Raw genomic sequence first — 144,179 nt, forward strand, 5'->3', positions numbered from 1 at the left:
CTTTGCAAACCTCAAAAAGTGGCTAAAAAAACAAGTTTTCCTCACATTTCGGTGACAGAAAGTTCTGGAATCGGAGAGGAGCCTCAAATTTCCTTCCACCCAGCGTCCCCCCAAGTCTCCCGATAAAAATGATACCTCACTTGTGTGGGTAGGCCTAGCGCCCGCGACAGGAAATGCCCCAAAACCCAACGTGGACACATCACAGAAAACAGAGCTGTTTTTTGCAAAGTGCCTACCTGTAGATTTTGGCCTCTAGCTCAGCCGGCACCTAGGGAAACCTACCAAACCTGTACATTTTTGAAAACTAGAGACCTAGGGGAATCCAAGATGGGGTGACTCGCGGGGCTCTGACCAGGTTCTGTTACCCAGAATCCTTTGCAAACCTCAAAAAGTGGCTAAAAAAACAAGTTTTCCTCACATTTCGGTGACAGAAAGTTCTGGAATCTGAGAGGAGCCTCAAATTTCCTTCCACCCAGCGTCCCCCCAAGTCTCCCGATAAAAATGATACCTCACTTGTGTGGGTAGGCCTAGCGCCCGCGACAGGAAATGCCCCAAAACACAACGTGGACACATCACAGAAAACAGAGCTGTTTTTTGCAAAGTGCCTACCTGTAGATTTTGGCCTCTAGCTCAGCCGGCACCTAGGGAAACCTACCAAACCTGTACATTTTTGAAAACTAGAGACCTAGGGGAATCCAAGATGGGGTGACTCGCGGGGCTCTGACCAGGTTCTGTTACCCAGAATCCTTTGCAAACCTCAAAAAGTGGCTAAAAAAACAAGTTTTCCTCACATTTCGGTGACAGAATGTTCTGGAATCGGAGAGGAGCCTCAAATTTCCTTCCACCCAGCGTCCCCCCAAGTCTCCCGATAAAAATGATACCTCACTTGTGTGGGTAGGCCTAGCGCCCGCGACAGGAAATGCCCCAAAACACAACGTGGACACATCACAGAAAACAGAGCTGTTTTTTGCAAAATGCCTACCTGTAGATTTTGGCCTCTAGCTCAGCCGGCACCTAGGGAAACCTACCAAACCTGTACATTTTTGAAAACTAGAGACCTAGGGGAATCCAAGATGGGGTGACTCGCGGGGCTCTGACCAGGTTCTGTTACCCAGAATCCTTTGCAAACCTCAAAAAGTGGCTAAAAAAACAAGTTTTCCTCACATTTCGGTGACAGAAAGTTCTGGAATCGGAGAGGAGCCTCAAATTTCCTTCCACCCAGCGTCCCCCCAAGTCTCCCGATAAAAATGATACCTCACTTGTGTGGGTAGGCCTAGTGCCCGCGACAGGAAATGCCCCAAAACACAACGTGGACACATCACAGAAAACAGAGCTGTTTTTTGCAAAGTGCCTACCTGTAGATTTTGGCCTCTAGCTCAGCCGGCACCTAGGGAAACCTACCAAACCTGTACATTTTTGAAAACTAGAGACCTAGGGGAATCCAAGATGGGGTGACTCGCGGGGCTCTGATCAGGTTCTGTTACCCAGAATCCTTTGCAAACCTCAAAAAGTGGCTAAAAAAACAAGTTTTCCTCACATTTCGGTGACAGAAAGTTCTGGAATCTGAGAGGAGCCACAAATTTCCTTCCACCCAGCGTTCCCCCAAGCCTCCCGATAAAAATGATACCTCACTTGTGTGGTTAGGCCTGGTGCCTGCGACAGGAATAGATCACACAACGGTCAATGTTGGTCCTTACGTGAGGCAGCTGTTGACCCTGGGGTGATCCATTCCTGACACAGACACTAGGTGTAGGCACTCAAGTGGGGTAGTGTTTTTATCAGGACAGGTGAGGAGTCACTGGGTGGTAGGAATATTGTGGATCCCAGCATATTCCTGTAGTTTGTGTGACAGAAATGCGAGAAAAATTGAGTTTTTTTTCAACATTTCAGCTTTGCAGGGTATTCTGGGTAAGAAAACTTTGGGGAAGCCACACAAGTCACACCTCTGTGGACTCCCCCGAATGTCTAGTTTCCAGAAATGTTTGGGTTTAGTGTGTTTCTCTATATGGCCGCCGAATCCAGGACCAAAAACACAGGTGCCTGCCTTACAAAACCAGTTTGTTTTGCATTGGATAATTTTGATGTCTCCACAATATGATTTGGGTGGTGGAATTTGGGGCTGAACTAAATTGGGGAGCTCCCAAGAGAGCACTCTCTCTCTGCTTGCCGCCGCATTCACCTGCTCTCTGGGTTGGCCTAACCCACTATTACCCAGTTGCACAAACAGCTTGCGAAGGGACAGCAGGACTGTCCTCATCACCTCCCTCATAATGTACTGGAAGAGGAGTTATCGAATGGGACTCCTCTGACTGAAAAATCACTCCCAGAGTCTGCGCCATTGTCCTATCCCTCAGATGCTGTCTCAGTATCTGATGTCTCAGTCTCTGATCCTATGTCAGAGCGGTCCTCTATAACCCGAGTGCAGGCAGCAGTCATCCATCAAGATGCCATCTCTGCTATTGGCTAAACTGTTGCTCTAAAACACTAGCCTACGTAGACAGTCACAAAATCGATGGTGTGTGAGATACGTGCAACAGTAGAGGCCACCTTACCTGCGCTTCTTCCCTCAATCAGCACGTACTTTCAAGACACTCAAAAAACACCTTGTCACATACCATTCGTCACAGTCTTTAGCACCTCCTGCGCCCAGTCCAACAATCATTATTGGTGCTCCCACTCCCTCCTCCTCGGATTCCCTCATTACCACCCAGCAAAAGTGCCCTTCATCTCTCCATAGACTTTGCTAATGTACTCAGCTATTTACATAAAATACAGATTTGCTCTTTGCAGTAGGCATATAAACCTTCTGCGCTTCTTTATGGCACTAAAACTGCCACTAGACAAGTCGGACCCTTTTCCCCCCAGGGAAACCACACACATATTGACAAAAGTGATATATATATGACAGCCAATCACCTGAAACTCAACTCAAGCAAAACCGAAATAATCCTCTTTGGCCCACATAAAAACACCTGGGACCCCTCATGGTGGCCCACCACGCTAGGCCCTGCACCCACCCCCGCCAACCACGCACGCAACCTCAGCATCATCCTAGACTCCTCCCTCTCGATGACCCAACAAATCAACGCTCTCACCTCCTCATGCTTCAACACACTCCGTATACTGAAAAACATTCAAATGGATCCCTACAGAGACCAGAAAAAACGTCACTCACGCACACATCAGCAGCAGGCTTGATTACGGAAACGCCCTCTACGCCGGCACCACTCTAAAACTCAAGCGCAAACTACACGCATCTAGAACTCAGCAGCACGACTCATCCTCGACCTCCGCCGACACGAACACATCTCTCCACACCTCAAATCCCTCCACTGGCTCCCCATTGACAAAAGGATCACCTTCAAGATCCTCATCCTCGCACACAAATCACTCCACAACACAGGCCCTGCCTACCTCAACGAGAGTCACCTTCCACACCCCCACACGAAACGTCCGCACAGCTGACCTCTCTCTCGCCTCTGTCCCCCGCATCAAACCCAGGGGGCACCTACCTTTTTTTTTAAAATTATTTATGCCCCCGGGGGGGGCGGCCCGTTTTCCGAGGGGGGCGCCCCCCCGAAGTGAAATCCCTGGCGTCTAGTGGTGTTTCCTGGCCCCCGATCGCAGCTGTGCTGCGATCGGGGGCCAGGAAACACTTTGAGAAGGCCTCGTAAGAAAGGGGAGACTCTCCCCTTTCTTACGAGGCCTTTTCAAAGTGTTTCCTGGCCCCCCGATCGCAGCTGTGCTGCGATCGGGGGGCAGGAAACACTTTCAGGAAGGCCTCGTAAGAAAGGGGAGTGTCTCCCCTTTCTTACGAGGCCTTCCCGAACGTGGGAAAGGCCGTTTTCCCCATGAAAGCAGGAAGCGGCCGCAAGGCTGCTTCCTGCTTTGATGGGGAAAACACCTTTGCAACGTCAGCGCGCCGCGAGGCGTGCTGACGTCACAAAGGGGCGGGTGGGGGGGCGGGGGGAGACACGGAAGCTTCCGTGTCTCCCGGGGGGGGGGGTTTAAAAAAAAAAAAAAATCCTCCGGTGCGACGCACCCGAGGATTTATTGATACCCTTCCTGGTGTCGGCCACTGGTCGTGACCCGCACCAGGGAGGGTGTGTGGGCGTCGGCCAGTGGCCGACGCCCGCAACGAAGAGGTTAAAGGAATGCATGTGCAGGACTCGAGCTTTAGGTATGCCTGATTACACAAAGCCTTTTACATTGTTTTGTGATGAACGTGATGCATGTTCCTTGTCTGTCTTGACTCAAGCCCATGGTGGCGTAAACAGACCAGTAGCATATTTTTCAGCTACTTTGGATCCGGTCGCAGCAGCACTGCCAGGGTGCTTGGGTGCTGTAGCAGCAGTTGGTATCAGCCTAAATCAGAGTGAAGGAATAGTGATGGGACATCCTCTGACAGTCATTGTCCCTCACTCAGTCGAGATACTTTTGACATGTTCCCGAACACAGCACATGACCGGTGCTAGGCTTACAAGGTACGAGACAATAATTTTGGGTTCACCTAACGTGCAGCTGAAAAGGTGCACTACGTTGAATCCAGCAACCTTGTTTCCCAGTGAAAATGTCGAAATTGAGAACGCTGAAGACATCGAGCACGACTGTCTTCAGGTGACTGAATTTTGCACAAAACCAATACCTGACATCAAAGACACCCGATTGGAAGAAAATGATCAAGTTATTTTTGTTGATGGTTCATGTTTAAGCGATGCACTAGGAATATTGAAAGCAGGATATGCTGTATGTACAATAGCAGGTGTTCTGGAAGCATATTGGCTTCAAGGAGTTTACTCTGCACAAGTAGCGGAACTGGTAGCACTTACTAGAGCTTGCCAAATTTCCGCATTAATGAAGGTCACCATTTACACTGACAGTACGGATTTGGAATAGTGCATGATTTTGGACAATTGTGGTCACAAAGAGGTTTCATGACCTCTTCAGGATCACCAGTGAAAAATGGTGAAAGAATAAGGGAACTGTTACATGCCATCCAGTTACCAGGAGAAGTTGCAGTGGTAAAATGCAGTGCACATTCAAAATCACAAGACTATGGGGGTCATTCCTACATTGGCGGGCGGCGGTCGCCGCCCGCCAAGCGGGAACCGCCGAATGACCGCACCGCGGTCAAAAGACCGCGGTGGCCATTCTGGCTTTCCCGCTGGACCGGGGGGCGACCGCCAGAAGGCCGCACGCCGGCCCAGTGGGAAACCCCCTTCTACGAGGATGCCGGCTCCGAATGGAGCCGGCGGAGTCGAAGGGGTGCGACGGGTGCAGTGGCACCCGTCGCGATTTTCAGTGTCTGCTTTGCAGACACTGAAAATCTTAGTGGGGCCCTGTTAGGGGGCCCCACGACACCCGTTACTGCCATCCTGTTCCTGGCGGTGAAAACCGCCAGGAACAGGATGGCGGTAAGGGGGTCGGAATCCCCATGGCGGCGCTGCAAGCAGCGCCACCATGGAGGATTCCCTGGGCCAGGGGTAAACCGGCGGGAAACCGCCGGTTGCCCTTTTCTGACCGCGGCTTTACCGCCGTGGTCAGAATGGCCAAGGAAGCACCGCCTGCCTGTTGGCGGTGCTTCCGTCATTTTAGCCCCGGCGGTCGCCGACCGCCAGGGTTAGAATGACCCCCTATGTTTCTTTGGGAAATGGATATGCAGATCAAGTCGCAAGGTTTTGCGCATTGAACTGTATATTGCTCAGAGACGATTGAACTTGATAAATGAGCCAGAACTTGAACCAAGTGAAGCTTTTGATCTAAAGGTTGAAGATACAATTGATGAATTGAAATCCTTACAGAACGACGTCAGTGAAGATGAGAAACTCTCATGGAGCAAATTACAATGCGTAAAGAAATCAGATGATTTGTGGGTTTCAAGTGAAGGGAGATTGGTTTTACCAAACAGTCTTTTGACGCAGTTGGCTAGATTGTACCATGGACAAGCTCATCTTGGAAGGGATGCCATGGTTAGACTATTCAAAATTGATTGGTTTAATCCCAAATTCCGTCAAGTTGCTGAAGCAGTTTGCCATAGTTGCGTCCTTTGCCAGCAAATGAACGCAGGGAAGGGAACAGTAGTAAATTTGAGCCACATTGGAAGAGCGGGAGGTCCCTTCAGCAGGATGCAAACTGATTTTATTGAGATACCTGTGCATGGAGGCTTGAAATATATGTTGGTGATTGTGTGTATTTTTAGTCACTGGATTGAAGCATACCCCACACGTAGAAATGATAGCCTTACAGTTGCAAAACTATTCTTGAGAGAACTAATACCACGTTTCGGATTCCCGATCTCCTTAGAATCGGATAGGGGAAGTCACTTCAATAACGAAGTAATAAAATTACTGTGTGCAGCACTGAACATTGAGCAAAAATTGCATTGTAGCTACCGCCCTGAAGCATCAGGACTAGTGGAGCAAATGAATGGCACTTTGAAATCGAGGATGGCAAAAATATGTGCATCAACAAACTTGAAATGGCCTGACGCATTGCCCTTGGCATTAATGTCAATGAGAAACACCCCTGATAGAAAGACTGGACTGTCCCCACACGAGATCCTCATGGGCAGAGCCATGAGGCTTCCAGCAGTTCCTGCAAATGCTCTTTTGAATATTACAGATGATATGGTATTGGACTATTGCAAAGGTCTAGCTGATGTGGTACGCTCTTTTTCTCACCAGGTGGAGGCAACCACCTTGCCACCGATCCAAGGTCCAGGACACGCCCTGAAAGCAGGTGACTGGGTCGTGATAAAGAAGCACGTGAGGAAGTCGTGTCTGGAACCCCCGTTGGAAAGGACCTTTCCAAGTGATTCTGACAACTACCACCGCTGTGAAGTGTGCGGGAGTTCCCAACTGGATTCACGATAGTCACACGAAAAGGGTGACGTGCCCCACAGAAGAGGAAGTTGAAGCGCTGAAATCACCAGTGACTGACAAGAAAGTACAAGGCACTGAGACAGAACAAAGAGAACCTGGAGGCGAAAAGCAGAAATAGAGGAGGGAGAGATATTTTCTGAGGAAGAAACAACAGACCCATTTGAGGAGATCAGAGGAGAAACCTCAGAAAGTGACAAAGATCCTGAAGGTAATGAAGAGCCTGCGACAGGTGAAGGAGCAGGAGAGCCTGATCATAGGAGGGCTTTCCCAGAAGCAGCCGTTACAGGAAAAGAAAAGGAAAACCTGATTGACCTCCTAGGGAAAGAAAAGGAGGCGGGACAGGGTGAAGTCGTTCAACCTCATCCAGAACCGGTTGCAGGACCCTCAGGAGAAAACAGTGCGAAATGGAGACAAAGCATATCGCCAGTGAAATTAAGGACTAAAGAATTATCAAATGAAGGTGAAGGGCCAAAGTTGAAAGAGAAAAGAAAAGAGGTGCCTGTCGCAATAGCAACACCAAGTGAAGAGAAAGACCTGGCCAAGGAAGAAAGTACCAGTGAGAGAGAATCAAAACGAGATGCAAAATTGAAAAGGAAAAGAATACCGAGCAGAAGATATTCTGGTCCGGAGTGGGCATACATAGCCACTAACGATTGGTCAGACGAATTCCTGTCTCTCAGTCTTGAGAACGAAGAAGCAGAACTTCATTTTGGCACTTGAGAAGCAAAATCCCATGAACATTACTGAATAAGACATTACCAATCTGATTGACTTTTGAACCGGCTAAGACATTGCTAACTTGATTGACTTTGAAACCGATTTTGAGACAAAGCTGCTAACTGATAAGAGACTAAGGGGGTCGTTCTGACTTTGGCGGGCGGCGGAGGCCGCCCGCCAAAGTCCCGCCGGCAGAATACCGCCGCGCGGTCAAAAGACCGCCGCGGGTATTCTGGGTTTCCCGCTGGGCTGGCGGGCGACCGCCAGAAGGCCGCCCGCCAGCCCAGCGGGAAACACCCTTCCATGAGGATGCCGGCTCCGAATGGAGCCGGCGTAGTGGAAGTGGTGCGACGGGTGCAGTTGCACCCGTCACGATTTTCAGTGCCTGCATGGCAGACACTGAAAATCTTGGTGGGGCCCTGTTACGGGGGCCCCTGCAGTGCCCATGCCAGTGGCATGGGCACTGCAGGGGCCCCCAGGGGCCCCACGACACCCCATACCGCCATTCTCTTCCTGGCGGCCAAAACCGCCAGGAACAGGATGGCGGTATGGGGGTCGGAATTCCCATGGCGGCGCATCCTCCATGGAGGATTCCCCAGGGCAGCGGAAAACCGGCGGTACACCGCCGGTTTTCCGTTTCTGACCGCGGCTGTACCGCCGCGGTCAGAATGCCCAAGGGAGCACCGCCAGCCTGTTGGCGGTGCTCCCGCGGTCGTTGGCCCTGGCGGATTTTACCGCCAGGGTCAGAATGACCCCCTAAGCTGCTAAAGAAAACAGTGTGAACATTGAACTCGTTCAGCTTTATATATATCTGCAAATCTAATTTGAAAGAGTGTCTTCAACTTTCTGATTCTATATAGATCATGACAGGCTACACTACACAGGGACATAAGATGAAGTGTTGTAACTACGTGTGTATAAGTCTAATAACTGCATGTGTACTAATCATTGTAGCAATAGTTCTTGGAATGCATGGAAAGAATGAGAGAGAGACGAATGATGCCTCTACTTCTAAACCTATTACTGAACTAACCCCTTTAAAAAAATTCGAACAAGACGAAAGACATTTGCATGATAAGAAGGAACTTTCGTCCAACGTTTTCTATCGCTTGTTGAGTGAGTATGTTGAGACAATGGATGCGAAAGATTGTTATGTATGCACACAAATACCTACCTCAGTAGTGGAAGGGGTGACATATCATAGCATGCCTCTTACGTACGGAATTACATGTAGTTTAATAATGACCAGATTTTATGGCCAGGAGTATATTCACTACTTTTATTCCAATCAGGATGTTACATTTGCATAATCGAGTACCTGAGTAAAGTAGCAAGGGATTACTATATAAAATTGATGAGGGGTTTCTTTGAGCCTTTGTCACCTTTTCACACAGCTCACGCCCACAGAGAAAACCTTACATGATTGCTTTCACCAATGGAGATAAGCTTTTTAGATCGCACTGACGATAGGAGGAAAGAGGTGAAGGAGAAATTAGAAAGGGAATCACACAAGAGGACATCTGTAGATAACTATGCTTTTGCTGCGATAAAGACGCAAGGGAAAATAGCTTTAGATACGTTACACGTAGGGAGATTTTGTGTACATAGACATAAATCATATTATGACACAGTTTTTGTGGGAACAAGTGAATGTAAGCATACGTTTTTGTTTCAACCTAAATGGACGTTCATGCTGAATGGACAAGACCCAGTTATTCCAGGGGTATATTATATTTGTGGACTTAACGCCTATTATCGCCTTCCTAAAGGATGGTATGGGAGATGTTATTTGGGAATAGTGTTCCCAAAGGTTTATCAACTGGATGACTTAAAGAATTTTCCAAAGCTGTCTGAATCACATCATGTTCAGAAAAGAGAGAGCTTCTGGTGTGGTAGGAGATATATTTGGAGCAGTGATTCCTTCAGTAGGAGTCATATTGAATTCAATCAAAATATGAAAGTTGTCTACTATTGTGGATAACATGCTGACAACATTCTCAGGAGCTATAACCTGATGGATGCTGAACTGGCTGCAGAAAGAGCTATGACTCTTCAAAATCGGCTTGCCTTAGACATTCTTTTAGCAAAGGATGGCGGCGTTTGCAAAATGCTTGGTACACGTACTTATATTCCGGACAACAGTGGGTAGAAAAATGCTTACAAACTTAACTAACGAAAGTACAGACTTGAAAGAATTGAAAGAACCAGGAGTATGGGAGAAGGTTGGAAAAGGATTTGCTTCCGTGGGAAATTGGCTCGGCAACATTTGGAACGGATTATTACTGAAAATCGTAAAAGGAATATTAATAGTATTAATTTGTTTATTAGGCATTTGGGGAATATGGAAAGCTATTAAAATATTGAAAGCAAGAAACAAAAGAAGAAGAGAAGAGAAAATAGAAAACAAAATGGTAGAAATATACAGAGAAAAATCAAAGGGAACCAAAAGAAAGAGGGAATTGACCGAAGTGCCGAATTACTAAAACAGAATTTTAATTGGAATAAAATTTGTGGGTAGATTTGATGTGATGACATAATTAGTCATCAGAGGAGGGATTGATGACGCAGAAAAAGAAGGACTAACATATATTCATATATCATGTAACAAAATCGTATAAGGTAGTGTGATTTTAGCAAAGAAAAATAATGTACGTGGGAAATTGTGCCCACGGAGTAGTTCGCCATTATTATAAACAAGCCTAATTAATCATGAAGAATTGACAAATGTAGTAATCCGTCATAATTGCAAATGTGTTTTATGATTTTCTTGATTGAAACTGTTTTATGCTTAGCTTAAATTTAGTAGAGGCTTTGGCCTAGTCGCCTGGTCTCAAATTCAACTGCGTGGTTTTCACTTGCACTAACAAAAGCATATTATTTCATTTGAAGGTTGTATTTTTCCAGTAGAAATGACTAATACCCTTATCTCAAGGTTTCGTGCTAGGATGGTTGCATCCCTTTTGATGCGAGGTCAACTCCTGCAGGTGCGGACAATAAAAGCACTGTGATAAAATGAATTGGCAAAATTGTTATAACTTGTGTTCCAAGGCTCCAAGGACAATGTATGCATAAAAGAGTACTAGGAGAAAGACACTATTCATTGGTCAAATTGAAGCCACCCTATGAACCCTCCAATGGAAGACTGCAGAATTTGGAATGTTTCTTACTTAAACCCACCGGACAAAGAGAAGTCAGCCATTTTCCTTGATGCCATCTTTGAAGCCGAATGCCAGACGCCATCTTAGACGACATCTTAATGCCCTTTTCTCTATTCCAGAGAAAGAGACTTTAAGAATTCTCACCCTAGAGACTTTAACTTTAATTTGCCCCGTCTTGCCCATGTAGTAACTTTGCCCCATTCTCCTTGCTGCTGCAAGGAAACTTTCCCTTAATTCTGCCCCTTTGAGATCTGCCCCATGCTGACCGAACCGGTACCTGAAGGACGAAGACTTTCCTTTTATGCTGATTGTATTTGGTAATTATGAAAGGATAACTGTATTATGCATTGTGTTTTTCCTTTTAGGTACCAACTGCTATTTTATAGGGCCCAAGCTAGAAGTTTTCCAAATTTGTGTTGACTAAATTCATTTCGCATGAAGTCCCACATGCCAATGCTAATTAGAGGATAGTTAAGGTATTCACTTGATGCACCATGTTGAATTGAAATCTTGTTATGCTGACCGATGTATGCAATTAGTCAAGTTCAATTACTAATATTAGTGATTTGCATTGCCATAACTGAATGTATTATAATTCAGATTTTGCGTAGATTACGTTTCTTCCGCCGCTATGGACAGCTAGTAATGTTCGTATACATATATCATTTGGTTTTGAGACTCATATATATCGTTTTAGCTTTGTTAATATAGGGAAATAAATTCACTAACTTTAAATAAACTGGTGTGGTTATTCATGACTGAAAGGTCATGGTGCGTCGAAATACCAACTGTTATTGATTCCTAATGTGTTATTTTGATCTATTAATTGATTATTGGCTATCGATTACAATAGTCATTGATTATTAGTGTAAGTGATCCGACTATTCTAGGATGAGGAGAACCCAACTCGGTTAAAAGGTTCACCGACCTCCAACGTTTCCAGGTATAGGGAAATTTATAAAGGCTGGACGCGCTATCAATAGCATGCCACTCACATTTTTAATGATGCACGGCATCATGTACCTCCTTTACCACCACTGGAATCGCATCATTTTTCTGCCCCATCCTAGTGCCTGTCTGTTTAATGTCGCTGCCTGGAGATTCTTCATCAGTGGCCTTCCCAATGGGCCCTGAGAGTCACGGAATACTACCCACTGCAGCTGACTTCTGTCTCCTTGCGACTCATACTATCTTCTTATTCCTGCTGTCCATGGTTGATATCTCTAAGTAGCCCCTCCATGTTCTCTGTGGTTTGACTTACACTCATTACACTTCCTATCAACCTCCTCCACCTTACTTTGGCCTTTCCCTTCCCTGTCAATGCCTGAAAGAGGGCAGCAGCAGGACAGGCCCCATAAACTATCTCTCTGTACTGATGCACAGAGTCTTATGGAAGCCCGACAAAATGCAACTACTGCAAGGACAAGTCAGTGTTTATCCATCCACAGAGTCAACGACAGAATGTTTGGGACAAGTGAGAGGTAAGCTTTCTTGAACATTTAAACACTCAACAATCTACTAATCAGTCCAGAGTGCACCTCCTTGGTCTAGGTGTTCTTAGGGCCAATTCCTGGCATCGTTAGTCAGTTCCAGGCAACATCAGGCAAGCTCTTTGTCTGCCAAACATGGGATTGTAAATGGCAGCTCTGATACTGTGAGAGCTTAAATTAACTATTCTAAAATGTATTTCAATGTTCAATAAGCAAGAATTAACATACAGTAGTCAGTTCGAATAAAAGTCGGAAATTGGTAAAATATGCCCACCATAGGTGGTAACCAAGACATGTATAATGTGCTAATGAAAATAAACGTTTATAAGAATTAACATGCACTTGTAGAAATAAATGCAAATTTCGCTTATAATAATAAAAATTGATGATTTATAATAAATAACAAGAACTAAAAGGCTATGTAATAAAGGCCCACTCCAAAAAGGCCTCATGTAAAATTGTATTTTATTCTTCAAGCTTCCTGTGAAACTCATATGCTGTAATAGAGCATACTAGCTACAGATTCATTTATCGTTGACCATGAGATGTTGATGTCCCTAGGACATTACAATGGGCCTACTGAATTGAGCTATAGTTCACAGCAATTTTAACACCGGATGGAACTGGCTTGGAAAACGAGGGAAAAAGACCCAATTACAAACGTACAAGAAACTTTATCATTGATGGATAAATTTGAACCTATTGGTTTAACGTAATCACCTCATGGAACTGACCAATCAAAAATATACAAGTGACTCTTAGGGTTTTAATATATCAAGACTGATACTTCAGAATAGAGCTCAGAACTTGTTTGATCGGATGCCGTTGCTGTTGTACTTAGCCTATGCCCTTGCTAATTGGGTTAGCTGTCTTATGCCCAACTGTGGCTAAACCAATTCCCCTCACATTCCCAACTGCTGAAGACCTGAAGGTGCCCTGCTAATGAAGACAACTCTGTTCTGCTGATCCATTTAGGAGAGGTATATGAAAAATGCTTGTGTCTTTGTTATAGATTTTTCTCTTTTCCTTTTTAGGTACCAACCACTAATATTTTTCTTAGAACTCAGATGTTTTCCAAATTAGATTTTTGTCTGCTTTTTCCTTTTTGTATGAAGCCCAACATGCTCATCGAGATAGAGGTTAGTTAGAAGGGTGCCTCTATTAACTTGATGCTATTGACAAAGGAGTGAGCTCATTCATCTCACAGCCTAAATGTCCAAAATTTCAATTGTTCAGTTACTATTGCTTTTGGTCTGTACTGTAGCTTTGGAATGGTTAATGATAAATGCTCTAGCTAAATTGAGATTCTTCTGTCGATTTGGTCATCCTGTGTTGTTCATTTATGTTTATCAACTAATTCTGAGAATGATATACATGATTTTAGCTTTGTTAATTTAGGGAAATAAAAATTTCAACTTTACTAAATGTTGTGGTTATTCATGGCCAAATAGGACATGGCGTGTCAAGTTACTCACTCAAAGTTGATTTAATGAATACATGAATTTGATGTGTTTCTCTATTGTGGTTATGTTGGGTTTTGGTGTTCATGGTAAAACACTCTTAACAAAGTTCAAAGGTCCATCAGACCTCTAACGCTTCCCTTTATCAATAGAAATCATAAATCCAAATAAGGTCAGACGCGCTCACAATACTGAGGCAGGCTTAAACTGGGCTGGTAGAGATCAGATGTGTATTCATTCAGTTCACCAAAGAGTTACCATTTTCTGAGGCAGTTTAAATAAGACAATGGACATGTAGGATGTCACATCCACAGAAAAGTAAAGACATTCTTGAGGAGAACCCGCATATTGTTCAGACACACAATGGTGGCCTTGTATGCCATTCTAGACAACCTCACTGCACACCAAACTCTGTGTTTGAAATTAAGACCCCAGTTATGCATCTGCTTCCTGTATTTTTGACTGTGTGCTGGACTCTGTTTTTGCTGATTTTGGTATTCTGGGCACTTTACCACTGCTGACCAGTGCTAAAGTGCAAGTGCTTACTGTGTAAACTGTTTGTGTATTTGGCTTTTCCATGATTGGCATATCAGCTTTACTAGTAAGTCCCTAGTAAAGTGCACTCGAAGTACCCAGGACCTGTAAATCAAATGCTACTTGTCAGCCTGCAGCACTGATTGTGCCACCCACACGAGTAGCCCTATAAGCATGGCTCAGACCTTCCACTGCTTTGTGTGTTCAGTTTTAAACTGCCAATTCGACCTGACAAGAGTGCCCACTTGCCAGGACCAAAACTTCCCTTTTTGCACATGTAAGCCACCCCTGAGGTAGGCCCTAGGAAGCCCCTTAGGCAGGGTGCAGTGTATGTTGAAAGGTAGGGCATGTACTGATGTGCTTTACATATCTTGGCAGTGCAATACCACCAATTTCGGTTTTCACTGTTGAATGTTCTATCTCTCTCATAGGTTAACATAGTGGCTGCCTTTTAATATCCCATTGGGAGCAGATAGAGATTTGGAGTTTGGGGTCTCTGAACTCACAATTTAAGAATATATCTTTTGGTACAGTTGATTTTTAAATTGTCATTTTGAAAATGCCACTTTTAGAAAGTGGGGATTTTCTTGCTTAACCATTCTGTGCCTCTGCATGCTTTTGTATTCCACGTCTGGGTCAGACTCACAGTTGGGCTGTTGTGAATTCCCTCTAGACAGTAACACAAAGGGAGCTGAGGTGTAGCCTGCATACCCTGATGAGTCTCCTGGACTAGAGTTAGGCAGGAGGAGCTGACACTTACCCCTGAATGGGCTGTGCCTGTCATTCCACAATGCAGTCCCCAACCCCCTTGGTGTGTCTGGAGCCAGGCCTGGGCAAGGCCAGATCTTGTGAACAACAGAGACTTCCCTTTAAAGTTTGCCTACTTCAAAGGCAGAAAGATGTATATGTAGTGGACCCAACCCCCCAGATTTTTAGAACACTTCTGGATTAAGAGGAACCTCTGCCAAGTAGAAAAGCTGAAGAGCTGGAGGAGGAGTACTGCCCCTTAGCTGTATGTGCTTTGCTGGGTTGGTCTGCAGTTGCTGCTTCTGCCTTAGAGAGGGCAAAGACTGGACTTTGCTGTATATCCTGCTTGTGAAGTATCTCCAAGGGTTTGGTCTGAGTTTGCCTCCTGTTAAGAAGTCTCAGGGACAGCAAAGACTTCACCTACCAGCCTCTGGGTTCACTTGCAGTGGACTCTAACTCACCAGGTGGTGCTTATTCCAGTTTCTGGGCCCAAAGCTGGTGAAAAACCAAGAAAACCAAGTGCACCGACTTCGCAGGATGCCCTGACTGACGCCCCTGCTAGATCCTGCAATGCCACCTGCAGCTGAAGCCATGGTCCCCGCTGGAGTGCGACGACCCTGACCAACCCCTCAGGTCTGACTCCGGCTCGCTGAAGTCCAGGACTCCTTGAGCCCTAAAGTGCTGTGTCACCGACGTCCATGACTCCTGACTCCGCCGGAAGTGTAAGGAAGTGACCCTTCACACCAATGCCGCCTCATCTTCACAGCCCCGCAGGAAGGACCAAACGCCTTGCACCAACACCACCGTTCTGCAACATTGGAACCAACAGTGCATCAGATCTAGCGACAACTTGATCCTCGACTCAGTGCACTGGCTTGTTTCCTGATTTTCACAAGGTACTCTACCTGGGGGTCCGTGCGAGTCCGTGACCAGCACCATTGACGTCGAATTATTGGGAACATCGCCTTCACAACACCGTGATATAACCAGTTTGAAGCATTTGTATTTCTAAGCGCTATATTGAAGCTTAATCTTTAATCTATGACCCAGTGCAGCACCACTTTTCTTGTGCCCCGTAGCATCACCCTAATGCCACCATGTGTTACGGGGGCGCTAAAGGGCACAAGAAAAGTGTGGCACACCATGGCAATAGCTAGGGGAACTAGCGTCAACATTTTTGATGCTAGTTTGGAGCTTTGCAGGATTAGCGTAACATTTTTTGACACTAATCCTGAAAACCCATTTAGGACCATTATAAATATTGGTGTGCCTCCTTTTAATGCCTGCTCTGAGCAGGCATTAAAAGTGTTGAAAATATTGATGCAAAGAAATCTCTTACATTTCTATGCTCCATTTTTGTGGCCCTCTTAACAGGGGGAACACCCTCTTTGCATACATTAAGGCATAATGTAGCCCAAAGGGCTACAACGTGGCACAGTGCATGCATTGAACCACTTTATAAGTATGCACAGCGATTTTTTGGCCTCGTTGGGCCACATTAGCGTAAAAAAAATGATGCAAATGTGGTGCTAGGGGCTCTTAAATCAGCTCCTTTGAATTAATAAATGTGTGATTTAATAATGAATATTAACATGAGAGTATTATTTTAAGAAGAAACTGTAGAAATAAAATGTATTTTGAATGAGCAAATTGGTTTCATTATGAATTATGTGTTTAGAGAAATACAAAAAAGTTTAAAATTGCATTGACATAACATGAATAATGTTTAATAAAATAATTTGCTTTTCTTATTTGATTTGAATTCAAAGGTGCTCAATAAGTTATTAATGTATCAATTGTATTAATGTGCATTAGGCTTCTTTAACATGACTAGGCCTGAAAGTTAAATTCTGCAAGCAGCAGCGGGAAGGTTTCTGTTAAATTGTCCTTTAACCTGAATTATTTTTCTTAGGCAGCAAATGTGATGTTGAATGTTCTGTTGTATTCCAGGAGAAGAGCATGTTTCAAGTTTAGCTAATGTGACAATATTTGTTCTAACTGCTGAGTTGCACAGGAAGATTAATGAAGCTTATGTGAAATAATATTAGCTTAGTTTATTGTGTGCCATGGGAAAGGAAGTGTTAGTCAACAAAATACAAGTAACCCACCTTCACTAATGGTTCCAATAAAACGGAATCCCTAAATTTGATAATACCCAACTCATCAAGCCAAGGTCCTTAGCATACGTTCATTTCTGGGTACTGTATATCATTTTATTTTACAAATATAGCTGCATTTATTTTGATACAGCATACATATATATAGCACAAATAGTCCTATGCAACCTGGAAAAGGCCAAGAAAGGTCAAAAGAGAAAACTATCATTCACACAATCTCAGTCCTAATTATTAAAAACAGTAAGAACAACACAAATGAAACATTCTCTGAAATATTCAAATCCCCCCAGAAAAGAAAAACCAAGTACAATTCCAAACAAGAGGACCTAAGTAATCCCCGGGTGTATTCGACAATATCACTTGATCAGAAGTCCCCAACATCCAAAGAAAACATAATTATTGGAATTTATATAGTCATGATTGAATGCATTCACAGCATGGTCATTAATTGTTCACTAGTAAGGTAAAATATTCAAGAATCATACATCCAAAATTCTGATATTGAGAGTGGAGTCCAATCAACCATCCTTATCCTTAGTAATGGTGCTGACACGTGTTTCGGTGTCAAGTGACCCAAGGGGTCAATCAATCAATCAATCAAAAAATGTATATAGCGCGCTACTCACCTGTGAGGGTCTCAAGGCGCTTGGTGGGGGGGGGGCAGGAGGGTCACTGTTCGAACAGCCATGTTTTGAGGTTTTTTCTGAAGAGCAGGAGGTCTTTGGTTTTGCGGAGGTGGGTGAGGTGGGAGTTCCAGGTTTTGGGGGCGAGGTAGGAGAAGGACCTGCCTCCTGTGGTTGCATTGGATGCGGGGGACTGTGGCTAGGACGAGGTTGGCTGATCGGAGGTTGCGGGTGGAAATGTGAAAGTTCACTCTTTCGTTGAGGTATGTCGGGCCGGTGTTGTGGAGGGATTTGTGAGCGTGGATGAGGATCTTGAATGTGATTCTCTTGTTTATGGGGAGCCAGTGAAGGGTTTTGAGGTGTGGTGAGATTCTTTCATGGCGGAGGAGGCCAAGGACGAGGCGCGCGGCTGTGTTCTGGATTCTCTGGAGTTTGCCTGTGAGTTTGAGTGTGGTGCCGGCGTAGAGGGCGTTACCGTAGTCTAGTCTGCTGCTGATGAGTGCATGGGTGACTGTCTTCCTGGTCTCTGGGCGAATCCATTTGAAGGATTTTTTTAGAGTGCGGAGTGTGAGGAGGTAAGAGCATTGATTTGCTGTGTCATGGAGAGGGAGGGGTCCAGGATGATGCCGAGGTTGCGTGCGTGGTTTGCGGGGGAGGGTGCGGGTCCTTGGGCGGTGGGCCATCAGGAGTCGTCCCATATGGTTTTGTTGGGGCCAAAGATGATGATCGCGGTTTTGTTGGAGTTAAACTTTAGGTGGTTAGTTGTCATCCAGTTGGAGGTGTCGAGGAGAGCTGCGTGTAGGTTGGTTTTGGCAGTGGTGGGGTTGTGGGTGAGGGAGAGGATGAGTTGGGTGTCATCTGCGTAGGAGAGGATAGTGATTCTGTGTGGGGCTAGGGGGATCATGTAAATGTTGGAGAGTGTGGGGCTGAGAGAGGACCTTTGGGGGACTCCGCAGATGATCTTGGTGGTGGTGGAGTGGAAAGGTGGGAGGCGGACTCTCTGGGTCCGGTCAGTGAGGAAGGAGGTGAGCCAGTCTAAGGCTTTGTGGCAAATTCCTATGTTGGGGAGGGGTGTGCGGAGTGTGTGGTGGCAGACAGTGTCAAAGGCTGCAGAGAGGTCTAGAAGGATGAGTGCGACGGTCTCACCTTTGTCGACTTTGGTCCCAATGTCGTTAGTGCATGCGATGAGGGCAGTTTCCGTGCTGTGGTTCTTGTGGAACCCGGATTGTGAGGGGTCAAGAGTGTTGTTTTCTTCGAGGTAGTGGGATAGGCGGGTGTTGACTAGTTTCTCTGCGACCTTGGCGGGGAAGGGGAGGAGGGAGATGGGGCGATAGTTGGAGGGGATCTCTGGGTCGGCTTTGGATTTGTTTAGGAGAGCAGTGATTTCCGCGTGCTTCCAGGGGTCTGGGTAGGTGGCTTCGTTGAAGGAGGAGTTGATTATGTCGCAGAGTATGGGGGCGATGGTTGGGCTGGCTTTGTTGTAGATGTGATGTGGGCAGGGGTTGGAGGGGGATCCGGAGCGGATGGAGTTCATGTTTTTTTTGGTTTCTTCGTGTGTGGTGGGGGCCCAGGTGGTGAGTGTGGTGGGGGGTCATGAGTGGGGGTTGAGTTGGGTGATTGAGGGGTGTGTGTGGTGGGTGTGTGTGGTATGAAGCTGTTGTGGATGCCCAGGATTTTGTGGTGGAAGTGGTTGGAGAGGGCGTCACATAGGGGCTGTGTGTGTGAAGGGTCTATGTCGCTGGCTTTGGGTTTGGCTAGTTCATTAATGATGGTGAAGAGTTCTTTGCTGTTTTGAGAGTTGTTGTCAAGGCGTGTCTTGTAGTGGTCTCTTTTGGCGGTGCGTATGAGTTGGTGATGGGTGCGAATGGTGGCTTTGAGAGTGGAGAAGTTGGTTGTGGAGGGTTCTTGTCACCATATTTTCTCTGCTTGACAGCATTTGCGATTGGTGTCTTGGAGTTCGGGGGTGAACCATGGGGCGTTCTTGATGTTGCGGGTGGCGATGTGTTTTCTCAGGGGGGCTAGTGTGTCTGCGCAGGTGGTGATCCATTTTGAGAGGTTGTGGGCTCCTGTGTTGGGGTCGTTGGTGTGGGGGGGGGTTGTGAGCCAGTTGGGAGTTCAGGCGTTCCTTGGGGATCTTGTCCCACATGCGGTAGGGTGTGGTGTGTTGATGGTGGTGTGTGGGGGGTTTGGCGAAGGAGAAGTGGACGCAGTGGTGGTCAGTCCAGAGGAGTTTGGTGGTGTGGGTGTAGGCTATGTGTTGGCTTGAGGTGAAAATTGCGTCGAGCGTGTGTCCTGCTGAGTGGGTGGGTGCGGTGGCTAGTTGTTTGAGCCCGAGGTTGGTGAGGTTGTCTATGAGGGATGATGAGTTGTGGTCTTGTAGGTTCTCCAAGTGAAAGTTGAAATCACCGAGGAGGATGTAGTCTGTGGAGGTGAGGGCGTGCAAGCTGATGGTGTCGGGGATGGTGTCGCAGAAGGCGGGGCGTGGTCCTGGTGGTCTGTAGATTAGTGTACCTCTGAGGGTGGAGTTGTTGTTAATGTGGATTAGGAAGTGCATGTGTTCTGTGTTGTCAGTAGTGTCCTGGGAGCTGGTGGTGACTTTGATGGTGTCCCTGTGTAGGATGGCGATGCTACCCCCTGGCCTGTTGAGGCGGTCTTTGCGTTGGAGTTTGTATCCCTTGGGGGTGGCGATGGCTATGTCGGGTTCCGAGGAGGGGTTGGTCCAGGTTTCTGTGAGGAAGGCGATGTCGGGTGAGTGTAATGTGATGAGGTCCCAGAGTTCTATGGCATGTTTGTAAAGAGAGCGGGTGTTGAGGAGCAGGCAGGTGAGGCGGTTGTGGTGGGTGGTGTTGGTGTGGTGCATGAGGGTGTTGTTGCAGGGTGTATTCTGGTTGTGGGGTGGTGTACTGCGGGGCTGGTTGGTGGGGGTGGGGGCAGAGCCGCTGTGTGTTGCGTTGGGGGTGTTGTGTGTGTAGTCGGGTGGGTCGCTGTGGTTGGTGTGTGGTGTGAGGGAGGAGGAGCAGGAAAAATGACAGGTGTGACAAGTGAAGGGTCCGTGAGTGTGTGTGGGGCTGGAAAGGGTGCAGGTGGGGCGAGGGCCTGGGTTGAGTGAGTGGAGGATGAGGGGGGAGTAGGCTTTTCTGCGAGGGCCAGGGGGACTGGCGCTGGGCACGGTCTTGGCGCGGACGGGCGCGGACGGGCGCAGATGGGCTTGCCTTTGGCGCGCCCTTGGCAGCTTCCATAAAAGGGGGGAGGGAGTGGCAGCTGGGAGGAGGGAGGGCTGGACGAATGGGAAGGCTGGGGGGGTGGGGCCGCAGGGGAAGGCAGCGGCGGAAAAAAGAAAGAAAAGGAGGAGAGGTGGAGGAGGAAGGCGGGAGGGGCCTCAGGTGACGCAGCGGCTGGGGCAGTGGAATGGAGCAAGGAGAGACAAAGGAACGTAACGGTGAGGTGGAGGAGGGAGGCGGGAGGGGCCACAGGGGACGCAGTGGCTGGTGAAGTGGAATGGAGCAAGGAGAGACAACGGAACGGAACGGTGAGGTGGAGGAGGAAGGCGGGAGGGGCTGCAGGGGACGCAGCAGCTGGGGAAGTGGAATGGAGCAGGGAGAGACAATAGGAACGGAACGGTGAGGTGGTGGCGCTGGGCGGCGAGCGGGGAGCGACCTGCCTGCTAGTGCAGGGTCAAGGGTTGCTCCTCATTACCGCGCCGCGGCTTCCATAAAAGGGGGGGGGAGGGAGGGAGTGGCAGCTGGGAGGAGGGAGGGCTGGACGAATGGGAAGGCTGGGTGGGTGGGGCCACAGGGGAAGGCAGCGACGGGAAAAAAGAAAGAAACGGAGGAGAGGTGGAGGAGGGAGGCGGGAGGGGACGCAGGGGATGCAGGGGACGCAGCGGCTGGGGAAGTGGAATGGAGCAGGGAGAGACAAAGGAACGGAACAGTGAGGTGGAGGAGGGAGGCGGGAGGGGCCGCAGGGGATGCAGCGGCTGGGGAAGTGGAATGGAGCAGGGAGAGATAAAGGAACGGAACGCTGAGTTGGAGGAGGGAGGCGGGAGGGGCCGTAGGGGACGCAGCTGCTGGGGAAGTGGAATGGAGCAGGGAGAGACAAAGGAACGTAATGGTGAGGTGGAGGAGGGAGGCGGGAGGGGCCGCAGGGGACGCAGCGGCTGGGGAAGTGGAATGGAGCAAGGAGAGACAAAGGAACGGAACGGTGAGGTGGAGGAGGGAGGCGGGAGGGGACGCAGGGGACACAGCGGCTGGGGAAGTGGAATGGAGCAGGGAGAGACAATAGGAACGGAACGGTGAGGTGGTGGCGCTGGGCGGCGGAGCGGGGAGCAAACTGCCTGCTAGTGCAGGGTCAAGGGTTGCTCCTCGTTACCGTGCCGTGGCTTCCATAAAAGGGGGGAGGGAGGGAGTGGCAGCTGGGAGGAGGGAGGGCTGGACGAATGGGAAGGCTGGGTGGGTGGGGCCGCAGGGGAAGGCAGCGATGGGAAAAAAGAAAGAAACGGAGGAGAGGTGGAGGCGGGAGGGGACCAGGGGATGCAGGGTACGCAGCGGCTGGGGAAGTGGAATGGAGCAGGGAGAGAAAAAGGAACGTAACGGTGAGGTGGAGGAGGGAGGCGGGAGGGGCCGCAGGGGACGCAGCGGCTAGGGAAGTGGAATGGAGCAGGGAGAGACAAAGGAACGTAGCGGTGAGGTGGAGGAGGGAGGCGGGAGGGGCCGCAGGGGACGCAGCGGCTGGGGAAGTGGAATGGAGCAGGGAGAGATAAAGGAACGGAACGGTGAGGTGGAGGAGGGAGGCGGGAGGGGCCGCAGGGGACGCAGTGGCTGGGGAAGTGGAATGGAGCAGGGAGAGACAAAGGAACGGAACGGTGAGGTGGAGGAGGGAGGCGGGAGGGGACGCAGGGGACGCAGCGGGAGGGGAAGTGGAATGGAGCAGGGAGAGACAATAGGAACGGAACGGTGAGGTGGTGGCGCTGGGTGGCAGAGCGGGGAGCGACCTGCCTGCTAGTGCAGGGTCAAGGGTCACCCACCTTCTTCAGGGCACATGGCACATATAAAAATAAAGGCCCCCCAGTAGAGGCTATAATCCTCATAAACACAGTCCCTACAATGTAAAATATTTACATTATGGCCAATGGCTTGACAAGAAAAAAAAGGGAGAGAAAAGAAAGAAAAAAAAAAAAAAGTCTGTCTGTGGTAGCTCCATCCTCAAATGTGGTCCACAAAAAAGCCTTCACCTTGTTAGTAGATTTCCAGTGGTGTATCTACATGCACCTGGACATATATTGTCTATTGACTAATGCATCCTCTCATTCAAGTGCTTATATTACCTATTGCTGCACATACATGCATTCAGATCATTCCCAACTGGCTCTCTTTTGTGCATATAACTGGAAACCCAGTTCTGTGCGTTTTAAAGTTAACAAAAGTGCCTAGAGCAAGCTTAACTCCTATATTCCCATCGGGTACTAATAAAACACCTAAAACATCCGGGATTCTTACAAATATACAAGGGGCTGAAGTGCTCAAGACCCTCAAAGAATCCACTATTCCTTTATACTCTCCCTCGTAGCGAAGTTCTTCCTCACTAAATTAGAAACACAGTGGACTTGTGAAGGTTCAAAACAAGAACAATACTGAAGTAAGATTTCTTGACCAAATATCATTAAGGGCATCTGTGTTTCAGCTGAAACACAGAAATGCATCTTAAATAAACACATCACATCCTAACTTAAGTTGTTTCAGCGAACTTGTTTATCAACAGTGGTCAACAAAGGGGGCCTTAAGTCTCTGATTTCTAATCGCTGATTTGTGTTTACTAAATCGAGTTCTAAATTGCCTTTCTGTTTCCCCCACATATCCTTGATGGCAAAGGCACACAATACAGTACACCACATTAGAGCTTTGACAATCAGTCATGGTACTTAATCGGATTGTTTTCTTGTTATTTAGTAAAATATCCCATACCACGGGCTGTGCACATGCATGGCATTCTCTGCAGCGATGATTATCTACGACAGGATTATTTCCTGTTATGGTTTTCTGGATAAATTCATTGTTTTTATTGAATCTAGCTTGGACCAACTTGTCCCTTAAATTGGAATTCCTCTTAAAGGCAAACATAGTATAGAGAGGGGAGCATCATCCTTATTGCTTTTCAACATATTCCAATGTGTATTGATAATCCCCCCCACTTTGTTAATGTTAGAGTGTCTAATAACACACACCAACCTTGATCTTTTGGTGTGTTTCAAATAGTCAGTCACGACTGTAATATTTAGCCCTTTTGTATGCTTCCGCATCATCCTATAGGGATAACCCTTCAGTAGGAACTTGTCCTTCAAAACTTTAGCATTCCTGTTGCATTCGGTAATGCTACTGCAGATCCCCCGAATTCTAAGAAACTGACTAAATGGAATGCTTTGTCATTGACATTTAGGATGGAAGATTTCAAAGTGCAGTAGCCTATTCCTAGCTGTAGGTTTTGTGTACAGAGACACATGTAAGTATCCCTGCTACTAAAAAATGAGGGTATCCACAAAATTCCACCTTCTGATTATTCAAATTAGGGGTGAATCTGTGATTGTTCTCACACAGATTAAGCCATTCCACAAATTCTTGGAAGTGTTCAATCTCTCCCTCTCAGATGAAAAAATATCATCAATTTAGCACCCCTAATGTTTGACATTTTCAAAATATGGAGCCTCTTCGTTGTATATGTGTTTCCTTTCAAAGAGGCCCATATAGATGTTCGCCACACTACGGGTTCAAGCTGCTCCCATACTTACTCCTTCGATTTGTTTACATATGTCTCCATCAAATTCAAAGACATTTTCCTCTAAGACTATTTTGAGACATGTCAAGATGAAGGTGACCGGGACATCGGTGGACTCTTCCATCAGTAGATGTTGTACCACATTATACGCTTCTCTTTGGGGAATGTTTGTATGTAGCGCCTCTATATTCAACATTATTAAAAGTTCCCAATTGGGATTGAACTTGAGGCCCTCTACTTTTAATATCATTTGTCCTGTATCCTTGATGTAAGAAAGAAACCTGGTAATCAAAGGTTTAAGGAATGAGTCAATGTATTTTGACAATGGTTCCGTAGCTGAGCCTATAGTGGATATGATAGGGCCAAGGGGAGGGTTGTTAATCTGCTTATATGTCTTAAGTATTCCATATATTACTGCTAGTCTCAGTTTTTGCACCCTCAAAATGTCAGCCTCAGGCTTAGATATACTGCCATTCTGTATGCCCCATTCACAGATGGTCTGGATTTTGGAACAGATAAGTTTATTAGGATTGCTCCTAACCATTTTGGTAATGTTCCAGAACTGAAAGCATTGCTTTTATTTTAGATTTATACATCTCAGTATCCAACAGAACTATCCCCCCACCTTTACCACACGGTTTCACAGTGATACCTTTATTCTGTTGAAGGTCCCTCATGGCTGATCTTTGTTCTTGAATGAGGTTAGGGGTGGGAGCTGTGACATATTTCAATGCCCGCTTGATTTTATTGGAGACTATTTTCTCAAATATGCCTACTTCTGGGCCCACCTAGTCTAGTTTCGGAGTAAACGTAGACTGGGGTCTAAACTCCGAGATGTTACATTCCATAAAAATCTCCCTGTTCTGAAAGAATTTGTTGATTCTAACTTTTCGAAAAAAAAGCTTGTATGTCTTTCATAAGTTCAAACTTGTCCACCCTTTGGCTAGAAACAAATGTGAGTCCTTTGCCTGGAAGATCTAAAGTGGCCTGCTCTAAATGAAAATGAGTCACATTGAAGATAGGGATATCTCTGACAATGTCTATGGTTTCCAATATTGTTGTCTCCTTGTTTGTGGAAACTGATGGAATTGATCCATTTGATGATGGAATCTCCCTCTCCTTCTATTCTGTGGCCTCCCTCTGGGGCTGTCCCAGCTGCCTCAGTTGTCTAAAAAAACATTATTTCTTGATATGTCATCATTTGTAAGATCATGTGTATTGGATCCTCCCTCACCATCTGAATCTGCGATATCAGAAAACGTAACCCTTTGTTTTTTATATGAGGTAGTGGTGGTATTGGACCCTTTAGTTGATTCATCTGAATAAAAGTTTTCTCTATTATAGGGTAAACTCTGTCTTGAGAAAAGAATCGTAAATCTTTCTTGAGTTTGTCTGTTTTCCTGTTGATCAAATACTCATGATATGTTTCTATGGCTCCATCCATCTTCTCCAATTTTCTCTTCGTTTCTTATAGTGTTCCCTTTTGTTTAATTTTTGTTTCAAGGTCAATAATCTAACTCTCAAGGACACTAACCATTTCTCTGGCTGTCTCTATGATCAGAATCATCCAGTCCCTCCAGCACCAATTAGCCATAAGCGACCATTTTTCAAGGAATTTCTGAACTTCCACAAACAGGTCTGGGATATTTCTAACCGGGAAACATCACTTACATTGCAGTGAATGCAACTAAATGCATTTACCACAATGCATTTACAACGCATATGCGTTTAACACGCATGGCTTTACCATGCATGCCTAACCACGAATATACCTTTATCACGCATGCCTTTACAATGAATTACATTGTAAAGGCATGAATGGTAAAGGTATATGCGTGGCAAAGGTTTTACAGGTAAGTACAGGTAAGCATTAAGTGGGTGAAAAAAAAAAAAAAAATATATATATATATGGGCATTTTTTCATTTTTAAATTTTAGGGTGGGCATGGGTTTTGGGGTGGTAAGGGCATTTTTAGGATTTAGGGTGGTTATGGGTTTTGGGGAGGTAAGGGTATTTTTAGGTTTTAGGGTGGGTATGGATATTGGGGCGGTAAGGGTACTTTGGGGTTTTGGGGTGGTAAGGGTATTTTTAGCTTTTAGGGTGGGTTTAGGTTTTGGGATGGTAAGGGAATTTTTAGGTTTTAGGGTGGGTATGGGTTTTGGGGTGGTAAGGTCTTTTTAGGTTTTAGGGTGGGCATAGGTTTTAGGGTGGTAAGGGTATTTTTAGGTTTTAGGGTGGGTATAGGGTTTGAGGTGGTAAGGGCTGTTTAGGTTTTAGGGTGGGTATGGGTTTTGGGGTGGTAAGGGCATTTTTAGGTTTCAGGGTGGTTATGGGTTTTGGGGTGGTAAGGGCATTTTTCGGTTTTAGGGTGTGCATGGGTTTTGGGGTGGTAAGGTTATTTTTAGGTTTTAGGGTGGGCACGGGTTTTAGGGTGGTAAGGGCATTTTTAGGTTTTAGGGTGGGTATGGGTATTGGGGTGGTAAGGGGGCACTTTTAGGTTTTATGGTGGGTATGGGTTTTGGGGTGGTAAGGGCATTTATAGGTTTTAGGGTGGGTTGGGGTTTTGAGGTGGTAAGGGCATTTGTTAGGTTTTAGGGTGGGTATGGGGTTTGGTGTGGTAAGGGGTGTTTAGGTTTTAGGGTGGGTTTGGGGTCTGAGGTGGTAAGGGGTGTTTTGGTTTTAGGGTGAGTATGTGCTTAGGGGTGATAAGGGCATTTTTAGGGCATAGGGTGTGCATGGGTTTTGGGGTGGTAAGGGCATTTTTAGGTTTTAGAGTAGTTATGGGTTTTCGGGTGGTAAGGGGTGTTTAGTTTTTAGGGTGGGTATGGGTTTTGGGGTGGTAAGGACATTTTTAGGTTTTAGGGTGGGCATGGGTTTTGGGTTGGTAAGGGGGTGTTTAGGTTTTAGGGTGGGTATGGGTTTTGGGGTGGTAAGGGGTGTTTAGGTTTTAGGGTGAGTATGGGTTTTGGGGTGGTAAAGGCAGTTTTAGGTTTTGGGGTGGTAAGGAGTGTTAAGGGTTTAGGGTGGGTATGGATTTTGGGGTGAAAAGGGCATTCTTAGGTTTTAGGGTGGGTTTGGGGTGGTATGGGCATATTTAGGTTTTAGGGTGGGTATGGGTTTTGGGGTGGTAAGGGCTTCTTTAGGTTTTAGGGTGGGCATGGGTTTTGGGGTGGTAAGGGTCTTTTTAGATTGTAGGGTGGGTATGAGGTTTGGGGAGGTAAGGGGTGTTTAGGTTTTAGGGTAGGTATGGGTTTTGGGGTGGTAAGGGCAGTTTTAGGTTTTGGGGTGGTAAAGGGGTGTTTAGTTTTTAGGGTGGGTATGGGGTTTGAGGTGGTAAGGGGTGTTAAGGTTTTAGGGTGGGTATGGATTTTTGGGTGGTAAGGGTACTTTGGGGTTTTGGGGTGTGTAAGGGTTTTGGGGTGGTAGGGCATTTTTAGGCTTTAGAGTGGGTTTGGGTTTTGGGGTGGTAAGGGCATTTTTAGGTTTTAGGGTGGGTATGAGTTTTGGGGTGGTAAGGGCTTTTGTAGGTTTTAGGGTGGGCATGGGTTTTGGGGTGGTAAGGGGTGTTTAAGTTTTAGGGTGAGTATGGGTTTTGGGGTGGTAAGGGCAGTTTTAGGTTTTGGGGTGGTAAGGGATGTTTAGTTTTTAGCGGTGGTAAGGGCATTTTGAGGTTTTAAAGTGGGTTTGGGTTTTGAGGTGGTGTGGGCATTTTTAGGCTTTAGGGTGGGTATGGGTTTTTGGGTGGTAAGGTTTTTTTTAGGTTTTAGGGTGGGCATGGGTTTTGGGGTGGTAAGGGTATTTTTAGGTTTTAGGTTGGGTATAAGGTTTGGGGTGGTAAGAGGTGTTCAGATTTTAGGGTAGGTATGGGTTTTGGGGTGGTAAGGGTATTTATAGGTTTTGGGATGGTAAGGGGTGTTTCGTTTTTAGGGTGGGAATGGGGTGTGAGGTGGTAAGAGGTGTTAAGGTTTTAGGGTGGGTATGGATTTTGGGGTGGTAAGGGCACTTTTGGGTTTTGGGGTGTGGAAGGGTTTTGGGGTGGTAAGGGCATTTTTAGGTTTTAGGGTGGGTTTGGGTTTTGAGGTGGTAAGGACATTTTTAGGTTTTAGGGTGGGCATGGGTTTTGGGGTGGTACGGGGTGTTTAAGCTTTAGGGTGAGTATGGGTTTTTGGGTGGTAAGGGCAGTTTTAGGTTTTGGGGTGGTAAGGGATGTTTTGTTTTTAGGGTGGGTTTGGGGTGATAAGGGGTGTTTAGGGTTTAGGGTGAGTATCGATTTTGGGGTGGTAAGGGCTCTTTTGGGTTTTGGGGTGGGTAAGGGTTTTAGGATGGTAAGGGCATTCTTAGGTTTTAGGGTGGCTTTGGGTTTTGGGTTGGTATGGGGATTTTTAGGTTTTAGGGTGGGTATGGGTTTTGGGTTGGTAAGGGCTTTTGTAGGTTTTAGGGTGGGCATGGGGTTTGGGGTGGTAAGGGGATTTTTAGGTTTTAGGGTGGGTGTGAGGTTTGGGGTGGTAAGGGGTGTTTAGGTTTTAGGGTAGGTAAGAGTTTTGGGGTGGTAAGGGCATTTCTAGGTTTTGGGATGGCAAGGGGTGTTTAGTTTTTAGGGTGGGTATGGGGTTTGAGGTGGTAAGGGGAGTCAAGGTTTTAGGGTCGGTGTCGGTTTTGGGGTGGTAAGGGCACTTTTGGGCTTTGGGGTGTGGAAGGGTTTTGGGGTGATAAGGGCATTTTAGGTTTTAGGGTGGGTTTGGGTTTTGGGGTGGTAAGGGCATTTCTAGGTTTTGGGATGGTAAGGGGTGTTTAGTTTTTAGGGTGGGTATGGGGTTTGAGGTGGTAAGGGGAGTCAAGGTTTTAGGGTGGGTATGGATTTTGGGGTGGTAAAGGCACTTTTGGGTTTTAAATTTTAGGGTGGGCATGGGTTTTGGGGTGGTAAGGGCATTTTTAGAATTTAGGGTGGTTATGGGTTTTGGGGAGGTAAGGGTATTTTTAGGTTTTAGGGTGGGTATGGATTTTGGGGCGGTAAGGGTACTTTGGGGTTTTGGGGTGGTAAGGGCATTTTTAGCTTTTAGGGTGGGTTTGGGTTTTGGGATGGTAAGGGAATTTTTAGGTTTTAGGGTGGGTATGGGTTTTGGGGTGGTAAGGTCTTTTTAGGTTTTAGGGTGGGCATAGGTTTTAGGGTGGTAAGGGTATTTTTAGGTTTTAGGGTGGGTATAGGGTTTGAGGTGGTAAGGGCTGTTTAGGTTTTAGGGTGGGTATGGGTTTTGGGGTGGTAAGGGCATTTTTAGGTTTCAGGGTGGTTATGGGTTTTGGGGTGGTAAGGGCATTTTTCGGTTTTAGGGTGTGCATGGGTTTTGGGGTGGTAAGGTTATTTTTAGGTTTTAGGGTGGGTACGGGTTTTAGGGTGGTAAGGGCATTTTTAGGTTTTAGGGTGGGTATGGGTTTTGGGGTGGTAAGGGCACTTTTAGGTTTTAGGGTGGGTATGGGTTTTGGGGTGGTAAGGGCATTTATAGGTTTTAGGGTGGGTTGGGGTTTTGAGGTGGTAAGGGCATTTGTTAGGTTTTAGGGTGGGTATGGGTTTTGGGGTGGTAAGGGTATTTTTAGGTTTTAGGGTGGGTATAGGGTTTGAGGTGGTAAGGGCTGTTTAGGTTTTAGGGTGGGTATGGGTTTTGGGGTGGTAAGGGCATTTTTAGGTTTCAGGGTGGTTATGGGTTTTGGGGTGGTAAGGGCATTTTTCGGTTTTAGGGTGTGCATGGGTTTTGGGGTGGTAAGGTTATTTTTAGGTTTTAGGGTGGGTACGGGTTTTAGGGTGGTAAGGGCATTTTTAGGTTTTAGGGTGGGTATGGGTTTTGGGGTGGTAAGGGCACTTTTAGGTTTTAGGGTGGGTATGGGTTTTGGGGTGGTAAGGGCATTTATAGGTTTTAGGGTGGGTTGGGGTTTTGAGGTGGTAAGGGCATTTGTTAGGTTTTAGGGTGGGTATGGGTTTTGGGGTGGTAAGGTTTTTTTAGGTTTTAGAGTGAGTATGGGGTTTGGTGTGGTAAGGGGTGTTTAGGTTTTAGGGTGGGTTTGGGGTCTGAGGTGGTAAGGGGTGTTTTGGTTTTAGGGTGAGTATGTGCTTAGGGGTGATAAGGGCATTTTTAGGGCATAGGGTGCGCATGGGTTTTGGGGTGGTAAGGGCATTTTTAGGTTTTAGAGCGGTTATGGGTTTTCGGGTGGTAAGGGGTGTTTAGTTTTTAGGGTGGGTATGGGTTTTAGGGTGGTAAGGGTATTTTTAGGTTTTAGGGTGGGTATAGGGTTTGAGGTGGTAAGGGCTGTTTAGGTTTTAGGGTGGTTATGGGTTTTGGGGTGGTAAGGGCATTTTTCGGTTCTAGGGTGTGCATGGGTTTTGGGGTGGTAAGGTTATTTTTAGGTTTTAGGGTGGGTACGGGTTTTAGGGTGGTAAGGGCATTTTTAGGTTTTAGGGTGGGTATGGGTTTTGGGGTGGTAAGGGCACTTTTAGGTTTTAGGGTGGGTATGGGTTTTGGGGTGGTATGTGCATTTATAGGTTTTAGGGTGGGTTGGGGTTTTGAGGTGGTAAGGGCATTTGTTAGGTTTTAGGGTGGGTATGGGTTTTGGGGTGGTAAGGTTTTTTTAGGTTTTAGAGTGAGTATGGGGTTTGGTGTGGTAAGGGGTGTTTAGGTTTTAGGGTGGGTTTGGGGTCTGAGGTGGTAAGGGGTGTTTTGGTTTTAGGGTGAGTATGTGCTTAGGGGTGATAAGGGCATTTTTAGAGCATAGGGTGCGCATGGGTTTTGGGGTGGTAAGGGCATTTTTAGGTTTTAGAGTGGTTATGGGTTTTCGGGTGGTAAGGGGTGTTTAGTTTTTAGGGTGGGTATGGGTTTTGGGGTGGTAAGGGCATTTTTAGGTTTTAGGGTGGGCATGGGTTTTGGGTTGGTAAGGGGGTGTTTAGGTTTTAGGGTGGGTATGGGTTTTGGGTTGGTAAGGGGGTGTTTAGGTTTTAGGGTGCGTATGGGTTTTGGGGTGGTAAGGGGTGTTTAGGTTTTAGGGTGAGTATGGGTTTTGGGGTGGTAAAGGCAGTTTTAGGTTTTGGGGTGGTAAGGGGTGTTAAGGGTTTAGGGTGGGTATGGATTTTGGGGTGAAAAGGGCATTCTTAGGTTTTAGGGTGGGTTTGGGGTGGTATGGGCATTTTTAGGTTTTAGGGTGGGTATGGGTTTTGGGGTGGTAAGGGGTTCTTTAGGTTTTAGGGTGGGCATGGGTTTTGGGGTGGTAAGGGTATTTTTAGATTGTAGGGTGGGTATGAGGTTTGGGGTGGTAAGGGGTGTTTAGGTTTTAGGGTAGGTATGGGTTTTGGGGTGGTAAGGGCAGTTTTAGGTTTTGGGGTGGTAAAGGGGTGTTTAGTTTTTAGGGTGGGTATGGGGTTTGAGGTGGTAAGGGGTGTTAAGGTTTTAGGGTGGGTATGGATTTTTGGGTGGTAAGGGTACTTTGGGGTTTTGGGGTGTGTAAGGGTTTTGGGGTGGTAAGGACATTTTTAGGCTTTAGAGTGGGTTTGGGTTTTGGGGTGGTAAGGGCATTTTTAGGTTTTAGGGTGGGTATGAATTTTGGGGTGGTAAGGGCTTTTGTGGGTTTTAGGGTGGGCATGGGTTTTGGGGTGGTAAGGGGTGTTTACATTTTAGGGTGAGTATGGATTTTGGGGTGGTAAGGGCAGTTTTAGGTTTTGGGGTGGTAGGGGATGTTTAGTTTTTAGCGGTGGTAAGGGCATTTTTAGGTTTTAAAGTGGGTTTGGGTTTTGAGGTGGTGTGGGCATTTTTAGGCTTTAGGGTGGGTATGGGTTTTTGGGTGGTAAGGTTTTTTTAAGTTTTAGGGTGGGCATGGGTTTTGGGGTGGTAAGGGTATTTTTAGGTTTTAGGTTGGGTATGAGGTTTGTGGTGGTAAGAGGTGTTCAGATTTTAGGGTAGGTATGGGTTTTGGGGTGGTAAGGGTATTTATAGGTTTTGGGATGGTAAGGGGTGTTTCGTTTTTAGGGTGGGAATGGGGTGTGAGGTGGTAAGAGGTGTTAAGGTTTTAGGGTGGGTATGGATTTTGGGGTGGTAAGGGCACTTTTGGGTTTTGGGGTGTGGAAGGGTTTTGGGGTGGTAAGGGCATTTTTAGGTTTTAGGGTGGGTTTGGGTTTTGGGGTGGTAAGGACATTTTTAGGTTTTAGGATGGGCTTTGGGGTGGTAAGGGGTGTTTAAGTTTTAGGATGAGTATGGGTTTTTGGGTGGTAAGGGCAGTTTTAGGTTTTGGGGTGGTAAGGGATGTTTTATTTTTAGGGTGGGTTTGGGGTGGTAAAGGGTGTTTAGGGTTTAGGGTGAGTATCGATTTTGGGGTGGTAAGGGCTCTTTTGGGTTTTGGGGTGGGTAAGGGTTTTAGGATGGTAAGGGCATTCTTAGGTTTTAGGGTGGCTTTGGGTTTTGGGTTGGTATGGGGATTTTTAGGTTTTTGGGTGGGTATGGGTTTTGGGTTGGTATGGGCTTTTGTAGGTTTTAGGGTGGGCATGGGGTTTGGGGTGGTAAGGGTATTTTTAGGTTTTAGGGTGGGTGTGAGGTTTGGGGTGGTAAGGGGTGTTTAGGTTTTAGGGTAGGTAAGGGTTTTGGGGTGGTAAGGGCATTTCTAGGTTTTGGGATGGTAAGGGGTGTTTAGTTTTTAGGGTGGGTATGGGGTTTGAGGTGGTAAGGGGAGTCAAGGTTTTAGGGTCGGTGTGGATTTTGGGGTGGTAAGGGCACTTTTGGGTTTTGGGGTGTGGAAGGGTTTTGGGGTGGTAAGGGCATTTTAGGTTTTAGGGTGGGTTTGGGTTTTGGGGTGGTAACGGCATTTCTAGGTTTTGGGATGGTAAGGGGTGTTTAGTTTTTAGGGTGGGTATGGGGTTTGAGGTGGTAAGGGGAGTCAAGGTTTTAGGGTGGGTATGGATTTTGGGGTGGTAAAGGCACTTTTGGGTTTTAGGGTGGGCATGGGTTTTGGGATGGTAAGGATATTTTTAGGTTTTAGTGTGGGTATGAGGTTTGGGGTGGTAAGGGGTGTTTAAGTTTTAGGGTGGGTATGGGTTTCTGGGTGATATGGGCATTTTGAGGGTTTAGGGCGTGCATGGGTTTTGGGGTGGTAAGGGCATGTTTAGGTTTTAGGGTGGTTATGGGTTTTGGGGTGGTAAGGGGTGTTTAGTTTTTAGGGTGGGTATGGGTTTTGGTGTGGTAAGGTCATTTTTAGGTTTTAGGGTGTGCATGGGTTTTGGGGTGGTAAGGTTATTTTTAGGTTTTAGGGTGGGTATGGGTTTTTGGGTGGTAACGGTACTTTTAGGGTTTAGGGTGGGTATGGGTTTTGAGGTGGTGAGGGCATTTTTAGGTTTTAGGGTGGGTTTTCGGGTGGTAAGGGCATTTTTAGGTTTTAGGTTGGGTACGTGTTTTGGAGTGGTAAGGTTTTTTTTTAGGTTTTATGGTGAGTATGGGGTTTGGTGTGGTAAAGGGTGTTTAGGTTTAAGGGTGGGTATGGGTTTTGGGGTGGTAAGGGCATTTTTAGGTTTTGGGGTGGTAAGGGGTGTTTAGGTTTTAGGGTAGGCATGGGTCTTGGGGTGGTAAGGTAATTTTTAGGGTTTAGGGTCGGTAGTGTTTTGGGGTGAAAAGGTGTGTTTATGTGTATATGTATATAATGTATATATATATATATATATATACATATATATATATACATATACATACATATATACATATATAAAATATTGTATGTTATACTTACCTCTAGTTTTTACCAAGCATATGTCTTTACCAGCTATGCCTTTACTATGAAATGTTCATGGTAAAGACATTTGTGGTACAAGCATATGCATTGTAACAACATTTTGTGTTAAGTGCATGCGTGGTAATGACCATGCATTGTTCTTACTGCGTTGTAAAAGCATGCTTTGTAAGTGCATGCATTGTTCCATCATATAAAACTTTCTAACCCTAAGTCCAATAGGGGTAACTCCAGCCTTTTGGTATTCCAGAATTAAGTCAGCATGTGCCTCAATTTGCTTCACATTCTTTTTTAAGTTTACTAAAATCAATCCATCCTCGTCATGTTCTTTCAACACATTGCTTCTGCTACCTGGATCTGAATCCTTACCTACCAGAGTCAGAAATTGATCCTCAGAGATCCTAAAGGTTTTTAAAGAATCCATAATGTATAGAGGGAGGAAGGTAAGGCATGCGAGGAGCAGAAAAACACTGAAAGACAAAGTTTACCAAATGTCAGTTAACACACAGACATAAAGATCTGGATGTTACTCACAAAATCCTAGAAAGTCGTCAAGCAAAGCTAAAAGGGATCTATCCAGGTCTAATCCGAATGGAGAAAGAGCTACACACAATCAAAAAGGTGAAAGAAAAAAAAAGAAAAAACACTCTAAGCAGTGCGGATTAGCAAGTGTTAGTAACAGATTTTTAGAAAATGTAATATTTTGGCAGTTCCAAGTGACAGGGGAAGATGACAACATATTTTTCCCGAGAACATTTCAAAAGTTGCCAACTTGGTAGTGCCATCTACACTGATTAGATGCTGAAATCAACGACCAGTGTGTGCCCACCCAATAGACCAATCAAATGGATTTTATTTAGTGAAGAACTTTGGAACAGAAGTCAGAACCCCTCTGAACTTTTTTGAGGTCAGCTCTCCTGCTGCGTCAATTCTGTCCAGAAGTCTGCTCTTTCACATCGTGTTATTCTCTGAGTATTGCTGATGAGATTTCTCATCATAGTTTTAACTGCCCTATTCTGATATGTGGTTCAGTACTAATGAGGCCAACTAATTATGAACTGCTTATCTGTCCTATGTGACATTCGTGTTCTGCACTGTCCTGCTGATGCTGCAAACAGACGCCAGAAAGTAGTGGATATTCTGCCTGATGAACCAGCACTGTTTGCTGTCCTATGAGAAGAGGTATAACTAAATGTGATTTCTTGCTTTCCTCTCAGTTATTAACTTACACCAGCATATTTGTATAGTATGTTACTCTAGTTAGATGGTTTCCAAATTATTTTTGCCTTCTTGAATTTTTGCTTTTGCCTGCATGTGTTAGTTTGTTCCCACACATGCAAGTCACGATTTTGCTCAGCGTTAGGAATGGCCCAACTCTGAAACCTAAAATCTGAAATTGGTTGTCAAAAATTGTATTTTGATGTTTTACTGATGTCTCCATCATCTGCTTTGAAGTCTGATAATAATTTGCATATTGTGTTGTTAATCTATAATATTCTTTTGGAGTGTCTAACAGTATTGATGTTTAGTAGATTGAATCTTTTCAGACGCTTAGGCCAGCCCATGATCTTCATCTATGTTTATAATTTAGTTTTGTGCACCATTTACGTAACATTGATTTTGGGATTGAAATAAAGCTTTGAAACTTTATTCTCTTTGGAGTTTTGGTTATGTGTTGAATTATTATGGTGTTTAATATTGTTTATTGGTTTTTATGTTATTGATTTGTGGTTGTTTGATCCTAACTACTGACTTTGTTATCAAGTCCAAAGATTCAGTCTACCTCTGAGATTGAGTACTTATGATGATCTCTAACCTGTGAAAACGCCCCACAAGTTTGGTAGCAGAGTTAATGGTTTTGTCTTATCAGGAGTAGAGTTAGGAATGGTTATTTCTTATGAAGTGTAGGGTCCGAATTTACCACATTGTGAGTTGTTTTTATTGTAGTGTAAGGGTTGATGAAATTTCAGTGTTGTGTTACAATTGTACAGTATGTGTTTTGAGTAGGGTTTGAGTTTGCAATGCTTTTGAAAATCGCAGTGAAGTGTGATGTATGAGTGAAGTGGGGAGTTTGCGTACTTCAAGGTAGTTGAGCAGGGAGTTTGCGTACTCTAAAGGTTGAGAGTAGGCGAGTTGCCGTACTCCAAGTGAATGTGGTGCTTTGTGCAAAAAAATGCCCAAGTGGTTGTTGTTATTAACAAGTCCTGCGTAGCCTAAGACTCAAGAGTATGTTCAAGTGGATGGAGACACTGGGTTAATTTATTGTCTTCAGGTGAAGGTGTTGGTCGATTGAGTGCTGTCGAAAACACCAGTATTATTTCCCTTGAGTGTGTGTGTTGTTAGTTGGTATTAGGTGAATCCTGGGTGCACATGGATGATCCGTACTAATCAGAGTGAGGTTTGCGGGTCAAATCTTTTTTATTTTTTTTATAAAGAATTTTATTGATTTTGCAGAAAACAATACATACAATCAACACAATGCTAACAGGCCTTGAAAAATGGTCTAACCCCTCGTCCCCAACACCACAGTTTAAATGACAGTTGTACGCATTTTAGAAGCCTGCTGCGGCTTCCCATTTCCCCCAAATCTTATTGTATTTATTCGGGCATCCTCTAGGCTCATATACAAGTTTTTCACGCTGCGCGCACCAGTCCACTCCCCGTCTCCATTTAGTCAGTTTTGGGGCCTCCTTGGCCTTCCAGTCCGCCACTATATCCCTTTTTGCCACCAGACACGCCACCCCCAGGAAAGTTCGATCTGCTCTCCGCAGCCCCGTGTCTCCCATGACTCCCAGGAGGAGGGGCAAAGGCACCCTTTCTATATTCTCCAGTAGGACTCCGGAGACTTCATGTAAGACAGCTTCCCAATAATTCACCATGGCTGGGCAGGTCCATACCATGTGGAAGAAGTCAGGTAGAGGATTCCTACATCGGGGGCATTCCGCTGTGGGGCGGAGGCCCGCTCTGTGTAGCTTGGTGGGTGTGAGATAGGCTGTGTGAAGATAGTAAGTTTGTATTAATCGGAAGCGAGTGGACATTGTAAGGGCTCGAGGGGCCATCAGAGGCTCTGCCCAATCCGTTCCCTCCATGGGTCCTACCCATCCCTCCCATCTTTGGCGGAGCCCCTCCAGGGAGTCAGAGGTGTTGGTAATTAGGGTGCGGTATATCTGGGACACCCCCCCCTGCCCATCAATGCCTTTGCTTCCATTGGGCTGTATGTCTGGACATGCACTAGTAGGGCATGGCGGAGCTGGAGATATCGGTGGAACTGTGTCTTGTGTAATAAAAAGTGTGTCTGAAGGTCTTCAAAGGACCGAATATGTGACCCACTCCAGACATCGCCCAGCGTAGAAATGCCTATATTATCCCAATTCTGAAAACCCTCCAGGCCTGCCACCTCCACCAAATGCCTCCTGTGCCACAGTGGGGTCTGCTGGGTAAGACGTCCCCACCACCCCGTTAACCTTTGAGCTGTCAGCCATCCCTGGAAAACTATTTGGTCACGTCTGGGACCTCTCGGGAGATCGGGCTTCCATATAGAGTATCAAAGATTCGTGAGTAGCCCATCGTCTGTAGTTCCAATCGGTATGCGGGGTCTGACCACCCCCCTCCCACCCAGTCATTAATCACCAGTAAGTGCATCGCTAGGTGGTAGTATTGAATATTGGACATGCCCAAGCCACCTTCGTGTATATCTCTCTGGCAGGTTTTGAGCGCCAGCCGCGAACGGGCGCCGCTCCATAGAAATTGGCGGGCTAAAGAGTCCATCTCTCGGAACCATTTCTTGGGAATAGGAAAAGGAAAATTTTGTAAAAGATAGAGGAGCCTGGGGAGGATCATCATCTTATAAAGCTCTATTCTACCAAGCAAGTTCAGGGGGAGAGTCCTCCATCGCAGGAGATCAGCCCTAATCCTCCTAGTTAGTGGTGTAATGTTGAGTTCCCATGTCAACTCAGGTAGAAGTGAGATATGTATCCCTAGATATTTAAAGCTGTTTCTTCGTACAGGGATGTTTCGTTGCCAGTCTATGCAGTCTCGGGAGCGATGTAATGGGACCAGCAGAGACTTGGTGGGATTTAGAGTCAGTCCTGAGGCCTCTGCAAAGAGGCCCAGGATTTCTAAAACTCGGGGGCCGCTTTTGGCTGGATTGGAAATATATAAGAGGACATCATCCGCGTATAGCGCAACCCGGTCCTCCGAGCCGGAAGGCCAGGACCAGCCCTCGATTAGTGGATCGCCTCTCAGCAGTATTGCCAAGGGTTCTATTATTAATGCAAAGAGCAGGGGGGATAGTGGGCATCCCAGTCGTGTTCCTCGGGCAATGTGGAACGGATCGGAGACCACACCGTTCACTTGGACTCTGGCAGTCGGGTTGGAATATAGAAGCTTCACTAGACCTTGAAATTTGGGCCCAAGTCTTGCGGGTCAAATCTTACTTGCTTTTGTGAGAGAGCCCCAGCCGGGAGAGTAGCTGTTTGTGTGAAAGGCCACAGTCAAAATTCCTGCATATACCAAAGTATTTGAGTCCTACCCGTAGTAAACAGACAAGTTTTTTGGTTTTGTGCTAACAAAGTTTTGTATTTAGGTTTTGCGTGTGAGGTGCATGAGACAGCTCTGAAGCGAGTCACAGCTGTTGAACAGAGTGAGTGTGATGTCATTTGGTCCACGCTAAGATAGGACAGTTGGTGAGAAAAGCTCACACAGATTGGTGGACAAGACTGCTCTGCTATAGATTGAGAACAGCTCGTGAATAGGATTGTGGGAGTGCTAATTACTTCCTGGTTTCGTATATTTGTGTTTGTGAATTAGATATGTGTGAAAATTAAAATGTTCAAAGCTTTAAGGAGTGTGGTAAGAGGAGATGTCTTTATTCCTGTTAGGGAGGGTGAGCCTATTCCATCTGAGGGTACACAAGCATTCGAGGTAATGGAAGAGAGAGGAGTTTTAGCACGTCTTTGGGTAAATCAATGGTGCAAATAAATTGAGTGGGAGGGTACCTTAGCTTATCCTAGTTATGAAACTTTTAATTTGAGAATTAAATAATCAAACCTGGGGAGCATTAGATAAATGAGAAGTAAGATGGGCAAAGAAAAGAGATCAGAGGAAAATGTCAACTGCATCTTCAACTGATGTACAGCAGGCTGAGGGAGCTGTAAAAATGAAGCCAATAAGAGATATTCCAGGAGGGAATTTTTGTTTATGTCCCTTAGAGCAGAAGTGACATACTGTTGTTTATGTCCCTTAGAGCAGAAGTGACATACTGTAATTTACGATTGATTACCTAAATTTGAGGGAGAAACCAGTGGGATGATACCAGCAAACAGAGGTTTGTCAAGCTTACAAAGTGTTTGTGGGAAGATTTGAACACCTTATTTGAGTTTGTGGTTCCAGCAGGTTTGTGGGTTGAGTGTAAAAGGAGTGTTGATTGGCTAACACGTGAACTGCAGAGAGATCTAGAACCAGGTGCATCATCTGAAGAGGTGATGAAGACTTATTACAAGGTGATTGAGTTTCTGAAAACTAGAGTTTTCCTTAAAGATATTGATTGGCAGAGGATTGACAGGACATCTCAGGAAGCAAAGGAGTCTGTTCATTTATATTATGAGAGGCTGCTGAAATCATTCAGACAATACAGTGGCACAGAAATCATTGAGCTGAGAGAATGATTCATTTTGGGTTCAAATTTGTTCAAGGATTAAAGCCTGAAATTAGTAACATGATTAAGAGTCATTTGATTTGCTGGCAAGGAAAGCAGATTGATGAAGTGTTACAGTGCGCTAAACATTGTTGTGATACGATTGACATGAACTAGAAGAGGTGGAAGGAAAAAGTAATGGTGATGCAGATCAACTCAGCCCAAGCAAAAGGAATACAGAGACCGCAGGGTATGGTGAATGGAGGAGGAATGAAAGGGATACAACAGCAGGGCAATATGGTGCCTCAGCTCAGAGGTGGAGGAAGTGGAGTTAGAGTAGATCTGAATGCGAATGTGGCTGATGTTCAGATCATGAAGAAAATGCTGCCTTGTCATGCCTGTGGTGGCGTCGGACATTAGAAGCGGGAGTGCCCTTATAATAATGTAAACAATTTGGTGCAAGGTGGTGGTGTTACGCAGATGGTTGACAGCAGTCAATTTCAAAAGCAGAAAGTTCAAAGACCCCAAAATCAAAGCATGAATGTCCCTAATGGAGCAGTCCAAATGCAAGTTCCTCAGCAACAAGTACAATTTCCCCAACATGAAAACCATGTCCCCCAGTAGATGCAGATAGCACAAGCTCCGATGGCACAGCAACAGGTGACAGTTCCTCAACAGAACATGAAACAAAGAGTAACACAAATGGGAATAAGTTAATAACTCAGTGTCCATTGATTGAGTTCAGTGATAAAGAAGCGAGTGAAGAATGCATGAGCAAGAGTTCAGAAGAAGAAGAATGTCTGTTAGCTGCCTCATTGGAAGTAGATCAGTGTGGTCCTTATATGAATGCAAGTGTTATGGGTCATGATGTTTCATTCCTGGTTGACACAGGAGCAGCACGTTCCACTGTCAGATTTGCAGAAGTCCCAGCTGTGCCCCTTTCAGGAAGACCAGTTCAGGTTGTAGGAGTAGCAAATCAGCATTTGGTGAACCCCATTAGGGCATAACCCAGGACTGGTTATGCCCCTCTGGCGTTGAGAATACCGACCTCTCCTTGGCCCCCTAAGTCAAGGAAATCTGCCAGTACCCAGACATTAGATCAAACGTGCTGAGGTACTTGGCAGCTCCTAACCGGTCGGTGAGCTCAGCAGCTCGGGGGATGGGGTGCACATCAGTCCTGGCGATGACATTGAGCCCCCAGGAGTCACCACATAACCTCAGTCTAGCTGTGACACCGGGTGGAGTAGCCTTGGGAACCACTGGGCTAGCCTAAGGACTGTTGGAGTGCTCAATTACCCCTAATTCCAGCATCTTAAAGACTTTCTCTTTGATGCTCTTCCTCACTTTCTCAGTCAGCCTGTAAGACTTGTGCTTAACAGGAAGGCTGTCCTCACTGTCATTATCATGGGTAAACCAGTGGGTGACTCCAGGGATGAGTGAGAACAGGGAGGTGAACTGTCTCAGTAATTGGTGACAGTCCCGCTGCTGTTCTAGGGTTAGAGTACGGGAGAAGTTCACAACCTCCACTGACCCATCCTGCTCTTTGGAAGACTAGAGGTCAGAGAGAGCTTCACTCTCCTCTTCCACCTCATCATCTACGACTATGAACATGGTCAACTCAGACCTCTTGAAGTGTGGCTTGCGGCGGTTCACGTGCACGACCTTCAAAGGGTTCTTAGGAGTCTGCATGTCTACCAGGTAGGTAACAATACTCTTGCGCTCCTTCACCTCAAATGCCCAGACCAATGGTCTTGGAGAGCACGTCCTCTAATGGGGCCATCACCCACACTTTTTGGCCAGGCTGAAACTCAACCAGAGTGGTATTCTGGTCATACCAGCATTCCACGTCCTCCTGGCTGGCTTCGAGATTCTCCTAGGAGAGTTTCCAGAAGCGGGCTGTCTGGTTCCTGAAGGCAAGCAAGTAACTCAATACATCCTGTGGTGGCTTCTTAGGAGCTTGCTCCCAGCCCTCCTTTACCAAACTGAGAGGCACTCTCACAGAGTGCCCATGCAGAAGTTCAAGGGAACTTCAGCCAACCCTCTTCTTATGTACCTCCCTGTAGGCAAACAACAGGCATGGTGACAGGTCATCCCACTTGCACCACATAGGTTCTGAGAGACCCATAATAATGCCCTTAAGGGTACAGTTAAACCTTTCAAACAACCCATTGCCCTGGGGGTGGTAAGGCCTGGTGAATTTGTAGGCAACTGTAAACACACAAAAGGTGTGGGGGTGCTGATAGAGAGAACTGGACTTTTATGGCCCTGTTCAGGAAGCTCTAGTTGGGCGCGTAACCTACAAGAAAGGTATGAGTGTGAAGAGTGGCTGTACCTTTGAGGGAGTTCCCTTTACGGACTAGGTGGTCTCACACACATTATAGTGTCATGCTTCATCATATGACCACCTAGCCCCACCCAGGTAAGATGATACTACCTGGGCGGACTCAACCTTCTTGTTAAAAGAACTGCAGAGAGAGTGCCGAAATTTGATCTAGCTGGATAATACAAGGGATCCAGATAAAGATTTGTGAATAATAATAAAATTACCTTACAAATCACCTGTTTTGTTTGGGGATTTTTTAATGTAGGTGTTTGTAGGTAAGGAGAAAAACAAGGGTAGAGACTCAGTTGAGAATGATGACTCAAAGGGTCGAAAAATAGGGGACCAACATGTTTCTGCCCGCACTAAGAGCTGGAAGGTCTGGGGCATTCATCAGGGTCGGGGATCCCTACAGGATAGAGAGCAAAATTACATGCTCAATGATATGGTAAGTGCTCAAAAAAATTATATATATGGGGCCTACCTGAATATTTTAATGGGAGGCCTAGGAGGAAAAAGAAAAGGTAAATAGTTGTGAAGTAATAGTGCCACTTCAATCCAAACCACAGGACACTAAAGGTGTCAGAGACATGCTGTGGATAATACACACATACACATGCAGGAGAAACTGGGGGATCTAGGGGCAGGAGGGCCTATAGGTGTGGACTTACCCTGCGAGAAAAAGGCAGTTAGCCTCTGGTCTGGAATTTTACGGAGGGGGGTTCCCCCTTATAGTCACACTCTGTGGGAAAGACGGAGACAGAGTCCATATGGTTGGTAAATGGAGGTTTTGAACATAAAACATAAAAGGGCAAAGAGCTAAGGGTCAGCCACTACAGGTTCGCAGAGTAGTTAGTAAAATAGGGAGAAAATGTATGCAAAGTCATTAGAGGAAAAGGGTCACTTTGTATTATGCTGAAATATTACAAGTCTAAAACAGAAAACAAACGCATTAGGTTGCTTACCTCAGGTCAGGGAAAGCCATTCTAGGGTGGAAATGTCAAAGGGGGCCCGCTGGGGGAATAAAAGAACTTACAACTCCAAAGGACGTAACCGGTAGATGCACCTATGGTCCGTGTTTCAGCTGCTCGAGTGCTGCAGCGCGGGTGCGCCGGTTATTTAAGGCAAATAGACCTAATTGGTGCAAATTAGTCATGCTCGTAACAACAAGTATTGTTTCCAGGTGCCCCGCAGGACGGGCGTTCTGTTGCCGTGTGTGGCAGGGGGGCCGGAAATAGCTGAAAGACGCGATGCATCTAACAGGTCCTCGGAGTGCCGGGAAACGTAGTCCCTGCCTTCCGAGGCTCTCTTGCCTCGCGGTTGCCGTAGCAACCGAGCCGACTCACATGCTCCGCCTCTGAAGCGCTGGAGTTGTGTGAACGGGCATACACGCTCGTGCTCCGTTGTACGGAGAGAGCCAGTGAGGGGGTGTGTGGTGTTAAATTTGTAGGCATCACCACACACCTTTCACATGGCTTTTATGAACAATGAGATGAAATTGGTACCTCGGTCAGATACCACCTCTTTGGGGAAACCCACATGGGTAAAGATCCCCATAAGTGCCCTAGCCATAGTGGTTGCAGTCACTGTCCTCAGAGGGATAGCTTCCAGATTTCCATGTACAAGGTGGCATGGTCCACCAAGACCAAGATAAACCTGATGCCAATGGCTGTCTTGGGACCCAGGGGCACCACAATATCAATGCCCTTCCGTTCAAAAGGGGTGATCATGACAGGACATGGTTGAAAGGGGCCTTGCACCTCTTTCCAGATTTTCCACTCACCTAGCAGGTTTGACAGGTTCTGCCGAATGCATCTGAGTTTTTCCTGATTTGGGGCCAATAAAAGTGGGTGACAAACCTATCAAAGATCTTGTCCTGCCCCAAAAAACCTGCTGGTGGCACATCATGAGCTAGATCCAGTGAAAGGCTCTGAAACACTGGGGTACCATCAGCACATGGGCTTCCATAGGCTCAGCAACCTTAGGCTCTCTATGCAAGAGATCATTCTCCCAGTAAATCAGGTGAGATCCAGAGGTGTCACAGCCTGCCTGGGTCTCGGCCTGCTTCCGAAGTCCCTCAAGAGTGGGGCAAGTGTTCTGCACTGCGCAGAACTCTTCACTGGAGGGGCCTCCTTCCTGCTGCCAATTGGCCATTTCCAGTAGGCCTCCCAATTCGTACACTTCTTCCACTGTAGGTTCCCGGGTGTCCCCCTCAGGGTCAGCCTCCTCCCGGCCTGTGGGAATCTCAGAAGTGGGCTTCCAGCACCCCTTGCCTCTCCTCCTCCTGGCAGGAACTTGGGCCACTGTTTCAGGCTCCAGGTCCTTCTGATCACCCTCTCTGGCAGCCATGGACTGTGTGGTCATGCATGCCCCCTCTGGCAATCCTAACATCTCCAAGTGCAACCTGAGCTCCACCTCCTTCCAGGTGGGATGCAACAGGTTATTCCCTAGCAGACAGTCAACAGGCATGGATGGACTCACAACTACCCTCAAGGAAACTGAGACCCCGCCCCCATTTAAAGAGAACGTGAGCTACCAAACATTGTTGCTCACTGTTGTCTACTGCTACAACCTGGTAGACCACTTTAGGAATTATCTGCTCCTGAGATACCAGATGTCAGCGAATATTGTCATACTGGCTCCTGTGTCTCTCAGAGCCTCCACCCGCTTCCCATTAATGGTGACCCACTGCCTGTACTTTTTAGTGTTGTCAGGCATGAGGGTTCTCTAGACCACCTCACCCTCACCCAGGGAGACTAGTGGTAACTCAGCCAGGTCCCCCTCACTACTGGGGCCAACTCCTCCCCCAGCACTACAGTCACCACCCATGGTGTCTGCCCACCGGTGAAGGATGTTCCTGCTTGGGACCCTGAATTGCCCTTCCTTCTTTTCATCAGTGGGTTGGGAATCCTTGCCATGGGAGCTAGTTTGGGGCCCTTTTGAGAACTCCTTACTTTTATCTTTGTCCCGCCCTTCTTCTGCTGGAGACCCTGCTCATCCTTTTCTGAGTTTCCCACATACAACTTCTTGTGGACCCTGGTACTCATTCAGCAATCCTTTTCCTGAGCAAGCTTCCAAGCCTGCTGTCAATCAAGTGCTGCCACAGCTCTGGAAAACACAGACTAGAAATGTTCTCCCATACAAACAAACTGTACAGCCCCCGATAATCTGTTACCTCACTGCCCTTCACCCAGCCAACCAGTGCTCTGCAAAAGGAATCCCATACTCAAGCCAGGTCTGTGATTCAAGTTTTCTATTGTACCTAAATGTCCTTCTGTACATCTCTGGTGTCAGGACATACCAAGTTACAAGGGCATCTTTCATGGTAGAGTAGGTGAGCTTACTTGCTGCCTCTAGTGCCAACAATGTGTTCCTCCCCTCCACTGTGAAGTAGTTCCACAGACCTGCCCAGAAAAACCTTCTCAAGGACCCCGTGCATGAGAAGAGCTGCCTCATACCCATGAAATCATCTGTGTATGTCACCCTCTTTAGTGAACTTTTTCCCTAGATTCTCGGGTAAGTGCACCCTTCTCTCAGACTGCACTGATCAAATGCTGCCACCACCTGTGCTGGCCTTGCCTTTCAAGTTTAGCTCCTTTAAGCTCTGCTTGTGAGCCAAGATTATTTTCCTTTCTTCTATGACCAGTTTCTTTGCCTCGATTTCCAATGTGATCCTTTCAAGCTCCAAAGTTTACTTCCCAGCTTCCTGCAGGCCCTCCAGCTCCTCTTGGGGTCAGACCCTTGGAAGACATTGCTGCCTGCCCTGGAGGGTGCCTTCCCCAAGCAGATCCTATTGCACCAAAATCAATCTGTAGCCTCTGCTCCTCCAGATCCACACTATCCACCTCTGCGTGCTCACCAGCCTCCCTGGCTGCCAACCAGCTCCTCAGCGCCTTTACTAGCTCCTTCTTTCTAGTGAGGCCTTTAAAAGGACACCTGAACTCCTTGCAGAACTTTTTGAGAGGAGGCACCGTATAGGTCTCCAGCCTCTCCTGCTTAAGCACCAAATCTGCAATAACAGCTGATGGCTCGCCAGACTGAGACATGAATGTGGATGAAACTCAGAGGTTGCACAAGAACTCCAGAAGGGAAAAAGAAAAGGCCAAAAGGAAACAAAAATTTATGTGTTGAGTAATGGTCTGGGATATGGAAGTAGGGTACACCAATCACTGTATGTCAAGTTCAAATACAAGTCCTATCCTCACTCCTGATCACCAATATTAGAAATTGGCTAGTTGGTAGTGGTTTGCACCCTGTCCAATTAGGGACCCTCACTCTAGTCAGAGTAAGGGAGTCACACAGCTAAGATAACCCCTGCTCACCCCCTTGGTAGCTTGGTACAAGCAGTCAGGCTTATCTGAGAGGAAATGTGTAAAGTATCTGTACACCCACACACAGTAACACAGTGAAAACACCACAAAAGTACTACACACCAGTTTAGAAAAATAGTCAATATTAAGCTGAGTAAAACAAGACCAAAATGTCAAACATCCAACTTAAACAAGCAAAGATATCACTTTTAAAAGGTTAAATGCAATTGTAGTTCCTTGAAACCAGTGAAACGCTTGACGGAGGCAAAGTTCCTGAGATGCATCAAAGCAAAGATGATGACGGCTGCAGGGGAGGTGATGCGTTGAAAGAGCCAGAGATGTGTCTGTTCCTTACTGTTGCAAGGGTGATGATGTGTTGGTTCCTTACTTCTAGGCAGGCAAGATGATGCGTTAGTTCTTTACTGTCACAGGGGAGGTGATGCATTGTTCGTGGCGCAAAGTGTCGATTCCTTACTGTGGTGCGGTGTTGATGAAGAAAATTGCACCCAGGTATGATGCATCGTTCTCTCAGCGATGAAGCAGGTGCTTCATCAGAATCAGGACGGTGCGTCACAGACGTCAGTGATACTGTGCTTGAAACTCATGCAGCGGTGGTTTTTCTGATGCAATGTGACAGAAAGCTGGGGCCTGGGTTAAAATCCATGGTTGTTGGGTCAAGCGGGGACCACACTCTGGTGCAGGCAGCCGCAATACGCCAAATTCTTCCAACGATGTGTCAGTTCGACGCAGTGTGTTGATGCATGGATTTTGCCTTTGTAGTGCCAAAAACCTTCCTCAAGGGCCCAGACTGGATTTGGCACAACTTGGCAGGACAGGGCTCTCAGCAGAGGAGCCCAGGTGCTGGCAGATGAAGAATTGGATGTCCCTGAGACTTCTTAACAGAAGGCAAGCTCAACGCAAGCCCTTGGAGAACTTTGGAAAGAAGGATGAGGAAAGCAAAGTCCATTCCTTTCACTCTCAAGACAGAAGCAGTAAGCAGCAGGCCAGGACAACAAAGCAACAGGCAGGGTGGCAGTCCCTCCTATAGCATCCTGCTCTTCTTCCTGGTAGAATGTCCTCAGTCTAGAAGTGTTCTAACTTTGTAGGGTCAGAGGTCCAGCACTTATACTCATTTTTGTCTTTGAAGTAGGCAAACTTCAAAGAAAAGACTTTGTAGTGCTCAAAGCCCTGCCTTTCCTGCCCTAGCCCCAGACACAGTCCAGGGGATAGGAGACTCCTTTGTGTAAGGACAGGCACAGTCCTCTTCAGATGCAGGTGTCAGTTCCTCCTACCACTCCAGCTTAGGGAGACCCATCAGCTCCATTTGTGTGATTGTCTAGAGTGAATTCAAAAAAAGGTTCAGATGTCATCCTGACCCAGACATGTATTCCACAGCCAGGCAGAGGCACAGGATGATTAAGCAAGAAAATGTCCACTTTCTAAAAGTGGCATTTTCAAACGTACAATTTAAAAGCCAACTTCACCAAAAGATACATTTTTAAATTGTGAGTTCAGAGACCACAAATTCTCTATCTCTATCCACTCTTATTGGGAAATTACACTTAAAAGATATTTTAATTGAATCCTGTGTAACCCTACGGAAGACATAGGCCTTGCAATAGTGCAAAACTAATTTAGCAATATTTCACTATCAGGACATGCAAACCACACCAGTACATGTCCTATGTTTCAAATACACTGCAGCCTGCCCATGGGGCTGCCTTTGACCTACCTTTGGGGATGACACGTAGTAAAAGGGAAGGTGTGGGCCTGGTAAGTGGGTGCACTTGCTACGTCCAAATGGAAGTTCACAACTGCACTTACAGACACTGCAGTGGCAGGTCTGAGACATGTTTACACGGTTACTCCTGTGGGTGGCACAATCAGTGCTGCGGCCCACTAATCCCATTTGATTTACAGGCCCTGGGGACACATGATGCGCTATTCTAGGGACTTCCTAGTAAATCAAATATTCCAATCATGGGTAAACCAATCACCCATACAATTTAGAGAGAGAGCACTTGCACTTTAGTACTGGACAGCAGTGGTAAAATGCCCAGAGTCTTAAAGTCAGCAAAAACTGAATTCAGCACAGGGTCAAAAAAGGAGGTCAGAAGCCAAAAGAGGGGGGAAACCACATCAAGAACTGACAAGTCTAACAAACAACATGACCGTTGGGAGGCAGGCAAGTGCAAACACTGTGTTGGTCTGCTCACCGATAATGCTCATTAGCAGACTCTTCACCTTGCCTATCACTGGAGTAATCCCTGCAGTGTTCTTCTCAAAGCATGAGATCCATTTCCCGGCCCCATGCAACAATGATGGCAGCTTGGCTCTTAGGGGGTCATTAACATACATCCAGCTCACGAACATACATCCAGGCACACACACAATCTCATGACACAACATGCATGTACTCTCACACCCACTCATGCACACACACATTACACACGCATGCACGCATTCACACACAGTCACACATACCCCCACTCCTGCACACAACACCCCCAACCCCCTTTCCTGTCGGAGAACCCAACTTGCCTGCTTGCAGGGGGTCCTCCGGCAGGAGACGGGACGCAGCGCTGCTGCTAGCAGCAGCGTACGCCAGCAAAACACTGCCAGGTCGTATCATGGAATATCTTACCACCTTACTGCCGTCCGCCGCCATGACCGTCGACGGAATACCACCAGCCTTCTTGCGGTATTCTGTCTACGGTCATAATGCCATGGATGGTCGGTAGCCACGGTGACGGTATATTGGCAGCCGTCGCCATGGCAGTAGACAGTAAATGCCACCAAGGTCCAAATGAGGGCCTCAGTCCCTCCTTATCCATCTGTACCCATGGCACATAAATGGTCCCTTACATGCCTTCCTGTAGTAACAGCATATTCCTATTCTCAACATCTCTACTGGTTTTGTCTCTGCATAGTGTTCCCATCTCCTCAGACATTCCTGCGTGTAAGGGAAGTTCCACTTGAGATCTCCCCCTCCGTGCTAGATGCAATCTTCTGCAATCACTATGTCTTCTTGTTCAAAGGATCCCTCCTCCAGCCAGGGCCTATCATATTGATCGCTTCTCCCGGTCCAGCGGGCTAGCTGGTGGCAAAAGGGTCTGGCAAAGACTTTGCCTTCCTTCTGAGCTACTATGTCCCTTAGGGTTGGTTTACCTGTACTCTGTGTTCCGGGGCAGCAGCGCATGTCCTCGTTGCTGCTCTCCTGTGTGCATGCAATGGTGTCATCTTGGTCCTCCTGTGTCGAAGTAGGGTCCGCACCAGGCTGCCTTGGTCCCTAATCTCCTGGTCAGTCCCTATCCTTTGCTGGCACTCTCTTGAGGCACGGACCCCCATCAAAAGCTTCCCTTCTGACTCAAATTCTTCCATGACTGCTGCTACTTACCTACTCCCACTGTCCTCAGGTAGAGGGCCTAATACTCTAATCTCTCGCTGGGCTTCCAGGGTGCAAGCTCTCTCTTTCTCTCCTCAGTTCATGCCTTTCCTCTGACACCCATCCAGATTGTCTCCTTCACTCGGAGCTATGCACTGTCCTCCTAATTCTGGACCTGCTCTCATACTTGCTCTCTGTGGTCTTCTCGGCTATCTGAGAATTTCCTGTGGCTCACTCCTCAATGGCTAGACTCTCGGTAGCTGTCTTACTATCCAAGACAGCCATAAATATTCCCTTCCCTCTGGTTCACTCTCTGGGAACCAGCGGGAAGCATGCTTCTCCTGCCGCTGAGGCTCGGTCTGCTGACCACGATGAACGGGGGGAGTTGATCTTCGGGACACTCTGGTGCTGGATGGGGTGATACAGGGAGTGTCGGGCCTATGTGCCTGTTGGTTCACTATGCCTAGACCTAACAGCCTGTTGTTTGGTAGGGGCCCCTTGAGCTCACTCGACTGGTGGGTTAGTGTATCATAATGCGGGGACAGCAGGCATCAAGGAGAGCACCTACATACCTACATATAGAGGGGTAGGTGCAGATGCCGTGCTTGCCGCCTGTGGGTCAATGCTATTGGCCTGTTCTTCCTCAAAGGTAGGCCACAGTTATAGCAATGCTTCCCTTTTGTCTTTTTTTGCTCTGTGTTTTTCATTTGTAAGTGTGTTCTTGTGTGCTCAATGGTGTTGGATGTGCCCTCTTTTGGCCAGGGGAATGAGTGTGCCTTGGTGTGCATTTGTAACTTGTGGCAGAGCTTGCTAAGCTTTTTGGCCTGAGCGGGGAACTTACTCTGCATGCACTCTAAAGGAGATCCTTCCTGGTGGAAGTTGGGTAGTCTTTTTAGAGGATAGTTACTTTTCTAGGTTCATGGTTTTTAGGGAAATTTTAAGTTATGCCCGTTCTAACTTTCTATTTTTGTAGGATTTTCTTTTCTAAATTGCTAACTTGTCTGTTTTTATAGATTTCTAAATTGTACTTGGGTGAGGGGAAGAAATGTACATGGGTATCACTGGATCACTCCGGTAGTGGAAATGTACACACAAGGGGTTTACTGTCTCTTATCTGGTGCGGGAGGATATACACACGGGGACCTTGAAATCTAATGAGCTCAATGTTATCCACAGATGCATCAAAATAAACATTTAACAAAAAAATGCATGAAGATTCACAACCCTAGGAAAAGTGCAATTGTTAGTTTACGGCAGTCTGCAATTTGGTGACAAAATAGCAAGCATCTTTGGCATCAAACAACAATTTGTGCGACTCAGCAATATCTTCAGTTATACATTACACAGCGACAAAAACACAACATTCAACCTTAAGACAGACACAGTCAAGCTGGTCTACCAATCATAATATCAAAACAACACCATTTCAACTGCTGACTAGGCCCCAAAAAAACAGGGGAACGGCCCATCTGCAATACCTTAGCCATGACCACTACTAGTGCATGTTATTCTGTGACCAAGGGAGCCTAATAATCTTGTTGATACCAGCCTACGGGAAATTATTGCACCAATTTATGTGGAGAAAGAAGGTACATACTTCATTGACCTTAGACCCTTCTTGGTAAAACACACCTATGCCCAATCTCCTGGATCCTAATCCTTCTATTACCTTAACGTCTGAATTCCCGGTATGTGATACCCAGGGGTCATGCGCACCATCTGTGTCACGCCCATCGGTCCAAGCCAAGCAAACCTCTCACTTTTTTCAAATGTCACCAGTGTTAAGAAACAGGTGTCATGGAGAAAACCAGAATAGCCTAATAAGGTAGAGATGTAGGTCCTATATCAAACCCAGAGCCTATGTATACCAACTCTTATCACACCCAGCAGTCCAAACGAAGGCACCTCTTAAAATAAGAGAGCTGGCCCTATATCATACCCAGAGTCTTATGCGTACCATTTGTATCACTGTAGTAGGCTGTAGTTGATAAGGCATTTGCCTTAAAGAGGAAGCTTTTTATTTTCATTCTCACTAGAATCAGAACACTGGATAAGACAGTGCTGGGTATGAAGAGATGCAGCCAAGGGAAAATACTTGTTAATAAAAGTAATTTTTGTAAACTCCTTAGTGGCAAATGGAAGCTTATCTCCAGGACAGAACCTTTCTTTAATAAAGAAGGTTATTTTCAAGAGAACACATTACTGCATGCAGTTGATTCAACTAGATGATGTTATGAGATGAAGGATGGCAGTTGTGTTAAAAAAATAAGGGATTGTTCCTAGAAATGTGGAAGAGGTGACAGCTGAAGAGGTTCAGGGAAGGCATAGACAGGGCCCTGTTTACAAATGGAACTGTAGCAGTATTTGTAGTATTCTGCAGAAACATATTGATTTAATACAAACTTTTGTATGTGTTTGCATGCAGAAGTCTGACGCAAAATAATTCAATTTTATAAGGATTAGATCCATGCATAGAAATTTACAAGGACATTTATTGGCATGTCTATCAATTGAAAGTGTACAAAAGCACCTTGCATCACTTTAGAATGTTGGCAGTTCACCACTCAATAAGATGAAATTTAGTTAGGAGACTTTAGTATGTGAAGTCTCCAGCCTTATGTTTAGGAGAAATGAATAGAGTACTTATGCATAGCACAGGAGGAGAGATAAAAAAAAGTTTGTGAGGATGTGCAGTTTTGGTTCTGAAGAGGATTCTAAGGAGAACGAGGAATTTGTAGCTACGGGTATTGAGGAACTGAGTACTAGTATGACTACTGAGAATTTTGAACAAGCTTGTTCTGAAAAACCAAACTATTTGTATTTGTTGTTGATGCATTCAATACAAAAGTCAAATATGAAATGTAGATGTATTTTTGAAAACTGAAGGGGAAAACAGAGAAAAGTGGCAAGATTTTACTGCCTATTTATTTTTAGAGGAGCAGTTTGACTTGTCCATGAAGCAGGTTATATGGAAGTACTGCTATGATAAGTTAGAGGATTAGAAAACATCAGCTAGAGCAGTACATAACAGGGTGGAACTTGTGACTTCCAGAACAACAATGAGACTTAAATGTATATGAATCAATTCTTATATAATCTGTATATCCATTTCAAGCAATTATCCGTTTGGAACCATAAACAGGTAAATTACATTCAACAGAGTTACAGAAAGGCTTTGAAGGAAGAGTAGTGCATTTGCCATTAGACTTTAAAAACAATATTGAAACTGTAGGGATAGACAAAGAGACTGATGAGCCACATATTTTTCTAGTAAATGGTGTGCCAACTAAGAATAAAACAATTTGGCAAGAGTTAGTTGATGTTAATAAAGTAAAACAAGCAACATTATGACTGGTGCAAAATAATGTTTATTATAAAAATGTTGATGTTGAACATGATGCAGGAAATGTGGAGGATGGCAGTTTGCCAGCAAGTGGACAAATAGTAAAAGTGGATTGATCCCGATCGGAACCAATTAATGAGCATGACAGCATCCATTCTATACATTCAAAAGAAGTCATTGGTGATGCTCTTAAGCTGTTTCAAATGAAACAAGCAAGGGGAGCTCCCATGAGTGTACAAGAAGAAAGTTTAGAGGCTTGCTGTTTTCCCCAGTTGTTTCCTGGCAACTGAATACCGATCAACAGAATTATATTCAGAATATCCAAGATTCAGACAGTATATCCCATACATATTTCACCTTCTATTTGAGAGTGACTTGTCTGGACTTTCGTATGCAGTAAATCACATTCTAAAAATAGGAGTTCATCTTCAAAAGCACTCTGCAGGAGATTTTGTTGACAAATTTCATGAAAAGGACGAAAACTTGATCATTTAATGGCATGCCAATGTGGTACCAACGAATATTGGCAAGGCTAAACAAAAAGGTGTCAAGAAAGGAAAATTGAAAAATTATGGATGTATTGTAGGTTTCCAGTTGGATAACACTAATTATATAAACCCCTATGCTAATGTTGTTCTCAATGTTCTCTTCCATCTACCACATGTTTTAAATGTAATTTTAAAAAAACACGGAACACATGGTGCAGGGCACTATTTCATTGCCTTCAACACTTATCTCATGACATAAATGTAATACATTCTGCTCCAGGCATTCAGGAACTAGTAGACAAAAATATAGTTGCTCTGTAGTATTTACTCTAAATGTTCAGCAAGATGCACAGGTATTTATTATGGTGATTCTTGGAGTTTTAGAAGAAGAAGAAGTAAATACTGATGACATATTTGGACTGAGTTATATATGGAACCATGAGTGTGAGGATTGCTATTTCTCATCTAGCACTTAAATCCAATCTGAGCGATTTTACCTACTTAACTCTGAGATTCTAAAAGGGTGTCTTTTGATAAACTAATAAAAAAGAGTGACCAAAATATGACCTGTCCAAGTTGTAATTCAAATGTATTGTCCACACTGCTTATACCGAGAAGTGGACATACATCATAGTTTCAATGATGCAGAGCAGATAGATCAAAATTGGACACTGAGGTTACAAACTTTAAAGCTGGACATATATGAATTTCTAGAATAAAATACTGTACCTTGACTATCATCTTCCATAAAGGCCTTAAAATTACATCTCAACATTATGCTGTATATTTAAAGAGTCAGACTGGATGGACGAAGTGCAATGACAGCAATCTGCAAGTCAAACAAAAACTACCTTTCAAACCTCCTAACTCTTACCTATTATTTATGCAGCCAAGGTTCTAAGAAGGGTTTCTGGAAACAGATATGAGATACCGTCTTCTGTATATGTGGATCATTACTGCTTCCATATCTTCAGTCTATCAGTGGTCCTGTTTTAAAAAATGGTGGATTAAATGTGTTCAAAGGATTTCTGGTAAGGGTTTCTCTCCAGATGGATAATCACTGTTTAGGAAATCAGTCTGCCTATCAGGTGTGATGGCAACAAAAGGATATCCAAAAATGAAGGGTGAATGAAATATCTGCAGAGGATTTTTGGCAGAAAATGACTATATGATCTTCTCTCTACTTGGATCATCACTATTTAACACAGCATTCTGCTTGTCATTAGTGATGTTGAAAAGGCTTATCGAAAATGAAGTGTGGATGAAATATCTTCATATAATTTCTAGAAGAAAATTAATATATCTTGTCTTCGCATTATGTGCATTATCATTGATTCAGACATCATTCGGCCTATCATGGGTGATGTGGGAAATTCCAGTATGGATTATATGTGTTCATACGTTTGTACCAGGTATAACAATAACTGAAATGTATTTAGCATCCAGTCTTTTCGTTACTGTAGTAATTGTGGCTTAATTAAATAATTTTACAAATGTAGTGAGTGCAATTCACAGTATCACTTATTAGTAGTGAAATTCCTTGGAGTTATGTTTTTTTTTCTACAGTGTATATGATTGTTTTCCCCACTGTTGAATGATGATCATGTACTGTACTCCATTTACATGTACCAGTATAAAGGCTGAGAAAAGGAAAGAGGTGAAATAAAATGTTTTACTAAAATGTTATATACTGTTACAGGATAAGTAATGTATACTATTGTGTTTCCAAGCTCACATAAACATAATACTAACCAATATTTATGTTATTTTTCTTTTTCAACAGTGTTTGGAGACATGTCATCACATCTGTGAAGATACTTGTAGTGGCAGACAAATATTTCTTTCAGATACTTATGGAGACAGTCTTCTTCCACAGACAGTATTTCATATGTGCTGCTACTAGTTTGTTTTCTTGCCACTCACCCATACAGTACACTCACTCATTCACACACATATGCTCTGATAGACCTGACAGCCTTAGGGTGGTCATCCCCCAACTTTTCGCTTGCCTTCCTTCATTTGTCTGACCCTGTTTTTTCTGGTTTTAGGACTCTGCACACTTTACCACTGCTGACCAGTGCTAAAGTGTATGTGCTCTCTCCCCTAAACATGGTAACATTGGTTCCTGCCTAATTGGCATATTTGATTTATTTGTAAGGCCTTAGTAAAGTGTACTAGAGGTACCCAGGGCCTGTTAATTAAATGCTACTAGTGGGTCTGCAGCAATGATTGTGCAACCCACATAAGTAGCCCCTTGCCCATGCCTCAGGCCTGCCATTGCAAGACCTGTGTGTGCAGTTTCACTGCCACTTTGACTTGGCATTTAAAACTACTTGCCAAGCCTTAAACTCCCTTTTTTCCACATGTGTCACCCCTAAGGTAAGCCCTAGGTAACCCATAGGGCAGGGTACTGTGTATGTAAAAGGCAGGCCATGTGCTTATGTGTTTTACATATCCTGGTAGTGAAAAACACACAAATTCATTTTCCCCACTGTGAGGCCTTCTACTCTTACAGACCAGCATTAGAACTTCCCTCATATACGTTTAAGTGGTAGATTCTGATCTGGAAGGAGTAGCTCTTTCATATTTATTATGGCCAGAATGGTAATATAAAATCCTGCTTACTGGTGAAGTTGGATTTAATATTACTATTTTAGAATTGCCACTGTGCCTTACAGCCTGTCTCCAATCCATGTCTGGTCTGTGCTGATTGAGAGCTCTCCTGTTGCATTCCATCCAGACAGTCATAAACACAGGACATTTAGTCACATCTGTATTCATCTGTATACTGAATGGGTTTCCTTGGGCAGAAAGGGTGGAGTGGCTTTCTATCACACTTCAAAGGCCAGTGGCCTTCCCTCACACAAAGGACTGATACCCCCCACAAGGATCCTGGCAGACAGGACTGGGCTGAAAGGGGAACACGTGCACTTAAAAAAACACTCTTTGGAGTTTCCCCCATTTCAAAGGCACTTTTGGGTATATATATTGGGTCTCTGTCCCCATCAAATCAGATACTTCTGGATGGACACCTGGACTCTGTTAGGGTGACTGCCTGGCTGCCCAAAGGACTCATCTGGACTGCTTTGCTGAGAAGGGCTGCTGCCCTGCCTGTTGCCCTGTTGCCTGCTGGCCTCTGACTCTGCTGGAAGACGCTGCCTTCCCCACAAGTGCTCTCCAAGGGCTTGGATTGAGCTTGCCTCCTGTTCTCAGGGCCACAAAGAATTCACCCCGAGAAGAAAATCCCTGTGTGTCGGAAAATCAATGTAATGCCTGCAGAAATCGATGCAGCGCCTACCTCGAGGTGGAAACATCACTGCATCGTATACCGGATCGACGCAGCACCTGCTCCTTCTACCAACACGTCAAGAATTTTTAACGCATCGTCCCTGGGTGTCAAAATATTCCTGCATTGCAGTGAAAAACCAAGGCTGCGCTCTTGGACATTAGCACATCACCTTGCAGCTCATGGTCTGTGCGGCACCGGAAAATCCGATGCAGCACCCTATTTTTCAACACATCTCCTCCTCTGCAGCCCCCATGCGTCGTTATTTTTGACGCATTCCAGGTACTGTGTGTTACAAGGATATAATCTCTGATTTTTAAGGATTGAGGTTCATTTAAACCTTTAAATAGTGATCTCTTGACTTGTGCATATTGGATTTTTGCCTTTTTGATCTTATTTGATTTAGATAAATATTGTCTATGTTTCTAAACTTGTGTTGAGTACTTTTTGTGGTGTTTTTACTGTGGTACTATATGAGTTATTGCACAAATACTTTACACATTGGCCTCTAAATTAAGCCTGCCTGCTCTGTGCCAAGCTACCAGAGGGTGAATACAGGATAATTTGGATTGTGTTGTGACTTACCCTGAGTAGGATTGTGGTCCCTACTTGGACAAGCTGCATACCTCTGCCAACTAGAGACCTCAACTTTTAACACTATCACGGACTCACACATACATCACTCATACAGTCATAAACCCATCTATACACCACTGGTACACTCATTTACCCATACACCACTCATGCACTCACCCACTCACCCATAGACACAATCATGCATATACTCGCTTACCCAGATAACCACTCATACACCCTCTCACTCACTCATATAATCATTCATACATCCAGTCACCCAGCCATACAACTACTCATGCACCCTATCACTCATCCATACAGCCACTCATACACCCACTCACATACCTATACAACCACTCATGCACTCTCTCACTTACCCATACAATCACTCATGCAGCAACTCACTCACCCATACAGTCACTAAAGCATCCTATCACTCACCCATACAGTCACTCATACAGTCTCTCACTCACCAATACAGCTACTCATGTACCTATCACTCACCCATACAGTTAGTCATCCACCCAGTCACTCACCCATACAGCTACTCATGCACCCTATCAGTCACCCATACAGCCAGTTACTCAGACATACAGGTAGTCATGCAGCCAGTCACTCTGCTATACAGCCACTCATGCTGTCATTCACCCATATACCTACTCATGCACTCACTGACTCACCCACATAACCATTCATACACCCTTTGACTCAACCATACAAGCATGCACACACTTATTTACATGCCCATACAGCTACTAACACACCCTATCACTCACCCATGCTGCCACTCACACGCCCACTCACTCACCCACACAACCACTCATGCACACTCTCAGCTATACACCCACCATGCACTCAGTGACTCACCCATACAAGCATTCATGCACTCTCTCACTCATCCATACACCCACTCATGCACCCACTTATCATACATGCTCTCTATCACCCGTACAATCACCCATACACCCACTCACTCACTCATACAACCACTCATTCACTCACCCATAAAACCACTCAGACACCCTCTCGCTCACCCATGCAACTACTTACACACCCTATCACTCACTCATATAGCTAGTCATGCACCCAGTCACTCACTCATACAGCCACTCATGCTGTCACTCACCCATACAGCACTCATGCACTCAATCACCCATACACTACTCATGCACTAACGCACTCATCCATACACCACTGATGCACTCACACACATACCTGTACACCACTTAGGCACTCAGTCACTCATGCACCTACTCACTCACCCACAGAACTACTCATGCACTCTCTCACTCACCCATACACCCACTCATGCACCCACTCACTCACCCATACAGCCACTCAAGCACTCACTCACCCATAGACCCACTCATGTTCTCACTGACTCACCATTATAATCACTAATATACCCTCCCGCTCACCCATACAACCATACATGCACCCATACAGCTAATCACACACTCTATCACTCACTCATACAGTCACTCATGCCCCACTCACTCACCCATTCAACTACTCACACACCCTATCAGTCACCCATACAGCTCGTCATGCACCCAGACACTCACCCATACAAAACCTCATCCACTCACTCATGCATACACCCACCCATGCACCCAGTGACTCACCCATACAAGCACTCATGCACTCTCTCACTCATCCATAGACCCACACATGCACCCACTCCCCCTACAACCACTCATGCACCCTCTAACTCACCCATACAATCACTCACACCCTGGCTCACTCACCCATACAGCTACTCACACACGCTATCATTCAACCATACAGTCACTTATAAACCCTCTCACTTTCTCATACAGCTACTCACACACCTTATCACCCATGCGTACAGCTAGTCATGCACCCTCTCACTCACCCATACAGCCACTCTTACACTGTCACCCATACACCCACTCATGCATTCACTGGCTCACCCATAGAAGCACTCAAGCAGTCTCTCACTCACCCACAGAGCCATTCATGCACCCACTCACTTACCCGTACAACCACTCATGCACCCTCTCACTCACCCATACAGTCATTCATACATCCGTTCACTCACCCATACAGCTACTCATGCACCCTATCACTCACCTATACAGCTAGTCATGTACCCAGTCACTCACCCATATAGTCACTGATGCTCTCACTCACCCATACACCCAATCATTCACTCACCCATACAGCTATTCATTCACCCGATCAGTCATCCATACAGCTAGTCATTCACACAATCACTCACCCATGCAGTTAGTCATGCACCCAGTCACTCGCCCATACACCCACTCACTCACCCATACAGCCACTCAAGCACTCACTCACCCATGTATCCACTCATGCACTCACTGACTCACCATTATAACTACTCATATACCCTCTAACTCACCCATACGACCATGCATGCTACCAGTCAGACATCCATACAGTTAATCACAAACTCTATCACTCACTCATGCAGCCACTTGTGCCCCACACACTCACCCATACAGTTACTCACACACACTATCACTCACCCATACAGCTAGTAATGCACCCAGACACTCACCCATACAAGCACTCATCCATCCACTCACCAATACACCCACCCATGCACCCAGTGTTTTACACATACAAGCACTCATGCACTCTCTCACTCACCCATAGACCCACTCATGCACCCACTCACTTACCAATGCAACCACTAATACGCCCTCTCCCTCACACATACAATCACTCACACACCTACTCACTCACCCATACAGCCACTAACACACCCTTTCACTCACCCATACAGTTAGTCATACATTCAGTCACTCACCCACACAGCCACTCATTCTCTCACTCACCCATACATCCACTCATTCACTCAGTCACTCACCTATACATCTACCATGCACACCAATACACAATTTATGCACTGTCAATCACTTAAACACCCACTTATGCACCCATTCACTCACCCATAGAACCACTCAAGCACCCTCTCACTCACCCATACATCCAGTCATGAACCCACTCACTCACCCATAGAACCACTCATGTACCTTCTGTCTCACCAATTGAGCCACTCAGGCACCCCCTTACTCACCCATACAGCCACTCACATATTCTCTCACCCATACACCCACTCATGCACTCAATGACTCACCCAATATAACCACTCATACACCCTCTCACGCAGCAATACAACCACTCACGCGTCCATACACCTACACAGCTACTCACACACTCTATCTCTCACTCATTCAGCCGCGCATGCCCCACTCACTCACCTATACAGCTACTCACACACCCTATGCCTCACCCATAGAGCTAGTTATGTACCCAACCACTCACCGGTACAACCACGCATGCACTCACTCACACATCCATACACCAGTTATGCACTCATTCACTCACAAACTACTCAAACATTCACTCAGTCGCCATACACCACTCATACAGTCACCCAATCACCCATACAGTACCCTTGCACTAATTTGCTCATACATATACTATTAGTGCACTCACTCACTCACTTATATACCACTCATACACTCATTTAGGTATAGAAACATGTATGTGCTCACTCAATCACCCATACAGGACTCAGGCACTCACTTACACATACAACCACTCATATACTCAGTGAGTCACCCATAAACCACTTATGCACTCACTCAGTTACCCATACACCACTCATACACTCAGTGAATAACTCAGACACAAATTCATACTAATACAAAACAAAGAGCATATGTTCAGACTATTACAAACAAACATATAGCTTATAATAATTTCCTTTTTTAACCAGAATGGGTGGTTCTAAAAGGAACCTTTTAAAACGTATGAGTGTTGATAGTGCTGATGATGGTCTGAATTGATTGCTCCCCAACACTCAAAATGGCCTTACATTTTAGGTCGTGTTGTCCCACAGCTGCAAATTCAGGAGCAGTGGCTGGGGGATCTGTAGACTGCACAGGGCCAAGTGATGTGCCTGGCTGCAAATCATCTTCTCTCTATCTTCCAAGGGAGTGGTCCCTTTCTCTCTGTGCACTGGCAGGAAGTCCACTGTGGATAGTTTGAAGATGCCAAACAAAAAGGAAGGGAGGGACCGGGAGGTTAATGGTCCAGTGTACTGTCTCCCAACTAAGTCATAGACAAAAACGAAGGTACACTGTTCCAAATATAGACTGAAAAAAGTCTAGGGAACCTGAAAATTCAGGAGCAAAAGCCCTCATGCATCACAATGGATGACTAGCATAATTATTGGGAAAAGTCTCCACACCAGGCCGGCACTGCAATGCCTGACGGGCTCCCCAAATGGGGGCTCTAAGCCGTGTTGTTCTTATGGTGACTAATAGATGCGGACTCTAATGACCGTCAATACAAATGGGAGAGCCAGCAGAAATATAAAAATTGGTTATTCATCTCTCAATCACATAATCAATTTAATCAGTATGGAAGAAATGAAGACCAAGGTTAAAAACAAAAAGGAAAGTAACAAATGAGTATAATGCTCAACAACTTTCAATGCAAAACAAAAGGGCCACAAAATTTGTGGTACCTCTTAATACGGGGTCGACATGTTTCGCGTCTAGCGGTCCATCCGGATCCATCGACGCTTCATCAGGACCAAAAAAGCTTCTCCAGTTATTAATTATCAAAACAGTCACTTACATTTAGTCAACTTCTAATGTCACGAAAAAAGGTCGCCCATCCCCAAGTTAGAGATGTAGCTCCATGAGAAGCGCAGACCCCGGAGTAGTACGGACAACTTCAGTCCGAGGTCCTTAGTGATGGACCTACCCTCCGGTATGCGTTCCTGTCTAATGAGTTTGAAGATGCTTCATCATGGATGAAGTTCCACAGGAATATTTTCACTCGGAGCCCTGAGACAGTACTTTATTGCACAATGTACAAGTTACTTTACATGCATTCACCTTCTTTTGTCCCTCAGGATTTCAAAAAAGGTCCACACTAGACTCCCCTTATTCTTTCTTGATGGTTCCTCTTCATCAGACGGATTACTTTGATGATTTTCATTCTGTTCTGAAGCAGCTGCCATGGTGTAGATTTTCCAATAGTGGAACACTAAAAAACAAAAAACAAAACTGCTGTAGCCAAACGCAAGTCTGTTCCCAGTGAAACACATCAAAAGGATGGTTAAAATTCTAGAAAGGTGTTCAATCAATCAGATCCTGTTTTGTCTGTGTCACATGGGGTACAAGACGCCATCGTGTTCACACTGCTATGGTGTTGTGTCTCTGTTAAATTGAATAAAAACACGCTTAAAACCTATTTGTCTGCATTTATACTACTTTTAGTATTGTATTACAAAGCTTTTAATTCAAATTAAAATCTAAAACTCTCTTTATATACAATTTGATAGTGCAAAAAATACAATAGAGTCGCGTCTCCACCGCAACTCCGGAAATACATTGGGGCAGGGGTCACGTATGCATCACGACTCCAGAAAAAGTATTAAAACCACCTCAAAATGAAAATTTCTGTGGAAGTGTGTCTCTTTTAATACTTTATAAATTAATGTCTTTATGCAATCTAAACCTATGACATGTGAGTGTATATATATATATATGTATGTATATATATATATATATATATATATATATATATATAAAACTGTTTTCATAGTCCTAAAACATATATATATATATATATGTTTTAGGACTATGAAAAATACCACAGTCGCGCCTCCGACGTGACTAGTTATGAAGGGTAGGCGACTCCACAAAATATATTAAAAACAATTATGGCCCTCATCATGACATTGGCGGTTAGTGATAAAGTGGCAGAAATACCACCAACAGGCCGGCGGTACTTGCCGCCAAATTATGACCATGGCGGTGAGAACTCCCATAGACAGCCAATGTACCACACCATCCGCCAGGGTGTTAACACCACGTATGCTGGCGGTCGCCATCAGCAGCCAGGAGGAAGACAAAGTACCGCCCACCATATTATGACACAGAAAACCACCAGGATTTCCGGGGCGGTGCCAATGCCATCAAAAGCCTGGCGGAAACAGAACGCAGAAAACGAAAGTCTCACCAACAAGTACACAGATGACTCCTCCGCCACCATGGAACCGGAACTTCAAGTCTTCCCGATACTCTTCTACGCCATGCTCCACCTGGAGCACCAACACCGACGAAGACGACGATGGTGAGTACAGCCGCCTAGCACACAAGGGAGGGAGGGAAGAAAAGGAGAGTGACACACACATGCACAACGCACACCATTCACACACACACCATACATACAGCCAGCTGCAGACGTAAACCAATGGCACACGATACACAGTACAATAAAACAAGGACCAGATTTCGGAAGTACTGAAAATGTATTAGCAAGGGAAAAGCCACCACATGAACCAGATATGTACAATTGTCCACAAAGGGCCAATGCACAGTCCAAAGTACAAAGGGCCCACATGGCCACAGCGCATAGTCCAAGGCCCAACTTGTCTCCTGAGAGCAACTGCACATAACTCTGCAGGGGCATAATTTTGCAAGTGGGCAAGCACCTCAGGGGGATGGGGTGGGGGGTACCTTAGCCCAATTCAGGAACTTTCCCACTGGTTCTGGAGAGGGCTCCATGCCCATTTCTCTGTGCTGGGGAGTGCAAGGCCACAGTCTCTCAGGTGGTTGACTTTCTCACTGGTTTTGGAGGGGGCTCCATGCCCATTTCTTTCAGCTGGGGAGCGCAAGGCACAGTCTCTCAGGTGGGTGACTTTGCCACTGGTTCTGGAGGGGGCTCCGTGCCCATTTCCATGTGCAGGGGAGTGCAAGGCCACAGTCTTGCAGGTGGTTGACTTTCCTACTGGTTCTGGAGGGGGCTCCAAGCCCATTTCTCTGTGTGTGGGGAGTGCAAGGCCACAGTCTCTCAGGTGGGTGTCTTGCCCACTGCTTCTGGAAGGGGCTTCTTGTACAGCAATCCCAGGAGGGTAGCCTACATGCCCTCTGCTGGAGGTGGGGTCTCCGTGACCACTGGTGGTGGTGTCACCCTGCCAGCCTCTGCTGGAGGTGAGGGCTGCACTGTGTCAGCAGGTGAAGGTGCCTCCTGGGCAGCATCTGCTGGAGGTGAGGGCTGCACTGTCTCCGCAGGTGAAGGTGCAGCCTCTGCAGGAGGAGTGGGCTGCATTGCCTCAGCTGGAGGTGAGGTCGCCGTGACCACTGGTGCTGGAGGTGGTGTCATGCTGCAAGCCTCTGCTGGAGTCGAGGGCTTCTTCCCCTTCATGGCAGGAATTGTGACTCCTTCCAATTCATGGCAGAAGTTGAGGGCTTCTTCCCCTTCATGGCAGGAGTCGAGGGCTTCTTCCTCTTCTTGGCAGGAGTCGAGGGCTTCTTCCCCTTCAGGACAGGAGTCGAGGGCTTCTTCCCCTTCATGGCAGGAGGTGCGACCTCCTTCCCCTTCATGGCAGGATTCGAGGGCTTCTTGCCCTTCATGGCAGTGGGTGTGGGGTCCTTACCCTTCCTGGCTGGTGGTGTGGGAACCATCACTGTCTTGCTTCCACGACTAGGAGGTACCTCCACTGTCCACCTGGACTGTGTTGCTGAGGTGCTGGGATGGGTCATTGGGACCCTGCTCTTACGGGCAGGATGGGGCGGAGGGGGTAGAGGTCAAGTTGGGTGAGGAAAAGCTTTTTAGGGATGGTGGTGGGACAAGAGGGAGGAGGGAGGGTAGTAGAGGTTGAGACAATGGTTGTTGGAGGAGTACGTCTGCTGGACTTGGGTGCAGGTGCATGGGGAGTGTGCTGATGTGAGTTGGATGGCTGTTGGGTGTCTGAGTGCTTGCATTTGTGACCTTTAGGAGGGGGACATACAGGGTTGGGGAGACACAGGGGACATGTGCATGGATGTTGTTGAGGTGTCTGCTAGTGAGGTGTGTGTGCTGCTTAGTGTGGTGATGCTGGTGGTAGATGTTGAAGCAGTGCATGCAGATGTGAGTGTGGATGTGACCGTGGTGGATGTGGAGGATGTGGAGGAGGGGGAGACAGTGGAGGCAGTGGATGTGGTTGTGTCTGCAACTGTCTGGTGTTTGTGTGAATGCTTGTGTGGTGAAGTGTGGTGCCTGTGTTTGACTGTGCCACTCTTGTGTGTTGTCTTGTGTGCATGCTAGTCTGTATGTGTGCATGGGATGGGTTGGGGTTGAGGAGACTGGTACTGGGAAGTGGTAGTTGGAGGGAGGACGGTAGGGACATGGACAATGGCTGCCATCAGAGAGGAGGTCAGAGCCTGAATCGATCTCTGCTGGGCTGCCAATTCACTATGGATGCCCTCCAGGAATGCATTGCATTGCTGCATCTGGGATGCCAGCCCCTGGATGGCATTCACAATGGTTGACTGCCCTACAGAGATGGATTTAAAGAGGTCAATAGCCTCCTCACTCAGGGCAGCAGGGCTCACTGGGGCAGGGCCTGAGGTGCCTGGGGTGAAGGAGATGCCCACCCTCCTGGGTGAGTGGGCAAGGACAACTCGCTGATGGGCTACTGAGAGGGCAGTGCTGGTACAGGGGTGTGGGCTGTACCTGCATCTGGGGTGGTCACAGAGGTGTCCGCCACCACCAGGGAGCTTCCATCGGAGGAGGTATCTGAGTCTGTGTTGCCACCTCTTGTCTCCGCTGTGGTGCTCACCTCGCCCTCCATCCCACTGGTTCCCTGCCAGATAATACTATTGCACACATGGACATGTCAGAAGAAAAAGGGGGGGAGTAGGGGGATGGGAAAACTGGGTCAATTACTGCTCCAACACCACAGTTGGCACACACAGCACCATTACACACAGGGATCAGTATTCAGCACTATGCATTGCACTGCCATTGATTTGGCAAGATGCCACAGCAAGATGAGGGCCAAACACCGCCAACTGCACATGTTCTAGGATCCACTAAGCCCTGTTTGACATGGAATACAACCTCGCTAGGTTACCTTGTTTTCCCTTTCAAACATTAACCTGGAGCTGGATCATGCTGCAATGTCTGGCTTTGCATTAAGGGTCACCCACTGTCACACACCACCTGTATCCCATGCCACCTACAAAATATTGTTGTAACGGCCACTGTACTCACCCCCTTGTGGCTGCTGTGATGCCCTCAAGCACCCATCCAGCTCTAGGTAGGCCACCGCCAGTATGCGGGCCATCAGGGGGGTTAGGTTCCGACAGGCACCCCTTCCTCATTGGGAGGCCATTCCCAGCTGGGCCTCCGCGGTCTTCCATACCCTGCGTCTCAGGTCCTCCCACCGTTTCCGACAGTGGGTGCCCCACCTGCCATAGACCCCCTGGTCCGCACGTCCTTGGCGATGGCACGCCATAATCCCTTCTTTTAATGGGTGCTGACCTGCAGAGGCGATACAGACGGGAGGACACCACTACACATACATTCTAGTCTGTCACAGATATGGCCCACCAATCCCGTTTCCTTCACCATTGGCACACACATGTACTCCACCACATGACATCACCCCCCATGACACGATGCTTGCACACACATCTCCATGCATCCTTCCGACATGCATTGTGTTCAAGGTGTACTCACCTGTTGATCTGAAGGCCCATACAGCAGTCTGTACTGGGGTAGGACCCCATCCACCAATCGCTCCAACTCCTCAGAAGTGAAGGCAGGGGCCCTGTGCCCGGTCACACAGGCCAAGGTAGGTTCCAGACACAGGTCACAGCAGCACACGCAGTGTAGGTGTTCTCCTGTTGAAGGTCAGGAAATAAGTGAGGAATAAGGTAGAAAATGGTAGTCATGTCCACAGGGGTGTACACTGTTGCTGCCGGCGCAGATCCTCACTGGCCACTGCACTCCATAGAGCCCCATATTATCCAATGAGGAATTGCATGGCGGTACAAGACCGCCTGCCGACACGACTCACAACGTCAGCGGAGTTACCTCACTTTCACCTGTCCTTACATACAGGACAGGCGATCAACATATCATGGTGATGGACAACCATCAGATTAACCTTTACTACGTCACTGCCTAGATTTGCACATACCTTGCCATTCCCACTGTCCCATCACATAAATGCAACATGTACACTGAGGTTGTGGTTTCATTGTTCACATTGTGACAGCCTACTCACTCTTGTGTCTCTTATATACCTACCGTTGCAGATGAATGGGAGGAGAAGACGAACCCCCGTGTACAGACCCCTTGTGGACTTGGCTACATTGGAGGACAGGCACATTATACTGACTTATGGACTGCACAGGGCCACAATCAGAGAGCTGTGTGCCCAATTGGAGCCTGACCTGATATCAGCTATCTGCCACCCCACTGGGATCACCCCTCTTGTTCAAGTGGTATCAGTGCTCCAATTCCTGGCAACTGGTTCTTTCCAAATGACAGTGGGCTTGGCAGCTGGACTGTACAGCCAATGTTTTCAATTGTTCTGGCAAGGGTCTTGTCTGTCCTGGTGAAACACATGTGCAGCTACATTGCTTTTTCCCAGGTGGAAGATTTGGCCACTGTAAAGGCAAGATTCTATGCAATGGGCCATATCCCCAATATAATTGGGGAGATTGATGGTAGACATATTGTGTAAGCCCCCCGACAGAATGAACAGGTATTCAGGAATCATAAGAGTTTCCACTCACTGAATGTGCAAATGGTGTGCCTGGAGGACCAGTACATCTCCCACGTCACTGCCAAGTATCCTGGGTTGGTGCATGACACCTTAATCCTGAGGAATAGCAGCATCCCAAATGTTATGGCACAACTACAGAGACACAGGGTGTGGCTAATAGGTGAGCCAGAGTCCACACCCACTGTATATCAGTGTATTCCTTCAGGTGTTCTCCCCATAGGATTGTGTAAGGCTAAGGGGGTCATTCTGACCTCGCCGGTAAAAGGCGCTTACTGCCGGTCAGAAGACCGCCATAACACCGCCGCGGTAAACCGCCACGGTCATTCTGACCCGCAACAGGCAAACCGCCAAAAACCCGACATCCACAAAAGTCCGCCACACCAACGGCCAGCGAAAAACTGGCGATGACTAAACCTCCACCGTCACGGCAACAGAAATACGCCCATTCCATTCCGACCCACGAATCCACGCAGCGGTCTTTCAACCGCGGTATTCCATTGGCGGTACACACCGCCGCGGTCAAAATACACACACAGCTCCAAAACACTGCCACATTGGACATTTTGAAATACACACACCTGATACACATACAAACACCACTCCCACACACCCAACACAATATAAAACACACACCCACATCACCCACAAACCCCTACGACCACCATTTATTGACTAAGGCCAGAGAGAGACACCACCAGCTAGTACAGAGCATTCACAGGCACATTACACCATCACTCACACAACATCCACGCACAAAACACCACACACCACCACACTCACCACACTCATCACCACAAACATCACCCCACACCTCTTCCACACCACCCCATGGCACCCCAAAGACACCCCAGGTTTTCAGACGCTGAACTCAGGGTCATGGTGGAGGAAATAGTTCGGGTAGAGCCCCAGCTCTTCGGGACACAGGTGCAGCACACCACCATTGCCAGGAAGATGGAGCTATGGCAAAGAATAGTGGACAGGGTCAACGCTGTGGGTCAGCATCCACGAAATGGGGACGACATCAGGAAGCGGTAGAACGACCTACGGGGGAAGGTGCGTTCCATGGTATCCAGACACAACATCGCGGTGCAGAAGACTGGCGGCGGAGCCCCACCTCAACCCCCAGAATTTACAACATGGGAGGAACAGGTCTTGGCGATCCTGCATCCTGAGGGCCTCGCAGGAGTAGGCGGAGGAATGGACTCTGGTAAGTCTAATCTCAACTACTTCATCCCCCCCTCCCACCGGCATGCCAAATCCTCCCCCCACCCCCATCACACATCCTCCTTGCTAATGTCTCACCATCACAACCCACCCATCCCAACACCAAGCCCTGCATGCGACCACAAACCATGGACACTCATCACCTAAGCATGCCCACTGCACATACCCATCCCCCCCCAAACCACCGTCACAACAGCCCCCACAAGGGAATGCCAGCACTGGGGTACACGGTCAGCCACCCATTGCACGCTATGGCACACACAAAAGCAATTCCCATACTCTTATACCCCTGCAGGACCCGAACGCCACGACACCGCCCAGGAGGGTCCAGAAATGTCCATTCCACCCCCAGAAGAGGCCCACAGTGATGACAGCAGCTCTGTCTCCCTGGACCCAGATGACCAGCCCGGCCCATCGGGGACCTCAGGACAGTCGGTTCCCCTCAGACAGCCACAGGCCACAGCAGACCTACCCCCCTCTGGGAACACCAGCACAGCACCCACCCAGCGGGCCCATGCCTCTGTCTCCAGGACACGTCAATCAGCGGTGTGTCCACCACTACAGGGCACCCAGGTTAACCCACCACCCCAACAACAACAGGGACCTGGGGGCAGTGGTAGTGGGCACACGGGCCAGGGGACAGAGGCGCAGGGAAACAGGGGAACTGGGAGGGCTACTGTGCGACAGGGGGGGGACAGGCCCAGGGAACCCACTCTCCATGAGGCCCTATCCTCCATCATGGGAGCATACCACCACTCCCAGGAGACGATGGCGACGGTCCTGGCCAGGTTCCAGGAGATCCAGGTACTGCAGGAGGAACAGTTTATGGGGTTCAGGGAAGAACTCAGAAACATCAGTTCCGCAATGGGCACCATCGTTGTGGCTCTCAATCAGATTGTCAGCACATTGCAGGACCATGTGGCACCACAAAGGGCCCCTGTCACTAGCATGGACCAAGAACAGGCTACCACCTCCGCCGGCGCTAGTGGACAGTAGGCCCCGACACAAGAACAACAGGCCACCAGAACCCCAACCCCTGCAGAAGGAGAACCACCCCGCAAGCGGGCCTGAGATCTAGGAAGAAGACAGAGTAGGATGCCAAGACCCCCGCCAGGAAAGGATACCCCCTGATTGTCATCCCACTGTCCCACATTGTCACCCTGTCCAACCTTAAACTGCCCCTCTCCACCTTCCACAGGCATATGGACAATGCACCTGTGAGACTGAAAATCTGGACTCTGCCATGGACATTCCTCCACCGTCACCGAATTGCAACCATTTCCCAAAATTGAGCACTTTAATAAACACACTTATTGCACAAAAATAATCTGGAGTCTGCCTGTATTTTTGAACAAATGTATTACACAGAACCGTGCCAAAATGTCCAGTTACATTGTGATGACAACATACCACTGTCACACAGCTGTAGTCCATGGGGAAACAAAGCAGAGGTCACGGAGTGGGGCCCACATCTCTGAAATTGGAAGGGAAAGTCACAACTCAGTTAACATACACTGGGGGGAAACTCAGACAGTAGAGAGGCAGGAGACTTTAAGAAAATGTAAAATGCCGGTGTTGATTCTTACCTGTATGTCATTGAAAATACTGCTGTATTACTGTGTCCCTGTTGGCTGTGTCGTCCTCTTCGTCTTCCTCCTCTTCACTCTCCGCAGGCTCCACAGCACCACCATCTGGACCATCCTCCTGCAGGAAAGGCACCTGGCGTCGCAAATCCAGGTTGTAAAGCATACAGCAGGCCACGATGATATGGCACACCTTCTTTGGTGAGTACACTAGGGATCCACCTGTCATATGGAGGCACCTAAACCTGGCCTTCAGGAGGTCGAAGGTCCGCTCGATCACCCTCCTAGTACGCCCATGGGCCTCATTGTACCGTTCCTCTGCCCTTGTCCTGGGATTCCTCACTGGGGTCAGTAGCCATGACAGGTTGGGGTAACCAGAGTCACCAATTAGCCACACACGGTGTCTCTGAAGTAGTTCCATCACGTAAGGGATGCTGCTATTTTGCATGATGTACACGTCATGCACTGACCCAGGGAACTTTGGCATTTACATGGGAGATGTACTGGTCAGCCAAACAGACCACCTGGACATTCATGGAATGATAACTTTTTCTGTTCCTGTACACCTGTTCACTCGTGCTGGGGGGGACCAAAGCAACATGTGTCCCATCAATTGCACCAATGATGTTGGGAATATGTCCAAGCGCATAGAAATCACCCTTCACTGTAGCCAAATCGCCCACCTCAGGGAAAACAATGTAGCTCCGCATGTATTTCAGCAGGGCAGACAACACTCTGGACAACACCTTGAAAAACATAGGCTGAGACATCCCTGATGAAATGGCCACTGTTGTTTGAAATGACCCACTTGCCAAAAAATGGAGTACTGACAGAACCTGCACTAGAGGGGGGATCCCTGCGGGTTGGCGGATGGGTGACATCAGGTCTGGCTCCAGCTGGGCACACAGTTCCTGTATAGTGGCTCTGTCAAGCCTGTATGTCAGTATGACATGTCTTTCTTCCATTGTCGACAGGTCCACCAGCGGTCTGTACACGGAAAGATTCCTCCATCTCCTCGCAAGTCCCAGCGGACGGTGCCTAGGAAGGACAACATGGAGCACAGAGTCAATCAACCCTCAGGTACGTTCCCACAGCTTGCACAGTACACGATTCTCAATGCATTGAATGGCTTGTATGAGTGTTGATGCAAGGCCTAGGCATGTGTGACGCAGTAGAAATTAAGATATGCGGGCCCTTGAAATGGCGGCTGCCTGACCTGTGAAGTGCGACAGTGGGATGTGAGGTCAATGCGCTGGCGTGGCACACCGTGGCCGTAGGCGGTCGAAGACCGCGGCGCAAAGCCGCATTAGTTAACATTGAACCCTATGGGTTTCAGGAGCCAATGACGATGTGCGCTGGCGGTCGCGGTACGCCCCGCCGCGGTACGCCCCGCCGCGGTACGCACAGCCGCGGGCGTGACCGCCATTTTCTATCTGCTTAATCACTCGATACCTGATCATCCACAGGAGAGGACCTATACTGCAAGTGCTGCTGTGACCTCGGTCTGGAAGAGACAATGGCTGCTGCGACTGGGGAAAGGGCCCCTGCCTTCACTTCTGAAGAATTGGAGAAACTCGTGGATGGGGTCCTCCCCCAGTATGCGCTACTCTACGGTCCTCCAGGCCAACAGGTAAGTACACTGGGACCATGCTTTGTGGCCAATGCCTGGGTTGAGTGGGGTGAATGAAAGATGGTGGGGAGGGGAGCGAATGAGGCATGCATCAAACGACAGATGAGAGCATGTGCCACATGGCAAGGGTGGGAATGGGGGGCCACTCACATCAAGCATGCAGAAGGTGATGATTTTTTTTTTCTTCCCCTGTACATGTCACATAGGTCAGCGCCCATCAGGAAATCGACATTTGGCGTGCCATCGCCAAGGACGTCCGGACCCTGGGGGTCCACAACAGACGGGGCACCCACTGCCGGAAGAGGTGGGAGGAAATCCGCCGTGGGAGCAGGAAGACCGCGGAAGCTCTGCTGGGGATGGCCTCTCAACGTAGGAGGGGTGCCAGTCGTACCTTGACCCCCCTGATGTCCTGATGTCCCGGATCCTGGCGGTGGCCTACCCCGATTTGGATGGGCGCGTGAGGACATCACAGCAGACACAAGGGGGTGAGTACAAGCACATTCTGCTGATTTTGCGCACATTGGAGGTGTCTGGGTGGGGGAGGAGGGCTGTGGGTATCCCTAGGCCAGGGCGATTTCTGTAGGCTAGGCCCCTCCGTTAGGCATGGCCCTGTAGGTTGCCTAGTACAGCTATTTATGGCCCTGTGTCACCTATGTGCGGAGTTGTCGTCCATAGGCTTGTAGGCCATGTCCCACGGATTGAGTAGTGTACCCCAAGTGCGCGGCGTAGTACAGGGGGCTTCTGTGTCTGTCCTCTCCGCCAACGGTGTCGCCAATGCATGCACTCAACATGTCTTTGTTTCTCCCCCCCCCTTTTTTGGTGGTTTTCCTGTTCATGTGTGCATTAGCATCATCAGGCGGAGGAGAAGTGGCATCGGAGCACGAGGGAGCTGCATCTCACATGGCCATGGAGGGCCATGCAACTGACTCAGATTTCACCAGTGAGACGGAGGGCGAGGGGAGCTCCACAGCGGGGACACGTGGTGACACCATCGACACAGACACGTCCTCCGAAGGGAGCTCCCTTGTGGTGGCGGCAACATCCGTGCCCACCGCAACAACAGGTACAGCCGCCACCCAGCGCACCAGCTCCGCCCTCCCAGCAGCCCCTCAGCCTTCGCCCCGTGCCCGCTCACCCAGGAAGGTGGGCATCTCCTTCGCCCCAGGCACCTCAGGCCCTGCCCCAGTTACCCCTGCTGCCCTCAGTGAGGAGGTCATTGACCTCCTGAGGACGCTCATTGTTGGACAGTCTACCCTTTTGAATGCCATCCAGGGTGTAGAAGGGGAGGTGCACCGGAGTAATGCATACCTGGAGGGCATTCATTCGGGTCAGGCTGCCCATCAGCGATCGTTCAACGCTCTGGCCTCAGCACTGACGGCAGCCATTGTCCCTGTCTCCTGCCTCCCTCCTCCAACTTCCTCAACCCAGTCCCACTCCCCTGTACCTCTGCCTATCCCAGACACACCTACAGACCTGCCTGCACACACCTCAACACCCAAGGGAAGCTCATCCAGACATAAGCACCACACATCACACAAGCATTCACCCAAGCAACATCCACATGCAGACATGCCAACAGCCACTGCCTCCTCTGTGTCCCCCTCCTCCTCGTCTCCCTCCTCCCTCCCTGTGACGTCTCCACTCACACTTGCATGCACCACATCTTCAGCCACTACGTCCATCACCAGCACACCCACCAGAACACTCCGCACACGTGCAGTCACCACCCCCACTACTATTTACACGTCCCCTGTGTCCTCTCCCAGTGTGTCTGTCACCCCCTCTTCCAAACCACACAAACGCAGTCAGCCACCCACCCAACAGCCATCCACCTCATGACAGCCTCCAGCACAAGCACCTGCACCCAAAGACACCAGACTTCACTCTCCTACAACCACATCCTCTTCCTCCACTCCCATACCCACTACAACTACCCGTCCCTGTCTTTCTAAATTGATTTTCCTTTCCAACCTTGACCTCTTTCCAACAACTGACCCACCCCCTCCATCTCTTAAGACTCCAATCAGCACCTCAGCCACCACAAAACCTGGACCTACAAAGACAATAGTCCAAGGATTTTGGAGTCCACCACCTTAAAGGCCAGCTACTTCTGCCAGGAGTAAAGAGACGGCCAGCCCACCCCCTGAAAAAAAAGCCAAGAAAGCCAGTGCCCGGCGCGACAGGCCAAAGACAGCAGGCTCCAAAAGCACTACCCTTGCACTGTCAGGGAGTGGGGTGCCACCTGGCACACTGCCAAAGGGAGGAAAGGGCCACAGACGAGCAGGGAAGGGTGGCAAGGGCAGCACGCCCGACAAGTCCGGCAGCAGGCGAGCTGCCCAGGAGGGCCCCACCAGCCCCATTCCAGGTGTGCAGGAGGACACCCACGGGCTCGGGACGGCAGCACAGGAGGGCCCCGCAAGCGAGAAGACAGATGTGCAAAAAGGGCCCGGCAGCCACATGTCAGGTGGCGAGTGAAATCCATGTAATGGCCGGATCTGGTGACCTGGACACACATGTCAAGCACCGCTGAATAGGGCCCTTCAAGTCAAGCACCGCTGAACAGGGCCCTTCAAGTCAAGAACTGCTGAACAGGGCCCTTCAAGTCAAGAACCGCTGAACAGGGCCCTTCAAGTAAAGCACCGCTGAACAGGGCACCGCCGTCTCAAGAACCGCTGAACAGGGCCCTTCAAGTCAAGAACCGCTGAACAGGGCACCGCCATCTCAAGAACCGCTGAACAGGGCCCTTCAAGTCAAGAACCGCTGAACAGGGCACCGCCATCTCAAGAACCGCTGAACAGGGCCCTTCAAGTCAAGAACCGCTGAACAGGGCACTGCCATCTCAAGAACCGCTGAACAGGGCCCTTCAAGTCAAGCACTGCTGAACAGGGCCCTTCAAGTCAAGAACCGCTCCGCTGGGCCCTTCAACTCAAGCACCGCTCCGCTGGGCACCGCCATCTCTGCACCGCTCCGCTGGGCCCTTCATCTCAAGCACCGCTCCACTGGGCACCGCCGTCTCTGCACCGCTCCGCTGGGCCCTTCATCGCAAGCACCGCTCCGCTGGGCACCGCCGTCTCTGCACCGCTCCGCTGGGCCCTTCATCTCAAGCACCGCTCCGCTGGGCCCTTCAACTCAGGCACCACTCCGCTGGGCACCGCCGTCTCTGCACCGCTCTGCTGGGCCCTTCACCTCAAGCATCGCTCCGCTGGGCACCGCCGTCCCTACACCGCTCCGCTGGGCCCTTCATCTCAAGCACCGCTCCGCTGGGCACCGCCATCTCTGCACCGCTCCGCTGGGCCCTTCATCTCAAGCACCGCTCCGCTGGGCACCGCCGTCTCTGCACCGCTCCGCTGCGCCCTTCATCTCAAGCACCGCTCCGCTGGGCCCTTCAACTCAGGCACCGCTCCGCTGGGCACCGCCGTCTCTGCACCGCTCCGCTGGGCCCTTCATCTCAAGCACCGCTCCGCTGGGCCCTTCAACTCATGCACTGCACCGCTGGGCACCGCCGTCTCTGCACCGCTCCGCTGGGCCCTTCATCTCAAGCACCGCTCCGCTGGGCACCGCCGTCTCTGCACCGCTCCGCTGGGCCCTTCATCTCAAGCACCGCTCCGCTGGGCACCGCCGTCTCTGCACCGCTCCGCTGGGCCCTTCATCTCAAGCACCGCTCCGCTGGGCCCTTCAACTCAGGCACCGCTCCGCTAGGCACTGCTCCGCTGGGCACCGCCGTCTCTGCACCGCTCCGCTGGGCCCTTCATCTCAAGCACCGTTCCGCTGGGCCCCTCAACTCAAGCACTGCTCCGCTGGGCACCACCGTCCCTGCACCACTCCGCTGGGCCCTTCATCTCAAGCACCGCTCCGCTGGGCACCGCCGTCTCTGCACCGCTCCACTGGGCCCTTCATCTCAAGCACCGCTCCGCTGGGCACCGCCGTCTCTGCACCGCTCCGCTGGGCCCTTCATCTCAAGCACCGCTCCGCTTGGCCCTTCAACTCAGGCACCGCTCCACTGGGCACCGCCGTCTCTGCACCGCTCCGCTGGGCACCGCCGTCTCTGCACCGCTCCGGTGGGCACCGCCGTCTCAAGCACCGCTGGCCCATTGGCAGAAGGGGCAGGCCCGCATCTGTGTCGGACAGGGCTGCACGAAGCACTCTGGGCACCATGCCTCCTCCAGAACCAGTGGAGTCTGTAATCCACTTGTGAGACTGTGGCTTTGCACTCCCCAGGATGGCACAGTGGGCAATCCACCCACTGTAGAGACTTGTGAGACTGTGGCTTTGCACTCCTCAGGATGGCACAGTGGGCAATCCACCCACTGTAGAGACTTGTGAGACTGTGGCTTTGCACTCCCCAGGATGGCACAGTGGGCAATCCACCCACTGTAGAGACTTGTGAGACTGTGGCTTTGCACTCCCCAGGATTGAACAGTGGCCATGGAGGCCCCTCGTGGATCTGGCGTCGTGGACTCATCTGGCTGAGGTGCCCCCCCTTCCCTTCCCCCTGAGGTGCCTGTAGTTTTGCTATCTGATGCCCCTGCAGTGTTCTCTCCATTGGAGTCGGGTATCCTGTGTGGGCTTTGCCCATGTGTTTAGGCCCATTGGCCCACGAACAATGGCTGATACCCAATTTGGACAGGACAATTTACATATGTATATATAGTTATAGATGTTTGATATATTTTTTTACTTAGCCGTACAATATACTTCAAATTTCATGATCATTTTATTTTGTCTTTGCATTCTTCCGGGGGGTTTGGGGGTGTCACTCTGAGTTGTTGCTCTGCATTGATGTAGTTGTGGGTGAGGGTGAAGATGGGTGTGTCGCGTATGTGTGTCCCCGTAATTTTTTGCCTCCCCCCTCCCCTGTGTCGTAGGTGCAGTACTCACCGTTGTCTTCTGCGCCGGCGTTCGTGCTCCTGGTAGAGGAGCAGGAAGACAATAGCTGGTAGGATGTGTAGTTTGGGTTACACGCTGTCCAGATTCCTCGTGGAGTGTGTAGAGGTGAGCGTTTTCCGTTCGTAATGGCTGTTTCCGCCGTGTTTTTATCAGCGGGGCTACCGCCCCAGAAAAGGTGACGGATTGGTGGGTTGTGATATGGTGGGCGGTACATTGTCTCCCGCCTGTCTGTTGGCGGTGACCGCCGCGCTGTTTGTTTGTCCCGCCGTGGCGGTCGGAGTGTTAAAGTGGCGGTCTCTGTTGGCGGTTTCCGCCAGGGTCAGAATTCCATTTTTTTTACCGCCTGCCTGTTGGCGGGTTGGCCGCCGCTTTAACACCGACCACCAGGGTTGGAATGACCCCCTAAATGTTGTCCCTCAATACTTTCAGGTGACTCTGGCTACCCAAACCTATCGTGGCTGCTGACCCCTGTGATGAATGGCAGGACAGGGGCTGAGGACCGTTATAATGAGGCACATGGGCGAACAAGAAGAATAATCGAGCGGAGTTTTGGCCTCCTGAAGGCCAGGTTCAGGTGCCTCCTTCTGACAGTTGGATCCCTGTGCTACTCACCCAAAAGCACCTGCCAGATAGTAATGGCATGCTGCATGTTACACAACCTGGCCCTCAGACAACATGTGCCTTTTCTGCAGGAGGAGGGGACTGGAGATGACACTGTGGCAGCAGTGGACCCTAAGGACAGTGAGGATGAGGAGGCAGAGGATGAGGATGAGGACAACAGAACATCAGTTATACGACAATACTTCCAATGACACACAGGTGAGACAGTGGAACTGATCATTACTCTGACTACTGAATTATCTGTGTGCCTGTGGCATGATAGCATTCACTTCCTTTGCATCTCAACTTACTGTCACCTATGGGTTCTCATTTTCCAGATGTTGGTGATATGACAACATTATCCTGATGTGCTCACTACAGACAGTTCCAGGTCATTATTTGTTAGCTATCACAGTGTTCAGATCATTTTCACTCGATGTGACTGTTCCCACAAATACACACATAAGACACATAAAACAGTGTTACTCAAATTGTGTTCAAGGGTGTTTATTGTAGTGCTATAAAATTGAAGGTAACGTGCAATAGAATGGGGTGATGGTGGAGGAAAGCCCAGGGTATTGTTCCAGTCTGTTTGTAGCACAGGTCCACTGTCCAAGGGGCCATAGGAAGGGGAGCAAAGGCAGTTCAAAGTGGACAAGGTGACAGGGTGGGACACAAGGGGTACAATCAGGAGAGTCTCATTTCTTGGTGGTGGTCTTGGTCTTGGCAAGTGTCTCTAGCTTCTGTCTGGTTCGCAGGGAACGTTTGTTGGGTGGTTCACCTTCTGCAGGGGGAGAGGTGCTGATAGCCTGTGGGTCCTGTGGAGGGGCCTCCTGTCCACTAGCTGCAGCGGATGTGGTGGGCTGGTCAATGGACTGGCTAGAGCTGCACTTTTTGGACTTTTGGACGCTTCCATCTAGAAAAATCTACGAGACCTAAACACATCTGAAAAGTAAACATTTGGGTGAGTCCTCGGTGATGTGCTGCACATGCACCCTGCACTATTTTCTTAACCACAATGCCCTGCAAACCTCCAAATTTGCTTTAAATCACACATTTTTTCCACATTTTTGTGCGAGAACCTTCGGTAATCTGCAGGAATCCACAAAATTCCTACCACCCAGCACTGTCGAATTTATACCGATAAAAATTCAGCCCCACTTGTCAGCCTAAACATTTTTTTTTTCAAACTGCCCTTTTGGACCCGTTTTGGTTCCCCCTCACTTTCGACATGTTTTGGCTCTTTCCTGTCACAGGCACTTGGCCCACCTACACAAGTGAGGAATCATTTGTACCGGGAGACTGAGGGGAACGTTGGGTGGTATGAAACTTGTCCCGGTGCAGTGATCCCACACAAAAATATGGGGAAAATCTGATTTTTTAGCTAAATTTGAGGTTTGCTGAGGATTCTGGGTAAAAAAACACAGGGGGATCTACGCAAGTCACACCTCCCTGGACTCCTTCGGGGTCTAGTTTTCAGAAATGTTTGGGTTTGGTAGGTTTCCCTAGATGGCTGATGAGTCCAGGGCCAAAAACGCAGATGCCTTCCCCCCACAAAAACAGGTAGCTTTGACTTTGATAATTTTGATGTGTCTACATATAGTTTTGGGGCATTTCCTGTTGTGGGCACTAGGTACTGTTTTTATCTGGAGATCTGGGGGAACGCTGGGTAGAAGGAAGTTTGTGGCTCCCCTCAGATTCCAGAACTTTGCAGCACCAAAATGTGAGGAAAAAGTTTTTTTTTGCCACATGTGGAGGTTTGCGAAGGATTCTGGGTAACAGAACCTGGTGTGAGCACCACAAGTTACTTCATCCTGGGTTTCCCTATGTGTCTAGTTTTCAGAAATGTCCAGGTTTGCTAGCTTTTCATAGGTGCCGGATGAGCTAGAGGCCAAAATCCATAACTAGGCACTTTGCAAAAAATATGTCAGTTGTCGATGTAAAAATGTGATGTGTCCACGTTTTATTTTGGGGCATTCCCTGTCGCGGGCACTAGGTCTACCCACACAAGTGAGGTACCATTTTTATCTGGAGACTTGGGGGAATGCTGGATGGAGGGAAATCTATGGCTCCTCTCAGATTCCAGAACTTTCTGTAACCAAAATGTGAGGAAAAAGTGTTTTTTTGCCAAATGTTGATGTTTGCATAGGATTCTGGGTAACAGAACCTGGTGCGAGCCCCACAAGTCATCCCATCCTGGATTCCCCTAGGTGTCTAGTTTTCAAAATGCACAGGTTTGGTAGGTTTCCCTAGGTGCCGGCTGAGCTAGAGGCCAAAATCTACAGCTAGGCACTTTGCAAACAACACATCAGATTTCAATGTAAAAATGTGATGTGTCCATGTTGTGTTTTCTGCCGCGGGCACTAGGCCTACCCACACACGTGAGGTACCATTTCTATCGGGAGACCTGGGGGAACACAGAATAGAAGAACAAGTGTTATTGTCCCATGTCTTTCTCTACATTTTTTCCTTCCAAATCTAAGACAGTGTGTAAAAAATACATCTATTTGAGAAATGCCCTGCAATTCAAATGCTAGTATGGGGACCCTGGAATTCAGAGATCTGTAAATAACCACTGCTTCTCAATACCTTATCTTGTGCCCATTTTGGAGATACAAAGGTTTCCTTGATACCTATTTTTCACTCTTAATATTTCACCAAATTAATTGCTGTATACCCGATATACAATGAAATCCCATTGCAAGTTGCAGCTCCTTTATTGGCTCTGGGTACCTAGGGTTCTTGATGAACCTACAAGCCCTATATATCCCTGCAACCAGAAGAGTCCACCAGAGGTAACGGTATATTGCTTTTGAATATCTGACATCGCAGGAAAAAGTTACAGAGCAAAATGTGGAGAAAAATTGCTGTTGTTTTTACCCCCATTTCAATATTTTTTTTAATTCAGCTGTTATTTTCTGCAGGAAAACCTATTTGATTTACACAAATGACCCCTTGCTGAATTCAGAATTTTGTCTACTTTTCAGAAATATTTAGCTTTTCTGGATCCTGCACTGGTTTCACACCCATTTCTGTCACTAACTGGAAAGAGGCTAAAAGCACAAAAATAGTAAAAATGGGGTATGTCCCAGTAAAATGCAAAAATTGTGTTGAAAAATTGTTTTTTTTTATTCAAGCCTGCCTGTTCCTGAAAGCTGGGAATATGGTGATTTTAGCAGCAAAACCACTTTGTTAATGCCATTTTCAGGGAAAAAAAAACTCAAGCCTTCTTCCGCAGCCCTTTTCCATTGTTTAAAAAAAAAAAAAAAATGCTGTATTTTGGCTAATTTTATGGTCTCCTCCAGGGGAACCCACAAACTCTGAGTACCTCTAGAATCCCTAGGATGTTGGAAAAAAGGATGCAAATTTGGTGGGGTAGCTTAGTTGGATGAAAAGTTATGAGGGCCTAAGCGCGAACTGCCCCAAATAGTAAAAAAAAGGCCTGCCACCTGAGGGGGAAAAGACCTGGCAGTGGAGGGGTTAAACTTGAAAACTAACAGCTGTAGGGTGCAGAGAACATAGTGATTCAATTGCTTGTGTTAGGTTTAAATTCTTGTAATATATAAATGAACAGTATATGATGAAAATGTAAACATGTTGCAATATATTTGTATTTCAGAGATCTCTTTCTGCATTGAAAGATACTTCTAAAATGCAAAAAAAATCACAAAAGAAACTGAGGATAGTGAAATGAAAAGAACATGTGGACAATGTACATAATTTGAAAAGAGCTGCTGGTAAGAAAACCAAAAATTATATGTGGGAAACTCAAAAGTTTGCAAAATCAAGAACATAAAAAGGAGCCTTTGAAATCAGCCATACAAGTAAAAAATGTCAGATTAGAAGCAAGAAATCAATGAAGAAAGCAGATAGCTGAACCAGAAGGCAGCAACAGTTTAAAGAAATTAGAGTTAAAATGTTCCATGCCAAGGGTATTCAGAATCTTATTAAAACTATGAAGCAATACAAAAGGAGAAGAGAAGTTGTGAAACAAAAAAGAATGTGTTGAGGCTGTAGTTGTTAAGGCATTTACCTTAAAGAGGAAGCTTTTTATTTTCATTCTCACTAGAATCAGAACACTGGATAAGACAGTGCTGGGTATGAAGAGGTGCAGCCAAAGGAAAAGACTTGTTAATAAAAGTAATTTTTGTAAAATCCTTAGTGGCAAATGGAAGCTTATCTCCAGGACAGAACCTTTCTTTTATGAAGAAGGTTATTTTCAAGAGAACACATTACTGAATGCAGTTGATTAAACTAGATGATGTTATGAGATGAAGGATGGCAGTCATGTTAATAAATAAGGGATTGTTCCTAGAAATGTGGAAGAGGTGACAGCTGAAGAGGTTCAGGGAAGGCATAGACAGGGCCCTGTTTACAAATGGAACTGTAGCAGTATTTGTAGTATTCTGCAGAAATATATTGATTTAATACAAACTTTTGTATGTGTTTCAATGCAGAAGTCTGACGCAAAATAATTAAATTTTATAAGGATTAGATCCATGCATAGAAATTGACAAGGACATTCATTGGCATGTCTATCAATGAAAGTGTACCAAAGCACCTTGCATCACTTTAGAATATTGGCAGTTCACCACTCAAAAATATGGAATTTAGTTAGGAGATTTTAGTATGTGAAGACTCCAGCCTTATGTTTAGGAGAAATGAATAGAGTACTTTTGCATAGCACAGGAGGAGAGGTAGAAATGTGAGGATGTGCAGTTTTGGCTCTGAAGAGGATTCTAAGGAGAACGAGGAATTTGTAGCTACAGGTATTGAGGAACTGAGCACTAGTATGACTACTGAGACTTTTGAACAAGCTTGTTCTGAAAAACCAAACTGTTTGTATTTGTTGTTGACGCATTCACTACAAAAGTCAAACATGAAATGTAGATGTATTTTTAAAAACTGAAGGGGAAAACAGAGAAAAGTTGCAAGATTTTACTGCCTATTTCTTTTTAGAGGAGCGGTTTGACTTGTCCATGAAGCAGGTTATATGGAAGTACTGCTATGATAAGTTAGAGGATTAGAAAACATCAGCTAGAGCAGTACATAACAGGGTGGAACTTGTGACTTCCAGAACAACAACGAGAATTAAATGTCTATGAATCAATTCTTATATAATCTGTATATCCATTTCAAGCAATTATACGTTTAGAACCATAAACAGGTAAATTCCATTCAACAGAGTTACAGAAAGGCCTTGAAGGAAGAGTATTGCATTTGCCATTGGACTTTAAGAAAAATATTGAAACTGTAGGGGTAGACAAATAGACTGATGAGCCACTTATTATTCTTGTAAATGGTGTGCCAACTAAGAATAAAACAATTTGGCAAGAGTTAGCTGATATTTATAAAGTAAAAGAAGCAATATTATGCCTGGTGCAAAAAAATGTTCATTATAAAAATGTTGATGTTGAACATGATGCAGCAAATGTGGAAGATGGCAGTTTGCCAGCAAGCGGACAAGTAGAAAAAGTGGATTGATCCCGATCAGAACCAATTAATGAGCATGACAGCATCCATTCGATACATTCCAAAGAAGTCATTGGTGATGCTATTAAGCTGTTTCAAATGAAACAAGTAAGGGGAGCTCTCATGAGTGGGCAAGAAGAAAATTTAGTGGCTTGCTGTTTTCCCCATTTGTTTCCTGGCAACTGAATACCGATCAACAGAATTATATTCAGAATATTCAAGATTCAGACATAGTATCACATACATAATTCACCTCTATCTGAGAGTGACTTGTCTGGACTTTCGTATGCAGTAAATCACATTCTAAAAATAGGAGTTCATCTTCAAAAGCACTCTGCAGGAGATTTTGTTGTCAAAGTTCAAGAAAAGGACGAAAACTTGATTCATTTAATGGCGTGCCAATGTGGCACCAACGAATATTGGCAAAGGCTAAACAAAAACGTGTCAAGAAAGGAAAATTGAAAAATGATGGATTTATTGTAGGTTTCAAGTTGGATAACACTAATGATTTAAACCGCTATGCTAATGTTGTTCTCAATGTTCTTTTCCATCTACCACATGTTTCAAATGTAATTCAAGAAAAAACACGGAACACATTGTGCAGGGCACTATTCCATTGCCTTCAACACTTATCTCATGACAGAAATGTAATACATTCTGCTTCAGGCATTCGGGAACTAGTAGACAAAAATATAGTGGCTCTGTAGTATTTACTCTAAATGTTCAGCAAGATGCACAGGTATTTATTATGGTGATCCTTGGAGTTTTAGAAGAAGAGGAAGTAAATACTGATGACATATTTGGACTGAGTTATACATGGAACCATGAGTGTGAGGATTGCTAGTTCTAGTCTAGCACTGAAATCCAATCTGAGCGATTTCTCTACTTAACCATGAGAATCTAAAAGTGTGTCTTTTGATAAACTAATAAAAAAGAGTAACCAAAATATGACCTGTCCAAGTTGTAAATCAAATGTATTGTCCACACTGCTTATACCGAGAAGTGGTACATACATCATAGTTTCAATGATGCAGTGCAGATAGATCAAAATTGGACACTGAGGTTACAAACTTTAAAGCTGGACATATATGAATTTCTGGGATAACGTACTGTACTTTGACTATCATCTTCCATAAAGGCCTTAAAATTACATCTCAACATTATGCTGTATATTTAAAGAGTTGGACTGGATGGACGAAGTGCAATGACAGCAATCTGCAAGTCAAACAAAAACTACCTTTCAAACCTCCTAACTCTTACCTATTATTTATGCAGCCAAAGCTCTAAGAAGAGTTTCTGGAAACAGATATGAGATACCGTCTTCTGTCTATGTGGATCATTACTGCTTCCATATCATCAGTCTATCAGTGGTCATGTTTTGAAAAAAGGGTGAATGAAGTGTGTTCAAAGGATTTCTGGTAAGGTTTTCTCTCCACATGGATAATCAATATTTAGGAAATCCATCTGCCTATTAGGTGTGATGGCAACAAAAGGATATCCAAAAATGAAGTGTGGATGGAATATCTTCAGAGGATTTTTGGCAGAAAATGACTCTATGATCTTCTCTCTACGTGGATCATCACTATTTAACAAATCATTCGGCTTGTCATTAGTGATGTCGACAAAGGTATATCGAAAATGAAGTGTGGATGAAATATCTTCATATAATTTCTAGAAGAAAATTAATATATCTCATCCGCATTATGTGCATTATCATTGATTAAGACATCATTTGGCCTATCATGGGTGATGTGGAAAATTCCAATATGGATTATATATGTTCATACGTTTGTACCAGGTATAACAATAACTGAAATGTATTTAACATACAGGGGGTCATTCTGACTCCCGCCGGCCGCGGTAACCGCAGGGCCGGCGGGAGCTGCCAGAATACCGCTGCGCGGTCAGAAGACCGCCGCGGTTTTTCTGGGTTTCCCGCTGGGCTGGCGGGCGACCGCCAGAAGGCCGCCCGCCAGCCTTCCATGAGGACACCCTTCCATGAGGATGCCGGCTCCGAATGGAGCCGGTGGAGTGGAAGGGGTGCGACGGGTGCATTTGCACCCGTCGCGATCTTCAGTGTCTGCATGGCAGACACTGAAAATCTTTGTGGGGCCCTGTTACGGGGGCCCCTGCAGTGCCCATGCCATTGGCATGGGCACTGCAGGGGCCCCCAGGGGCCCCACGACACCCCATACCGCCATCCTGTTCCTGGCGGCCAAAACCGCCAGGAACAGGATGGCGGTATGGGGGTCGGAATCCCCATGGCGGCGCAGCTGGAGGATTCCCCAGGGCAGCGGGAAACCGGCTGTACACCGCCGGTTTTCCGTTTCTGACCGCGGCTGTACCGCCGTGGTCAGAATGCCCATGGGAGCACCGCCAGCCTGTTGGCGGTGCTCCCGCGGTCCCCAACCCTGGCGGTCTCGGACCGCCAGGGTTGGAATCACCCCCACAGTCTTTTCTTTTCTGTAGTAAGTGTGGCTTAATTAAATAATTTACAAAATGTAGTGAGTGCAATTCACAGTATCACTTATTTGTAGTGAAGTTATGTGGAGTTATGTTTTTTTTTCTACAGTATATATGATTGTTTTCCCCACTGTTCTCCATTTACATGTACCAGTATAAAGGCTGAGAAAAGGAAAGAGGTGAAATAAAATGTTTTCCTAAAATGTGAGATACTGTTACAGGATAAGTAATGTATACTATTGTGTTTCCGAGCTCTCATAAACATTATACCAACTTATATTTATGTTATTTTTCTTTTTCAACAGTGTTTGGAGACATGTCATCACATCTGTGAAGATACTTGTAGTGGCAGACAAATATTTCTTTCAGATACTTATGGAGACAGTCTTCTTCCACAGACAGTATTTCATATGTGTTGCTAGCAGTTTGTTTTCTTGCCACTCACCCATACAGTACCTGACACAAACATGCAGTCACTCCCATGCAAACACTTACACAACTGTACATACACCACTTATACACTCACTCACTCATTCACACAGATATGCACTGCTAGACCTGACAGCCTTAGGGTGGCCATCCCCCAACTTTTTGCTTGCCTCCCTTCATTTGTCTGACTCGGCACACTTTACCACTACTGACCAGTGCTAAAGTGTATGTGCTCTCTCCCCTAAACATGGTAATATTGGTTCCTGCCTAATTGGCATATTTGATTTATTTGTAAGGCCTTAGTAAAGTGTACTAGAGGTGCCCAGGGCATGTAAATTAAATGCAACTAGTGGGCCTGCAGCAATGATTGTGCAACCCACATAAGTAGCCCCTTACCCATGCCTCAGGTCTGCCATTGCAAGGCCTGTGTGTGCAGTTTCACTGCCACTTTGACTTGGCGTTTAAAACTACTTGCCAAACCTTAAACTCCCTTTTTCTACATTTGTCACCCCTAAGGTACGCCCTAGGTAACCCATAGGGCAGGGTACTGTGTAAGTAAAAGGCAGGACATGTACTTATGTGTTTTACATATCCTGGTAGTGAAAAACACACAAATTCATTTTCCACTACTGTGAGGCATGCTCCTCTTATAGACCAGCATTAGAACCTCCCTCATATACGTTTACGTGGTAGATTCTGATCTGGAAGGAGTAGCTCTTTCATATTTAATATAGCCAGAATGGTAATAGAAACTCCTTCTCACTGGTGAAGTTGGATTTAATATTACTATTTTAGAAATGCCACTGTGCCTGACAGCCTTTCTCCAATCCATGTCTGGTCTGTACTGATTGACAGCTCCCCTGGTGCATTCCACCCAGACAGCCATAAACACAGGACATTTAGGGCCTGATTCTCACTTTGGAGGACGGTGTTAAACCGTCCCAAAAGTGGCGGATATACCACCTACAGTATTACGAGTTCCATAGGATATAATGGACTCGTAATACGGTAGGTGGTATATCCGCCACTTTTGGGACGGTTTAACACCGTCCTCCAAAGTTAGAATCAGGCCCTTAGTCACATCTGCATTCATCTGTATACTGAATGAGTTTCCCTGGGCAGAAAGGGTGGAGGGGCTCTCTATCACACTTCAAAGGTCAGTGGCCTTCCCTCACACAAAGGACTGATACCCCCACAAGGATCCTGGCAGACAGGACCGGGCTGAAAGGGGAACATGTGCACTTCAAAACCACTCTTTGGAGTTTCCCCAAATTCAAAGGCACCTTTGGGTATATATACTGAGTCTCTGACCCCATCGAATCAGATACTTCTGGATGTACACCTGGACTCTGTCAAGGTGACTGCCTGGCAGCCCAAAGGACTCATCTGGACTGCTTTGCTGAGAAGGGCTGCTGCCCTGCCTGTTGCCCTGTTGCCTGCTGGCCTCTGACTTTGCTGGAAGACTCTGCCTTCCCACAAGTGCTCTCCAAGGGCTTGGATTGAGCTTGCCTCCTGTTCTGAAGTCTCAGGGCCACAAAGAATTCACCCCAGAGAAGAAAATCCTTGTGTGTCGGAAAATTAATGTAATGCCTGCAGAAATCGATGCAGCGCCTACCTCGAGGTGGAAACATCACTGCATCGCCTACCGGATCGACGCAGCACCTGCTGCTTCTACTAACACGTCAAGAATTTTTAACGCATCGTCCCTGAGTGTCAAAATATTCCCGCATTGCAGTGAAAAACCAAGGCTGCGCTCTTGGACATCAGCACATCACCTTGCAGCTCATGGTCTGTGCAGCACCAGAAAATCCGATGCAGCACCCTATTTTTCAACACATCTCCTCCTCTGCGACCCCCATGCTTTGTTATTTTTGACGCATTCCAGGTACTGTGTGTTACAAGGATATAACCTCTGATTTTTAAGGATTGAGGGTCATTTAAACCTTTAAAAAGTGATATCTTGACTTGTGCATATTGCATTTGTGTCGTTTTGATCTTATTTTATTCAGATAAATATTGTCTATGTTTCTAAACTCGTGTTGAGTACTTTTTGTGGTGTTTTTACTGTGTTACTATATGAGTTATTGCACAAATACTTTACACATTGGCTTCTAAATTAAGCCTGCCTGCTCTGTGCCAAGCTACCTGAGGGTGAATACAGGATAATTTGGATTGTGTTGTGACTTACCCCGAGTAGGATTGTGGTCCCTACTTGGACAAGGTGCATACCTCTGCCAACTAGAGACCTCAACTTATAACACTATCACTGACTCACACATACAGCACTCATACAGTCATAAACCCATCTATACACCACTGGTACACTCATTTACCCATACACCACTCATGCACTCACTCACTCACTCACCCATAGACACAATCATGCACCCACTCGCTTACCCATATAACTACTCATACATCCTCTCACTCACTCATATAATCATTCATTCATTCACTCACCCAGCCATACAACTACTCATGCACCCTATCACTCACCCATACAGCACCTCATACACCCACTCACATACCTGTACAACCACTCATGCACTCTCTCACTTACCCATACAATCACTCATGCAGCAACTCACGTATCCATACAGTCACTAAAGCATCCTATCACTCACCAATACAGCTACTCATGTACCTATCACTCACCCATACAGTTAGTTATCCACCCAGTCACTCACCCATACAGCTACTCGTGCACCCTATCAGTCACCCATGCAGCCAGTCACTCAGACATACAGCTAGTCATGCAGCCAGTCACTCTGCTATACAGCCACTCATGCTGTCATTCACCCGTAAACCTACTTATGCACTCACTGACTCACCCACATAACCATTCATACACCCTTTGACTCAACCATACAAGCATGCACACACTTATTTTCATGCCCATACAGCTACTAACACACCCTATCACTCACCCATGCAGCCACTCACACACCCACTCACTCACCCACACAACCACTCATGCACACTCTCACCTATACACCCACCATGCACTCAGTGACTCACCCATACAAGCATTCATGCACTCTCTCACTCATCCATACACCCACTCAAGCACCCACTTATCATATATGCTCTTTATCACCGAATAATCACTCATACACCCACTCACTCACCCATACAGTCACTAAAGCATCCTATCACTCACCCATACAGTCACTCATACAGTCTCTCACTCACCAATACAGCTACTCATGTACCTATCACTCACCCATACAGTTAGTCATCCACCCAGTCACTCACCCATACAGCTACTCGTGCACCCTATCAGTCACCCATACAGCCTCTCATTCACTCACCCATAAAACCACTCACACACCCTCTCACTCACCCATGCAACTACTTACACACCCTATCACTCACTCATATAGTTAGTCATGCACACAATCACTCACTCATACAACCACTCATGCTGTCACTCACCCATACGGCACTCATGCACTCAATCCCCCATACACTACTCATGCACTAACTCACTCATCCATACACCACTGATGCACTCACACACATATCCGTACACCACTTCAGCACTCAGTCACTCATGCACCCACTAACTCACCCACAGAACTACTCATGCACTCTCTCACTCACCCATACCCCAACTCATGCACCCACTAACTCACCCCTACAGCCACTCAAGCACTCACTCACCCAAAGACCCACTCATGTACTCAATGACTCACCATTATAACCACTAATATACCCTCCCCCTCACCAATACAACCACACAAGCACCCATACAGCTAATCACACACTCTGTCACTCACTCATACAGACACTCATGCCCCACTCACTCACCCATACAACTACTCACACACCCTATCAGTCACTCATACAGCTAGTCATGCACCCAGACACTCACCCATACAAAACCTCATCCACTCACTCACCCATACACCCACCCATGCACCCAGTGACTCACCCATACAAGCACTCTTGCACTCTCTCACTCACCCATAGACCCACTCATGCACCCTCTAACCCCTACAATCCCTCATGCACCCTCTAACTCACCCATACAATCACTCACACCCTGTCTCACTCATCCATACAGCTACCCACACACACTATCATTCAACCATACAGTCACTCATAAACCCTCTCACTTTCTCATACAGCTACTCACACACCCTATCAACCATGCGTACAGCTAGTCATGCATCCTCTCACTCACCCATACAGCCAATCATGCATTCACTGGTTCACCCATAGAAGCACTCAAGCAGTCTCTCACTCACCCACAGACCCATTCATGCACCCACTCACTTACCCATACAACCACTCATGCACCCTCTCACTCACCCATACAGTCATTCATACATCCGTTCACTCACCCATACAGCTACTCACTCACCCTATCACTCACCTATACAGCTAGTCATGTACCCAGTCACTCACCCATATAGTCAATGATGCTCTCACTCACCCATACACCTAGTCATTAACTCCCCCATACAGCTATTCATTCACCTGATCAGTCATCCATACAGCTAGTCATGCACACAGTCACACACCCATGCAGTTAGTCATGCACCCAGTCACTCACCCACACACCCATTCATGCACTCACTCACTCAACCATACAGCCACTCAAGCACTCACGCACCCATGGATCCACTCATGCACTCACTGACTCACCATTATAACTACTCATATACCCTCTCACTCACCCATACAACCATGCATGCTACCAGTCAGACACCCATACAGTTAATCACACACTCTATCACTCACTCATGCAGCCACTCTTGCCCCACACACTCACCCATACAGCTACTCACGCACACTATCACTCACCCATACAGCTAGTAATGCACCCAGACACTCACCCATACAAGCACTCATCCATCCACTCACCAATACACCCACCCATGCACCCAGTGTTTCACCCATACAAGCACTCATGCACTCTCTCACTCACCCATTGACCCACTCATGCACCCACTCACTTACCAATACAACCACGCATACACCCTCTCCCTCACACATACAATCACTTATACACCTACTCACTCACCCATACAGCGACTAACACACCCTTTCACTCACCCATACAGCTAGTCATACATTCAGTCACGCACCCACACAGCCACCCATTCTCTCACTCACCCATACATTCACTCATTCACTCAGTCACTCACCTATACAGCTACCATGCACACCCATATACAATTTATGCACTGTCAATCACTTAAACACCCACTCATGCACCCATTCACTCACCCTTAGAACCACTCAAGCACCCTCTCACTCACCCATACATCCAGTCATGCACCCACTCACTCACTCATAGAACCACTCATGTACCTTCTGTCTCACCAATTGAGCCACTCATACATCCCCTTACTCACCCATACAGCCACTCACATACTCACTCACCCATACATCCACTCATGCACTCAATGAATCACCCAATATAACCACTCATACACCCTCTCATGCAGCAATACAACCACTCACACATCCATACACCTATACAGCTACTCACACACTCTATCACTCACTCATTCAGCCATGCATGCCCCACTCACTCACCTATACCGCTACTCACACACCTTATGCCTCACCCATAGAGCTAGTTATGTGCCCAACCACTCACCCATACAACCACTCATGCATGCACTCACTCACACACCCATACACCAGTTATGCACTCAGTCACTCACACAGTACTCAAACATTCACTCAGTCAGCCATACACCACTCATACAGTCACACAATCACCCATACAGTACCCTTGCACTAACTCGCTCATACATACACTATTCGTGCGGTCACTCACTCACTTATATACCACTCATACACTCATTTAGGTATAGAAACACGTATGTGCTCACTCAATCACCCATACAGGACTCAGGCACTCACTTACACATACAACCACTCATATACTCAGTGAGTCACCTATATACCACTTATGCACCCACTCAGTTACCCATACACCACTCATACACTCAGTGTGTAACTCAGGCACAAATTCATACTAATACAAAACAAAGAGCATATGTTCAGACTATTACAAACAAACATATAGCTTATAATTTTTTTTTTTTAACCAGAATGTGTGGTTCTAAAAAGAACCTTTTAAAACGTATGAGTGTTGATAGTGCTAATGATGGTCTGGATTGATTGCTCCCCAACATTCAAAATGACCTTACATTTTAAGTAGTGTTGTCCCACAGCTGCAAATTCAGGAACAGTGGCTGGTGGATCTGTAGACTGCACAGGGCCAAGTGATGTGCCGGGCTGCAAATCATCTTCTCTCTATCTTCCAAGGGAGTGGTCCCTTTCTCTCTGTGCTCTGGCAGGCCATCCACTGTGGATAGTTTGAAAATGCTTCATCATGGATGAAGTTCCACAGGAATATTTTCACTCGGAGCTGCGAGACAGTACTTTATTGCACAATGTACAATTCACTTTACAAGCATTCACCTTCTTTTCTCCCTCAGGATTTCAAAAAAGGTCCACACTAGACTCCCCTTATTCTTTCTTGATGGTTCCTCTTCATCAGAAGGATTGCTTTGATGATCTTCATTCTGTTCTGAAGCAGCTGCCATGGTGTAGATTTTCCAATAGTGGAACACTAAAATACAAAAAAAATTACTGCTATAGGCAAACGCAAGTCTGTTCCCAGTGAAACACTCCAAAAGGATGGTTAAAATTGTAGAAAGGTGTTCAATCAATCAGATCCTGTTTTGTCTGTGTCACATGGGGTACAAGACGCCATCGCGTTCACACTGCTATGGTGTTGCGTCTCTGTTAAATTGTATAAAAACACGCTTAAAACGCATTTGTCTGCATTTATACTTCTTTTAGTATTGTATTACAAAGCTTTAAATTCAAATAAAAATCTAAAACTGTCTTTATATACAATTTGATAGTGCAAAAAATACAATAGAGTCGCGTCTCCACCGCAACTCCGGAAATACATTGGGGCAGGGTTCGCGTATGCATCACGACTCCAGAAAAAGTATTAAAACCACCTCAAAATGAACATTTCTGTGGAAGTGTGTCTCTTTTAATACTTTATAAATTAATGTCTTTATGTAATCTAAACCTATGACATGTGAGTGTGTATATATATATATATATATATATTTCCATATATATATATATATAAATATAAAACTGTTTTCATAGTCCTAAAACATATATATACATATATATGTTTTAGGACTATGAAAAATACGACAGTCACGTCTTCGATGTGACTAGTTGTGAAGGGTAGGCGACTCCACAAAATATATTTAAAAAAATTATGGCCTTCATTATGACTTTGGCGGTTAGTGATAAAGTGTCGGAAATACCATCAACAGGCCGGCGGTAAATACCGCCAAATTATGACCATGGCGGTGAGACAGCCAATGTACCACACCATCCTCCAGGGCGTTAACACCACGTACGCCGGCAGTCGCCATCACCAGCCAGGAGGAAGACAAAGTACCGCCCATCATATTATGACACAGAAAACCACCAGGATTTCTGTGGCAGTGCCAACGGCAACAAAAGCCTGGCGGAAACAGAACACAGAAACAGAAAGACTCACCAACAAGTACACAGAGGACTCCTCCGCCCGCATGGAACCGGAACTTCAAGTCTTCCCGATGCTCTTCTACGCCATGTTCCACCTGGAACACTCACGCTGAAGAAGACGACGACGGTGAATACAGCCGCCTAGCACACAAGGGAGGGAGGGAAGAAAAGGAGAGTGACACACACACATGCACGACACACACCATTCACACACACACCATACACACAGCCAGCTGCAGATGTAAATTAATGGCACACGACACACAGTACAATAAAACATGGACCAGATTTCGGAAGTACTGAAAATGAATTAGCAAGGGAAAAGCCACCACATGAACCAGATAGGTACAATTGTCCACAAAGGGCCAATGCACAGTCCAAAGTACAAAGGGCACACATGGCCAAAGTGCACAGTCCAAGGCCCAATTTGTCTCCTGACAGCAACTGCACAGAACTCTGCAGGGGCATAATTTTGCAAATGGGCAGCACCTCAGGGAGATGGGGGTGGGGGGGTACCTCAGCCCAATTCATGAACTTTCCCACTGGTTCTGGAGAGGGCTCCATGCCCATTTCTCTGTGCTGGGGAGTGCAAGGCCACAGTCTCTCAGGTGGGTGACTTTCCCACTGGTTTTGGAGGGGGATCAATGCCCATTTCTCTGTGCTGGGGAGTGCAAGGCTACAGTCTCTCAGGTAGGTGACTTTCTCACTGGTTTTGGAGGTGGCTCCATGCCCATTTCTTTCAGCTGGGGAGCGCAAGGCCACAGTCTCTCAGGTGGGTGACTTTCCCACTGGTTCTAGAGGGGGCTCAATGCCCATTTCTCTGTGCTGGGGAGTGCAAGGCCAAAGTCTATCAGGTGGGGGACTATCCCACTGGTTCTGGAGGGGGCTCCAAGCCCATTTCTTTGTGCTGGGGAGTGCAAGACCACAGTCTCTCAGGTGAGTGACTTGCCTACTGCTTCTGGAAGGGGCTTCTTGTACAGCAGTCCCAGGGGTGTAGCCTACATGCCCTCTGCTGAAGGTGGGGGCTCCGTGACCACTGGTGGTGGTGCCACCCTGCCAGCCTCTGCTGGAGGTGAGGGCTGCACTGTGTCAGCAGGTGAAGGTGCCTCCTGGGTAGCCTCTGCTGGAGGTGAGGGCTGCACTGTCTCAGCAGGTGAAGGTGCGGCCTCTGCAGGAGGAGTGGGCTGCACTGCCTCAGCTGGAGGTGAGGACAGCACTGTGTCAGCAGGAGAAGGTGCATCCTCTGCAGGAGGAGTGGGCTTCACTGCCTCAGCTGGAGGTGAGGTCTCCGTGACCACTGGTGCTGGTGGTGGTGTCATACTGCCAGCCTCTGCTGGAGTCGAGGACTTCTTCCCCTTCATGGCAGGAGTTGCGTCCTCCTTCCCCTTCATGGCAGAGGTTGAGGGCTTCTTCTCCTTCATGGCAGGAGTCGAGGGCTTCTTCCCCTTCTTGGCAGGAGTCAAGGGCTTCTTCCCCTTCAGGGCAGGAGTCGAGGGCTTCTTCCCCTTCATGGCAGGAGGTGCGGCCTCCTTCTCCTTCATGGCAGGAGTCGATGGCTTCTTCCCCTTCATGGCAGTGGGTGTGGTATCCTTACCCTTCCTGGCTCGTGGTATGGGAACCATCATTGTCTTGCTTCCACGACTAGGAGGTACCTCCACTGTACGCCTGGACTGTGTTGCTGAGGTGCTGGGCTGGGTCGTTAGGACCCTGCTCTTACGGGCAGGATGGGGCAGAGGGGGGTAGAGGTCAAGTTGGGTGAGGAAAAGCTTTTTAGGGATGGTGGGGGAGAAGAGGGAGGAGGTATGGGAGTGGGGGTTGAGTCCGTGGTTGTTGGAGGAGTACGTCTGCTGGACTTGGGTGCAGGTGCATGGGGAGTGTGCTGAAGTGAGTTGGATGGCTGTTAGGTGTCTGAGTGCTTGCGTTTGTGACCTTTAGGAGGGGGACAGACAGGGTTGGAGAGGACACAGGGGACGCGTGCATGGATGTTGTTGAGGTGTCTGCTAGTGAGGTGTGCGTTCTGCTTAGTGTGGTGATGCTGGTGGTGGATGTTGAAGCAGTGCATACAGATGTGAGTGTGGATGTGACTGTAGGGGATGTGGAGGAGGAGGGGGAGACAGTGGAGGTAGTGGATGTGGTTGTGTCTGCAGCTGTCTGGTGTGTGCGTGAGTGTTTGTGTGTTGAAGTGTAGTGCCTGTGTTTGACTGTGCCACTCTTGTGTGTTGTCTTGTGTGCATGCTCGTCTGTATGTGTGCATGGGATGGGTTGGGGTTGAGGAGACTGGGAAGTGGTAGTTGGAGGGGGGAAGGTAGGGACAGGGACAATGGCTGCCATCAGAGAGGAGGCCAGTGCCTCAATCGATCCCTGTTGTGCCGCCAATTCACTGTGGATGCCCCCCAGGAATGCATTGCATTGCTGCATCTGGGATGCCAGCCCTTGGATGGCATTCACAATGGTTGACTGCCCTACAGAGATGGATCTCAAGAGGTCAATAGCCTCCTCACTCAGGGCAGCAGGGCTCACTGGGGCAGGGCTTGAGGTGCCTGGGGCGAAGGAGATGCCCACCCTCCTGAGTGAGCGGGCACGGGCAACTCGCTGATGGGCTATTGAGAGGGCGGTGCTGGTACAGGGGTGGGGGCTGTGCCTGCATCTGAGGTGGTCACAGAGGTGGCTGCCACCACCAGGGAGCTTCCATCAGAGGAGGTATCTGAGTCTGTGTTGCCACCTCCAGTCTCCGCCGTGGTGCTCCCCTCGCCCTCCGTCCCACTGGTTCCTAGCCAGATGATACTAATGCACACATGGACAGGTTGACAGAAGATAAAGGGGGGGAGAAGGATGAAAGGGAACACTGGATCAATTACTGCTCCAACACCACAGTTGGCATACACAGCACCATCACACACAGGGTTCAAGATTCAGCACTGTGCATTGCACTGCCATTGATTTGGCAAGATGCCACAGCAAGATGAGGGCCAAACACTGCCAAATGCACACCTTCTGGGATCCACTAAGCCCTGTTTGACCTGGAATACAACCTCGCTAGGTTACTTTGTTTTCCCTTTCAAACATTAACCTGGAGCTGGATCATGCTGCAATGTCTGGCTTGGCATTAAGGGTCACCCACGAACTGTCACACACCACCCGTATCCCATACAACCTACAAAATATTGTTGTAACGGCCATTGTACTCACCCCCTTGTGGCTGCTGTTCTGCCCTCAAGCGCACATCCTCATTGGGAGGCCATTGCCAGCTGGGCCTCCACGGTCTTCCACGCCCAGCATCTCAGGTCCTCGAAACGTTTCCGACAGTGGGTGCTCCACCTGCCATAGACCCCCTGGTCTGCACGTCCTTGGCAATGGCAGGTCAAAATCCCTTCTTTTGATGGGCGCTGACCTGCAGAGGCGATACAGCCGGGAGGACACCACTACACATACATTCTAGTCTGTCACAGATATGGCTAACCAATCCCTTTTCCTTCACCATTGGCACACACATCGGCAGGCTCACACCATGTACACCACCTCATGACATCACCCCCATGACACGATGCTTGCACACACATCTCCATGCATCCTTCCCACATGCATCGTGCTCAAGGTGTACTCACTTGTTGGTCTGGAGGCCCATACAGCAGTCAGTACTGGGGTAGGACCCCATCCACCAATCGCTCCAACTCCTCCGAAGTGAAGGCAGGGGCCCTTTGCCCAGTCACACGGGCCATGGTAGGTTCCAGACACAGGTCAAAGCAGCACACGCAGTGTGGGTGTTCTCCTGTTGAAGGTCAGAAAACAAGTGAGGAATCAGATAGAAAATGGTAGTCACGTCCAAGGTGGTGTACACCGTAACCACCGGCGCAGATCCTCACTGGCCACTGTACTCCATAGAGCCCCATATTATCCAATGAGGAATTGCACGGCGGTACAAGACCGCCTCCTGCCACAACTCACAACGTCAGCGGAGTTACCTCATTTCCATCTGTCCCTACATACAGGACAGGCGGTCGCTAATCATGGTGATGGACAACCATCAGATTAACCTTTACTACGTCACTACCTAGATTTGCACATACCTTGCCATTCCCACTGTCCCATCACATAAATGCAACATGTACACTGAGGTTGTGGTTTCATTGTTCACATTGTGACAGCCTACTCACTCTTGTGTCCCTTATATACCTACAGCTGCGGATGAATGGGAGGAGGAGATGAACCCCCGTGTACAGACCCCTTGTGGACTTGGCTACATTGGAGGACAGGCACATTATACTGACTTATGGATTGCACAGGGCCACAATCACAGGGCTGTGTGCCCAATTGGAGCCTGACCTGATATCAGCTATCCGTTACCCCACCGGGATCACCCCTCTTGTTCAAGTGGTATCAGTGCTCCAATTCCTGGAAACTGGTTCTTTCCAAATGACAGTGGGCTTGGCAGCTGGATTGTTACAGCCACTGTTTTCTATTGTGCTGGCAATGGTCTTGTCTGGCCTGGTGAAACACATGTGCAGCTACATTGCTTTCTCCCAGGTGGAGGATTTGGCCACTGTAAAGGCAAGATTCTATGCAATGGGCCATATCCAAAATATAATTGGGGCGATTGATGGTAGACATATTGTGTTAGTGCCCCCGCCAGAATGAACAGGTGTTCAGGAATCGTAAGAGTTTCCACTAACTGAATGTGCAAATGGTGTCCCTGGCGGACCATTACATCTCCCACGTCACTGCCAAGTATCCTGGGTTGGTGCATGACACCTTCGTCCTGAGGAATAGCAGCATCCCAAATGTGATGGCCCAACTACAGAGACACAGGGTGTGGCTAATAGGTGAGTCAGAGTGCCTACCCACTGTATATCAGTGTATTCCTTCAGGTGTTCTCCCCACAGGATTGTGTAAGGCTAAATGTTGTCCCTCAATACTTTCAGGTGACTCTGGCTACCCAAACCTATCATGGCTGCTGACCCCTGTGAGGAATGTCAGGACAGGGGCTGAGGACCGTTATAATGAGGCACATGGGCGACCGAGAAGAATAATCGAGCGGACCTTCGGCCTCCTGGAGGCCAGGTTCAGGTGCCTCCTTCTAACAGGTGGATCCCTAAGCTACTCACCCAGAAGCACCTGCAGATAGTAGTGGCATGCTGCATGTTACACAACCTGGCCCTCATACAACATATGCCTTTTCTGCAGAAGAAGGGGACTGGAGATGACTCTGTGGCAGCAGTGGACCCTAAGGACAGTGAGGATGAGGAGGCAGAGGATGAGGATGAGGACAACAGAACATCAGTTATACGACAATACTTTCAATGACACACAGGTGAGACAGTGGAACTGACCATTACTCTGACTACTTAATTATCTGTGTGCCTGTGGCGTGATGGCATTCACTTCCTTTGCATCTAAACTTACTGTCATCTGTGGCTTCTCATTTTCCAGATGTTGGTGATTTGACAACATTGTCCTGATGTGCTCACTACAGACGTTCCAGGTCATTATTTGTTAGCTATCACAGTGTTCAGATCATTTTCACTTGATGTGACTGTTCCCACAAATGCACACTTAAGACACATAAAACAGTGTTACTCAAATTGTGTTCAAGGGTGTTTATCGTAGTGCTATACAATTGAGGGTAAAGTGCAATGGAATGGGGTGATGGTGGGGGAAAGTCCAGAGTGTTATTCCAGTCTGTTTGTAGCATAGGTCCAGTGTCCAAGGGGCCATATGAAGGGGAGCAAAGGCAGTTCGAAGTGGACAAGGTGACAGGGTGGGACACAAGGGGTACAATCAGGAGAGTGTCATTTCCTGGTGGTGGTCTTGGTCTTGGCAAGTGTCTCTGGCTTCGGTCTGGTTCACAGGGAACGTTTGTGGGGTGGTTCACCTTCTGCAGGGGGAGAGGTGCTGGTGGCCTGTGGGTCCTGTGGAGGGGCCTCCTATCTTCTAGCTGCAGTGGATGTGGTGGGCTGGTCATAGGACTGGCTAGTGGTAGGGGCCTGCTGCTGTGCAGTCCATTCCCTCATGACGTTGGCCATGTCTGCCAGCACCCCTGCTGTGGAGATCATGGTGGCGTTGAGGGCCTGCAAGTCCTCCCTGATCTCCTGATGGTGTTCCTCCTGTAGCTGCTTGTTCTCCTGCGTGTTGTTCAGGATCTGGCCCATCGTGTCCTGCGATTTTTGGTAGGCATCCAGGACATTGGTGAGTGCCTCCTGGCGAGTTGGTTCCCTGGGTCTGTCCTCCCCCGGCGCAGAGTGGTCCTCCCAGTGTCCCTGTTGCCCTGTGCCTGTGTCCCCTGAACGGTGTGTCCACTGCCACTAACCCAGGTCCCTGATTGTCTTGGGTATGAGGTGTGGACTGGGTTCCGTGTACAGGTGGGCACACTGCTGATTAATGTGTCCTGGGGATGCTGGGTGGGTGCTGTGGTGTTGGACGCGGTAAGTGACTGATAAGTGGTCCCTGATGGGCCAGGTTGTTGATCTAGATCCTGGAGTCCAGAGTTACTGTCATCAGTGGGGGCATCTTCTGTTTGGGGACTGGATAGTCGTGGCATCTCCTCTCCACTGAGATTGGCTGGGGCACCTGTGGGGATGTAAGTGATGTATTATGCTTCATGCATGTGACATGTTGTACATCCCTATCTTCCCCTCTATCACTGCTGTTGCCCTGCCATCTTCGTTTGTGTATGGTGATGTATTGTGTGCTTGTTAGTTCTCCATGCTGTGCAAGCTTTGGTGATGGGTGTCCATGCAGGGGTGGGAGGGCTGTCCATGCATTGGTATGGATGCAGGGTTTGGCATTGTGATTAGTCATATGTGTAGGTGCAGTGTGTGGGAAGGGGTGGAGTGATGGGAGTGAGGGTGTGAGATGGCATGCAAGCATGGGGGGTGATAAGTGTTAAATGTTGACTTACCAGTGTCCAGTCCTCCGGCTACTCCAGCGAGTCCCCCAGGATGTAGTGATGCCAAGACTTGCTCCTCCCATGCTGTGAGCTGTTGGGTAGGAGGCGGGGGTCCACCGCCAGTCCTCTGTATGGCGATCTGGTGCCTTGCTTCCACAGAACGTACCTTCCCCCATAGGTCATTCCACCTTTTCCTGATGTAGTCCCTTGTTCTTGGATGCTGTCCCATGGCATTCACCCTGTCCACAATTCTCCGCCATAGCTCCCTTTTCCTTGCAATGGATATTTGCTGCACCAGTGCTCCAAACAGCTGTGGCTCTACCCTGACTATTTCCTCCACCATGACCCACAACTCCTCATCATTGAAACGGGGGTGCCTTTGTGGGGTCATGGGTGTTGTGTGGTATATGTAAGTGTATGGGTGTTGGGTGGTGTGATTGGATGTACGTAGTGGAGTGCGTGAGGGATGTATGGGTGTGTGTAGTTGTCGCAGTGGTCTTGATATCTGTCTGGTGGCAATGATTTGTATTCGTAAGGGGTTGTGGGTAATGTGGGTATGTGCTTTATAGTGGTGTGAGTGGGTGGGTGTGGTGTGTGTATGGGTGTCAGGTGTGTGTTTTTTGTATTGGCCAATGTTGTGTAGTTTAGTATTTGGGTGTCCATTCTGAGTCCGGCGGTGTGTACCGCCAGTGGTGTACCACCTTTGAATGTGCGCTGTGGTGATTCGTGGGTCTTGATGTGGTGTGCGTTGCTCTGTTGGCGTAACGGTATGGGTGTTGGGACTGACAGTTTACCACTGACCTTTGGGCTGGTGGATTTGTGTATGTGGCTGTATTCTGTTGGTTTGGTATGTGTGATAATTTACCAAACGGATAGTCGCCACTGCGGCGGTAATTTGGCAGCCGTCAGCGTGATGGTAAGTGTTTTTTTAACACTAGTGTCGAAATGACCACCTGTATATTTTAACATCATGTTAATATACACACTTTCAAACCACCATAAAAAAATGAAAACTATTTTAAAAAGCAAACAGTTACAGGTTACATTTCGAAAATATATTGTAAAAACCCTTAGAATTTCAGAGAAAAAAAACAAATGTTACAAGGATGTTATATTTAGGCTCACATTTCAATGTACAAAACCATAGAAATTTAGAAGTTATAGTTACCTGAACTAACTATAACTTGCTCCACCGTAATGCACTGCTTATGACCTCACATAATAAATCACTCATGTCATGGTCAGTGACACCACTGATGACATCTCAAATGACATCACTGATGACATCATCCACAAAAATGCTCACACATCCACTCATACCCCCATACAAACAATTGTACATCCACACAAACAACTACTCACATACTCATTCGTAGACCCATAAGACTACTGACACAAACCCACTCAATCACTCACATAGCCACTAACACAATGACTCACTGTAGGAGGCTGGCTTTCTTTATAGTGTACAAACATTTATGTACGCCATGCAGAGAGTCCAAGCAACCCACCTTGGTTTACAGAGGTAAAAATTAGACCACCTAATGCTCTAATTTTTACAGTAGCTTGGTTGAGCAGTTAGGCCAGTCTTGGAGAATTCCCAAGCGTTTGTTGTACTCACAATATCAATGAATGTGGACACACACTCAAAAGAATAACTTGAGAACAATTTACAAAAATACTTCAGACTTTTTATATACTTTTTAAGACCAAGATCATTAAAACTGGGTAAGTACTTTTTAAGTTATGAGTTTTCAAAGTTTGACAAAAAAAGTATTTTTGTGCATAATTACACACCATTGGACTCAATGGGAGAACATTTTTAGAATGCATATAAAATCAGGCAGTGAGTTTACCAATGTCTCCTTTCAATTTTAGGTCGAGGTCATTGAGATGTTCTGTGGACCAGCTGGGGAAGTTCGGGTGGCTCGCAGTTTTGGCAGGAGCAGCTTCTGAATAGTCCTTGGATCTGGTGCAAGACCACTGCGGGGGACCACTTGGAAAAAGCAATGCACATGTGGAGTTCAAGGTGAGTCCAGTGGGTCTCCTTTTAACGTAAAGGTGGCAAGGAGTAGGGGACTCTTAGAGCACAGCTGGTTCTCCAGTGCAGGGCCTTCGGAGGCCGGGTGCAATGCACATAGGTGAGCCAAGAGCTGTGCACCAAGGTGCCCTTGCAACCAGGAGGCAGGTCACTTTGAGGGTGGATTGCCGGTCAGCAGGACCACTCTGAGGGGTGGTTCCTATGTGTCCTGAAGCCCCATGAGTTGAGCTTTCTTCCGGTCTTTGGAGAGTCTAGAATGAACTTTTCTTCAGGGTGTCCAATGTTGGGGGCTCCAGTACCATGGGCTATTGCACGGTTCAGCCATTGAGGTCGCAGTGACACCCAACTTGGCACACTTTCAGGATTTGTCCTCTGGGTCTGTTGGTGGAATGTGGTCTAGCTTCTGTTTCCGGTTCCTTGGTCAGCAGACAGTCAGTGAACTGGTTTTTGCTTCTTTGTTGCAGGGAGTGATGCCTTTACTCTGGAGGGAGATCTTTGGCAATTTTCAGAAGGGTGGAGGTCCTCTGGGGTTTTGTAGAGTGTGATTGCTGAGTCCTGGTTGCAGCAGGCAGGTTTTGGTGCCTTTTTCTTTGTGCAGCAGGATTGTAGTTCACAAGCCTTGGGTCTTCTTTGTTGCTGGCCTTCTTGTGTCCTTGGAATCTGATCTGAGGATCTAGGGGTGCCCACTAAATATTGCATTTAGTGGGTGTTTAGTGGAGTGCCTAGTAGTGACCAATGGGTTGTATACCTTAGGGTGGCTACACCCACTATGGGACCTCTTCCTGTGGGCAAAGGTCACTTCCCTATCCCTGATTGGCTATTTTCCTACCATGCAAGATGGAGGAAAATGAAATGGAGGGTTCACCTCACATGCAAAACCTAAGGGGTGGTGCAGGCTAGGGATGGCCACTTTTGTCCTTTGTGCATTTTCTCACTGTTGCTCCCATCAAAAGTTGGGGTTTGCAATGGAGGTGGCCATCTGCTGCTAGCAGCAGGGCTGGGGGTCGAGTTTAAACAGTGGCATGCCCTTTGCAGCTCACTGGCAGGGCAGTGCACATTAATGGGGGAGTAGGTGTAACACCTCTGCCCAGGAAGGGCTATGTTTTCTGAACCCAGAGAGCAAAGCCTCTCACCCCAGGGTTCTATGATCTTATCTGGTGGCGGCAGGCTGGTTGTGACCAGCCAGCAACCATGCCAGGTTTGGGTAGCTTTTGCAGGGGTCACCTCTGAGGTGGCCCCTGTGCACCTTGTGCAATAAATCCAATACTGGTACCAGTTTGAAATTACTGTTCTGGGTTGTTCGATGCCAAACAACCCCTGGTTCTGAGTGGCCATCATGTAGCTGCAAAACTCGCACTGACCAGTGACCAGCACATCCATTTAAAATGGCCAATCTGTTCACTTACTATGTCTGAGGTTTGGCAAGGACATAATAGGGGCATACTGCTTATGCATCTATGTCTACACATGCATTATAGTGCACCCCACCTTAGGGCTAGAAGGCCTGCCAGAGGGGTAACTTACCTATATTGCATGCAGTGTGTAGTGGACAGGTCACACAGGCTGCATGAAATGTCAACCTTGCATTTTAGGATTGCACCAGGACACTCAGCCGGCAATGACAGTGCTGGGTGCATGGTCCCTGAGGGTGGCACAATCAGGGGTTCTGCCTTCAGGGACCTACCCTTAGTACCCCATGCTTTGGGTACCTTAGTACCATTTACTAGGGACTTATAGTGGCAGCTAAAGTTGTTGCCATTTGTGACAATATTTCATCCATTTTAGGGGAAGAACACTGGCACTGGGGACCTGGTTAGTAGATACCTAGTGCACTCCAGTCCAAGTTACACTCAGAAATCAGGCAAAACGTGACGGGTACTGCAACAAGGGACCGATTTCCCACACTCACTCACTCATGTATCACTAAGTGAGCTATTCATATACTTACACAGCTACTCACACACCTACTAACACACCCATTCAGCCACTCACACACCAACTCATACACCCGTACAACCACTCATATAAACCATTAAGTTCCACACATCTACTAATATACCCACTCACTCACCCATACAACCAGTCACACATTCACACACTCAGCCATGCATTCACAGACACATCCACTCACTCACCAATACAGACACTTACACACAAAGGGGGTCATTGCGAGTTTGGCGGTACCAGGACCGCCATGTTGGCGGCGGTCATATCGCCAATGGGCTGGCAGAGTAGACTGCCATATTATGACCATGGCGGTGTTGCCAACAGAAGACAGCCAAATTACAGCCAGTACTGACAGTGTGGTCATGCCACCATGGACGGTCGAAGCCACCTTCAGTCTAGTGAGTACCATGTTCCTGCCGAACTTGTTTACGAGGCTGCACACCGCCAAGGTTTCCGCCACAGTCGCAACCCCACCAAAACCCTGGCAGAAACCAACTCTATAAAAGGAGACCTTCTGGAACACATACCTGTCCGGGGCTGCTATGGAACCCGAATTGGAAGTCCTCCCACTGCTCCTGATTGCCCAACAGCTCTGGAACCAGCGACAAAGACAACAACCATGAGTACACACACACCTACATGACACTGTAGGGAAAACCCAAAGTGCATACGCACATACCACATACACATCTGGAATGGCCAGCGACACACCCATACACACACGCACACCCATACTACACACACGCACACCCATACTACACACAGCACAGCCAACACACACATGCTATACACACATCAATCTGCCGAAACACAGCACCAGCACAGTCCAACATAACAATACACAACAGCACACATTCACACAAGGACATCACAAACACAACTACACAAACGCTTTGGCAAGCAATTACATTACACACGTCCACATGGCACTACATACATACAACAACACGTAACAACACGTGACAACCAATTTACACAATAACACAGCAATACAGCAAAACTATTGTCATACCATGCTAACACAACACACAATGCATCTGACATATCTATCACCACACACACAGATGTACACACAACAACCACACAAGGACACACACAACTACCATTACACATGTCAACACAAACAATACACAATACTTTGACATACATGCATGTATCAAACACAAACATATCCTACACAATACACAGCCATCACAGGGGAACAAATGACATGGCCACACATATACATGCAGCCCAGACATAACAGCTAGCACAACCAACACACGCACACATGTCATACACACAAACCAAAGCCACAAAATACACAACAGCCATGTGGAAAGAAAGGCAGGACAAGTATGTTACCATCTAACAAACAACTGGTTGGCCCAGATATAATAAATAGAAATATGAAAAGATGAACAGAAATAAATATGTACAAATTTAAGGCACTTGGCCAGTCCAATGTCCAAAGTGCCGAAGGCACAAATGCCACATCTGTGTGCCCCTACTTGATCCTGACTGCTATATGACCTCCACAGGGTAGAGGCATCAAGGGGGCAGGCAGGTTGGTGGGGTTGGGCTTGGGCTTGGAGGGGTTGACTACTTGTCAGGGGGAGGGGCATGGGCACGAGCGGGGGCAGGGGAGGACTTGGAGGTGGAAGGGCTGGATTTAGGGAGGGACACCGACCGTTTCGGGGTATCATGGGGTGGGAGAGGAGTAGGGAACAGGGAGAACTCTGAGAAGAAATGCTTTTTAGGCACATGGGGCGGTCATGGCAAAAAGATTTGGGAGTGGAGGTAGAGGGAGTGGTTGTAGGAGTGCAAGTGCATGCAAGGAATGCTTGTGGGTACTGGATGTCTTTTGGGTAGGTTGAGTGTGGGTGTTTAGGTGTCTTGGGAGGAGGGGCGGAGGAGGTGCTGGGAGATGCCATGCTGGATGGGTGACTGTCTGTTGGGGTGGTATCTGCAGTTATGGTAGATGTGCTGCATGTGGGGTGGTTAGTGGTTGTGGTGATGGCGGATGTGGTGTCTGGGGTGGATGTCTGCGGGTCTGTTATAGTGTTGACTGTGGGTAAGATAGGAGTTTTGGCTGGATCAGTGAATGTTGATGTGTCGGATACAGGTGTGTCTGATGTACACTGTGAAGGAAGGGGTGGTGGGGAGTCTGTGCAGTTAGTGGATGTTGGTGTGTCTGCAGGTAGGTGTTGTTTGTGTGCATGCCAGTAGGGGGCGTTGTGGTGCTTGTGTTTGTCTGTGGTACCCTTGGCTGTTGAGGTAGATGCATGCTTGTGTGTCTGTGTGCTTTGGCTGGGTCTGGGAAGAGGGGTTTGGGATTGAGAAGAGGTACGTGGAGGGGGAATGGTAGACAAAGAGTGACTGGCTGCCATCAGAATGGAGGCTAGAGCCTGAAAGGATCTCTGTAGGCCAGCCAGTGCACAGTGAATGCCCTCCAGAAATGCTTTACTCTGCTGGACTTGAGCTGCCAGTCCCTGGATAGCATTTGCAATGGTCGAGTGACCCACAGAGATCGAGCTTAGGAGGTCATTAGCCTCCTCACTGAGGGCAGCAGGGCTGACTGGGGCAGAAGTGCCTGTGGAGAAGGAGACACCCACCCTCCTGGGTGAGCAGGCACGGGCAACTGGGTGGGGAGCTACAGGGAAGGGGGTGGTAGTAAGGGGGGTGGTGGACAATGATGGTGCTGGGGTGATCCCAGAAGGGTCCACCACAGCCAGGAAGTGTCCACTGGAGGAGGATTCCTAAAATGACATGGTTGATCCGGTCTCCCCGTGGCACTCCCCTTGCCCTCCGTGCCACTGGGATCTATGCTGTCACTGGTAGCAGCACTCAGGTTCCTTTGGCCTGCTGCATACCCACTCGCCTGTGCCCCTTCTTCTTCGTCCTGCCGATGCTGATACACACAAATAGTTAGAAAGAAGGAGGGAGGGAGAGGGATCGGGAGAGAAAGGGTTAACACATATCTCACATAAAAACTTGTAAACATGCACATCTGTGATAATACAAATCCTGCCTAGCCTATCTCATGTGCCAATACACACGTACTACATCATGTCACAAAATGTCACTACTATCCAGCCCTGTATGCCAACCCTCACACCAATGTCTACATCCGAGTGAGCCTGCACGACTGGAGCCATCCACATGATCAACACCATAGCCACGTCTGCATGGACATCATGCCCTGGATGAAGTACAAATGTTTCCCTGAATTCACATCATACCTCTCCATACTACTATCCCCTACTGGAAGTGCAGCTGACAGAATCAAACACATCTGGCCTTTACCGTTACATTGGTTAATCAGTCCATGTCCTTTGTAATATGTCCATGACAGTGAATACTACTACAAACACAAACACAGTATCTGTCTGTCACATTACATGGCTGACATAACACTCTGTACAATTATGGCAATTTAGATCTAAGAAGTGATTAACCCACTACAAGCTAGACAGCAATACAGGTGACATCTGATGTGAGCAATTCAAGTTATGGGTACAGGCATGTGATTAGTGTGACCCAATCACAGAGGAAGAGCTGCAGACACCAAACACATTTTTATCACAACTATTCATACTACAATGGCCCATATTGCACATATCCCACATCTATACCCAATCACAACTGATTAACATCAGGAACATACATATGACTTCATGGTCCACATGCAATGCCAACACACATGCAATATCACAAATAGCACTTCACAGCATGATAACACCACCCTCACTCACACCATTCCAGATTTGGAAATATCTGTACCTAAGTCCAGACAACACTCATCTCAGACGGAAAATACATGTAGGCATAATACATACATGGACCAACACCACTGCCTTTGTGCTGACAACATATCACACTACTACATAGGGCACCCTCAGAAGGGAAAATACAACATTCATTTCAAATCTACATCTCATAAGTCATACAATACCCAATCCTGTCCTAATCACCCACTTCAGCCAAGCCAAGGGTGGCAGACATTTTCCTACACGATCAGATGTGGCCCCAAGAAACCATTGAGACATGATGTAGGTATCTAATAAGCTATATTGCACTGGAATGGCTAGGGGGGTGGCATACATGCCATTAACATTACATTTTGTAAATAAAGATGTCTGTCTAGACACTATTCCATTGTGTTCAAGGTTTAATCCCCACAAGTCCAGCACTTAGAAATGCATGATTATTGCAATCAGTCCATATCAAAGGTGTAGGAAGCTGGCTCTGTATATACTGTATCATAATGCGATATAGGCCCTCATTATGACATTGGCGGTATATCCTGCTTACCACCATGCCGACTGCCGTCAACATAACGCCACCGCAGCTTATAACGACCAAGCATATTATGACACACACATACCACTTGTCACTTTAGAGCCACACACAAGTCCGCCAGCACAAAGGTCAGTGATAAACTGGTGGTATCCAAACCCACACCGTTATGCTAACAGAACTACACCCACAGCATTATGACCCACGGATCACCGCAGCAGACATTCAATGACGGTAAACCATTGGCAGTTCAATCCAGCCCAGCTCAAAATACACACCACACCACATTGGACAATTCAAACTACACACACCTGACATACATATACACACCACACCCACATCACTCTGAAACACACACCCACACTACCCACAACCCTTTACGACTAGAAAGAATTGATACCAGAGAGAGACAGCAAGAGCACACACACAACCAGAACCACATAACATCATCACCTATACACCATCCATGCACTTTACATCACACACCCCAACACATCACCCCACACACACTCACCACTCACACTACACCCATGGCACCACAACGACACCCCATATTCTCAGAGGAAGAGCTGAAGGTCATGGTGGAGGAAATCATCCAGGTAGAGCCACAGCTATTTGGAGCACAGGTGCAGCAGGTATCCGTTGCTAGGAAGATGGAGCTATGGCGGAGAATCGTGGACAGGGTCAATGCCATGGAACAGCACCCCAGAACAAGGGACGACATTAGTAGGAGGTGGAATGACCTACGGAGGAAGGTACGTTCCACAGCAGCAAGACACCAACTAGCTGTACAGAGAACTGGTGGTGGACTCCCACCTCCTCCCCCACAACTAACAACATGGGAGGAGCAAGTCTTGGCAATCATGCATCCTGAGGGCCTGGCAGGAGTAGGAGGAGGAGGAGGGCTGGACTCTGGTAAGTCAACTCTTTACTACTATCACCCCCCCACCTGCATGCCATCACAAACCCCCACCCCTACCCTCACTCCCATAACTCCACCACCTCCCACATACCCCACCATCACAACCCACTCATCCCAATACCAACCCTGCATATAACACCAATGCATGGACACCGCTCACAGACCTGCATGGACACCTATCACCACTGCATGCACACTGGCGAGAATCACCTAGCCCAACAAATAGCTACTCATTGTAGGAAAGTACCATCTTGCCTGGCATGTTACCCCCATTTTTACTTGTGTGTCACTTTGTTTTTGCCTGTGTCACTGGGATCCTGCTAGCCAGGACCCCAGTGCTCATAGTTTGTGGCCTATGTGTGTTCCCTGTGTGGTGCCTAACTGTGTCACAGAATCTCAGTGCTTATGCTTTCTCTGCTTTTAAAATTGTCACTGCAGGCTAGTGACCATTTTTACCAATTCTGATTGGCACACTGAAACACCCTTATAATTCCCTAGTATATGCTACCTAGGTACCCAGGGTATTGGGGTTCCAGGAGATCCCTATGGGCTGCAGCATTTATTTTGCCACCCGTAGGGAGCTCAGACAATTCTTACACAGGACTGCCACTGCAGCCTGAGTGAAAAAACGTCCATGTTATTTCACAGCCATTTTACACTGCACTTAAGTAACTTATAAGTCACCTATATGTGTAACCCTCACCTAGTGAAGGTTAGGTGCAAAGTTACTAAGGCCCTTATTTATACTTTTTTTAGCGCCGCATTTGCGCCGCTTTTTGACGCAAAAACGGCGCAAACTTACAAAATACAATTGTATTTTGCAAGTTTGCGCCGTTTCTGCGTCAAAAAGTGACGCAAATGCAGCGTTAAAAAAGTATAAATAAGGCCTTAAGTGTGAGGGCACCCTGGCACTAGCCAAGGTGCCCCCACATTGTTCAGGGCAATTTCCTCAGACTTTGTGAGTGCGGGGACACCATTACACGCATGCACTACATATAGGTCAATACCTATATGTAGCTTCACAATGGTAACCCCTAATATGGCCGTGTAACATGTCTAAGATCATGGAATTGTCCCCCCATGCCAAATATGGTATTGGGGTGCCAATCCCATGCATCCCCGGGGCTCCAGCATGGACCCCGGGTACTGCCAAACTAGCTCTCTGGGGTTTTCACTGCAGCTACCACTGCTGCCAATCCTCAGACAGGTTTCTGCCCTCTTGGGGTCTGGGCAGCCCAGGAAGGCAGGACAAAGAATTTCCGCTGAGAGAGGGTGTTACACCCTCTCCCTTTGGAAATAGGTGTTAAGGGCTGGGGAGGAGTAGCCTCCCCCAGCCTCTGCAAATACTTTGAAGGGCACAGATGGTGCCCTCCTTGCATAAGCCAGTCTACACCGGTTCAGGGATCCCCCAGCCCCTGCTCTGGCACGAAACTGGACAAAGGAAAGGGGAGTGACTACTCCCCTGTCCATCACCACCCCAGGGGTGGTGCCCAGAACTCCTCCAGTGTGTCCCAGATCTCTGCCATCTTGAATGCAGAGGTGTGAGGGCACTATGGAGGCCTCTGAGTGGCCAGTGCCAGCAAGTGATGTCAGAGACCCCTCCTCATAGGTGCTTACCTGGTTAGGTGGCCAACCCTCCTCTGAGGGCTATTTAGGGTCTCTCCTGTGGTTTTCTCTTCAGATAACGAATGCAAGAGCTCACCAGAGTTCCTCTGCATCTCCCTCTTTGACTTCTGCCAAGGATCGACCGCTGACTGCTCCAGGACGGCTGCAAAACTGCAACAAAGTAGCAAGAAGACTACCAGTGGCATTGTAGCGCCTAATCCTGCCGGCTTTCTCGACTGTTTCCTGGTGGTGCATGCTCTGAGGGTTGTCTGCCTTCACCCTGCACTGGAAGCCAAGAAGAAATCTCCTGTGGCTCGACGGAATCTTCCCCCTGCTAATGCAGGCATCAATCTTCTGCATCACCGGTCTCCTGGGTCCCCTCTCATCTTGACGAGCGTTGTCCCTGGAACACAGGAGCTGGATCCAAGTGATCCCGACAGTCCAGAGGTCCTTCTGTCAAAATTTGGTGGAGGTAAGTCCTTGGCTTCCCACACCAGATAGTAATCCTGTGTACTGCATGAACTGCAGCTGCTAGGGCTTCTGTGCACTTTTGCAAGGAATCCCTCGTGCACATCATAGCCCAGGTCCCCAGCACACCATCCTGCATTGCTCAACTCACTGAGTTGACCACCGCCTTTGTAGGACCCTCCTTTGTAGTGTTGAGACGACTGCCATGCTCAGATTTCTTGAACACCTGTTCAAGTACTTCTGCAGGTGCTGCCTACTTCTGCTTGGGCTCTCTGTGTTGCTGAGTACCCCCTCTGACTCCTCTTCCAAGGGGCGACCTCCTGGTCCTTCCTAGGCCTGGGCAGCACCCATTTTCTTCAACCATGACTCTTGCAGCTAGCAAGGCTTGTTTGCAGTCTTTCTGCGTGGAAACAACTCTGCATCCTGCAGCACGCCATGTGACATCTTCTGTGCAAAGGAGAAGTTCCTGGCATCTTCCGTTATTGCAGAATCTTCATCTTCTTCCACCCAGAGGCCGCACCTTTTGCCCCTTTATCCAGGGTTTAGTGGGCTCCTGCCCCCCGGACACTTGCGTGACTCTTGGACTTGGTCCGCTTCCTTTACAGGTCCTCAGGTCCAGAAATCCATCTTCAGTGTTTTGCAGTAAGTTGTTGCCTTTGCAGAATCTCCTATCACTACTTTAGTGTGTTTCTGGGGAAGTGGGGTAACTTTACTCCTACTTTTCAGGGTCTTGAGGTGGGGTATCTTGGACACCCTTAGTGTTTTCTTACACTCCCAGCGACTCTCTACACACTACACTAGGCCTGGGGTCCATTTGTGGTTCGCATTCCACTTTTAGAGTATATGGTTTGTGTTGCCCCTAGGCCTATTGCATCCTATTGTGTCCTACAGTGTTTGCACTACTTTTCTAACTGTTTACTTACCTGATTTTGGTTTGTGTGTATATTTTGTGTATTTTACTTATCTCCTAAGGGAGTATATCCTCTGAGATATTTTTGGCACATTGTCACTGAAATAAAGTATCTTTATTTTTAGTAACTCTGAGTATTGTTATTCTTATGATATAGTGCTATATGATATAAGTGATATAGTAGGAGCTTTGCATATCCCCTAGTTCAGCCCAAGCTGCTCTGCTATAGCTACCTCTATCCGCCTAAGCTGCTAGAACACTACTAATCTACTAATAAGGGATAACTGGACTTGGTACAAGGTGTAAGTACCATCAGGTACCCACAATAAGCCAGGCCAGCCTCCTACACTCATTCAAAGGCAAATTTGCCAGGGCAACAACAACCATGGAGTGCAACACACCCAAGCACATGATGTCACTTGCAGAAACAGTAACACTGCATTTACATCCCCACAGGTCCTCCAGCCAATGTCACCAGAGAAGAGGTGCCAGCAACATCCAGTCCCCCCCCCCTAAGAGGCCCATAGTGATGACAGCAGCTCTGCTCGCCTGGTTCTGGATGACCAACCTGGCCCATCAGGGATCTCTGGACAGTCGGTTACCCAGGCACTCTCTCACACCACCACAGAGCCTCCCCCCTCAGGAAACACCACCACAGCACCCAGCCAGCGGGCCCATACCTCTGTCCCCAGGACACGTCAATCAGAAGTGTGTCCACCACTACAGGGACCCCAGGCCACCCCACAAACACAGGATGATCAGGGACCTGGAGTCAGTGGCGGTGGGCACACAGTTCAAGGGACAGAGGCACAGGACAACAGGGAAGCTCGGAGGACTGCTGTGCGACGGGGAGGACAGGGCCAGGGAACTGACTATCCAGGAGGCACTCACCGTGATCCTGGGAGCATTCCACCATTCCCAGGAAACGATGGGCCAGATACTGGACAAGTTGCAGGAGAACATGCGGCTGCAGGAGGGACAGTACCTGGGGATCAGGAAGGACTTGAAGAACATTAACACCACCCTGATCTCCATTGCAGGGCTGCTGGCAGATATGACCAACACGATTAGGGAAGCAGTGGCACCCCACCAGGCCTCTGCCATTAGCCAAACTGATGATCAGCCCTCCACCTCCGCTGCCGCTAGTGGACAGAAGGCCCTGCCACAGGACCAACAGGCCACCAACACCCCTCCCCCTGCAGAAAGAGAGCACCCCACAAACGTTCCCTGCGATCCAGGCAGAAGCCAGAGACTATTGCCAAGACCCCCGCCAGGAAATAAGACTCTCCTGATTGTCACCCTTGTGTCCCACTCTGTCACCCTGTCCAACTTGAACTGCCATTGCTCCCCTTCCTATGCCCCCTTGGACAATGCACCTGTGATACAAATAGACTGGAACTATACCCTGGACTTTCCTCCATCATCACCCAGGCCCATTGCACATCCCCTTCTACCTCTTAGCACTTAAATAAACACCCTTTGAAAAAATACAAGTATGTTGCTGTCAAATCATTTAAGTATGTATTAGTTCAACAAGGTTTAAACATTGAAAATCAGCTGTACAGAAATGTAAACATAGGAATGACCTGTAGTTGGCTGCAGTCAACACACCAGGAGAGGAAGTGGTGCACAAATACCTGCAAATAGAGATGCCAACGGCTACAGTGAGTGGCCATGGAAGTGGGAAAAACAGTCTGCCAGTGATAATGTCAAACACAAAAATGTCAATTAAATGTGAAGTTACACTTTCTTACCTGTGTGTCATCGGAAGTATTGATGAATTATTGCACATCTGTTGTCCTCATTCTCTGCCTCCTCATCTTCACTGTCCACAGGGTCCACTGCTGCCACACGGCCATCTCCAGCCTCATCCTCCTGCAGAAAAGGCACCTGGTGACGTAAGGCAAGGTTGTGCAACATACAGCATGCCACGATGATCTGCACACCTTCTTGGGTGAGTAGTACAGGGTTCCACCTGTTAGATGGAGGCAACAAAACCTGGCCTTCAGGAGGCTGAAGGTCCTCTCTATAATTCTTCTTGTTCGCCCATGTGCCTCAATGTAACGTTCCTATGCCCTTGTCCTGGGACTCATCAAAGGGGTCAGTAGCCATGAGAGGTTGGGGTAACAGTCACCTGCAAATATCGATAGACAACTGTTAGCCACACACCAACCTTTAGAGCCCACACCATACCCATAAACCAACACCCACTGGGTGGGAACCAGGGCTCACCTATTAGCCACACTCTGTGCCTCTGGAGTTGAGCCATCACAAACAGGATGCTGCTATTCCTCAGGATGAAGGCATCATGCACAGTCAAAGGATATTTCGCATTGATGTGGGAGATGTACTGGTCCGCCAGGCACACCATCTGCACATTCATGGAGTGAAAGCTATTTAGATTTCTGAATACCTGTTTATTTCGCTGGGGGGGGGGTGACAAATGCTATATGTATACCATCAATTGCCCCAATAATGTTGGGGATATGTCCCATTGCATAGATGACAGCTTTCACTGTGGCCAAATCCTCCACCTGGAGGAATACGATGTAGCTGCGAATGTGTTCAATCAGGGCAGACAAAACTCTGGTCAGTACTATTGAGAACATTGGCTGAGAAATTCCTGCTGCCAAGTCCACTGTCACTTGGAAGGAGCCAGTTGCCAGGAAATGGAGCACTGATAGCACTTTCACAAGAGGGGGGATACCAGTGGGATGACGGATAGAAGATATCAGGTCAGGCTCCAATTGGGCACACAGCTCTGTGATTGTGGCCCTGTCCAGTCTATAGGTGAGGATAATGTGCATGTCCTCCAGTGTTGCCATGTCCATCAGGGGTCTGTACAGGGGGTATGTCTCCATTTCCTATTCATCCGCAGCGGTTGCAATCTATGGGGCAAAATGGTGAGGAGCTGGTAGGTATCTCTTATTTCCAACCACTACACTTCAATGCATGTCGTGATTGTAACAGTATTTTGTTGGAGAGGCCCAAATGGTGCATATGTGTACTGTGATACAGTTAGGAGCCATAGCCTGCCACTCCCCATGAAATGCCGTCCGTCTGTCCTGTTTGGAGGGACAGGTGGAAATGTGGTAATTCCGCTGACAGTGTGCGCCATTGCGGGAGGCGGTCGAAAACCGCTGTGCAACTCCTCATTGGTTAACATTGGGCCCTATGGGTTAGAGTGGCCAATGGTGATGTACGCCGGCGGTGACGGTATGCACTGCCGCAGACGTGACAGCCATTTTCTATCTGTTCACTCACTTGCTACCTGATGTTCAACAGGAGAGGACCTACACTGCAAGTGCTGCTGTGACCTGTGTCTGGAACTGACCATGGCTTGTGTCAATTGGGAAAGGGCCCCTGCCTTCACATCGGCGGAGTTGGAGAGACTGGTGGATGGGGTCCTACCCCAGTAACGAATGCTGTATGGGCCTCCAGACCAACAGATGAGTACAGCGAGTATGATGCATGGGGAGTGAATGCATGGAGTGCTGTGTGTGAAGGCCTCATGTAGGGGGTGTGATGGATGGGCCCTTGGCAGCGTGCTGCATGTATGGTGGGCCATGTCTGTGCTAATGGGGATGGTAAGGTGCATGGTGGGTCATGAGTGTAACAGACAGGACGGTCGGATTAATATCTTTCCCTGTGTCCATTTCCCTGCAGGTCAGTGCCCATCAGAAAAAGGGTATATGGCATGCCATCGCCAAGGACGTGCGGACCCTGGGGGTCTACGGCAGGTGGAGCACCCACTGTCGCAAACGGTGAGAGGACCTGAGATGCTGGACAAGGAAGACGGCGGAGGCCCAGCTGGGGATGGCCTCCTAATGAGGAAGGGGTGCCCATCAAACCCTGACCCCCCTGATGGCCCGCATACTGGCGGTGGCCTATCCGGAGCTGGATGGGCGCTTGGGGGCATCACAGCAGCCACAAGGGGGTGAGTACAGTGCCCCAATATACAACTTGCGCATGGTGAGGTGGTATCTGGGTGGGGATGTGCCCCTGTGAGTGCCCCTAGACCAGGCCTTACATTGCAACGTAGGTCCCATGTTGGGCAGGGTTCTGATGTAAAATACCTCCAACCAAGCTAGTAGGCATCCACTGCTGGGCAGGGGTCTGTGGGACTCAGGTATGCTGCAAGTGATGTTAGGTATCCCTATCCCTGGGCTGGTGTCTAGCATTGTGACTGGTAGTGCATTGCATAGTGCGTAGGGCTGTTCCCTGTGTGTGTGTGTAGTGTATGCCAACGTTGGTGTTGTTTGCGCCATTGACCAAGTGGATCCTTTGTATCGCCCCCCCCCCCTTATGTTTTGTCACCCTGTCCTTACGTGCATTACCATCATCTGGCAGAGAGGCTGAGTCACCGGCGACAGAGGGAGCTGCATCCCAAAGGGCCCAGGAGGCTGAATCCACTGACGGTGGGAGCACCAGTGGGACGGAGGGCGAGGGGAGCACCACGGCAGAGACAGGAGGGGACAGTAGTGACACGGATTCCTCCTCCGATGGAGGCTTCCTGGTGGTGGCGGATACCTCTGTGCCCACCCCAGCTACAGGTGCAGCTGTCCCCCCGTACCAGCACCGCCCTCCCAGCAGCCCCTCAACGTGTTGCCCATGCCTGCTTACCCAGGAGGGTGGGCATCTCCTTCGCCCCAGGCACCTCAGGCCCTGCCCCAGTGAGTCCTGCTGCTCTGAGTGAGGAGGCTATTGACCTCCTGCGATCCATCTCTGTTGGGCAGTCAACCATTGTGAATGCCATCCAGGGGCTGACAGCCCAATTTCAACAGACAAATGCATTCCTCGAGGGCATTCACACTGGCATGGCGGCCTAACGGAGATCAATCCAGGCTCTGGCCTCCTCTCTGATGGTAGCCATTGTCCCTGTTTCTAGCCTCCCCCCTCCAACTTCCTCTACCCAATTCCATTCCCCTCAACCCCAACCTATCCCAAGCACATAGTCAGATGAGCATGCACCCAGGACAACAGACAAGATTGGACATGGCAAACACAAGCACCAAACTTCATCCCACAGGCACTCACACAAACACCATCCAGATGTACACATACCAACATCCACTGCCTCCACTGTGGCCCCCTCCTCCTCGTTGTCCACCTCCCTCCCAGTTGCATCTACACTCACACCTGCATGCACTACATCCTTATCCACTACCCTCATCACCAGCACACCTATCAACACGCGCCCCTCACTGGCAGTCACCACCCCCACATCCATGCACACCATCTCCCTCTTCCCACCCCAATGTCCCTTAGAAGCTTTTCATCTCCACCTTTGACCTCTTCCCTAGCCCTCCCCCACCCCGTCCCTCACATTAGGCCAGGGTGGTCAGAACCCAGACAAGCACCTCAGCCACCCAGTCCAGGGGCACAGTAGTGTCCACAGCTACACCAGGTGGGAGAGGATCCCGGGCACCAGGCAGCCATACTGATAGGGTGCCTGCACCAAGTGCTGCAAGGAAGGGCAAGGAGGCACCCCCAGCTGCTGCAAAGAAGGGCAAGGAGACACCCCAGCTGGTAAAAGGAAGGGCAAGGATCAGTTCCCAGCTGCTGCCAAGAGGAGCAAGGAGCCATCCCAAGCTGTTGGCAGGAAGGGCAAGGGGCCTGCACCAGCAGGCAAAAAGGACAAGAGGCCTGGTGCTGGGACTCAGTCGGAGCCCCCACCACCAACCATGGCGGGTCAGCTGTCCGAGGCTGCAGGGGAAGGGCTGAAGCCTCCCCCCACCACTGCCAGCACCGCCACCAGCACCGCCACCAGCACCACTGCCAGCAGCAGCCCGAATGGAAAGCCGTCCGAGGCTGCAGGGGAAGGGCTGGAGCCTCCCCCTACCACTACCAGCACCGCCACCAGCACCACTGCCAGCAGCAGCAGCCCGAGTGGGAAGCCTTCCGAGGCTGCAGGGGAAGGGCTGGAGCCTCCCCCTACCACTGCCAGCACCAACACCAGCACCACCACTGAGCAGCCATCACCACCGGCAGACAGTGTGTAGTCCTGCATCCATAGGCTGTTGTGTGGCCTGACCACTGCAAATCCTGTGGGTCTGACACCCAGCTGAGAGACTGTGACCTTACCCTCCCCAAAATCTGCATCACAGGGCACAATGCCCCCTCCAGAACCAGTGGAGAAGCCATCCACTCACTGCATCCTTCCCAGGATGAAGCACACTGGGCACAATGCCCCCTCCAGAACCAGTGCAGAAGCCATCCACTCACCACATCCTTCTCAGGATAAAGGTCACTGGGCACAATGCCCCCTCCAGAACCAGTGGAGAAGCCATCCACTCACCGCATCCTTCCCAGGATGAAGCACACTGGGCACAACGCCCCCTCAAGAACCAGTGGAGAAGCCATCTACTAGAGAGACTGTGGCCTTGCACTCCCCAGGACCAAGCAGTGGGCAAGTCACCCACTTGAGAGACCGTGGCCTTGCACTCCTCAGGACAAAGCAGTGGGCAAATAATCCACTTGAGAGACTGTGGCCTTGCACTCCCCAAGACAAAGAAGTGGGCAAGTCACCCACTTGAGAGACTGTGGTCTTGCACTCCCCAAGACCAAGCACATGCCATGTCGCTCCCTCCAGAGCCAGTGGGCAAGTCACCCACTTGAGAGACTGTGGCCTTGCACTCCCCAGAATAGAGTGTTGGGCATGTTGCCCCCTCCAGGACCAGTGGCATTGTACCATCTTCCGGATGAGGTGTTCCCCCATTCCCTGTCCCCCTGAGGTGCCTGTCTATTTTCGACTTGATGCCCCTGCAGTGTTCTCTCTATGTTGTTGCAGGAGTGAGGTTGGGCCTTGGACTCTGTGATGTGGCCCTGTTGTCCACGGACATTGAAGACTGGGCAGTGTCCCTGGCATCGTAAATATGTATATACTTTTTGATTTGGATGCACGTATTACTAATATATTTATCTTAATACACTCTTTTTACTCTATTTTGGTTGTCCGTGCATTATGTAATGTTATTGCATCTGGTTGTGTGTGTGGTGCTGGGGGTGGGGGTGTTGCGTGTTGCGTGTGTGTGTCACTCTCTTTTTGCTCCCCCCCCCTTTGTGCTAGGCGGAAGTACTCACTGTGGTCGTCTATGGTGTTCATAGTGGAGCAGAAGGTAGAAGAGCATGTGGAAGACATGCAACTCGGGCTCCATGGCGGCGTGGTTCTTCCTTTAGTGTCCAGAGGTGAGTCGTTTCCCTTCTGTGCAGTATTTCCGCCATGCTTTTGATGTCGTTGGTACCGCCCCAGAAAAGGTGGCAGATAGGTGGGTCATATTACTGTGGACAGTACCCTTTCTTCTGCCTGGCTGTTGGCGGTTACCGCCGTGGTGCCTGTTGGTTTCGCCCTGGCGGTCGGTGTGTTAAAGTGGCTATCTGCCTGAGCGGTTTCCACCATGGTCATAATTTCATATTTCTTACCGTCGGCCTGTTGGTGGTATTACCGCCGCTTTATCACCGACCTCCAGGGTTGTGATGAGGGCCATAGTGTGCACTGAGTCCAGGGGTTCCCCAGAGACTTGACAGAGGCAATAATAGATAATACCAATGCTCTATTTCTGGTAGTGTGGTCAAGCAGTTAGGCTTATCAGAGGGTAGTGTTAAGCATTTGTTGTACACACACAAGCAATAGAAGAAACACACACTGAATGACTTAACTCCAGACCAATAGGATTTTATGTAGAAAAATATATTTTTGTTACTTTATTACTAGAACCACAATACGTAGTTCAGAAGTAAATACTGTTGCAGGTAAGTACTTAGCATAGATATCAATGCAAACAGTTTTTAAGAAAATAGAGAATATCTATTTTAAAAGTGGACACAGTGTATTTTCAGAACAGTTCCTGGGGGAAGAAAATAAAGTACAATTTTAGAGGTAAATACACAACTTACAGTTCCACTCTGCGGGTTACAGGTAGTCCACTGTTGGGGGTTAAATTCAACCCCAAACACCCACCACTAGCAACACGGGCAGGCCGGATGCAGAGGTCAAAGTTTAGCAACTTTACAGTGGGCTCCTATGGAGACAGGGGGTACTTGGAATTCGTTCTGCCAGCAGGTAAGTACCCGTGGCTCGGAGGACAGACCAGGGGGGATTAGAGGAGCACTAAAGGGGCCCCAAGTGGGCACCAGTCCCACACCCTCAGCGGCACTAGGGCAGCCAGGTGCAGGGTGCAAACAGGGTGTCGGGATTCCAATGAAACTCTATGAGGGGACCCCGGGGGTCACTCAGGCGCTGCAGGTGAGGTCGGGAGGGGGTGTCCCGGGCACACCACCGGTCGGACAGGGAAGAGGGCCGCCTGTTGATCGTTACTGCACCGAGTGCCGATTTCTCCAAGGCATGGGAGCTGCGGGTGCAGTGAGTCCTTTGGCATCGGTTATCTTCATCCAGGGCAGTCGCGGTCAGGGTGTTCCTCGGGATTCCCTCTGCAGGCGTCATTGTGGAGGGGTGGAGAGGTCAACCCAGGGTGGGCACTCGGTCACCTGGGGGTCCTCTCTGGTCGGCCATCTGGACTCGGGCCGTGGGCATCGGGTGCAGAGTGGTTAGGACTCACGCTTCAGGAGTGAGGTGGGAGTCCTTCAGAAGAGGTTTCTTCTTTGGTTCTTCTTTGGACAGGGCCACTGTCCATGGGAGTTCTTGATCCTCTGTGATGCAGGCAGTCCTCTGCAGGTTTTTCAGAGATTACTGTATCTGCAGGACGTCTTGCTTTTCTTCTGCAGGTTCTTTGAAGCAGGAGACAGGCTGGTAGGGCTGGGGCCAAGTCAGTTGTTTCCTTTCCTTCTCTGCCGGGGTTTCTGCTAAGCAGTCCTTCTTCTTGTGAGTTCATCAGGAATCTGACTAGCTTGGTTCAGGGAGCCCTTAAATACATGATTTAAGGGTGTTTTATGGGTCAGAGGACAGTAGCCAATGGCTACTGTCCCTGAGGGTGGCTACACCCTCCTTGTGTCCACTCCCTTGTGGGAGGGGGCCACATTCCTATCCCTTTTGGTCTCTGTCCTCCAAACCGAGATGGAGGATTCTGCAAGGAGGGGGTCACTTCATCTCTGGACACCTTAGGGGTGGTCCTGGCTGAGGTGGTGACTCTTCCTTGTTTTTCCTAACTAGCCCTCTGGACTTGCCACCAAAAGTGGGGGCTTTGTCTGGGGTCTGGACATCTCCACTAGCTGGAGTGCAGTGGGGCATTGTAACATGAAGCCTGAGCGTTTGAGTCTCACCGCTAGGTGTTACAGTTCATACAGGGGGGAGGTGTGAAGCACCTCCACCAAGTGCAGGCTTTGTTACTGGCCCCAGAGAGCACAAAGGCTCTCACCCCATGGGGTCAGAAACTCGTCTGTCAGTGGCAGGCTGGCACAAACCAGTCAGTCCTGAACTGAAGGATTGGGTAAAATAGAGGGGGCAGCTCTAAGATGCCCTCTGTGTGCATTTTTTAATAAATCCAACACTGGCATCAGTGTGGGTTTATTATTCTGAGAAGTTTGATACCAAACTTCCCAGTCTTCAGTGTAGTCATTATGGAACTGTGGAGTTCGTTTTGACAAACTCCCAGACCATATACGTAATATGGCCACTCTGTACTTACAATGTCTAAGAATGGACTTAGACACTGTAGGAGCATATTGCTCATGCAGCTGTGCCCTCACCTGTGGTATAATGCACCCTGCCTTAGGGCTTTAACGCCTGCGTTTTGTGTGCATGGTACCCTGAGGGGGATGCCATGCCGACTTTGCCTTTTTCTCCCCATCAACTTACACAATCTGCAATGGCAGTGTGCATGTCTTAGGTGAGGGGTCCCTTAGGGTGGCACAGCACATGCTGCAGCCCTTAGGGACCTTCCCTGGTCACAGGGCCCTTGGTACCACTGGTACCTTTTACAAGGGACTTATCTGTGTGCCAGGGGTGTGCCAATTGTGGAAACAATGGTACATTTTTAATGAAAGAACACTGATGCTCGGGCCCGGTTAGCATGGTCCCAGCACACTCTCGGTCAAGTTAGCATCAATATCACGCAAAAAGTGTGGAGATGGAACTGCATCAAGGGCCATTTTCCTACAAAAGGTATTTTTCAAATGAGGCTACTTGAATAATCTTCACACCCAATAGATAGTAGATTACCAAGATATGGCGATACAACTGTCAAACCATTACTCCAGTCCTATACAAGCCATATCTGTGCTGGAAATGTAATGGCTGCCTCACATGGAGTCAACACCATTACCAGTACCTCATGTATAGAGTCCCAGTGATAAAAGCTGAGTCACACAGTTGCATATACAGGTGTGAAGATGGGAGTGGACTGACACCTTAGAGCAACAAATGCCCAAATGCCAATGGATGGAGCAGGCCAACCTCAATGGGTATGGTGATACACAAGATCACATCCATAGTAAAGGCAGGATGGAGTCAAACATGTGCTAATGGAATTATACCATCTCCACAATGCAGACATAGAGAAATCTGGATATGGGAGATGTACATTCACTGACAGCAAACTACCATAACACATCTACAACTAATACTCAGGCAGGGTGGTTACTACCCATCCCCCCCAAGTTAACATATTTGTTGAATTGACTACATTTTCACATAAGCTACAGTGAGACAGCTAATCCCAAACAACCAGATTCAAGTTCCAGGATACAGTCGGTACTCACCCCCTTGTGGTTGCTGTGCTGCCCTCAAGCAGCCATCTACCACAGGGTAGGTGTCAACACCAGAGCAGTACGCGCTCTATTGGCGACAAGAATGCAAAAACCCAGCACTCTCAAAACAAAGTAATTTATGCATTGTACTGATATGTTGTGGTTTAACCTTTTGCATTGCAGAGTTCAATCCTGAAAACTTATTTTTAATATGCTTACACATACTGTTCCTTTGCAATGTATTGCTGCAGGTTTTCAGAGTGTGTTAGGGTGTGGCCCCTTTCCAGGGCCTTCCAGAGACTTTCCCTGCAACATGCCTGGGCGTGGTTCTGGGCTGGGCCAAGACTCTATAAAAGAGAGTCAGCCCAACTCCCAGTGCTCACTATTCAGAGGTCCCGGTGCAGAGCAGCAGCTTCTTCCTGAGCTTCTGTCCCGGCGGCCTATTTGGATCTTCCAGACTTCTGCCCTTCATCCTTCATTGGTGATCATTGTTCCAGGCGGTAAGACGGTGGTTGGACTGTCCCGACACCGTTATTGAGAATTTTCATATTCTTGGTTTAATTCTTAAATGAGTAACAGATTACTTGCGCGCTACCATTTCTTGACATTTATATGGTAGTTTACAAATAAGCAAGACGCGTGATTTTTTCATAAAGGTTTGACTTTGTTATTCATTGCGTGCTACGATTTCTTGACATTTACATGGTGGCTTAAGAATCGGCAAAAGAAGCGCTATTCGTTTCATTATACTTTGATCTTGTTATTTATTGTGAACTGTTATTTCTTGACATTTGCATCGTGTTTTACGAATCGGCAAGACGCGCGATTCGATTAATGATGATTTGACTTTGATATTCATGTCATGCTACCATTTCTTGGTATTTTACATGGTGACACTCGAATCAGCAAGACGCACGATTCTCTCCTCGAGTTTAATTCATGTTGTTTATTGTATGCCACCATTCTAAGATATTTATTATGTAATATTCGAGTTGACAAGTTATGTGATTTGTTTCCTGAATCCATATTGTGTTATTCATGGTGCACAATCCTTTTATGGTATTTACTATGTATATATATATATATATCTGCAATATGAGCAATTTGTGTAGAAACATTTTAAGAGTACACAGAAGGCCAGAGTTTCTAGATGCAATATTGTATGGTCCTAGTGTACATTCTCAAAACAGGATTTATATGACTGGTTTAAAATCGAGTCAGAATGTTTTTTCTGATTCTCATGTAAAGGAAAGTACTTGAATAAGAAAGTTTTCATTTAATTCATCTTGATTCCCCTACAGGTATCTGGCCATCTTGAAACTTAGTCATTTTAAACTTAACTCTTAGATTGTTCATGTTTTCAGAGTGACTAGGCTTAGAATCATAGTCTAGTATTGATTTCAGGAGATATAATTTTCATATTGTGTGTTCTAACCTTTTTTTTACTACAGGTTTCCTTCCCAGCTGTTCCCTTCCTAATCCCCTCTTCCCCCTCTTGAACTCTCTCAGTCTCTGTGATTTATCTATCAGAGTCTTGGAGCTGTTCAGTGGTGGACGTGTTGGGAACGTGCACAGACCCCGAGGATCTGGTGACTCTGACAGAATAGTGAGCCCACTAATTATTATCCTCCTGGCTTGTGTATGTTCTCAGCATGGCCACGCTAGACGAGTTAGTCAAGGCTATCACCCAGCTCCAAGCAGAGGTGGTATCATCCAAAGAATTGACAACTAGCTTAGCAGAGAGAGTGAGTCAGTTGCAAGATAAGGTAGAGAAGAAGGAACAAAGTCCCACAGGTGTGTCTTGGCCAGGTACTTCTTCTCAAGCATCTGGAAGTAATCCGATTTCCCTAAATGTTCCTTCTGCAATTCCTTTAGCTCCCCCAGAACGTTTCTCAGGTCACCCTTTGAAAGCACAATCTTTCCTGGTTCAAATGGAAGTACACTCCACCTGCAGACCAAATACTTTCCCCGATGCCCAGTCCAAAGTAGCTTTCTTGTTATCATATCTGTCTGGGGATGCAGCTACTTGGGCAATTCCTCTTGTGCGTAAAAATAGTCCCTTGTTGTACAACTGGAGAAATTTTGTTCGTGAATTTGAGAGAGTTTTTGATCGTAGAACTGTAACACAGTCAGCAGATTGTGAATTATTAGATTTACGCCAAGGGAATCAAGACCTAGTGTCGTATTTAGCCAACTTTAACCGGCTGGTTGCCGAGACATCCTGGCCTGAAGAAAAACAAGCGGTCTTGTTTTACAAGGGACTCAAAGAGGAACTAAAAGATATCTTAGCACAAATCGACCCACAACCTACAGACTGTCAAGAATGAATAAATCTTGTCTTGAGACTTGATCATCGTTTAGCAGAACGTAAAGGAACGCGCAAAAAGATTGAAAAATATTCATGGCACATTCATGATAACAGAGACTCAAGAACTCCGAAAGAAAGAACGCCGGAACCAATGGAAATTGGAACCATCAGAAGACCTTTGACCAAAGATGAAAAGGACCTACGCAGAAAAAATGGACAATGTCTTTATTGTGGGCGAAAAGGTCATTTTGCCAAAGATTGTCCAATCAAACCAAAGAACAAGCAAGGTCCAGTTCAGAAGGTCGCAGCCAAAGCACCAGTCGAGTTGGAAAACTAAAACACCCAAGATGCAGAGAAGGGTTGCTCTTGGGTGTCACCGTGGACCCTTCACAATCTAGACATCTTAAACTGGAAATAAGAGTTCAGTTCAAGAAAAAGATCTATTTCAAGAAGGCTCTAGTCGATTCTGGGGCTACTGGGAACTTTGTTGATGTCCAATTGGTTCGTGCATGGGGGATCCCATGTATTGAAAAGAAGACCCCAGAAATCATCCAGGCAGTTGATGGAAAACTCTTGACTGGAGGTCCGGTAACTCTTCAGACTATCCCCTTGTCAATGATTTGTGAAGATTAGAATCAAAGAAAGAAACATAAAGAGAAAATCATCCTTGACGTGATCCATGCTCCCCAATATGGGATTATCCTCGGCTTGCCATGGTTAACTCATCACAATCCGGAGATCAATTGGGCAGAACGAAAAATCGTGTTCTCATCTGCGCTATGTAATGAACAATGTCTCCAAAAGATTCAAGTACCAAAAGTTTGCAACTCTTACATAGCTACTGCCGCGGAGAAAGAAATTTAGCTGCCCAAACAGTATTCATCTTACAAAGATGTATTTGATGAGAAAGGAGCAGAGACTCTACCTCCTCATAGATCTTATGACTGTCAAATTGATCTAGCCCCAGGTGCGATACTTCCCAACTGTCGTGTATATGCCCTGTCAGAACATGAAAATCAACATTTACGAAAATACCTAGATCAATTTTTGGAGAATGGCTTCATTCGCCCCTCTAAGTCTCCTGCAGCTTCGCCTTTGTTTTTTTGTTGCAAAAGCTAATGGAGAACTTCGAACTTGCATCGACTATAGGGGTTTGAACAAAGTCACCATCAAGAATAAATATCCTTTACCCCTTATTCCGGTCTTATTGGAACAAGTAAAGAGAGCAAAAATCTACACAAAGCTTGACCTTCGAGGTGCTTATCATTTGGTCAGAATGAGAGAGGGTGACGAATGGAAAACAGCGTTCAAGTCAAGATATGGCCTTTTTTAATACACCGTCATGCCTTTTGGTCTGTGTGATGCTCCAGCAGCATTTCAATTTTTCTTGAATGACGTTCTTAGAGAGTACCTCAACATATTTGCCATAGTCTACATCGATGACATTTTGATCTACTCAGACAATGAAAACGAACATGTCCAACATGTCAAGAAAATTCTTGCAGCCATTCGAAAACACCATTTATATTGTAAACTAACCAAGTGTGAGTTTCATGTTACCACAGTTGAGTTTTTAGGGGTTATTCTTACCCCTCAAGGTATGGCGATGGCAGAAAGGAAAGTAAAAGCCGTATCTGATTGGCCCACCCCAAAGACTGTTCGTGATGTACAATGTTTCCTGGGGTTTGCACATTTTTACCAGAGGTTCATAAATCATTTCTCCCAGACAGTGGCTCCAATCACTAAGCTACTAAGAAAGAAAGAAAAGTTTGTATGGTCCCCAGAAGCTGATCAAGCCTTCTCGACTTTGAAGGAAGCTTTCTCCACTGCCCCAGTCTTGACTCATCCTGATGCGAATCAACCTTCCATAGTGGAAGCTGATGCTCCAGATGTAGCAATAGGAGCCGTCTTATCACAACGAAATAAAGACACTGGTCAACTTCATCCTATAGCTTATATGTCTCGGAAGTTGAACGAAGCTGAACAGAACTATGTCATTGCTGAAAAAGAGCTTCTGGCGATTCGTGATGCCTTTAAAGAATGGAGACATCATTTGTTGGGTGCCAAACACACTGTCACAGTATATACTGATCATCGTAATCTTCAATTCATGAGTTCCGCCAGACTTTTGACCCCTCGGCAATTACGCTGGATGCTTTTTTTGGCCGAATTTGATTTTGTAGTAACCTTCTGGCCTGGTAAAGATAATCGCAAGGCTGACGCCTTGTCCCGTCAAGAGTGTACCACGTTGCCTGCATTTCAAGCCTCCAGAGCTATCATTGCTCCTGACAAGGTTCTATGTATCATAAAAACTGAAGATTTCTTTGAAGAAATTTGCAACTCTTTCACTGTTGAAAAATGGCAAACATGGGCCCAAGCAGATCCCAAAAGGTCAATCAAGCAAGGTTTACCCTTTCATGACGCTCGTTTGTTCGTACCCACTACCAAACTTCGCAAGATAGTGTTTCATTGGTTGCATGTTATACCTACGGCAGGTCACCCAGGTACTCCTAAAACTCTTGAACTGATCCAATGCTATTTTTGGTGGCCTACCCTAACAAAAGATGTAAAAGCAATGGTAAACAACTGTGAAGTTTGTGCTCGCATTAAAACAAGTCATTCAAAACCAAAAGGGTTGTTACATCCACTTCCAACCCCAAGTCGGCCATGGGAGCACATTTCTTTAGACTTTATTACCGGTCTGCCAGTGGTTCAACAGCATTCAGTAATTCTGGTGGTAGTAGATAGTCTCACAAAATATGGACATTTCATCGCCTGTAAAAAATTGCCCACTTCTAGTGAATTGGCAACTATTTTACTGAACAGAGTGGTTCGTTATCATGGACTGCCAAAGGTTATCCTCTCCGATCGGGGGTCACAATTTTCCTCCAATTTCTGGAAGACATGGTGTAAAACACACCAAGTGACATCTACGCTATCTACTAGTCACCATCCTCAAACAGATGGTCAAACGGAGAGACTAAATCAGACTTTGAAACAATACCTACGTGCCTACGCTGAAAAGGCACTTCATTCTTGGACATCTATGCTCTGGTTAGCTGAGTTAGCTTACAATAACTCATTCCACACTTCTATTGGCGTTACACCCTTTTTTGGTTTATTTGGCTATCATCCTGACACCTTGCCCATCACAATTCCTCAAGAAAGTTCTCTTACTCCAGCTGTGTCAGAAACCATTCAGCATTTACATCAAACCCAGAAACTGATTCAACAGCATTTAGAAAAAGCCAAACAAAAATATAAAAGGCATTATGACAAGAAACATTGTGAGGGACCGCAATATCAACCAGGTGACAAAGTGTGGCTTTCCACAAAACATATAGACTTCAAGAAGAAGCACATGTTTAACCCCAAATGTATAGGTCCTTATACTGTCCTTCAGCAAATCAATCCGGTGACCTATAAACTACAATTGCCCAGATCCTTACAGATTCATCCAGTGTTCCACACTTCCCTCTTGAAAAAGGGAGTCCAAAAGGTCCACCCTCATCCAGCTCCTGTTTTAGTACAAGGGGAAGAAGAATACGAAGTCAAGAAAGTGTTGGATTCTAAACTGAGAGGGCGTAATCTATGGTACTTAATCTCATGGAAAGGTTATGGTCCTGAAAGTAACTCCTGGGTTTCCACATCTGATGTTCATGCTCCAGTACTTGTGAGACGCTTTCATCGTCTTAATCCAAGCAAACCAGGCCCTAGAGCGCGTCAAGGAGAGGGGAGTACTGTCAACACCAGAGCAGTACGCGCTCTATTGGCGATAAAAATGCAAAAACCCAGCATTCTCAAAACAAAGTAATGTATGCATTGTGCTGATCTGTTGTGGTTTAACCTTTTGCATTGCAGAGTTCAATCCTGAAAACTTATTTTTAATATGCTTACAAATACTGTTCCTTTACAATGTATTGCTGCAGGTTTTCAGAGTGTGTTAGGGTGTGGCCCCTTTCCAGGGCCTTCCAGAGACTTTCCCTGCAACATGCCTGGGCGTGGATCTGGGCTGGGCCAAGACTCTATAAAAGAGAGCCAGCCCAACTCCCAGTGCTCACTATTCAGAGGTCCCGGTGCAGAGCAGCAGCTTCTTCCTGAGCTCCTGTCCCGGCGGCCTAATTGGATCTTCCAGACTTCTGCCCTTCATCCTTCATTGGTGATCATTATTCCAGGTGGTAAGACGGTGGTTGGACTGTCCCGACACCGTTATTGAGAATTTTCATATTCTTGGTTTAATTCTTAAATGAGTAACAGATTACTTGCGCGCTACCATTTCTTGACATTTATATGGTAGTTTACAAATAAGGAAGACGCGCGATTTATTTCATAAAGGTTTGACTTTGTTATTCATTGCGTGCTACCATTTCTTGACATTGGCATGGTGGCTTAAGAATCGGCAAGACGCGCGATTCGTTTTATGGTGTTTAAACATTGTTGTCCATTGCGCGCTACTATTTCTTGACATTTACATGATGTTTTACGAATTGGCAAGACGCACAACTCGATTCATGAGGATTTAACTTTGTTGTTCATTGCGCGCTACCATTTCTTGACATTTACATGGTGGCTTAAGAATCGACAAAAGAAGCGCGATTCGTTTCATTATACTTTGATCTTGTTATTTGTTATAAAAAAATTTAAAAATTTATTGTGAACTGTTATTTCTTGACATTTACATCGTGTTTTACGAATCGGCAAGACGCGCATTTCGATTAATGATGATTTGACTTTGATATTCATGGCATGCTACCATTTCTTGATATTTTACATGGTGACACTCGAATCGGCAAGACGCATGATTCTCTCCTCAAGTTTAATTCATGTTGTTTATTGTATGCCACTATTCTAAGATATTTATTATGTAATATTCGAGTTGACAAGTTATGTGATTTGTTTCCTGAATCCATATTGTGTTATTCATGGTGCACAGTCCTTTTATGGTATTTACTATGTATATATATATATATATCTGCAATATGAGGAATTTGTGTTGAAACATTTTAAGAGTACCAAACAGTTAGGAGCGCACCTGCCTAACATCCCAGCAAATAATCTGCCCCGTTGCATCATGATAAATGTAGTTTCCTCAAAAAACGAACTCAGTTACTTTTAAATATTTCACCTCTAAGTAGGTGCAGCCTTTGCTGTGCATCTCTGGACACATGTGTTTCTGGGTTAGTCCCTTCTTCAGCAGAGAACAAATTTACGGGGTGCTGGAAATGCTGCCATTAATCATCCGGTTTCAATACCTCTTCACTGGCATGCAGTGCCTGCTCCAGAGCTCGTCAGCCCAGTGGCTCAAGGGAGCCTTTTTAAAGTCACAAACAGTTAGGAGCGCACCTGCCTAACATCCCAGCAAATAATCTGCCCCGTTGCATCATGATAAATGTAGTTTCCTCAAAAAACGAACTCAGTTACTTTTAAATATTTCACCTCTAAGTAGGTGCAGCCTTTGCTGTGCATCTCTGGACACATGTGTTTCTGGGTTAGTCCCTTCTTCAGCAGAGAACAAATTTACGGGGTGCTGGAAATGCTGCCATTAATCATCCGGTTTCAATACCTCTTCACTGGCATGCAGTGCCTGCTCCAGAGCTCGTCAGCCCAGTGGCTCAAGGGAGCCTTTTTAAAGTCACAAACAGTTAGGAGCGCACCTGCCTAACATCCCAGCAAATAATCTGCCCCGTTGCATCATGATAAATGTAGTTTCCTCAAAAAACGAACTCAGTTACTTTTAAATATTTCACCTCTAAGTAGGTGCAGCCTTTGCTGTGCATCTCTGGACACATGTGTTTCTGGGTTAGTCCCTTCTTCAGCAGAGAACAAATTTACGGGGTGCTGGAAATGCTGCCATTAATCATCCGGTTTCAATACCTCTTCACTGGCATGCAGTGCCTGCTCCAGAGCTCGTCAGCCCAGTGGCTCAAGGGAGCCTTTTTAAAGTCACAACCAGTTAGGAGCGCACCTGCCTAACATCCCAGCAAATAATCTGCCCCGTTGCATCATGATAAATGTAGTTTCCTCAAAAAACGAACTCAGTTACTTTTAAATATTTCACCTCTAAGTAGGTGCAGCCTTTGCTGTGCATCTCTGGACACATGTGTTTCTGGGTTAGTCCCTTCTTCAGCAGAGAACAAATTTACGGGGTGCTGGAAATGCTGCCATTAATCATCCGGTTTCAATACCTCTTCACTGGCATGCAGTGCCTGCTCCAGAGCTCGTCAGCCCAGTGGCTCAAGGGAGCCTTTTTAAAGTCACAACCAGTTAGGAGCGCACCTGCCTAACATCCCAGCAAATAATCTGCCCCGTTGCATCATGATAAATGTAGTTTCCTCAAAAAACGAACTCAGTTACTTTTAAATATTTCACCTCTAAGTAGGTGCAGCCTTTGCTGTGCATCTCTGGACACATGTGTTTCTGGGTTAGTCCCTTCTTCAGCAGAGAACAAATTTACGGGGTGCTGGAAATGCTGCCATTAATCATCCGGTTTCAATACCTCTTCACTGGCATGCAGTGCCTGCTCCAGAGCTCGTCAGCCCAGTGGCTCAAGGTAGCCTTTTTAAAGTCACAAACAGTTAGGAGCGCACCTGCCTAACATCCCAGCAAATAATCTGCCCCGTTGCATCATGATAAATGTAGTTTCCTCAAAAAACGAACTCAGTTACTTTTAAATATTTCACCTCTAAGTAGGTGCAGCCTTTGCTGTGCATCTCTGGACACATGTGTTTCTGGGTTAGTCCCTTCTTCAGCAGAGAACAAATTTACGGGGTGCTGGAAATGCTGCCATTAATCATCCGGTTTCAATACCTCTTCACTGGCATGCAGTGCCTGCTCCAGAGCTCGTCAGCCCAGTGGCTCAAGGGAGCCTTTTTAAAGTCACAAACAGTTAGGAGCGCACCTGCCTAACATCCCAGCAAATAATCTGCCCCGTTGCATCATGATAAATGTAGTTTCCTCAAAAAACGAACTCAGTTACTTTTAAATATTTCACCTCTAAGTAGGTGCAGCCTTTGCTGTGCATCTCTGGACACATGTGTTTCTGGGTTAGTCCCTTCTTCAGCAGAGAACAAATTTACGGGGTGCTGGAAATGCTGCCATTAATCATCCGGTTTCAATACCTCTTCACTGGCATGCAGTGCCTGCTCCAGAGCTCGTCAGCCCAGTGGCTCAAGGGAGCCTTTTTAAAGTCACAAACAGTTAGGAGCGCACCTGCCTAACATCCCAGCAAATAATCTGCCCCGTTGCATCATGATAAATGTAGTTTCCTCAAAAAACGAACTCAGTTACTTTTAAATATTTCACCTCTAAGTAGGTGCAGCCTTTGCTGTGCATCTCTGGACACATGTGTTTCTGGGTTAGTCCCTTCTTCAGCAGAGAACAAATTTACGGGGTGCTGGAAATGCTGCCATTAATCATCCGGTTTCAATACCTCTTCACTGGCATGCAGTGCCTGCTCCAGAGCTCGTCAGCCCAGTGGCTCAAGGGAGCCTTTTTAAAGTCACAACCAGTTAGGAGCGCACCTGCCTAACATCCCAGCAAATAATCTGCCCCGTTGCATCATGATAAATGTAGTTTCCTCAAAAAACGAACTCAGTTACTTTTAAATATTTCACCTCTAAGTAGGTGCAGCCTTTGCTGTGCATCTCTGGACACATGTGTTTCTGGGTTAGTCCCTTCTTCAGCAGAGAACAAATTTACGGGGTGCTGGAAATGCTGCCATTAATCATCCGGTTTCAATACCTCTTCACTGGCATGCAGTGCCTGCTCCAGAGCTCGTCAGCCCAGTGGCTCAAGGGAGCCTTTTTAAAGTCACAAACAGTTAGGAGCGCACCTGCCTAACATCCCAGCAAATAATCTGCCCCGTTGCATCATGATAAATGTAGTTTCCTCAAAAAACGAACTCAGTTACTTTTAAATATTTCACCTCTAAGTAGGTGCAGCCTTTGCTGTGCATCTCTGGACACATGTGTTTCTGGGTTAGTCCCTTCTTCAGCAGAGAACAAATTTACGGGGTGCTGGAAATGCTGCCATTAATCATCCGGTTTCAATACCTCTTCACTGGCATGCAGTGCCTGCTCCAGAGCTCGTCAGCCCAGTGGCTCAAGGGAGCCTTTTTAAAGTCACAAACAGTTAGGAGCGCACCTGCCTAACATCCCAGCAAATAATCTGCCCCGTTGCATCATGATAAATGTAGTTTCCTCAAAAAACGAACTCAGTTACTTTTAAATATTTCACCTCTAAGTAGGTGCAGCCTTTGCTGTGCATCTCTGGACACATGTGTTTCTGGGTTAGTCCCTTCTTCAGCAGAGAACAAATTTACGGGGTGCTGGAAATGCTGCCATTAATCATCCGGTTTCAATACCTCTTCACTGGCATGCAGTGCCTGCTCCAGAGCTCGTCAGCCCAGTGGCTCAAGGGAGCCTTTTTAAAGTCACAAACAGTTAGGAGCGCACCTGCCTAACATCCCAGCAAATAATCTGCCCCGTTGCATCATGATAAATGTAGTTTCCTCAAAAAACTAACTCAGTTACTTTTAAATATTTCACCTCTAAGTAGGTGCAGCCTTTGCTGTGCATCTCTGGACACATGGGTTTCTGGGTTAGTCCCTTCTTCAGCAGAGAACAAATTTACGGGGTGCTGGAAATGCTGCCATTAATCATCCGGTTTCAATACCTCTTCACTGGCATGCAGTGCCTGCTCCAGAGTGCGCTCCTAACTGTTTGTGACTTTAAAAAGGCTCCCTTGAGCCACTGGGCTGACGAGCTCTGGAGCAGGCACTGCATGCCAGTGAAGAGGTATTGAAACCGGATGATTAATGGCAGCATTTCCAGCACCCCGTAAATTTGTTCTCTGCTGAAGAAGGGACTAACCCAGAAACACATGTGTCCAGAGATGCACAGCAAAGGCTGCACCTACTTAGAGGTGAAATATTTAAAAGTAACTGAGTTCGTTTTTTGAGGAAACTACATTTATCATGATGCAACGGGGCAGATTATTTGCTGGGATGTTAGGCAGGTGCGCTCCTAACTGTTTGTGACTTTAAAAAGGCTCCCTTGAGCCACTGGGCTGACGAGCTCTGGAGCAGGCACTGCATGCCAGTGAAGAGGTATTGAAACCGGATGATTAATGGCAGCATTTCCAGCACCCCGTAAATTTGTTCTCTGCTGAAGAAGGGACTAACCCAGAAACACATGTGTCCAGAGATGCACAGCAAAGGCTGCACCTACTTAGAGGTGAAATATTTAAAAGTAACTGAGTTCGTTTTTTGAGGAAACTACATTTATCATGATGCAACGGGGCAGATTATTTGCTGGGATGTTAGGCAGGTGCGCTCCTAACTGTTTGTGACTTTAAAAAGGCTCCCTTGAGCCACTGGGCTGACGAGCTCTGGAGCAGGCACTGCATGCCAGTGAAGAGGTATTGAAACCGGATGATTAATGGCAGCATTTCCAGCACCCCGTAAATTTGTTCTCTGCTGAAGAAGGGACTAACCCAGAAACACATGTGTCCAGAGATGCACAGCAAAGGCTGCACCTACTTAGAGGTGAAATATTTAAAAGTAACTGAGTTCGTTTTTTGAGGAAACTACATTTATCATGATGCAACGGGGCAGATTATTTGCTGGGATGTTAGGCAGGTGCGCTCCTAACTGTTTGTAACATTTTAAGAGTACACAGAAGGCCAGAGTTTCTAGATGCAATATTGTATGGTCCTAGCATACATTCTCAAAACAGGATTTATATGACTGGTTTAAAATCGAGTCAGAATGCTTTTTCTGATTCTCATGTAAAGGAAAGTACTTGAATAAGAAAGTTTTCATTTAATTCATCTTGATTCCCCTACAGGTATCTTGCCATCTTGAAACTGAGGGCCAGATGTAGCAAATTTAAAATTTGTGAGGTGCAAAGTGCGAGTCCATGCGACTCGCACTTTGCACCTCGCAAATTGGTATGCAGTACGGTGTCTCAGACACCGACTGCAACTCGCTATGGGGTCGCAATGACCCACCTCATGAATATTCATGAGGTGGGTCGCAAATTGCGGCCCCATAGCGAGTATAGGCACTCGCAAACATGGAGGCCTGCTGTCGTCTGCAGACCTCCATGTTCGTGACTGCTTTTAAATAAAGCAGTTTTTTTTTTTTTTACGTGTAGCCCGTTTTCCTTACAGGAAAACGAGCTGCACTTAAAAAAAGAACCAAAACCTTTAGTTTCGGTACTTTTTCAGGGCAGGGAGTGGTCTCTTGGACCACTCCCTGCCCTGAAAAAATATTTGTGGGTCCAGTCACAAACTGGAAGGGGTCCCATGGGGACCCCTTCCAATTTGCGAGTGGGTTACCATCCACTTGAAGTGGATGGTAACTGCGATGACATTTGTGACCGCGTACGCGGTCGCAAATGGTATTGCATACCACTCAGACTCGCAAATAGGAAGGGAACACCCCTTCCTATTTGCGAGTCGGAAATGCATATTGTGAGTCGGTACCGACTCGCAATATGCATTTCTGCATAGCAAAGAGGCATTTGCACCTCGCAAACGGCGATTTTCGCCGTTTGCGACGTGCAAATACTTTGCTACATCTGGCCCTGAGTCATTTTAAACTTAACTCTTAGATTGTTCATGTTTTCAGAGTGACTAGGCTTAGAATCATAGTCTAGTATTGATTTCAAGAGATATAATTTTCATATTGTGTGTTCTTACCTTTTTCTTACTACAAGTCTCCTTCTCAGCTGTTCCCTTCCTAATCCCCTCTTCCCCTCTTGAACTCTCTCAGTCTCTGTGATTTATCTATCAGAGTCTTGGAGCTGTTCAGTGGTGGACGTGTTGGGAACGTGCACAGACCCCGAGGATCAGGTGACTCTGACAGTAGCCACTGCTAACATGTGGGCCATTAGGGGGGTCAGGATGCGACTGGCACCCCTCCCTCATTGGGAGGACATCCCCAGCTAGGCCTCTGCGGTCTTCCGGGCCCTGTGTCTCAGGTCTTCCCACCGCCTGCGACAATGGGCACTCTGCCGGCTATGGACCCCCGGGGTTTGCACTTCCTTGGCAATGGCACACCAGATCCTTTTCTTCTGATTGGCATTCACCTGCATGGATGAGACAAACAAAAGGAAAAAGTAATGTACACTGGCACCATACCTACAGGAGTGGCTTATACACATCTGACTCACCAAGTGCCTACACATACCCATCCTCTCTGCCCACACACCTTCATTTGATGCCCTCTGCATGCATCTATGCTCCCTCAACGGTACACTTACTCCATTCACTGTCACACGCACCCCTATCACGCCATGACTATGGCACTGGGCTCACCTGCTCCTCTGGTGCCCCATATAGCTGTCCATACAGGGGTAGGACCCCTTCCAAAAGCTTCTCCAGCTCTTCTGGGGTGAAGTATGGGGCCCTATCATCTGCAGGACGTGGCATGATGGCTCCCAGAGACAGTACACAGCAGCTCAAGCCATGGCGGTCGTGCTAGCAAACAGTGTAAGGAGTCAAGTGAGCAAGGTTGCAGAAAATGGCGGTTACAGCCGCCACGTACAGGACTGTCACTGCCGGTGGTCATTGCCATTGGCCCCAATCCCCCAAAGGCAGCAATGTTAACCAATGACAAGTTGCACGGTGGTTGTGACCGCCTACCGCCTTGACTATATGCAGTGGACTTAGGTCACTTCCATCTGTCCAGTGCTGCAGGACAGGCGTCTGCCATTTTGTGCATATCTCATGCATTGAACTGCCAATATACACATATTATACCAATTTCGGTGTAACCCCATGTTGTGCCATCATGATAGTGCTGACACATGTGACATGCATGACACAGTGATGTGATGTGCCAGTATATCTATTGATGGCCTTACTTGGATACTTGGTGGCACATAGGTTGTGGCACTATCTTGATGTTTCACATTACATTTGTAATGATCAGTGCAGGACAGCCCAGTCTGACAAATTTGGTACATTACAAATGTGATATGTGTACTATACGACTTAGAGGTTCGGCATTGTGCTGCAAGGCTGGTGTCCAAAGCCTTCTTCATGCCCATTATTGTATATGTCAGCAGTGTTACACATGTACTACAGTGTTAGGTGTGTGCTATAATGAAATGTTCTGCTTACATGTGTCAAGAGCATTACTCAATGTAAGTTCTCTCCTCTATACCTAGATATCCAGCCATGAGGAGATTGAGACAACCACCAGTGTACTGTCCACTGGTTGACCTTGCAACCATGAAGGACAAGCATATCATCCAGACCTATCATCTGAATTGTCAGACCATAATAAAGCCTGGTCTCTTACCAGCCATATGCAATGTCTATGCCATCCTTCCCACAGTACAAGTCCTGTCAGTGCTACACTTTCTTGCCACATGCTCCTTTCATAATACAGTCGGCTTGGCAGCAAGGATGCCACAGCCGATTTTCAGTCTTGTGTTGAAGGATGTACTGTGTGATTGTTGAAACACCTGGACAGCTACATCAGGTTCCCCAAACATGCGGGTTTGGCCTATGTGAAGGCAGGATTTAATGCTATGGGACACATCCCTTATGTGATAGGGGCCACTGACGGTACCCATATAGCCCTCGTCCCTCCAAGTGCCAATGAACGGTTGTATAGGAACAGGAAGAACTACCACTCTACTATTGTTCAGGTAGTGTGTCTGGCAGACCAGTATATCTCACAGGTTACAGCCAAGTTTCCTGGATCTGTGCATGACTCCTTCATTTTGAGGAACAGCAATGTCCCACACATGATGGCACGACTACACACAGAGAGGGCCTAGCTGCTTGGTATGTATGTATTTGAAGGTGGTTCACTGTTATGGCATCTGTCATGACATTCTTCCCTGTCTCTGTTATGTCATTGGTCCTACATTTTGTTACACAGCTGACTCTGGCTATCCTAACCTTCCCTGGCTATTGACACCAGTGAGGTACCATGCCATGGATGGGGAAGCCCATTTCAATGAGCCCCACGGTAGGACGAGGCATGTAATCGAAAGGACATTTGACCTCCTGAAGGCCAGATTCAAGTGCCTGTACCTATCTGGAGGTACCCTCCTTTACTCGCCCCAAAAGGTATGCCTGATAATAGTGGGCTGCTGCATGTTCCATAATCTAGCCCTGAGACGTCAGATACCATTGTTAGCTGATGAGGGTGAGGCAGCTGGACCAGTGGCTGGTTATGCTGACATGGCAATTGATGAGGAGGCAGAGGAGGAAGGTGTAGCTGACTCTAGGACTGAGCTGATCAATCAGCACTTCCAGTGACATACAGGAATGGTGATAGTGGGTTAGCAAGTGTTGCGTGTCCACATTATTTGCAGACATAAGTCCTCCTGGGTTTACTCATCATTGGGAGTGTAATGTGGTCCTATCCGTATGTATGTGTTGGGGGAGCAGACTGATTGGATGTAAGGTGCACAGTTCAAGTATCTCAAACCTAACAAGTGTACCCATTGAAGTTTCCCAGAGTCATATCGCCTATGTGCAAACCAGTACTGGGCAATGTTTGCAGCATTCTCCTGTTCTCATATCATTCCATCTACTGACTATTGTAATGAAATATATGCCTCTTCTACCTATGGCTTGAGGCACTCATAGTCACTAGCCATTGCTGAATGATTTGAGGACTGAGGGTTGTACATGACAGATGGCAGCTACAGTGATTAATTATGAAGAGTCTGTGACTGGCATTGTATAGGTAATCTCTGGGGCGCCATGGTTAGTAGGTATTCTCCACTGGGCAGGGCCTCTATGGCTGCATATGTGCTGTGTGTGACTCCATGCCTTCCATCCTGATGTTAGTCTCTGACATTGTCTTTTTGCAGGTTGGAATACTGACTAGTGGGGGCCACGATTTTGGACTGTCTGATATGTGTTCTGGGACATATCTGTTGTACTGTGTCTCCTGCTGAGGATACCTCCCTCTGCTGTACGTTACACTGCCTGTTGGATGCAGGGTTGCATAGCCATATCACATTTAGCAATCGTGACTTTTGTTGATCTTGTAATGAAGACACATATAGAGAAACTGTGTTTCATTTGTGCTTATTGTGCATATATAGAAATTGTGACAAAAATATATGGTACATACATTGTCCAAGAGGTGATGAGTGAGGTCATGGTAGATGGCATCATCAGAGTAGGCGGTACAGCTGTAGATAGGTACAGCTGTAGATAGCACAGGTCCAGTGTCCAATTGCCAATGGGGAGATGGAGGCATGTCATTGAACAGTCAACAGGATCTCTCAGTGGCACACAAGGGAGACAAATCAGGCGAGGCTCACTTCCTGGCAGTGGGTGTGGTCTTGGCACCTGCTCCAGCCAGATATCTGGATATACGTCCACGTTTGTGGGAGGGTTCTTCAGCTACAGAGGAAGGGGTGTCTGAGGGCTGTGGTTCACCTGGCAGGGCCTCCATTCCACTAGCTACCCCTGATGTGGATGAGTCTGAAGTTATGTTGCTAGCGGAAGGGGCCTGCTGGTGAGTGGAGGAAGCATGCAGGGTGGTGTTGATATCCCTCATCACCCCTGCAATAGTGGCCTTGGTGGCACTGTGTGCCTGCCATTGCTGCATGACCTCATGGTGGTATTACAACTGCAGCCTTTGGTTTTCCCCCAACATGGTTATGATCTGGCCCAATCTGGCCTGGGAACTGCTGCATGACCTCATGGTGGTATTCCAATAGCAGCCTTTGGTTTTCCCCCAACATGGTTATGGTCTGGCCCATCCTGGCCTGGGAACTTTGGTATGCTCCGAGGACTTGGGAGATGGTTTCCTGGTCAGTCGAGTCACCTGGGGGGCCCATCTTCTGGCCCACAGCTTCCCTCCCACACCCCCTGTCCCCATCTGCCTGTGTCCCTGTGAGCAGGACATTCATTGTGTGGGGTGTGAAGAGTCGACTCAGGTCCCTGTACTGTGGGGCACACAATAGTTTGATCTGTCCCAGGGACACAGGTTTGGGGGCAAAGGTTTGGCTTTGATGTTGAAGCCACAGGATTGGGGGGATTGATGTGGGCAGGGTGAGGCAGGGAGTCGTTGACTGACCTGGTATCCCAGATGGGCCAGGTAGGCAGGTAGGTCATCAGTGTCCAGACATCCAGGCGTGTTCTCCTTACTGGGGCCTTCATCTTGAGGTGGGCTGGCAGTCTCTGGTATCCTCTCCAGGCTTTCGCTGGCACAGGTACCTGTGTATGGAGTGAGAGAGGGAGTTACATATTGAAGATGTGCTTGGTCATCTCTTTATCATATGCATACAGTGGCTTGACATGATTCCCAGCAATGACAATGACAGATGCTGCACAGCATACCACTGGTGTTAGATAGTGGTCTGTGACATGTGTAACATCCTCCATATAGGTTGGTGTCATTCAGGTGTAGTACCTCTGGCTGTGTGGATGGGTACTAGTACTGGCTGATAGTTCACATGACTGTTCTGCACTGTTATCTAGTAACTATTCAGGCTTGGTAGTTGAGAGTGGAAGATGGCTGGACAAAGCAGCATGGTGTCCCAGTGGGAGGAGGGTATAGGAGTATGGAATGTTATTTTTCATGTCTGTGCATACTGTGCATATGCATGGGGTCTGCCATCTTACATTCCATGCCTTGGTGGCTCACTTTCGGGGTTGTGGATCCTGATTAGTGGCCTCTTGGATTAGTCACAGTTCTGTAGCTGTGTTTAGCTTAGTTTGACATTGTGTTGTGCCAGTGCATTGCAGTGATGGCCACGTGGTGGTCCTCAGTCATACCACCTAGTTGGATATAGCTAGTACAATAGTCATACATGAAAGGAATGTGATGTGGTGTGCATATTCCAGGTATTCAGGTAGATGGACTCGTGCATTGTGGGAGTCGTATTGTTAGTATTTGCCAATGCTAACCGTGCCCCTATACCAAGGGATGTGTGGGCAGTTGGGCTGTGTGGGCAGTTGGGCTGGGTGGACGTGTGGCATGCAGGAGAGGGGCATTAGGTGGATAAGTGGGATGTGTATTGAGACATGCAGTACATTGGGGAGTATTTAGGTGGTGAGGATGCATGCAGTACACGACAATTGTGTGACTTGGAAGTTGTGGTTACTTACGAGAGTCCAGTCCGCCATGTATTCCAGTCAGACCCTCCGGATGCAGTAAGTCCAAGACCTTCTCCTCCCAAGATGTGAACTGTGGTGGAGGAGGTGGGGGCACACCGCCAATCTTGTGGACGTCTATCTGGTGTTGTGATGGAATGGAATGCAACTTCCCCCATAGGTCATTCCACTGCTTCCTGATGTCCTACCTTCTGCGTGGATGGCTGACTACTGAGTTGACCATGTCAACTATTCTTTGCCATAGCTCCATTTTCCTGGCAATTGAGGTTTGCTCGACCTGTGCTCCAAACAGTTGTGGCTGTACCCTGACAGTTTCATCCACCATGACACTCAACTCCTCATCTGTGAACCATGGGTGCTTTCGTAGGGACATGGTAGTGGTTGTGTTGTGGGGGGGATTCGTTGTGTGTGTAAGGGCGCTTGATGGGGTGTGGGTGATGGACGCTTTTAGTGTGTGTGTGTGTGCTTGTTACGTGTGTTTTGTGTTGGTAGTGCGGTTGTGTTGTTTGTGCTGGGTGAGATGTGTATCTGTGCCTATGGTGCACTGGTGCTATATGAGTGTATTTGCCTGCTCTCTCTGTCTGTGTGAATCAATTTTGTGGGGGTGTGTTATATAGTGCAGTAAGTAGGTGTGTCTGGTGTGTATGTGTGTCAGGTGTGGGGTATTCATACTGTCCAATGTGGTGTTGTGATCTGACAGTGGTGGTTTCTGAGCGCGCCGGTTCACACCGCCAGTGGTTTTCCACCATGAAAAAAACGCTGTGGTGATTTGTGGCTCATAATCTAGTGGGTGGAATTGTGTCGGCATGGCGGTGTTGGTGGTGGAACCACCTCTTTCCCGCCCTCCTGTCTCCTGGTGGAGTCAGATTTGTGACTGTTTTCTGTCGGTCTTCAGAGTTTGACTCTTAATACTGCGATCAGATTACCACCAACATGGCGGTCTTTTGGCGGCTGCCACCGCGACGGTCTTCCGAAAGGACCAACAAAGTCGTAATAAGGCCCAAAGTCACTTACTGATACTGCTATCAACATACCACTTTCTCTCCGATACAGTGACTGACACAGCCTCTCACTTATGTTTACAGTCACATATACACCCACTCACTCACCCATAGAGTCACTGACTCCCCCACTCTCTCACTGATACTGCTACTCACACATTCACTCACTCTCCCATTAAGTCATTGACACATCCAAGCACTTATGCATAAAGCCACTGATACACCCACTCACTCACTCATTCACGCACTGACATAACCCACTCACTCACTAATTCAGTCACAAACACACTCCGTAACTCACCCATACAAGCACTCACACATCCACTCATCTGTACCGCCACTCATACACCCGCTCAACCAATGCAGCCACTCACAAACACACTCATTCACCCATACACCTACTTACACATCCACTCACTCTCTCATACAGCAACTGACTCAACCACTCACTCACCCATAGACCAACTCACACAGCTGCTCACACATCCATATGAGCACTTATACTCACTGGATGATGTCATCAGTGATGTCGTTTTAATGTCATCAGTGATGTAATCAGTGATGTCACTGACCATGTCATGAGTGATGTAATATGTGAGGTCATAAGCAGTGCATTGTCCCTGTAACCTTTGTTTTTTCAGTGAACATATATATATACATTTAATTATATCTATCTATATATACATATATATATGTATATATATATGTATATATATACATATATATATGTATATATATCTATATGTAAATATATTCAAATGCAATGAACACTATTAGACATTAAAATAAAAGTTCAATTATGTTTTTAACTGATGTATTAGAACAATAATATTTGAAAAATAAATAACATACAAACATGAAATTATTACATTTGAACAATATTCTACAAATAGATATAATTTAAAAATTATTTCATAAATGGATAGAACAAAAAGTAATATTCAATTATACATTAAACTACATATATTGGGGAAATAGAAATATGTCCTAAATTAAAATATATTGTAAATTTTAGATAAGGAAACACAATATAAACAAGCATAACTAATGAAAAGTGATAAACTAAAAAATTGTTTCAATTTA

This window comes from Pleurodeles waltl, chromosome 2_2, assembly GCF_031143425.1.
Source record: "Pleurodeles waltl isolate 20211129_DDA chromosome 2_2, aPleWal1.hap1.20221129, whole genome shotgun sequence".
Lineage (NCBI taxonomy): Eukaryota > Metazoa > Chordata > Amphibia > Caudata > Salamandridae > Pleurodeles > Pleurodeles waltl.